At 44.1% G+C, this 128,544-nt stretch overlaps 2 protein-coding genes across 7 annotated transcripts; one reads left to right on the forward strand and one right to left on the reverse strand.

The window, feature by feature from the left end:
* The first annotated feature begins 4,723 nt into the window (after positions 1-4,723).
* LOC109909951 (MAP7 domain-containing protein 1-like) lies at positions 4,724-68,018 on the forward strand. 6 transcript variants are annotated; one of them, XM_031791336.1, is made up of 19 exons: positions 4,724-5,124; positions 35,921-36,139; positions 41,962-42,030; positions 42,699-42,719; positions 46,454-46,617; positions 47,041-47,152; positions 49,381-49,485; positions 51,708-51,818; positions 52,245-52,384; positions 52,710-52,840; positions 54,019-54,284; positions 55,531-55,819; positions 58,803-58,983; positions 60,544-60,648; positions 62,231-62,281; positions 62,366-62,426; positions 64,225-64,297; positions 64,846-65,081; positions 66,826-68,018. In XM_031791336.1, the coding sequence occupies exons 1-19, from the start codon at positions 5,058-5,060 to the stop codon at positions 66,834-66,836; spliced, it is 2,412 nt and encodes an 803-aa protein (XP_031647196.1). In that variant the 5' UTR covers positions 4,724-5,057; the 3' UTR covers positions 66,837-68,018. The 6 variants fall into 6 exon arrangements, with proteins under 6 accessions (XP_031647196.1, XP_031647189.1, XP_031647207.1 ...); XM_031791329.1 differs by having other exon boundaries at positions 4,726-5,124; positions 51,708-51,827; XM_031791347.1 differs by lacking the exon at positions 49,381-49,485 and having other exon boundaries at positions 4,726-5,124; positions 51,708-51,827.
* Positions 68,019-79,277: 11,259 nt separating this feature from the next.
* LOC109909959 (complement C3-like) lies at positions 79,278-84,677 on the reverse strand. The gene has a single exon (XM_020509067.2). The coding sequence runs from the start codon at positions 84,643-84,645 to the stop codon at positions 79,651-79,653; it is 4,995 nt and encodes a 1,664-aa protein (XP_020364656.2). The 5' UTR covers positions 84,646-84,677; the 3' UTR covers positions 79,278-79,650.
* Positions 84,678-128,544: the final 43,867 nt, after the last annotated feature.

The following is a 128,544-nucleotide window of genomic DNA, read 5'->3' on the forward strand; positions in this document are numbered from 1 at the left end:
GCACAGATTGGCATGTTGTTTCTGTAAGAGCAAACATTGCAGTAAAAACTCTTATCTTGGGTGGAACTTGTTTAACAAGTCCTGATATAAATCAGATCCATCACAGCAAAACAAAAGGTCAGATTCACACACAAGAACACTGACTGGAGTTGTCTCTCTACAAAGAACGTTATATATCATATCAATGTGTGAAAGATAACTTTATCATATAATTTGCCGAAATGTTCCATTATTTTACTATAAGCATTTCGCTACACTCGCATTAACATCTGCTAACCATGTGTATGTGACAAATAAAATATGATTTGATTTATAAAGGAGAAACATGTTTCATGCCAATTATTGTGTGTTGGTATGCTAAACCATGTGCCAATAATTGTTCTGCTGTGCACCCTCTTCTCTTGTTTTCACTGCATGTGCCCTCACAGTCCAAATCCCCAGCAAATGTCTAATGCTTCAGACTGGAACGGTCGAAGGAATCAGCATCTTTTACACACTGTGATGAGAATCCTAATTAAAGTGAGTGTACATCCCACTCCTGAGTCAAAGGTCAAGATATTTCGGTTGTGCATGTTGGTAACATAATTCCTAGGGACTAGGGTCAGTCTAGGCCTACCTGAGATGCACACATGAGAGTTTTGAACAAAACATGTGTTCAGAGAATATCATTCTCACATGGTGCAATGTCGCATTTTATATGGTCAGTTTCCATTGATGATGGCCTTGAACTTTTGGTGTCTTTCACAAACTTCTACAAACGTGTAGTCCCAGAGAGAGTGGTCACTGTGGTGTCTTGACGTTGTTTTGAAATTGTGCAGACTAAGACTAAGGCATTAATCATAGGGCAAAATCTTAGCCTGACTTTTGGCCATGCCAACATAAAGTAACAACTGAATTTAGACAGCAGTCTCATTTTAATTTCTGCCAGAGACAGGGTAGCAACTTTCCCTGGGGACGAGGACGAGGAAGGGGACACATTCTGAAATGGCATCTTTGTCCCCCCCAGTTTTATAATTGGAATGTGATACCAAACGAGGCAATGGTGTGCTTTAGGCCCATGCGGACGCCTCTGAGCAGTCGGGTAGTCTGTTTGGAGTGTTTATTCGACTGGATAAAAAATAATAATAATAATTATGTCCTCCCCACTTCTAAATCCAAAGTTGCGCCCCTGGCGAGAGATGATAATATTTAAACACTTCTGGAGATTGAATTATACTTTAGGTTTCACTTTTTTCATGGTCAATAGCAGGACAATAAGTGAGCTGATATACTGAACAGAAATATAAACTCAACATGCAACAATTGCAAAGATTTTACTGAGTTACAGTTCATAGAAGGAAATCTGTCAATTGAAATACATTCATTAGGCCCTAATCTACGGATTGCACATGACTGGGCATGGGCCCACCCACCACTGGGGAGACAGACCCAGCCAATCGGAAATCGTTTTTCCCCCACAAAAGGACTTTATTACAGACAGAAATACTCCTCCTAGGCTATATTAGAGTGAACTATGTCAATAATCCATTACATTAATACATACAGTGCCTTGCGAAAGTATTCGGCCCCCTTGAACTTTGCGACCTTTTGACACATTTCAGGCTTCAAACATAAAGATATAAAACTGTATTTTTTTATGAAGAATCAACAACAAGTGGGACACAATCATGAAGTGGAACGACATTTATTGGATATTTCAAACTTTTTTAACAAATCAAAAACGGAAAAATTGGGCGTGCAAAATTATTCAGCCCCCTTAAGTTAATACTTTGTAGCGCCACCTTTGGTGCGATTACAGCTGTAAGCCGCTTGGGGTATGTCTCTATCAGTTTTGCACATCGAGAGACTGAAATGTTTTCCTATTCCTCCTTGCAAAACAGCTCGAGCTCAGTGAGGTTGGATGGAGAGCATTTGTGAACAGCAGTTTTCAGTTCTTTCCACAGATTCTCGATTGGATTCAGGTCTGGACTTTGACTTGGCCATTCTAACACCTGGATATGTTTATTTTTTAACCATTCCATTGTAGATTTTGCTTTCTGTTTTGGATCATTGTCTTGTTGGAAGACAAATCTCCGTCCCAGTCTCAGGTCTTTTGCAGACTCCATCAGGTTTTCTTCCAGAATGGTCCTGTATTTGGCTCCATCCATCTTCCCATCAATTTTAACCATCTTCCCTGTCCCTGCTGAAGAAAAGCAGGCCCAAACCATGATGCTGCCACCACCATGTTTGACAGTGGGGATGGTGTGTTCAGGGTGATGGGCTGTGTTGCTTTTACGCCAAACATAACGTTTTGCATTGTTGCCAAAAAGTTCAATTTTGGTTTCATCTGACCAGAGCACCTTCTTCCACATGTTTGGTGTGTCTCCCAGGTGGCTTGTGGCAAACTTTAAACGACACTTTTTATGGATATCTTTAAGAAATGGCTTTCTTCTTGCCACTCTTCCATAAAGGCCAGATTTGTGCAATATACGACTGATTGTTGTCCTATGGACAGAGTCTCCCACCTCAGCTGTAGATCTCTGCAGTTCATCCAGAGTGATCATGGGCCTCTTGGCTGCATCTCTGATCAGTCTTCTCCTTGTATGAGCTGAAAGTTTAGAGGGACGGCCAGGTCTTGGTAGATTTGCAGTGGTCTGATACTCCTTCCATTTCAATATTATCGCTTGCACAGTGCTCCTTGGGATGTTTAAAGCTTGGGAAATCTTTTTGTATCCAAATCCGGCTTTAAACCTCTTCACAACAGTATCTCAGACCTGCCTGGTGTGTTCCTTGTTCTTCATGATGCTCTCTGCGCTTTTAACGGGCCTCTGAGACTATCACAGTGCAGGTGCATTTATACGGAGACTTGATTACACACAGGTGGATTGTATTTATCATCATTAGTCATTTAGGTCAACATTGGATCATTCAGAGATCCTCACTGAACTTCTGGAGAGAGTTTGCTGCACAGAAAGTAAAGGGGCTGAATAATTTTGCACGCCCAATTTTTCAGTTTTTGATTTGTTAAAAAAGTTTGAAATATCCAATCAATGTCGTTCCACTTCATGATTGTGTCCCACTTTTTGTTGATTCTTCACAAAAAAATACAGTTTTATATCTTTATGTTTGAAGCCTGAAATGTGGCAAAAGGTCGCAAAGTTCAAGGGGGCCGAATACTTTCGCAAGGCACTGTATGTGGTCTGTATAAACAATGTAGCTGAATACAAAGTACAGTAGTATAAATATTAGAATGAGCGATGTCGCGAATACAGTTTATAAATACTCAGTGTTAAAACGAGAAGTGACCAGTGGTTCAATGTCTCTCTATATGACATGCACAGCCATCGCTGCTGTTCCGTGTGTGAGTATGAGGTGTGTGTGTGTGTGATAGTTTGTGTTTTTTTTTGTTAGTCCGTGTGCGTCACCTGATAGGCTAGTCTACCAGGTGATGCACTAATAAATAAAATAAAATGTAATCAAATGTATTTATATAGCCCTTCTTACATCAGCTGATATGTCAAAGTGCTGTACAGAAACCCAGCCTAAAACCCCAAACAGCAAGCGATGCAGGTGTAGAAGCACGGTGGCTAGGAAAAACTCCCCAGAAAGGCCAAAACCTAGGAAGAAACCTAGAGAGGAACCAGGCTATGAGGGGTGGCCAGTCCTCTTCTGGCTGTGCCGGGTGTAGATTATAACAGAACATGGACAAGATGTTCAAATGTCCATAAATGACCAGCAGGGTCAAATAAGAATAATCACAGTAGTTGTCGAGGGTGCAGCAAGTCAGCACCTCAGGAGTAAATGTCAGTTGCCTTTTCATAGCCGATCATTAAGAGTATCTCTACCGCTCCTGCTGTCTCTAGAGAGTTGAAAACAGCAGGTCTGGGACAGGTAGCACGTCCGGTGAACAGGTCAGGGTTCCATAACCGCAGGCAGAACAGTTGAAACTGGGGCAGCAGCACGGCCAGGTGGACTGGGGACAGCAAGGAGTCATCGGGCCAGGTAGTCCTGAGGCATGGTCCTAAGGCTCAGGTCCTCCGAGAGAGAGAAAGAAAGAGAGAAAGACAATTAGAGAGAGCATACTTAAATTCACACAGGACACCGGATAAGACAGGAGAAGTACTCCAGATATAACAAACTGACCCTAGCACCCCGACACATAAACTACTGCAGCATAAATACTGGAGGCTGAGAAAGTAGGGGTCAGGAGACACTGTGGCCCCATCCGATGATACCCCCGGACAGGGCCAAACAGGAAGGATATAACCCCATCCACTTTGTCAAAGCACAGCTTTGAAGAGGGATATCTTCAACCACCAACTTACCATCCTGAGACAAGGCCGAGTATAGCCCACAAAGATCTCTATATTTAAAAACATTTGTTTTCAATGTTGTTTGGGTTATAGCATCGTTGAAGCAGTGGTCAGGCATTCAACACATGAAAAGCATTTAAATACTTTACACTGGAATGGACCAGAGGTTGTATTCTTTTATAGACGGCTGGCTCCATTTGGAATGAAAGGGGTATACATTTGTATCATATGTGAAGTATTTGATTAAACACGTTTAAACATGTACATATTCAACTATAAGTAATTACAACATAATAATACAAAACATATGTTATTCGTTGTGAATTAGATAATGCGGTATAAAGATTGCAAATAAACGTGCTCCATAACATATTCGCACCCCTACTGGCTATGGAACAGTCCGATCCGGAGGCCAGCATCCGACTGTCCGTACAATGAGCATACCGTCAGCTGTTGTGTGGGTTTACTTATTTCCCCTCTCTCCTCCCCCTCTATATCTTTCTGATCCTAAGAAATTTAGGAACGTTGATTGTATTGCAGCCAAAATAGTTTCCAAACCAACCACATTGTTATTCTGTGTGTGGCACCGTTTTTTTCCGAAAGAGTGCTGCCTACCCGGTGCGTCTCCAGCGTTTTCCATTTGGAAATAGGGGTAGTCTGTGCGCGCTGGTGAGCAACTAGAGTGACTCAACCAAGTTTCCCTTCTGTCTGAGGAATGAGTATACATACGGTCGGGAGAGGACGAGCCGAAAAGCGCATGATTGAATGAATAAAATGCAAAGCAAAGACCTCGACACCGATTTGGTGGGAAATGCGTTGCCTGAAGCAATATGTAAGTTGCCTATTATTTTATTGAACCTCGTGGACATTTAACGCGCGTTGAAACGTTTGTTGTTCGACCTGTCAATGAATTTGAGGATTTTCTGGTGGCCTTTCTCACGTTTCTCACTTATCTCCCGACAAAACTTTTTTTAAATCGAATGATCATCATATCGGTTATTTGCACGGTCGCTGTGCGTGTGAATGCGACATTGTTTGAGATCAAACGAGTTTAATTTATTCTCATCTGTATCATTGTTAGGCTATGTGTGGAGTAGTCTAATAAGGGATATTTCCACGCTATAAACGTGTAACAACACATAAATGTTGATTATTAGCCTAGTCAAAAGGAAGGAACTAGAGGAAGCAGAGCTTCCGTCCAAAAAGGCTCCACAATACAGCCTAGTCTACTTCCACAATACAGCCTAGTCTACTGCCACGCTGTTAATTCTTCTCTAATCCGTATGACAACATCAACACATGAGAATATACTGGGTTTAAATCATTGGATTTTCCTCAACAGGTTTCTCAACAAATGTATGACTAGTTTCTCTAACAGCCTGACCCAAACACTGTCTATTCGATCAAAACTAAATTAATAATAATTAATACAGTGCGCTTGATGAGGTAATCCCCCCCCCCCCCCCCCCCCTATGTTTACATTATGAGGTCACCGGTCTGGCATCCGTTCCGTTTTCCCCTCAACCGGTTTATCACATGAGCACCCATCAACCAGATAATGAATGGCTTCTGTTCTGTGCCATTTGATCTTGACTAGCCCAGTTCTAATGCAGGCATTCATGGTTCATATATCTTTAACCCAGGTGCCTTCTGATCTGTAAATGAATACACATGAGTACTGTGATTTAGCCTACTGTGATCAGATACCCTTTAATCAAAGTGCAGAGCCAAAGTGCAGGCAGGAGCCAACTTCATCATCTGGCCAGATTGATTTATTTACTCTTGAAGTGCTATGATTTTAAATGTGCAAATTACAATCTGTGACTGTGTTGTCCCGGAGAGCTAGTGTTCAAGGACAAAGTTATCCACTGGATATTATAAACAGTATTCTGTCAGTGGGCTTTTGCATAAGAGTGTTTAACAGTGACCGGTCAAAACGGATGTGGCAGGAGTATGAGTGCAGTTGTGCATTCCGGGTACACACACACACACACACACACACACACACACACACACACACACACACACACACACACACACACCTTAACCCTGTATTTGTCAGATGAGAGATGATCAGAGTTGCATGGATTGTCGCATTGTTTGGGATATGCCTCCTCGCCTCGATGGCTTTTCATGTGTCATCATAATGCATAAGGACTATTATGAAGTATAATTATGGGCAAGTGAAGGACTTTTAGACTGAAGACCAGAGCACAGCCATTGGTGCCATCCAATTAAGAGAGTGTCAGTGGCTATTTTAATGTTCCACTTCACACAGCCAGATAAGCAGCTCTATTTGAATACATGAATATAGGTTTATTGTGAAATAGAGGACAATGCACTTTCTCTCTGAATCATACATACCTGACAATCACCAGGCCCTATTTCGTGTAATAGCCTGTTGGCCAATTACCTCTGTGTGAGTAATAACACTCCCAGTAAAGAATAAAGCGGCCGGGGGCGGATAGGTAAGATCCTCAAAACGAAAACTCCCCAGAAGGAAGATGGAATTACCCAGATTCTCAGGCAATTCATGAGAGGAGGTAGTTGTGTCACTATGCAGGTGAGGTGATGTTCACTGGTTAGAACTGTGGTTGTCTAAGAGCTAGAACCATTGCATTGATCCATTACCCTGCTCTGCTAGTAGGACAAACACACACACCATGGCCAACAGTGTCCAACCAAGAGCTTCCTTCCTACTTCCTGTGGGCTGCTGGATGGGTGGGTTGTTACTTGTTTTGGCTGAGATCCATAAGAATGGAGCTCCACCCTGTTGACCGTGGAAACCTTGACCAGACCCTGATGTATCTATCTAGCAGCTATGTCATTGATAGCCTGGTGCCAGATCTGTTTGTGTGGTCTTGCCAGCCTCATATGGTCCTTGGATGACAATGACAATAGGAGTTGGCTACAGCACACACCACCTGGCTATGTCATTGAAGGCCGTGTCCAGGAAACGCGCCATCTTCATTATGTGCACTGTAGCCTACAGAATTCTTCTTCTATGATCTCCGCCCCTTGACAACGAGCAGAAGCTGTTTCTGAAGCTGTCTGGGATGATTCACGAGGAACACGTTACACGAGCTAAAAATGTAACAAAGCGATGACTCAATGCTCGCTGCCCTCTCTGACTGACTGGTCCTGTAAAAGATCTTAGTCAATTTTCATCGTCGCATTCCTCAAGCATGAAGGGTGAGCTACTTGTCAAGCCCTAGCCGAACTCTGTTGTCGTGCGAGCACATTTATAGAAGGGATTTTCCCCAACTTCAGAACACTCAATCAATATTTTAATGTCATCGTCGTTTATATTGGTCTGGTTGGAGAATTTTGAATAGGTTATTGTGGCAGTCATTCATTCACACCTTGGAGGACAGACCACCTTTGTTGCTAACCAAAGCCAGATATGTTTTTCTGTGTCCTCCCTTCAGAAGAATCAGGGAGTTACCCATTCGTGTTGGCAGAGTGTGCCTCTGAAGTGCATTGTGTATGCTTGCTAACGCTACTACGTTCAACTACCAAGTCGAATAGAATACCGTTGATAGGATCCACTCACTGGTGTGAACTGTGAATCAGAGGCCCTTGCAGTGGGGCTGCTGTAGTAGTCTCTTTAGTCCGGCCCAGGCATTGTGGAATTCTGCCTCCGTCAGGACCGTCAGGACATCTTCTAATCCTTACTTTCTTTAGGGGCTGTGTCCCAAATGACACCTTATTTCCTATGTAGTGCACTGTAATGGCTCTGGTCAAAAGTAAGGTGCTATATAGGGAATATTTGGGACGCAGTCTAGATTTGCATTCAGGCACTCGCCCCTCTGAGCTCTCCTTTTCTCTGCACCGCCAGTCCGCCACTCGTTCCATGCCCTTGGAGTCGGCAACCATTTGGTCTTTCTCTCTAATCCGTTCTCTGTTGTTAACCTGCAAATCTGAGGCGGGCTGACTGGAATCAAGAGCTTTCTTTCTTTTTCGTGGATAGCTATACCATTGCTCGTGCACTCTAACCATGACACACACACACACACACACACACACACACACACACACACACGGATTATGCTCTACCCATCAGAGAGGGCTATAAGAAATAACACTTGTCTGAAATGGTTACTTTAGACGTCACAGACAGTACAGGATATTTCATCAGGCCTTCTGAATAACTTGTCAGGTACCTGTGAGGAGCAAAGTAAGGAGAAGCCATCTTGATGTGTGAACTCTGGAGGCAGATCATGTGAATATCGATGCGTTTCGTACTGGCATGTTCTGATATTTACTGTAAATGTCAAGTGTGTAACTGCACAGCTAATGGTAACTGCCTATAAACTAGTTGAGGGTCGGCCATAGTATCACAGTTTAGGCCTACTTTAAATCTTAACAACGTGTGTAATATTGGGTCACACACTTGCCGATGCACTGTAATGGTCAAGATCTAACCAACAGATCAGTGAACTTCAAGGTGAATACTGTTTGTTGGTGCGTTTATTCCAAATGGCACTATACATTAATCAATAGCAAATATTGCTGTGACTGTACTTGCATTGTTATGGAGATATTTGAGCCTAGCTGAGCGAGTGTGTCTTCTGCCTAAAGCTTTATAGCTTGTTCACTGAGTTCCATGTTGTAGCCTACTGTTACTAACCCTAGTTTGTACAAACACGCTCGTCATCCTGGAGGATGAAGAGTCTCAGCAGACTGGCAGGGAAACAAATCGTAGCGTCTGACAGGACTTTTTCTATTGTGTAACCCCGTCAGGGAGCCCAAGTACCACCACCCCTGTCAGGCTATCAGGCCTGCAGTGAATAAGGATCACTCAGCTAGCTACGCAGGCACAGCTTCAGCTGCAGGAGCTGCTCTTACGTAATTAGGAGAATATGTGAATTGTAAAGCCAGTGTCCCGTTTTCTGGAGAGAAAGCTGCATTAGTGAGTATATTTTTGAATGAGTTAGAGATTGGTGGGCTAAGAGTCTCAAGTTGACACACTTTCCAGTAGTGATGCACCGATACGACATTTTTGCCCGATACCGATATCCAATATTTTCCTTGCCAAAGAAAAACGATACAGATAACCAATATTTAACCTTTTTGACATGCCTGACATGCCTAGTCAAATAAAGGTTACACACACACACCACACGGACCAAAAGGTTATTTTGTTGGCATTTACGTATGTCCCCATTACCTGTAAAACATGATCAAACCTATTTCTTCCATTTACTTGCTGTGTTGTTTCATTGTTCAGTTATTTCATTCTCAACCAGGCTTTCTATGGAACGCCGTTTGCGTCTTTGCCTGTCAAGAAAGATACACGTCAAATAGTGTTATAGTGTCAAATAAGCTTGTTGACCAATCAGGACCTGAATATGACTGCACATCACATAATAATTTAACGCGTTCATGCATTTTTTACGTAGTTATTACACATTGATTACACTATCACTCGTATTTCATATGTCACAACGATTCATCGATATGTATGCTATGATGCTGGAAAAGTTGTCTTGCGCACCGACAGTGCTGGTCATTGCATTGGGGGCATTGCATTGGGGGCATACTTATTTCATCGTACAGCCTTACCTATGGATTGTGGATCAATGACATGGGGTATCAGTCTACTCAGTGACACCCAGAGAACATTAGCATCGTAGCTCTTATTGCGGGACTCTGAAACAACTGTGAATTTAGCCACATTTATTGTCAACCTATGTGCATTGAACAATATTCCAGAGGAAAAACAATACTGCGTGGATGTTTTGGAGTCTGATAACTCTGAGGAGGATGTTGGGAAAAAATATATTGGGTATTGAGGAGACTGTTACCCCGCTTCATTGATCCCCAATCCTTGTGTAAAGCTGTACAGTGCAATATGAATGTCAATACTCACAATAGGCCAACTGGGGAGGTGATTTCACACAGTCACAGTCCCGCGATAAGAGCTACAACGTAAACTCTTCACAGTTGTGTTCTGTGGGTAACACCGAGTAGACTGATACCCCATTTCATTGCTTTACATTCCAACCTTGTTTTACATTATCTTGTCTAAATATGGCATGATTCCACCAATTGTGACCTTCTGCATCACTTTGAAATAGGTACTTTTATTTTGAAGGCAAACCGCAAATTCCACTATTGTGCCTAATACTTACTGTGGCTAGCTTCACAACGCATAGCCCGGTCAGGTCGAGCCTCACTAGCCAGATGAAGCTAGCTGGCTGCTTATAACATTAGCTTTGGGCAACAGGGTTAAGTAGCTGGCTAGCTATTTATTTTCATGAACTGAAGTTCAATTTCAATAGGCAAACAACAAGTAGCTACCTAGCTAATACTTACTCACAAGGATTCCAAAATCATTGCTAAGAGTAGTGAAAATGACTGCAGTTTCTACTGGTCATTGTTTTCTGGCTGGTTGTATTGGTGCTAGCTAGGTACCAAGCTAAAGTTAGCTAGCTACCCCAGAAGTTGCGGTCGATCAAAAAATGCTTTATTACCAACGCGGTATTGTCAACACATCGTTCGTGGCCGGTGTTTGCTTGTTTGCAGTCTTTTTTGTACAGCTTTGACAGTGCTACGGATAGTAGTGGTGGCACTTGGCTTGCAGAACACACAACATTCTATAATAGAACTGTGTTATTTGGCGTTTCAAATTAAAAGCTTATTTAATGCTTCAAATAGGGTTATTGTCAAATAGTGTTATTTGACGTGCATCTTTTTTGACACGCAACGCCCCAAACAACGTTCCATAATATGTCGTGAAGCTAACAGCAGGGACGCTATTATGTGTTACTCCGGTAGGGCAACATCTGAGAAATATCGCACTTGGTAACGTTAGTGTGTACTGGTGCTCGACCAGTCGCGAAATCCAACATCACCCACAACCGTGAACTGTTGATTGTCAAGGGCAATGAATTCCATTATCCACACAGCAGACATTGTAGACTAGGTTAGGAATGCTGTGTTGCACGTGCAATCCAATTTTCAGTTTCACATGTAAGAAAACTCCAATGTTTGTAAACAAAGTAAATGTAAACAAACACTGTATAGTATAGCAAGGAAATACTTTTTAAATGCGAGAGCAATTTTTTTTATTTTTATGTATGAGCAACTAAATAAAACGCCTCCCTCTTTCCTGCAATTTGACTTATCTCTGGTTATGTTACCCTGGCCTTTGCTTTTCCTGCCTTTTTTCTAGTTGCAAGTTGTGGTACATTCCTTTCAGCAACATAGCACCCTGCATCCCACTGCTGGTTTCCTTCTGAAGCTAAACAGGGTTGGTTCTGGTCAGCCCTGGACGGGAGACCAGATGTAGCTGAAAGTGGTGAAAATGTGAAAAATATACATTTTGGGTAAATAAAATCCACAAAAATGTAAATTTGAAACTTCAAACATTTCTGAAAAACATTTTTTTTTTCACCTGATAAAAAAAATACAAATATGTGTAAGGGTGATCACAAATGTAAACACTGCTGTCGTATAGAGATGTAGCCTAAGATTGGTCTTCTAGCCACATTTTAAGTGTCAGATTTGATATATGGGGTAAAATTTGTGGGGATGTGATCATCTTACGGATCATCTTGAGCTTCTAACACTGTCATTGTTGGATCAACTTGTTTCGCATTACTTTCCTCGGAAAATACTTCATTTCAACTGGACATATGGATATTACCATACATTATTCCTGCATAGTTGGGAATGAGTCAGTGAGTGGATGAGACTATGTAGACCAGAGGTGGGCAAACTTTTTGGCTCGAGGGCCACATCAGGATTTTGAAATTCATCGGAGGGACGCATTTTTCAGGGGACCAATTGTTTGTTAAAATGAATTTGCTGGGGCCTCCCGAGTGGCGCAGCGGCCTAAGGCATAAAAAAAAAATGTTAGTATTATTTTTTTATTATGTCCTGCGGGCCGGATTGAAGTGCCGTACTTTGCCCCCCCCCCCCTCCTTGATGTGGTCTGTGCATCCTACTATAGCCTAGTTGTTGCAGTGTCACTTCGCTTCATCAACTTCAAAGCTGGTCGAGTAAAGACGTGTTTTTGCTGCTGTGTGTGTCGATGAGCTTCCGGCTAGCACAGAAATAATTCATCCTCTGAAGATTTCAATTTGCTCACAGGGTGAGATTTCAGAAAGGGGGCCCATTTTCAATCTCTTGATTTGAGGGAGGACGAGAGAGATGGTGAGCCAATAGAATGTCTTGTTCGTTATATAATCTCATTTATCATTTCACTCCTCTGTTTTATCATCTCATTTGTTTATTACCGGTTACAGTGCAGAAGGAAGACCGTCCGGAAGGATGAACGCTCTCTATCCAGTATAATCCAGTTAATTCCATATGAATGGTTCTTCTACCCAAGATTACGTTGCCAATCAAATGCCCTGTTTCCCAACATCTTAATCGGGTTTACTTTTTGGGAAGAATTCAAAAGTATTTGCATGGTTAAAAGGATTAGGCAAATCCTAAATCCCCTATAGAATTTGGAAATAAAATCAGCAGAATAAGGAGAAGGCTTTACTTTGCGATCCTATTTAAGAGGTATGGCTCGTTGCTCGAATGCTGATGGAAAGGGTTACCCTTCTAAGTTTGTAGTATAGGAACAGGAGTTTTCAAGACCACTCAACCTAACCAGGGAAAACTCTGGGCCCTGGTAATGCTGGTATGTTGTTGGTGCAGGAGGGAGGATGATTTAGAAGGATAGAGGGTTAGGAAGTAGTCCTCTCCCACATGTTCAAAAAGGCTCAGCAAAATTTACAGACAAGGTGGGTTTTGAATGAGGACAGGAGAGAGAAGAAGAAAAGAGAGGGAGAGGCCACAGAGTGACAGAAGTCATGCCATATTCGTAGTGTTTGGAGTCAGGTCTTTAAACAACAGGCACGTCTGTGTCGCCAGAGAGTCTAATGTTCTCCCAATGCTAACAATGTTTGGGTGGCATTTCTCTCTTTCTTCCAGTGCAGGGGCCTCCCTGTTTGTGTGTTCGCGTCGTTATATTTAGCTGATAATAGGTTTATTGATGCACTTTTGTGGAATTCTGCCTCAGACACGCTCAAAAGGTAAACAAAAACATAAATGTTTAGAGTGAAAACGGCGGAAATAGTTACCTTTCAACCTTTTATGCTCTGAATTTTGCTGCCAGAACTAGAACTGATCATTGTTTATATTAATTCGGGAGCAAGACCATTGCTTTTAAAAAAAAATTAAAATGGGTGGATCAGCTTAATATTGTGGAAAGGATATTGGTTCCATCAATGTAATTGTCTGCATCATTTCCAATCCCCCATATATTTTTTGGGTAAATATATATATATCCATACACACATGCATACATATACACATATATACATACACATACCTATATAGACATACAGTACATACTTTTTAAAATAATATACCTTTATTATTATTCCCCGCAAACCCTACCGCCGATCCCCCAATTGGAGTAAACTAATAAACACTTCGGCTTTTACCTTCAATTTATACATCTTATACACATTTCACATACACAGTAGTTATTTTTTAGTTATTTTTATACAATAGTTATTTTTTACCTTTCAACCTTTTATGCTCTGAATTTTGCTGCCAGAACTAGAACCAAACATTGTTTATGTTAATTCGGGAGCAAGTCCATTGCTTTTAAAATTAATGTGATCGTTTTTTTTGCCAACCCATGCTTATGAAGTTAATTTGTTCTCTTAAGCACTTAAGTTGTATGTGTATTCATGCGCATTCACAGCCCCATTAAATATGTTATTAGTCACGCTTTTAACTGGGCCTGGCAGTTGGGGTAGCCTCTTCAATCCCTTTGGTTTTCCCCACATAATACTAGCCTTCTGAAATAAGAGACCATTGATGTTTCAGATGGTTCCAGACCTATCATTGGACCTTTAACTCCAAAGCTTCAGATATAGTGATTAAAGGCTAATAGCAGATGACAACAAAGTGCTTTTGAAGTAAATTGAGTGGCTGAGTTAAATGTAACATACAATCTAATACAAACAGCTAATTTATGGTGGAGTGGTTCCCTATGAAGTAATGGTAATTGCTGTATACATCCAGGTTTGTAAATGTAGATTGTCTGAAGAGCTCATGCATTCATGAATGTGTCATCCAAAACATTGGACAAACACTGTTGTAAGGTCTCGACAGTGTGCTACATAGGAATTTCAAACCAGAAGGACACAGAGAGGAAGTGACCGAATACCAGAGCCACATGCTGTCTAATAGCTGACCGCCTGACCCCTCACTCTCAAAACACGAGGGGCCATGAAACGCACACATCGGCTATTTACAAACCTTCCTCTTTTTAATTCTCTCTTCCCACTCCCCCATTCTCTCTCTCTTTCTCTATCTCTGTCACTCCTAAGTAACTACAGAATAACTCTGAGCGCATGGCGTGGTGCCGTGGCCTAATTATATCACCAAACAGCTGTACCCCACTTCCCTGACTAGGTCGTTGCTGAATGCGAAGGGCTATGGTAAGAAACTAGCTCTGAACTCCATAGCTGCTTCCTATCCTGCCATTTCCTCTCCTCTCAAAATAGCCCAGACAGGCTGCTCTGTGCTCTGTTGGTCTTCTTAAAGTCCCAGTCACCAGACCCATCAGCTAATATTAGACCCAGGCCCTGTTCAGCTAAAGGAATTGGTACTGTTCTTATAGGCCACCTCAATGTGTTCTCCCCCCTGCACCGATCAGAAAGATCATTTGGTGGTGGTGGCCATCTTGTCAGAAATATCTTGAACCAAATGTTGTGGTAGTCGTTTATTGGTTTATAAAGCACTTTGAACTCAACCTCTGACTGTCCACCAAGTGTCCTGTTGTATTATTGATCCACAGGTTCATAGTCCCGAACCTTGGCTCCATGGAAGATAGTTGCCAACTGTCCTAAAATAGTCACAAGTTTCACTAGCCTCCCATGTTGTGGATGATGGAGGCTGTACACCAGGGCTATTCAAACATGTTCTTACAGGGGCCAAACTTGAAAAAGTTTCTTTTACAAGGGGGCCAGACATTTTCTACATGAGATTACTCTTCCTAAAACCGGTATAGAAAAACGATTCACTAGCACAATTATAATCTTATAAAGCACTTTTATTCAAGTTAAATGTTGCTAAAAGTTCATTTGAAGTGCTTTAAGATTAGCCTTATTCAGTGCATCAAATTGTTTAAATAATGGAACACATTTGTACTTATAACACAGTTGACTTGCATCACATTAAATCATTTCTACTTTCCTGTCCTTTTTACAGACATAACATCATCTTTTGTTTACACATAGGAAGCATTTTATGAATGGCATATCTCACTTGACCAGCATCATATTCTGTTCTATTTTCTATTTCTTTATTATTTTGTTCTTTTCTTTGTCTAGTTTTTTTTTTTTACATATAGAAACCTGTTATGCATGGCACGTCTCAGTTAACTAGCTTTTGCGGAGAAGTCTCTCTCACCCCGTACCAGTACAGAACGGGTCCCTATAACAAACAGCACAACCTCTGTGGGGACTTAAACTTGTCAAATCTCGTTGCAAAGTTAGCTTTCAGTTTATCTAAAAACTCAGACATCACAGGACTGATCTGTACTGATGATGACTGAATGTAGTTGCGCAGTGTAGGGAAATGGAGCATTTGTTTTTGGGGGGGCGCGGGGGGGGGGGGGGGGGGGGGGGGGGGGGGGGCTCAAATCAAGCGTTTTCGCCAGAGCAAGCAAAAGCAACTCTCTCCTCCCTCAGCTCACACGGGCTGCTCTCTTGACAGCGTTATTACCCTTGCTTAGCCACCGAACGTCATTACGTAAAAGTAGATCATGATGCTCAGCAGACTTACGCAACAAGCGATGTTGCGGGCTAGATGTTGATTGCGTAACGTTTATGATAGCCATAACTGAGTCCATGGTGTTTTTTAACTCACAGCTGAGTTGAGCGCAAAGAACGCTCTGGTGTGTCAGGCAGTGTAATGATCTCATCTGTTGTGAAAAGAGCCGATAGGCGGACAGACAGACCCTTTCCCCTGTTAGCAGCTCTGATGGGCTGTAACTGGTATGTTGGGTGATATGTATTGACAGCACTTAATGGGCGGGACTACAGGAAAAACATTTCTCCCATTGGAGAATATTGAACAAGGGCTCATTTTGGCACTAAACCTCATATTTTTTTGCAGGACATTTTGAAGAACCCTTTTTGGTTCCAAGTAGAATCAGTTTGGCTCCAGGTAGAACCCCTTTGAGTTCCATGTAAAACCCTTTCCACAGAGGGTTCTTCATGGAACATAAAATGGTTTCTACCTGGAACCAAAAAGGGTTCTCCTATGGGGACATCCAAATAACCCTTTTGGAACCATTTTTTTTCTAAGAGTCTAGACCTTGAGAGATTACACATTACTCTTATGGCCTGTTGTGTTCTTGTGGAAGCTCTAATTAGAGCTCTTGCCATTATGCAGAGAATCTCTGAACAGTTGGGCGGGACCTTAAAAACCCTAACACCATACAGTAACGAACAAGGACTTTTGGACTCTCCTTTATTGTATGTTTGGTGTTGAGACTGTTCAGATGATTACTGCTGGAACCTGATGTCGTTTGCCTGAAGTAATGGCCCTGAGAAGGACTTATGTTTGAACGAAACACCCTCACGCGGGAACACCCATAGTCCCAGACATCTCCAGCATCTGTCAACAAAGTCACAATAACACGAAATGACACCAATATGGTACCTGGTTTTCATCCGTGTACGATCTAGCCACAGCATGTGCAAGCGTGTGGAATTTAGCGTTGTCGTCCGCTTTTGCACAGAGAAACAGTTTGAACCAGCTCTTTTGTTTGTCTCGCCGTCTGCTGGCTCCAAACCACTGCTGACCCTCTGGGAGAGGATAGGAATTTTGGCTGTGTCACTCGTTGGGGATGTACAGAGAGAAGAGGAATAGCAGAAAGCAGAGATGTTCAATGCGGTTTTGTCGTGACAAACCAGCCATCCAGGCACAGCCGGGTTTTGTAATGGCCATCTGGCCAACAACAAGGTCATGCGATTGAAGTCTCTATTGTAAGCATGGCTGTTTAGACTGTATCTGATTATCTGATGTAAACCCCCTCTATCTACCAGTTTAAGTCTCTGATAGGGCTGTGTTGGGCTTGGAATGTGATGCTGCGTTAATTTCACTATTGCATTACTCTTTGTTACCGTTTTTTCATTTTCTTTCCCTTTTTCATGTATTTTTCGTATTGTTTTTGATACGTCCATTTTGTATGTTACCCACCCAGCCAGCCAGTCACTACTCACTTCCTAGAACAGTGTTGTCAACGATATCCCTGCTAGTCAGGTACATCTTGAGGTCCGTCTTCAAATGCTCTATTAAATATTGACTGTTCAATTAAGGGGACTTTGGCACAGTCAGTTGAGTTTGTAGAGGGCTTGTACATATCAAAACTTAAGTCCGCACCATTTACAGCTACTCAACAGTTACTCCTCCTAGCTAAATGCCCCGTCCCGCCTCTGTGTAAACGCGTTGTGACAGGGGTGTATTTGGTGCCATGAGGCCACCTCTCAAAGACCAGTGGAGGATTAATCTGGGCTGCTGGTCCCAACCCCCAAGGGGGAGGTGGAGCAGGTTGCCATGGCTGACTGCTAGATAGACTGCTCAGTTATGAATGGATGGCAGCCAAGCTGCATGGACCAGATATCCAGTTGAGGGTGGCTTGAGTGTGAAGGTCCTATCACTCCCTATTACTGCTGGGTATCTCAACCAATCAAATACTGGTGTGTGTGTGTGTGTTTGTTTGTGTGTGTGTGTGTGCGTCTGCTGGGCATTTCATCACCACGATGTCTTTGAAAAGGATGACAGAGCTTGGGAGGAAAGCAGTTAGCAAAATGCCAGGCACAAGCAAGCAATTCTATTTTGTGGAGTTATTAAAAAGTTACCTGCAATGTAGTGTTGATTTTGCTAATGCAGAATGAAACTGTGTACACGTGAGTTAGCGATTTATCTGTTATCTATTTCTCTCTCGCACCCATCGTCGCTTGAACTCTAGGAACTTGAAAACAAAGTACAAATACACTCATTTCGCAGGCTGGCAAGCTCGATAGTTGGAACTTTTATTACACACACACACAGTGAGAGCCTTCTGGCACAGAATTTGTTGTTGTTGTTTACACTGCTCTTCCAATTTGTCTGGGGCCCCTTCATAGCCCCTTACATCACCCCATCCGGGGTGAGAGTGTGGGGGCCGAGAGAGGAGTGAGGGGGGTGACGGTGAGGTAATTCATTAGTTCCCTGTCCCATTCAAATGAGATGCAGACCTATTCTCTTGCGGCCTCCCGAGTTCCTTTTTACTCTTTTTCGGTGCAGCCCTTTCCCTTTCCACGCTCTGATTTCACGGTTCGGGACACGATGCTGTTTCCTAGCCTGTTGTTTGCCTCATTTCCATTTTTGCAAGAGAACCAAGAGAGAGTTCCCACCCTGTTTACTCAGTGCTCTTTTTCTGGCAAGTTCAGTTTGAAGTCTATTTTTATGCTTGGGCTTCTATTTTGCGAGTCAGTTCCAAGTCCACATATCACTAGCCCTGATTTATTACCAGTGGTTGTCTTGCTGTGCTCAGTCCTATTTCGCCTGGTTTGGCAGGAGACAGGAAGAGAGATGTGCTTGAGAGAGCAATGCTTGGATCTATGAATATTTCATTCCCTCCCTGTCCTATATTTCCATCATGTCCTGGGCGATGCCGGTGCCCATAATAATACCCGGGATTTGATGTTTGGGTGCAGATGAGTGACCGGCTGTGTTTGTATCTGATCTAATTGGTTGATGTCCTGGGACCAGGATCTACATGGGTTTTACCCATGTTCTTTGCTGTGGATAGCGGGAATCCAAGCCTGGTCCGATATATGTTTTCTTGATAAATCCTATGGTCATTGTTTGGAGTGACAAGGCACTAAAGACAGCACAAACTGATTTGGGACCAGGCTAGGGCATTTCTTAGTTTCACATTCCCATTGCCTTATGTGATGGTTTGCTTCCAAAGACACAATCTCCTCTCAGCTGTAATTGAGTAATGTTTTTGGGACAAATTTTTGTCATACTTTGGAGTTTGAGTCATATGTTTGCGTTGTGGATGAGACAACATCATTGCTCTTTGTTCCTCAATGACTGCATGATGACGCCGCCTCACAATCTCACAATCACATGAGCCGGAGTTTGAAGAACAGGTAGCCAACAGACAGGGTGTGGAACACACACACACACACACACACACACACACACACACACACACACACACACACACACACACACACACACACACACACACACACACACACACACACACACACACACACACACACACACACACACACAGTCCGAATTCCCCACTTTTTACAACTGCCAGGGCCTCAGGCACCCAGATTGGCACAGCTGATTTAGGCAGTTACTTAAGGCCCGAGTGAACAGTGTTGAGATATGAAATACCTTACATTCTAAAGGGATCAACTTGTCAAGGACACAATCATGACCTGTTTATTGTTTGATGGCATTTACAGCTTTCATATGTATTTTGGGCTTTGAAAATAGAAGCACGCATGCGTAAATGGTTTTTGTATTTTTTGATTGTCAGACCTTGGGGCCTTTTCTGTCATTTTTTAAATAAAATATATCACATCAGTCATTTTTATGTAAAGTGCTTTGATTTGAGACATTTAATTTGGTTGGACTCACATTAATGGAATTGGCATCTCAGTGGCATCAGCAGCTACTATATGCAACCATTTTCCCAGCCAGACCATGATATGGAAAGCCACTTAGAAGAGGCAGAGCAGTGAATGTACAATTTACCTCTGGACCTGGAAAAGATGCAGTGCAGCAAAGCCCTGATGTCCTCAGCCTCTTTAAACAAACCAAACCTCTGTATTCTGATACCAGAGGGGACGCCCCTAGTGGCCAGTGATTTTAATGCAGGTTAACTGAAATCTGTTTTACCTTATTTTTACCAGCATGTCACCTGTGCAACTAGAGGTGAAAAAACTCTAGATCACCTTTACTCCACACATAGAAACGCATACAAATCTCTCCCTTGTCCTCCTCCATTTGGCAAATCTGATCATAACTCTATCTGATTCCTTCTTACAAGCAAAAACTCAAACAGGAAGTACTTGTGACTCGCTCAATACGGAAGTGGTCCGATGAACCAGATGCTAAGCTACAGGACTGTTTCACTAGCACAGACTAGAATAGGTTCCAGGAACATTGAGGAGTTTATCACGTCAGTCACCGGCTTCATTAATAAGTGCATCGACGACGTCATCCCAACAGTGACCGTACGTACAAATCCCAATCAGCCAATCAGAAGCCACGTATTACAGGTGACATCCGCACTGAGCTAAATGCTACAGCTGCCACTTTCAAGGAGCGGGACACTAATCCGGGCACTTATAAGAAATCCCGCTACGACCTCCGACGTGCCATCGAATAGTCAAAATGTCAATACAGGACTAAGATCTAATCCTACTACGCCAGCTGTAATGCTCGTCGGATGTGGCAGGCTTGCAAACTATCATGGATTACAAAGGGAAACCCAGCCGTGAGCTGCCCAGTGAAGCGGGCCTACCAGATGAGCTAAATTCCTTCTATGCTCGCTTCGAGGCAAGCAACACTGAACCATGCATGTTCCGGATGACTGTGTGATCTCACTCTCTGTAGCCGATGTGAGGTAGACCTTTAAACAGGTTAACATTCACAACGCAGCGGGGCCAGACGGATTACCAGGACACGTACTTAGAGCATGCGCTGACCAGCTGGCAATTGTTTTCACTGATATTTTCAACCTCTCGCTGACCCAGTCTGTAAAACCTACATGTTTCAAGCAGACCACCATAGTGCCTGTATCCATGAACACCATGGTAACCTATCTAAATGACCATCGCCCTGTAGCACTCACAGCCATGAAATGTTTTGAAAGGCTGGTCATGGCTCACATCAACACCATCATCCCAGACACCATGGACCTACTCCAATTCACAGGTTGCCCCAACAGATCCACAGATGACACAATCTCGAGTATTCTCACAGGCGTTCCATAAATGCCTTCCATACTCTAGACGTGAATTGGGGACCCCGATCAGAAACTATATCCTCAGGCACCCCGTAGTGCCGGGATACGTGGGTGAAAAGGGCATCCACAGTCTGTAGAGCCGTAGGGAGCATGGGCAAAGGAAGAAAGCGGCAGGACTTAGAAAACTGATCCACAACGACCAGAATCGTGGTGTTACCCCGTGATGGGGGAAGATCCGTCACGAAATCCACTGATAGGTGTGACCATGGTCATTGTGGAACGGGAAGGGGTTGTAATTTCCCTCTGGGCAGGTGTCTAGGTGCCTTGCACTGTGCGCATACCGAACAGGAGGAAACATACACCCTCACGTCCTTAGCTAAAGTGGGCCACCAATACTTCCCAGCAAGGCAGCGCACCGTCCGACCGATGCCAGGATGACCAGAGGAGGGTGACGTGTGAGCCCAACAGATCAAACGATCGCGGACATCAAACGGAACGTACAGACGCCCAGCTGGACACTCAGGGGGAGTGGGCTCTGCACGCGACGCCCGCTCGATGTCCGCGTCCACCTCCCATAACACCGGTGCCACCAGGCGAGAAGCTGGAATTATGGGAGTGGGATCCGTGGACCGCTCCTCTGTATCATACAGCCGGGACAGTGCGTCTGCCTTCACGTTCTTGGAACCTGGTTTGTAGGAAAGGGTGAAAACGAAACGGGTAAAAAACATGGTCCACCTTGCTTGACGAGGGTTCAGTCTCCTCGCTGCTCGAATGTACTCCAGATTGCGGTGGTCAGTCCAAATGAGAAAAGGGTGTCTAGCCCCCTCAAGCCAATGTCTCCACGCTTTCAGAGCCATGACAACAGCTAACAACACCCGGTCCCCCACATCATAGTTTCGCTCCGCAGGGCTGAGCTTCTTCGAAAAGAATACACAGGGGCGGAGCTTTAGTGGCGTACCCGAGCGCTGAGACAGAACGCTAGTGCCAAATCGACATATTCGGGGGGAATATGCATGGTGGAAACCTGCTTTGGACTCTCCATCGTAGTGGCACCTAAGGAAACACCAACACACCTCCCTGAACACTGACAGGACCATTCCTTGAGAGCCCTCTGTTGCCACGAAATAATAGGATCATGAGAGGCCAACCAAGGAAGACCCAATACAACAGGAAACGCAGGAGAATCGATCAGGAAGAGACTAATTCTCTCCTCGTGACCCCCCTGCGTTCTCATAGCAATGGGCGCTGCGACCTCCCCAATTAGCCCCAACCCCAAAGGACGACTATTTAAGGCATGTACAGGGAAGGGAACATCAACAGGAACAATAGGAATCCCTAATCTATGTGCCAAGGAGCGGTCAATAAAGTTCCCAGCTGCGCCTGAATCTACTAGCGCCTTATGCTGGGAATGTGGGGAGAACTCAGGAAATTCTGTAGGTAACCACATGTGTGCAACAGAGGGTTCTGGGTGAGTTGTGTGCTTACTCACCTGGGATGACCCACCAGTGCTCCGCCTGCTACCTCGACTTCCTGGAGAACCACCCCAGCACCGACCAGCAGTGTGCCCTCTGCGGCCACAGTTGGTGCAGGGAATGGTCCCCCCCTCCGGTCCCCCTCATAGCAGCCCCTCCTAACTCCATAGATGTGGGATCCAATGTGCTGGGTAATGGAACGGGCAGACCCCGATCCAGACGTCCACGGGAGGCCAACAGGTTATCCAGCCGGATAGACAAGTTCACCAGCTGGTCCAGGTTGAGAGTAGTGTCCCTGCAGGCTAGCTCCCTATGAACGTCCTCACGTAAACTACACCTGTAGTGGTCGATCAGGGCCCGCTCACTCCATCCCACACCAGCTGCCAGAGTTCGGAAGTCTAGTGCGAACTCTTGAGCGCTCCTCATTCCTTGTCTTAGATGAAACGATCTCTCTCCCACCGCTCTCCCTTCAGGTGGTTGATCAAAAACTAGCCGGAAGCGGCGGGAGAAGTCCTCGTAGTCATCCAGAGTCGAACCTTCCCTTCCCCAGATGGCGTTGGCCCACTCCAGGGCTTTTCCAGTCAGGCAGGAGATGAGAGCGCCCACTTTCTCACGTCCGGAAGGAGCCGGCTAAACAGCTGCCAGGTAGAGCTCCAGCTGGAGTAGGAACCCCTGGCACCCGGCAACTGATCCGTCATACGCTCTTGGGAGCGAGAGCTGAATCCCACTGGGACTTGACGACGGAGGGGTGGACATCGGTGTAGGTTGAGGTGCGGGTGGAGGTGTAGTAGCGTTGACAGGAAAGCTTCCTCTCTCCCATCTGTCCATAGTTTTCAACACTCGATCCATGGCTGTCCCTAGCCGGTTTAACATGGTTGCGTGCTGCTGAACGCGCTCCTCTACTGGGAGAGAAGGGCTGGCTGTACCTGCTGACTCCATTTGAATGGTCCGTGATTCTGTCAGGGATTGGGTGCAGAGTGAAAGCGGAGTCCGGCGCAGGACACAGGTATAGAGTAATCCAACTGAGTTTACTCAAAGAATAAAGCTAAATTCCAAATAGGAACATTCAACAAAACTCTAACACAAACACAACCACTAACAACATGAAAAATCACGGACAGAACAGAAATGTATGTCAGATGGTTAAATAGGGAATGTAATGAGGGAATGTAAAACAGGTGTGTGTGTAATCAGACAAAACAAAACGAAACAGAAAAATGGATCGGTAGTGACTAGAAAGCCGGTGACGTCGACCGCCGAACACCACCCGAACAAGGAGAAGGGCCGAGTTCGGCGGAAGTCGTGACATTCAGACAACTCATGCTACCATCTTCCTATTGGCTACTTAGCTTATTCAAGCCTGTCTCAAAATACTACACTGCCCCTTTAAGACAATAAAAAGCTCAATGTGCATACGTTGCTACATGCAGCTTTTGCTTTGATCTCAAAACAAGCCCATCTACTCACGACCGCTCATGCTGTAAACACAGTCCAGTTCTAAGTAAATGGCACAGATCCATATATGGCAATGGTCTATTTGCATATAGGCCTACTGCAGCTCTGATTGTTTATGCTGCACCGGTCTGTGTAGAGTACGGGCTGAGTAGTGTCAATGCAATAGAATCCTACTCCGATGCGTTCTGCCTACAACAAAATATATTGCATAGTTTGTTTTGTTTCAGTATGTTGCACTGAAAATGGCTAGTATTGCGTTGATTCAATCACAATTGCCAAGGTAAAGGGAAACTTTGATAGTGTTAACAGGAACAGTGGTCAACAACCTTTTCTGGGGCAAGATCACTTTGTGAGTCAAAATGCAAGCCGAGATCTATAGCTCAGATTTTTTTACAACATGACTTAAAAAACGTAAGCCAATGCAACATTAACCCATTAAAAACAGTACTGTAGCAATAAGGTTTGTGCAGTAAGCTATAGGCCCAATACATTATCACCGCATATTAGCTTGAATTGCCCTTCCAATTCATTGTTGTTCGGGACATTTTTTAAATTATATTTCAAAATTTGAGGTAGACTATATGATCACACCGGTAATAGATCCGTTGTTGTATTACTTGTGAGGCACAGCTGAGTGAGCATACATTTATATAATTAGCTTTTTATTTTTATTTTACTGGGCTGATGGTGCCTGCATCTGATGGTCAGTCTCAGCGGAGGGAGAGAGCAGCAGACTGAAGGTTTGCCTCTTAACGTCCCTACGCTTCTGGGCTGATGGTGCCTGCATCTGATGGTCAGTCTCAGCGGAGGGAGAGAGCAGCAGACTGAAGGTTTGCCTCTTAACGTCCCTACGCTTTCCCTTTCCTCAGTAGACCAAAAAGAGACACCGTCTTCCAGCTGGTGGCAAAACTCGAGTCGCACCGCATTATTTTGTTGTTGTTACTCCTATGAACAGAGAAAGTGAAATATTCCTCGATATTAAAAAAGACCCAAGCCACTAATAATAACAACAACGCAAGCCTATAGATACACGTTCATACTCATTCATTACTGCTGCAGTGCTTGTTGTAGCTCTGAGTGGAAATAGGAAGAATGAGCATTTTATGGCTGATAAAAGTGTTGAATACAAAGTGTTGACAGTGCTGAGTAAGAACTTAAACATGAACTCACTCTTTGCTGTATTCGTTGACAGTCTCTCTCTAGTCATGGTTTTAAACATTTTGAAATATCACAGTATCAAGTTTGCTGTAGCTTTCTGTTATGCCTGCTACGTTACTGCAAACACGGTAATCTGAGCCATCCGATTGGCCAGCGTTAGGCCCATAGTGCACTTGATTTGCTCCCCGGGCCCGCAAGGACGGCAGAGTTTGCACCTTCAGACACATGAAATGGTTAAAAATGGCAATTGTTCGCCTACCCAGCACGCAGGGCAGCTGAATCGGGTGCACCTACCGCTAACCGCCCAAGATGGATAAAACAAAATAGGAACACAAGGCTTTATTTTGTTTTTTTTTACAGAAATATTTGGCTATCGACTAGGAATGCCTTGTCGATCGACCGGTTGGCGACCACTGCTCTAGAAAGTTGAGTGAAGTTCAATCTCGTGCTTCGCTCTGTGGGCTGATACAGTCTCGAGGCTACTGCGCACGTGCGCAGCTTAGAGTGAACATTGGTAGAGTGCGTACGGCCCAGTATATATCACCTCTATACCAGGCGGTGTCAGAGAAAGGCCCAAACAATTGTCAAAGACTCCATCTACCCAAGTAATAGACTGTTCTCTCTGCTACTGCACAGCAAGTGGTACTGATGCACCTGTTCCAAGTCTGGAACCAACAGGACATTGAACAGCCTCTACCCCCAAGCCATAAGACTGCTAAAAAGTTAGTATGGGTAGATATTGGTTAACTATTTATATATTTGCACAGACCCTTTTTGCACTCTTTTGACTCATCGCATATGCTGCTGCTGCTGTTTACTATCTATCCTGTTGCCTAGTGACTTATCCCTAACTTAGCTTATCCCTAACTACAGTGCATTCAGACCCCTTGACTTTTCCCACATTTTGTTATGTTACAGCCTTATTCTAACATTTAAAAAAACAAATTCTTCCCATCATCAATCTACACACAATACCCCATAATGACAAAGCAAAAACAGGTTTGTAGAAATGTTTGCAAATGTAAAGAAAAAAGAAGAACATTCAGCGATATAGTATTAGCATTACCTTGCCCTGAGCATGCACATTTGGGCACTGGTCTCTCCCTCGAGAGCTTTTGTGGTCCCTTGCCGATATAGACTTGGCTTAGACAGCATCCCATAAATAATTGAGGTGATTGGAAAAGGCTATTTAACGTAGAGCTCTACATAGCTTATTTTAGAACCACAACACTCCTCAGTCCTCTCCCCTGCCTCCGACAGGAATACACGGTGAGACAAATTAGAGCTTCTCTGCTGCCCGTTGATTCTTAACATGCCATTTAAGATAAGACGAGACGTAAGATTTAATTCAATGAGCATGGTTGTTTGTGTGTAATGTACGAGCGTGCCTGTGTGATTTTTTTTGCGGTGTTTGTTTTTGTAAGGGTTGTAAGTGTAACAGTAGCTTTCCTGTCTTATGTGTCTTGCAGGGAAAAAACACACATAAGACACTGGTTTGACACACGGTGGACACGGGGGACACAGAGGGCCTAGAGAGATAGGTCAAGGAGTACAGGGCAGACACACAGACAGACGGCGTGAACTGGACGCCCCAGTGTACAGGACCAGCATGCCTCAGATTCCTGATGCTCGTCTGTCCAACCTTCTAGGCCCTGGCCTGGCCTGCCCACCCCTCTGCTTTTCACTGTTTGTCTATATATAGCCATTGCAGGCCTGTGCTCGAATACTATTCGAAAGCATTTCAAGTACTTTAGCTGTGTTTGATTGAGCATGACTGGCACAATGGGACCATTTTAGAATAGTCGAAACAAGTGCAAAAACTGCCCATCGTGTACTCCAGGCAGGCTGAAGCAAAATCTCAAAGTATTTGAAAGATTTAAAATAGTATTTGAACCCAGACAGTACTGTGAAGGTAATGGCAAAAAGGGAGTGCTTCCAGGTACTGTATTTGGTACTGTATTTGGTCTCATCAAAATGTAGAGAGACCAAACAAAGAACATGCCTATTGCTCACTCAACAAAGTTCCAGTTTATTCTGCGAGTAGTAACGTGGCGGAATGATTGTGAAACAGCTATTTCGAAGACAATTCGCACTTGAAAACACACCGGTTGGACAGCAGTGTCTACCTCATGACATGCTTATTCATTCCCTTTTTAGAAGTTGTTTTAGACATGTTTACGCTCAGATGACTTGGGTCGCTGTGCGACGCCAGAAGGAAGCATTTGAATGGTTACTCGACAGTAAATCAAGTAATGGTTATGTCGGAATTCATTGAGTACATCTGTGCAAATATCGGATTTGCATTTTGAAAAGCACAGCGAGTTAAATTGCAGGTAGCGTGTTACCGTTTGGTTGTGCCCCAATCCTGTTTGCGGTCAGGGTAACTGGCATGGGGTTACCAGGCTTGTTGCTCAGGGCCTGTATTCATAAAGCATCTTAGAGTAGGAGTGCTGATCTAGGATCAGGTCCTGTTTGTCCATGTCATTTTATTTATGATGATATCAAAGTCCAGACTGATCCTAGATCAGCACTCATACTCTGGGCACGGATGACTAAATGTCAAAACCACATAGAATATTATTCAGTGAGACCAACAGAGTGTCTATTCTCTTGGTCTTTGTATCAGCCATCCTTTCTCTGTTGTTGGGAAGCGCAGGGATGCAGGCAGCCAGAATATCACGTCCATAATGTCCCTCGTTTCTATCCACTGCACCAAAACACCATGGAATATTAATTAGCCAAACCTCCCCTGGCCTGCAGCACAACACAAAACAACACCTCTCATTTCCTCCAAATCTTACGCTTTCGCTAAGGTTTCATTTGTATTCAGCCTACACACTGTGCCTGCAGACCGGGCTTTCTTGCACATTTACATCATAGACTCTACACTGTATATACCAACTCCGATTATCAGAGCGGTCGCACTCAGCACTGCTACCCATTGTGTTGTTGATGACAATAGTCCTCAGGTGTTAATGAGTTTGCTATGATATCTTTCATATGATTTATTTCACCAGGCAAGTCAGTTAAGAACAAATTCTTATTTTCAATGACGGCCTAGGAACAGTGGGTTAACTGCCTGTTCAGGGGCAGAACGACAGATTTGTACCTTGTCAGCTCGGGGGTTTGAACTTGCAACCTTCCGGTTACTAGTCCAACGGTCTAACCACTAGGCTACGCTGCCGCCCCAGGGGTATATGAGAGCAACACAGTTCATGTCTGTCAAAGACTGTGACCTTTGGATTCTACCTTGCCATATCTAGCCCAGGGAATGTAACACGTACGTGTGTGACTATATGTGAAGTAGGGTAAAATAGTAAGAAGGGGGGGGGGGGGGGGGGGGGTTGAGTGTATTTGTTTCACCTACCAGTGTTGCGGTTGTGTGATGTGTTGGCTGGGGTTCACAACGTTAGTTGAATAACTTTGCTCAATACGACTGCAATTTTCTAACCTGGCTACTAGATCACTGAGAGAGGCAGGGATTGCTTTTTATATCAAAAGATCAAATGCAAAGCAATCATAGCTATTGTTAAAGTGGATTGAAAACACTTTCTCATCCACTCAAAAGGGCACATCAGGAGTTTGGTTTTGGGGCATTGTGATATTGTCTCTTCGGGACACTTTGTCTCCACTTCGTGAGTCAGTTTGATCCATTGAGATGTGGTCTGTCTTTGTCTGAAGCCTGTGACGGAGCCAGGGTGGAAAGAGGGGTTAGCTTGATCATTACATAGTTCCAGATTTCTCACTGTCCCATGTGGATGACATCACAAGCTCCCACATTGTCAGAGCATAAGAGGGAGGAGAGAGGGGGAAGGAAAAGGAAGCCCGGTGGTGGTAATTTGGCGTGGTTGAGACTTGAGAGTGACTTCACCCATTTGGCTTTAGCCAAAATAGTCTCAAACCCGCAATTATATATGGGCTCTGCCATCTACTTTTGCTCTCGAATGGGGAAGCTGTGTGATTCCTTCACTCAGTGTTATTCTGTCAGGACATGCAGTTCTGTTTTTATTCTGTGTAGGCTAGGCTTTCTGTTTTGGTTGAACTTATTTTCACTTATTTGTTTGGTTTCACATGGGTTTGTGGTGTGCATCTAATTTGGCCACCTACTAACTCCCCTTATGATGAGGGATTCTAGTTGTCATCCTCTGCACGCTCTCTCTCTCTGTCCCTCTTTCTGTTTCTCTCTCCCTTTCTCCATATACCCCCTTTTTATATCTCCTCTCTCTCTCGCTCTCGCTATCTCTGTCCCTCTTTGTTTCTCTCTCCGTTTCTCCATATACCCCCCTTTTTATATCTCCTCTCTCTCTCGCTCTCTCTGTCCCTCTTTCTGTTTCTCTCTCCCTTTCCATATATCCCCCCTTTTTATATCTCCTCTCTCTCTTGCTCTCTCCCCCTCTCCATCTCCCTCCCCCCCATCTCTGCCCTCGCTCTGTGCCCTCTTTCTGTTTCCCCCTCTCTATATATCTTACCCTCTGACTCTTCTCCCTGTCATTGCAGTGGGTTTGGCAGCAGGCCCAGTGCCACACAATGGCTCCTCTCTCTCTTAGTATATCACTAAGCTCATCCACCTCGCTGGCCCAGTACTTATTTAACAGTGGCAGGCTTTCAAAAGGAGACCGCTGTGTATCTGTCTCATCTCAGCTGGTTGGTCTTTTCCATGAGTTGAGCTCTGGCTGGTCTTTTCTATGAGTTGAGCTCTGGCTGGTCTTTTCTATGAGTTGAGCTCTGGCTGGTCTTTTCTATGAGTTGAGCTCTGGCTGGTCCTTTCTATGAGTTGAGCTCTGGCTGGTCTTTTCTATGAGTTGAGCTCTGGCTGGTCTTTTCTATGAGTTGAGCTCTGGCTGGTCTTTTCTATGAGTTGAGCTCTGGCTGGTCCTTTCTATGAGTTGAGCTCTGGCTGGTCTTTTCTATGAGTTGAGCTCTGGCTGGTCTTTTCTATGAGTTGAGCTCTGGCTGGTCTTTTCTATGAGTTGAGCTCTGGCTGGTCTTTTCTATGAGTTGAGCTCTGGATGGTCTTTTCTATGAGTTGAGCTCTGGCTGGTCTTTTCTATGAGTTGAGCTCTGGCTGGTCTTTTCCATGAGTTGAGCTCTGGCTGGTCTTTTCTATGAGTTGAGCTCTGGCTGGTCTTTTCTATGAGTTGAGCTCTGGCTGGTCTTTTCTATGAGTTGAGCTCTGGCTGGTCTTTTCTATGAGTTGAGCTCTGGCTGGTCTTTTCTATGAGTTGAGCTCTGGCTGGTCTTTTCTATGAGTTGAGCTCTGGCTGGTCTTTTCTATGAGTTGAGCTCTGGCTGGTCTTTTCTATGAGTTGAGCTCTGGCTGGTCTTTTCTATGAGCTGTGCTCTGGCTGTTCTTTTCTATGAGCTGAGCTCTGGCTGGTCTTTTCTATGAGTTGAGCTCTGGCTGGTCTTTTCTATGAGTTGATCTCTGGCTGGTCTTTTCTATGAGCTGACCTCTGGCTGGTCTTTTCCATGAGCTGAACTCTGGCTGGTCTTTTCCAGGAGGTCTGATGTCTATGTCAACAGAGGGATGCAGGAGAGCTCAGTTATGACTAGAGGAGTAGCTAGGAGGGACTGGAATGCTTCTCGTAAAACCTCAGTACGTTTTTGCTTGAAGTAACCAATATATGTAGCACTCTTGGATGATGTGAATCAATTTAAAGTTTAAATGTCAAATGGTGTTTATATTGATATACAGTGGGGAGAACAAGTATTTGATACACTGCCGATTTTGCAAGTTTTCCTACTTACAAAGCATGCAGAGGTCTGTAATTTTTATCATAGGTACACTTCAACTGTGAGAGACGGAATCTAAAACAAAAATCCAGAAAATCACATTGTATGATTTTTAAGTAATTAATTTGCATTTTATTGCATGGCATAAGTATTTGATACATCAGAAAAGCAGAACTTAATATTTGATCATACGTTTCCTGTAGTTCTTGACCAGGTTTGCACACACTGCAGCAGGGATTTTGGCCCACTCCTCCATACAGACCTTCTCCAGATCCTTCAGGATTCGGCGCTGTCGCTGGGCAATACGGACTTTCAGCTCCCTCCAAAGATTTTCTATTGGGTTCAGGTCTGGGGACTGGTTAGGCCACTCCAGGACCTTAAGATGCTTCTTACAAAGCCACTCCTTAGTTGCCCTGGCTGTGTGTTTTGGGTCATTGTCATGCTGGAAGACCCAGCCACGACCCATCTTCAATGCTCTTACTGAGGGAAGGAAGTTGTTGGCCAAGATCTCGCGATACATCCATCCTCCCCTCAATACGGTGCAGTCGTCCTGTCCCCTTTGCCGAAAAGCATCCCCAAAGAATGATGTTTCCACCTCCATGCTTCACGGTTGGGATGGTGTTCTTGGGGTTGTACTCATCCTTCTTCTTCCTTCTTCCTTTCTTTGAGACTGTGGTCCCAGCTCTCTTCAGGTCATTGACCAGGTCCTGCCATGTAGTTCTGGGCTGATCCCTCACCTTCCTCATGATCATTGATGCCCCACGAGGTGAGATCTTGCATGGAGCCCCAGACCGAGGGTGATTGACCGTCATCTTGAACTTCTTCCATTTTCTAATAATTGCGCCAACAGTTGTTGCCTTCTCACCAAGCTGCTTGCCTATTGTCCTGTAGCCCATCCCAGCCTTGTGCAGGTCTACAATTTTATCTCTGATGTCCTTACACAGCTCTCTGGTCTTGGCCAGAACAGGAGGGCTTCTTAAAGAAAAACTAACAGGTCTGTGAGAGCCGGAATTCTTACTGGTTGGTAGGTGATCAAATACTTATGTCATGCAATATAATGCAAATGAATTACTTAAAAATCATACAATGTGATTTTCTGGATTTTTGTTTTAGATGCGTCTCTCACAGTTGAAGTGTACCTATGATAAAAATACAGACCTCTACATGCTTTGTAAGTAGGAAAACCTGCAAAATCGGCAGTGTATCAAATACTTGTTCTCCCCACTGTACGCTATGCTTCATGGAGTGGGTCCTTATTTTTTTTCTGGTAACAATGCATTGGTCCTCCCTGTTGACTCTCTTATTTGCGGAGGTAAGCAGCAGATTGCCCGAATGCCAGTCTTATTTTCATCACTGCCTCCAGCAGACCATAACATTTGTAATTCACACAGGTTTCGCTCGGCCAGGAGCCTGCCAGCATCCCACAAAAATACATAGTGTATGTGACGGAGGAGGTCTGGTCAGCTGTGTCTGTCTCTCTGTGCCAGGTGTGTGTCTCCTAGGCCTTTCTAGGGAGTTTTTCCTAGCCACCGTGCAGGTCTACACCTGCATTGCTTGCTGTTTGGGGTTTTAGGCGGGGTTTCTGTACGGCACTTTGTGACATCAGCTGATGTAAGAATGGCTTTATAAATACATTTGATTGATTGATTGAGGTAGACTGTACGACAGATGGCAGGTGACTGAGAACGACAATGTCAATATGGAGGAGACTTGTTCCCATAGAAATAGAATGGCTAGATGGGCATGACCATTCTAGTCATTCCATTTCTATACCCGCCGACTGTTCAGTATCAGAGTACAATTCAAAACAATATAGCTATACTATATAGGCTACATGCAACTAGGTTCGATACTAAGTACATCATAATGACTTCCCAAAGTCATACACTATTTGCTTCTTCCAGCATTGCTGCGCTGTGTGGCATTATCATACTTGCCACTGTGTTGCACAGAAGAGAGTATATCTCCTGTCTGTGGTCCTTTGTGACATACCTCCTCCACTGTCATTGTTTTTTAGCCCTGAATGAATAATTTAAAGCATGTTGCCCCAGTGTTTACCCTGAGAGACTATGTGGAAGAAACTCGGCTCAATGCTGAGTGTTGCATAAGGAATGTAGGGCGACAGTGCTGAGTGGACAAAGGAGCCAAATATTTCCCCCTAGGACTTTGTGAGGCCTCCAGAGCCTGGGTGAAGTTATGTTTGAGCAGGGAGCTTCAGGCTCAAGCTGCCAAGTGTGAGTCACACTGCCACTGAGGCACTGACCCAGTCGTAGAGCTCTCGCAACCAACACCCTGTCCAACTGTTTCTATGCCTAAAGGTTTTTGCAGGTGCAACCTGTGATTCCATTGTGGTCACAGGATGAAATACACACACAATCAAGGCCCAATTAAGCTGTACACACACAATAACAAACTTTGTGCCACCTAATCCGTGTTCAGTATACTCAAAAAGACAGACAATACTTTTTAATATGAAACTACACCTTTAAAATGTTCTGTTTGGCTAAATTAAGGATGACTTTTGTCATAAAGAGAGGAACCTGCATGTATTTTGCCCCCCCCCCCCCCCCCCCCCCCCCCCCTCTCTAAATCAATCCGCTCCTCCCCGGTAGAATCATTAAGAGGCAGACAGGCAATTGCCTTGTTTGTTCTGCCAGGGAGAGAATTCACTCAGCCCTGACTGTCGATGAATCAGCCGGACGTTCTGGGAGAGGAGCGTGGGGTAAAGTTAGAGAAGCAGACCAGCGAACCGAGATCTTGTAGCTATTAGAGTGCTTAGTGGACTAAGCTTTGGTTTGCCAGTGTGGGATATGTACAGTGGGGCAAAAAAGTATTTAGTCAGCCACCAATTGTGCAAGTTCTCCCACTTAAAAGATGAGAGAGGCCTGTAAATTTTCATCATAGGTACACTTCAACTATGACAGACAAAATGAGAAAATAAATCCTGTAAATCACATTGTAGGATTTTTAATGAATTTATTTGCAAATTATGGTGGAAAATAAGTATTTGGTCAATAACAAAAGTTTATCTCAATACTTTGTTATATACCCTTTGTTGGCAATGACAGAGTTCAAACGTTTTCTGTAAGTCTTCACAAGGTTTTCACACACTGTTGCTGGTATTTTGGCCCATTCCTCCATGCAGATCTCCTCTAGAGCAGTGACGTTTTGGGGCTGTTGCTGGGCAACACAGACTTTCAACTCCCTCCAAAGATTTTCTATGGGGTTGAGATCTGGAGACTGGCTAGGCCCCTCCAGAACCTTGAAATGCTTCTTACGAAGCCACTCCTTCGTTGCCCGGGCGGTGTGTTTGGGATCATTGTCATGCTGAAAGACCCAGCCACGTTTCATCTTCAATGCCCTTGTTGATGGAAGGAGGTTTTCACTCAAAATCTCAGGATACATGGCCCCATTCATTCTTTCCTTTACACGGATCAGTGGCCCTAGTCCCTTTGCAGAAAAACAGCCCCAAAGCATGATGTTTCCACACCCATGCTTCACAGTAGGTATGGTGTTCTTTGGATGCAACTCAGCATTCTTTGTCCTCCAAACACGACGAGTTGAGTTTTTACCAAAAAGTTATATTTTGGTTTCATCTGACCATATGACATTCTCCCAATCTTCTTCTGGATCATCCAAATGCTCTCTAGCAAACTTCAGACGGGCCTGGACATGTACTGGCTTAAGCAGGGGGACACGTCTGGCACTGCAGGATTTGAATCCCTGGCGGCGTAGTGTGTTTGCTCACTGTTCTTGTGATCATTTTGACCCCACGTGGTGAGATCTTGCGTTGAGCCCCAGATTGAGGGAGATTATCAGTGGTCTTGTATGTCTTCCATTTCCTAATAATTGCTCCCACAGTTGATTTCTTCAAACCGAGCGGCTTACCTATTGCAGATTCAGTCTTCCCAGCCTGGTGCAGGTCTACAATTTTGTTTCTGGTGTCCTTTGAGAGCTCTTTGATCTTGGCCATAGTGGAGTTTGGAGTGTGTCTGTTTGAGGTTGTGGACAGGTGTCTTATACTGATAACAAGTTCAAACAGGTGCCATTAATACAGGTAACGAGTGGAGGACAGAGGGGCCTCTTAAAGAAGAAGGTACAGGTCTGTGAGAGCCAGAAATCTTGCTTGTTTGTAGGTGACCAAATCCTTATTTTCCACCATAATTTGCAAATAAATTCATTAAAAATCCTACAATGTGATTTTCTAGATTTTTTTTCTCATTTTGTCTGTCATAGTTGAAGTGTATCTATGATCAAAATTACAGGCCTCTCTCATCTTTTTAAGTGGGAGAACTTGCACAATTGGTGGCTGACTAAATACTTTTTTGCCCCACTGTATATCATATTGTTATTGTCATGATGTGCCTTATCATTCTTGTGTGTTTATTGTTTTACATTATTGAGGCTGAGAGTCAGTTGAGTAGCTCAGCAGAGACCACAACGCATTTTGATCTCATACTATGACTTGCTGGTACAGTATGTATGTACAGTGAACTGCAGGTATTTGCGTTACGATCATTCGCATGTTATGGGATCCTAAGCATTTTATGATCATAAGCATTGTGCTATATAAAGTTCCTCCATGGACAAGGGGTTTCCTAATCAACCTTGATTCCACCTGTTGCCCCTGTTACCTTCTAGAGACTATAAAGTAGATCAATACAACATCACTCAGACCCACTTCCAGACAAGCTGCTGTTTTGGAATGAGGACAGGTTGAATTCCATCACTATATTGTGGTGTGTTAACGCTTCTCACTCTGCCATTTTCTCACCTGGCTTCTTCCTCTCTCTTTCTCCGACCAGCTCCCCACCCGGCTCAGGACCCAAACCCCACAAAGGAAGACGCTGAGGGGTTGACAAGCCCCTATAAAACAGGCCCAGCCCAGATAATGGAAACCTACACGAAAAAGGACAAAGAAAAGAAAGTGGGGACCCACACAAAACTGGACGTCATCCCGAAGTCACCTGCTACACCGACGTTGCCCATGCCTGGCTCAAGTCCTAGCCCCAAACCTAATAAAGGCAAGTCACCCTATAATGTGGTGTTACCAGTAACAAAGGAAATGGTGTGAAAATGGCTGCCCATTAGCAGTGGTGTAAAGTACTTAAGTAAAAATAATTGAAAGTACTACCTAAGACGTTTTTGGGGCTATCTGTACTTTACTTTAAAATTTATATTTTGAAAATGTTTATTTTTTACTTCACTACATTCCTAAAGAAAATAATGTGCTTTTTACTCCATACATTTTCCCTGACACCCTAAAGTAATCGTTACATTTTGAATGCTTAGCAGGACAGGACAATTGTCAAATTCAAGCATTTATCAAGTGAACATCCCAGGTCATCCCTACTGACTCTGATCTGGCGGACTCACTAAACACAAATACTTCATTTGCAAAGATGCCTGAGTGTAGAACCGTGCCCCTGGAACCTAACCCCTGGCTATCTGTCAATAAAACAAAACAAGAAAACAGTGCCGTCTGGTTTGCTGAATATAAGCAATTTGAAATGATTTACTACTTAAGTATATTTTGCAGTTACATTTACTTTCGATACCTTAGTATATTTAAAACCAAATACTTTTAGACTTCTGGGTGACTTTCACTTTTACTTGAGTCATTTTCTATTAAGTTTCTTTACATTTATGCAAGTATGACAATTGGGTACTTTTTCCACCTATGCCCATTAGTATGTGTTTCTATCTACCATAGAGCATTTGAAGTAGTTTATGACCATTTTCAGGGGTATGAACATAAACACAGCATTAGATGTCCATGATTGTGTAATAAAGGCTATCTTCCTGTGATTATTGAGCAATTACCTCAGCACTCAAGTGATGTCATCCGACCCCTCGGGGGGAAAAAATGGTTCAGTCCAGAATTATCCTGACCACAGGCTTTCAGTGCTGGGGATAAACCCAATAGACCTGGTGCAGGGGGTTAGTTACAGCGCTTACAGCTCACATGACAAAATCCATTAAGCTAGAATTGTTTTGCAGTAGGTTTATAGAATTTGGCCAAAATTATTTTTGTTTGTTGTTGTTGTAATTTCTGTTGCAATGTTGAGTGGATGACTAATGCTATTTGTGTGTAGCTCAGTTGGTAGAGCATGGCACGCCAGGGTTGTGAGTTCAATTCCCACGGGGAAACAGTATGAAAATGTATGCACTCACTAATGTAAATCGCTCTGGACAAGAATGTATTTGCTAACAGGCTAATCGCTAACAGGCTATAGCTAGCCTGCTTGCTAATCCCCTCCGGTCTCTAATAAAAGTTGGAGGAATTAATCTGACTGGGCATCACATTTCACTGAGTGATGCCAGGGGGGGCATTTAGCCTAGCTTGACCCGCTGTTGCACCACCACCACATTTGTTTCCACAATGCCACTACTTGTCCTGGCCCCAGCACTGTAGCACATGCAAACACTAAGAAATATGTTTGGGGGGATTTGTGAACATAGTCTTACTTCCTTTCTGCCCATTTTATTCTTTGCCCATTCATCTATTGATTGTGGTCATGGTCTATTTAACTGTAGCGTGAGGTGGCAGAGCTAATCCAAATTAGTTCTACTGACTAACTTCCACGGATGATCACAGTAACACCAAATTAGAATACAGGTTTTGGTGTGCCAGATCCGATACAGTCTGATCAAGGAGCTTATTTTAGCGACATTCTAATTGAACTGCAGTATCCCTCAGTAGATAACAGATCTCAGATCAGCTTTTGTAAAGTAAAAGATATTGGTAGCAATTTACTTAAAGCCGACAGGTATAATGCTTTATAGCCTATCATAAGCCTCTGTAGTGTCTTATGACAAGGTTTATAATGTTATGTCTCTGGAAGGTCTGTTGGAAGCATTTGAGCACCAATAAGTCAACACACTTCTGAGACAGCACATTCTGAAAGGGCTTTTGTCACTTCCTCTCCATCAGGTTGCCTTTCTGCTCAGTCATGCAAGCTAACTTCTGTGTTATATCTTACCCCGAGGGTAGGAGGAAAAGGACAAGAAACAGTCTGCAGCTCTTAATTAGCTCAATTAAATGGCAAGGCATGCATTTGGGAGCACTACCTCCATAATGTCCGCTTTAATTATACTTTGGCACATCTCAGCCTTGGGTCTGACAGCTCATGGCACTTGGCCACCGGCGGTCCGTTGCCTCCCGGGAGGTTTTCAAGAGATCATTAAAGGGCCAGGGATTTTACTCTTCACTGTCAGGGGGCCCTGCTGCATCAGTTCAGCCAACCACACACACACACACACACACACACACACACACACACACACACACACACACACACACACACACACACACACACACACACACACACACACACACACACACACACACACACACACACACACACACACAGCTCCCCCAAACAGCTCCCCCAAACCCCTCTCCATGGCACTTGTTAATTGTTGCTATGGAGAATTGGTTTTTACTGTAACACTTTCTTGTGGATTTCCCATGGACATAAATACAGTGCCTACAGAAAGTATTCACACCCCTTGTCTTTTTCCACAATTTGTTGTGTTACAGCTTTCAATTTAAAATGGATGTTTTGTCACAGGCCTCCACACAATACCGCATAATGTCAAAGTAGAATCATGTTTTTGGAAATGTTTGAGTCAATAAGTATTCAACCCCTTTGTTATGGCAAGCCTAAATAAGTTCAGGAGTAAATGTATGTGTCATGTTCGTCATACGAATGAGACCAAGGCGCAGCGTGGTATGCGTACATTCTACTTTATCTAAAGAATGAAACACTGAACAAACTAACAAAACAAACCGTGAAGCGAAATGAATAGTGCAGACAGGCAACTAAACATAGAACAAGATCCCACAAACACCAACGGGAAATGGCTACCTAAATATGATCCTCAATTAGATAAACAGCTGCCTCTGATTGGGAACCATATCAGGCCACCATAAACATACAAATACCTAGACCTACCAAACCCTAGACATACAAAAACCCTAGACAATACAAAACCCCTAGACAATACAAAACCCATAGACAATACAAAACTAGCGTATCCACCCTAGTCACACCCTGACCTAACCAAAATATAAAGAAAACAGAGATATCTCAGGTCAGGGCGTGACAACATCATCTCTGAACCCCACACATACAATTATCTGCAAGGTCCCTCATTCAAGCAGGGAATTTCAAACACAGATTCAATCACAAAGACCAGGGATGTTTTCCAATGCCCCGCAAAGAAGGGCACCTAAAAAAAGCAGATATTGAATATTCATTTGAGCAAGTTATTAATTACAATTTGGATGGTGCATCAATACACCCAGTCACTACACTACCTTCCTAACTCAGTTGCCGGAGAGGAAGGAAACCTCTCAGGGATTTCACCATGAGGCAAAGGGTGACAGTTTCAGAGTTTAATAGTTGTGATAGGAGCAAACTGAGGATGGATCAAAAACACCATAGTTACTCCACAATACTAACTAACCTAATTGACAGAGTGAAAAGAAGGAAGCCTGTACACAAAACAATAGCCTAAAACACAAGGCCAAATCTACACTGGATTTGCGTACCAAGAAGACAATGAATGTTCCTAAGTGACCAAGTTACAGTTTTGACTTTAATCTGCTTGAAAATCTATGGTGAGACTTAAATGGTTTTCTAGCAATGATCAACAGCCAATTTGATAGAGCTTGAAGATTTTTGTAATAATTCTGGACAAATATTGCACAATCCAGGTGTGCAAAGAAAGCTCTTAGAGACTTACAAAGAAATACTCACAGATGCCATCGCAGCCAAAGGTGATTCTAACCTGTATTGATTCAGGCGTGTGAATACTTACGTAAATGAGATATTTCTGTATTTCATTTTCAAAAAATGTGCACAAATTTCTAAAAACATGTTTTCACCATTATCATTATGGGCTATTGTGTGTAGATGGGTGAGGAATTAAAATTTTGAATTCAGGCGGTAACAGAACAAAATATTAAATAATATGAATGCTTACTGAAGGCACTGTATAGCCAGAAAGCTATGCCCATCTTTGTCCAATGAGAGAAGTGGTCCATTTTAAAGGATACCCATTGGATATGCCCGGACAAAAGTTCCCTATACATTCAACTCGAAACCCAGAACCAAATCCTGTGTGCGCTAGCTAGCTACTTTGTCTTTACAGTCTGCCATGACATCTATGGATCAAACTGCTCCTCTATTCCTTTCAAAAAGGCAAGTAAAACAGATGACAGAGAACCATATTGTTGAGATTTGAGGAGTACGCTGCTAACAGTCTGGAACCCAAACACGCTGCAGTGTTTCTGGGTCAGCTTGATTCTGTTTCTGTCTCGGAGGCTCCTGTAGGTGACTCATCGTGATGGTCAGGGCCTACATACACACACACACACACACACACACACACACACACACACACACACACACACACACACACACACACACACACACACACACACACACACACACACACACACACACACACACACACACACACACACACACACACACACACACACACACACACACTAGCACTATACATAATCAGACGTAGTTTCAAATTGGGTCAGAGGATATTATAGGGAGGCCGCTGCTGTTCTGTCCTGTCTGGCGGTTTGTTTCAGCACTGTGATGATTGTGTTTTAATGTGTTAGAATCCACTGAAGTATGAATCGTGACATGGATGTACAACATATGGTCTGTGTATGGAAGGAATGGATGGAAGATGACGCTGGAAGCCTTCACACACACACAGTAGAATTCAACTTGGCCAGTTAAATGCCGATCAATTGTCGCGAAACGTTAGTAATTGGTGCTTGGCATTTGAGAATGACATCATAGTAATTACGATATGGTGTTTTCATCCAGGGAGTTGTTGCTTAGGTCGTAATTATGCAATGAATCATATGCGCTCTTATATCCTCGCTCTTTCTCTCGTTGTCTCATTCTCACCCTAGACGCAGTGAAGTCAGAGGACAGACAGAAGCTGGCCAAGGAGCGGAGAGGGGAGACGGAGTCTAATTATATAAATTGTTTTTTTGATTATCATTCAAAAGCAATTGGGGTGAAATTGATAATTGGTTATGACTCGGTGGCAGTGTTCCACATGGAATCCATAGCAGACAACCCAGAAGGGTGCAGTAGAATTCCTGTAACAGTAGGACTATGCTCTCCAGGCATGAGTTAAGGTGCTCAGAGGATTGCAGACACCAGAGATGCTACAGTGGGAAAAGATGAATCAACACTTTTTCCAGTCAGCAACCAATCAGAGACTTTTGAACATACACAGTGACTTGCAAGACAGCTCTGCTTGAAGATCGAAGAGGACCTCTATAGAAATGGATTGTTCTGATGTACAATGTTTTTTTTTGTCTCGAAGATGGACAAAGAACATCTCTCCCTTCCCCAACGTGGTTGTTTATGTGGTTCGCATTTCCTATAAGCCACTAACGGCTACATTGAATGCTGAAAGAACATGTTTGACTTGGCACAAGTGAAAAATAAACCCTGTTTATAGCCATATCCTGCCTAGGTTTAGGTGTGTTACTTAACTGAATGCAATTACATGTTCGATCATGAATCCTCACCAGGACACTGTAGACAAGGTGTGCCATGGTGTAACCACCAGTCCTAATCAGAGTGTTTTCCCACATTGCTCATTCACTTCTATTAGACACTAGGGTGGAGTCTCTATCTGGCTCTGGCTCTAGGAAAGTTGCCAGATTTGACTGCCAGCTTCCAGTGTTTTATCGCTCTGCAGATGTGGGGCTGGATTGGGGCTCTTTTCTCTGTGTACAATGACCTCTCACATTCACTTCCTCGCTCTTTCTCTCGTTGTCTCATTCTCACCCTAGACGCAGTGAAGTCAGAGGACAGACAGAAGCTGGCCAAGGAGCGGAGAGAGGAGAAGGCCAAATATCTGGGTAAGCTGAGATGGAGGTTGAGAGGAGGAAACTCTGTACACAGGGAGAGGATGCCCCCTAGTGTTGGGGGGTAAGGGGTGGTGGCAGATTTAGTTGTAGGTTGTGTCTGCGTTGGCTTTGTTTTCAGGCCAACACATGGTGTGCACATGTATCGCATAAACATTTGGGGAAACGTTGAAGGAACGTCAAACCAACCTAGGCTGTGGCTGAAGCTCAAGCTGAGCACTTCAATGAGAACGAAAACCAAGCCAATGATTTAGTATTTGGCTTTCAAGAAACATTACAGTTTTCAACGTGCGAGCACCGAATACATGTTCATCTGCATTTTATTAAAACAATAGCCTAGCTAACCCCTTTTTGTTTGAACTCACAAACGCTTTAACGATCCCCAGCTCTGAACATATATGTTTAACCTAACGTCAATTGATACAGACTTGTTTTCAATTGATAGTAGCATAAGTCAATGCCCTGCTTCAAGTTGCCTTAACAATTCTCTGGCTCTGTTTCTTTTGTCAGTCAAGATGGCTGCCTGTCACCCGCTTGAGTGTTGTTGTCTGTTTGTTTCACAAGCCACGCTGTCCTTGGCTCTAGTGACACCCTGGTGATGTGCACTGCTTGGCATGATTGACAGTTGCTCTTGTCTTCTCTTTCGCCCATCTCCCCTCCAGACAAGCTCGGCCAGATACAAGGTAAACCACACCCTGTGTGTCCATGGTGGTAGGTGGTGGTGGTGGTGGTGATTCTCGTTGTCGTGGCCTGCAGTTTTGACCTGTTACCTTGATTGATTTGAACAATTGTGTATGTTTGTTGTTCAATCACCCTCTCTACAATTTTTTTTTAATGAACTTTCTACATTACCATGGAAATGATTGCTTCACGGTACCAGACAGCCATTGTGAGTGTACCAATGAGTTTATCAGTCAAGTTGCCAGGGTTAGAGGATCCAAGCCCATTCTATTTCTTTGTGAGCTGCTGCTGCAGGGAGGGGGCGTTGCCTAGGCAACCGAAGACTCGTTTGCTACAACACCTTGCTTGTTTCAACAAAGCGCAACGCTGTAAATTGTCCATGTTACCGCATAAACGGACTCAACCTCATGAATGCTCGGCCGTCCGGTCTTCAGTCTGCTGTTCATTCCACAAATGTGTATATATATATATATATATATATATATTATATAGTTATGGGGGTTATTTTATTTTCATGACGGTCTTCATCCGTAACTGTCGGTTACACGGTTATATGATAATTGTACCAGCACCACATTGTGTTGGTGCACATTTATGTTCGTAGGACGTTAGCCTAGTGTCTACTTCCATCACGTGTTTTCCTTCCATGTTGAGTAAATGATACAAACTAGGTGTTTCCACACAGGTGTTGTCCCTGAGTTAATTCAGCATTATATCATCCCATCATGTACAAACTTATTGGGCAGGCCGTTTTTTGGGGGTATTATTTTGGCTATCATGGCTATGACAAGGTCCCCCTCCATAGGCACGAGTGGTCACTGAATGCTTTGATGAGCATGAAAACGATGTAAAACATTTGCCATGGCCGTCTCAGTCATCACATCTCAACCCAATTGGACACTTATGGGAGGTTCTGTAACGGCGCCTGAGACAGCGTTTTCCACCACCATCAACAAAACAACAAATTATGGAATGACCACTATATGACCACTATGACCACTATATGTGGTCCACTATATGACCACTATATGCAGTTATTTTGCCATTTTATACAGGAATTATAAAGAGAGGATAGGAATCAAAAGTCACATCACCCTTGCTAAACGGCAAATGTGTTTATACTTAATCTCGGGAACCCAGATCCAAATCGCAAATTTCCTGGCCACATTTATGTCAACAGTCTGTCATGAGAGACACGTTTTTACTATAAAGGTCATGTTCGTTGTCCCGTTGTCACAATTGGGAGTACAAAGCTGGGAGCTGCTTAAGTAAAGAACCTCATAGAAGTAACCTTCTGGTAAATCCAGCCTTCATCATCGTAGTAAAGTGTAGTAGATCTTGGCTAAAATGGGTTATACCATTATGGATCAGTGTAATTGTCAGTCCACTGGGGCAGGAGGCCAGACAGAGGGTTTCTCCCTGATCTAATTCCTTCATTCACCGAGATTCAATCTATAAACTTGTGTTTGCAATCCCAGCTAGGAGGCAAAACCGGCTAACAAGGCCAGTCTTTTAAAGTATCAACATCTGGAGTGTATTGTGTCTTCTTCAAATGTAGGCTATAAAGTGCAATTTTTTTGTGTGTGTTCCCCCCCCCAAACGAGATCGGATTTTCTCCCTGTATGTTTTAGTGTTTTGATAGGCCTCTGCTGAGTAATCCATGAAATGTTCACGAAGCCGCAAGAAGACGTGTTTGGCCCTGTGACCATATGAGTTGTCCGTTCTTGGCTCTCTGTAGAGTGTAATGCATACTTAATGTCGACAGGGAGGGAACAGGACTCAATAACTGATTATTTCCCGGTTCTAGCCGCTGCCTAGCAGACATAGATGTTGAGTGTCAATGTAGGGAAGATCGTATTTAAGTCACATCCACAGGGGTAATGCAGTGCTGTTGATCTCTTCAATATACACACACACACACACACACACTTTTTAATTGGCTCAACTGCCACTACGCCATCCTATTCAAACCACGTCAAAACTGATATCAGATCACATGGGGATGTTGGTAAAGGACCTAAGATCAGTTATTAACTGAAAGTATCCATTTATCGTACAAAATAATTGTCTATTTGACATCAGCATTCCCCCCAAAAATCCCTATGGCGTTATCTTTCTCCTACTCCTCAATGTTCTAGGCTAGCCCGGCCACTGTGCTGCTCCCTGGCAATGTGCCGAGATCTCACGTGGGCCTTGTCAGTGTCACACTCACACTGTCACATATTTGACGTGTGAGGGCGGTGTGCAGTCTGTCCTGCTCTCACTGTGACAAGTCGCTGTGCCTTTTGAGTCAGTGGAGGCGAGAGCTGTGTAAATCTCCATCCATAGCCAGCCCTGACATGTAGCCTCTGTGGACACTGGAAGCCTCGCTTCTCCTTCCTCTTCCCTTCTCCCACACTCCCTCCTTCTCACTCCCCATACTTCAGATTTCCACAAGGCTGAATCTCCGAGACAGTCTACACGCAATTACCTCTGCTGCTAGCCCTCTGCTGCTAGCCCCAGAAGTTAATAATATGCCCTTGCCTTACTGGAGTTAAACTACTGTTATTACATTTGAATTACATTGTAGCGAAATGCACACTCACTGTAGCAGATAGGACATGGGAACTCATTTTGTTAGCGCTGGGGCCCTCTGGCCTGCTGTGGCATGGAGGGCCTACTCCTCTCAAATAAAAGCACAGCTGTGCGCTTTGCGATAAATCTAAGCGTTTGCCTCCAATGTTGCCCCAGTATACATACCCCTAATGTAATCGGATAACTACTCGTTTTTGTTGCATCAAGCCCCCCCCCCCCCCCCAAAAGAAGCTGATCCTTCATTGGGTTTATTCAATAAAGCCAAAAGATATGGTCGCTTATGTGCAAAGAGAGAGAAGCACTGCGTGTCCCAAATGGTACTCTATTGCCTATTTAGTGCCCTATTTCCCTATAGGGCTCTGGTCATAAAGTAGTGCACTATGCAGGGAATAAGATGCTATTTGAGACGCAGAGGCAGTCATAGAGATGGTGGTGTAATACCACCTTATAAGCCCTCTTTGAATGGCTCAGGGGGTGGGGACACTTACCATATCAAAGTTTATTGTGCATTTTATTGAAACCGGCGCTTGATGCGATTAACGTGGTGAAGTGTCAGTCCAAGGGTATCAGCCGAACCTTGCATAACGCTGCCTCTGTGTCGCTCTGTGCAAAGTGAAGTAATTCAATTTATATCTGAGGGATAGTGGAATTTCCCTGTTGAAAAGAAACACTGCTTCACACACCCACATTTTGCGGGATTTGAGATTTTAAAGCACCGTCAACATCAGAGTGAAGAGGCATTTGTGTTTTATTTAAAAGTACTTCAAATGCTATTTATCATAGATCTGGTTTTGGAAGAAGTACTGTTTTTTATTGAAACAGATTAAAACACAAGGGACTCCATTTTTTTTCTGTCCATAGGAAAACAACATTAAAATGTTGGTCAACATCTAACAGTGCAACAGGGCTCTGCCTATCAGCTGCAAGGGTATTTTATTCAAAGAGAGGATATAAGATTCTCAAATAAGTGGGACAGGAAGAGAGAGAATGCTCCCCCACGTGGCTTTCACTTGTCCAGTCATTTCCAATCAGTGATTGCCTCAAGGAAGGGAGAAATGAAGGATGCACTTTTGAAATATTTGAACAGGGCCTCAAAGAGAGAGATTTTGTCCCAATTTTGTTATCTTGCCTCTCTAACCCTCCTGATTTGGTTCTCCCGTAGCGGCGAAGAAGTCCCAATGGCTGGAGAAAGAGGAAAAGGCCCGGCAGCTGAGGGAGAGCCAGCTGGACGAGCGGCGCAGGAAGCTGGAGGAGCAGCGGATCAAGACAGAGAAACGTCGTGCCGCCCTGGAGGAGAGGCAGAAACAGAAACTAGAGAAGAACAAGGTCGGTTGTGAGGGAGAAGGGTGAAGTACCCTTAGACGCTAATCTTAAGTCAGTTTAGCATTTTCCTCACTAACGGCAAAGGTTAGTATTGGGGGAGGGGCAGCTGATCCTAGATCTGTTACCTAGGGGAAACTTCACCCCAGAACGGGTGGTCACACTCCTCACAGCAAGCCAATATTAGAGCCCCGATGATCATGGGCTCAATCCCCACGTTCGCCTTTCCTGCTTTCCCTTCTACTATCCCCAGCTCCCCCATCTATTTCCACACTGTCTCAATGAAGGTCGCAAAAATACTAAAGGAGTGGTGGAATTCTACCCGCCTTAACAAAACAAGAGAATACGGGGGGTGGGTAACAAGAAGAGAATGAGTCAGAGAATTATTAACTAGTGCTAACCTAGTATTTCTCTATGTTTGGTATGAAGGAGCGGTATAAGGCTGCCCTCCAGCGGTCCACGAAGAAGACCTGGGCTGAGATCCGCCAGCAGAGACTGTCCTGGGCCGGAGGCCTCGGCCAGAACTCTAGCCAGAGAGAAAGTGAGTACCTACCGCTGAAACAGGAACCCAGAACCAGAGCCCACCGACCCAGACACTGCCCAAAGCCTCTCCTTCCTTCAAAAGACAACTGCCCGCCTACACACACTGGGCACTATCTTGCCGAGCCAAACGACTGTTTTTTGGCTCTGATAATTTATTTTCACATGGTCCTTCCCAGCACAGTTTCAGCAACTATGGTGGATGCGTTACCAGGCCAGTGCAGTACAGCTCGTTTTGGCTCGCTTCAGTAGTGTGAAAAAGGTACTACTGTGCAGACATTCACATTCTACCGAGCCATATTTTCACAGTCTTACGGTTGTTTTGCATTTCAAGTAAACCATAAATTAGGTCACTCACTTTACACTATATAGTCAGTTAGTGACAGTCAAACTTGAATTCCAGTTAAATTACTCTGAGATATCACACACACACACACACACACACACACACACACACACACACACACACACACACACACACACACACACACACACACACACACACACACACACGACAGGTGGGTTGATGTCCCTATCAGCTCTTGCTGGGATGTGCTACACTACAGCAGTCTAATTTCCCTGTAGACGGAGGGAACATTGGCTTCATTCCGCAAGGAAATAGCTGGGTAATGACAAGGCTGAGGTGAAAATGAGATGTCCAGGCATGGTTGAGGTGTATATGTGTGTGTGTGGGGGGGAGGGGGGCTACTGCATGACTGGATGTTTCATTCAGGGTCGTTAGCCCCTAGATACAGATAAAGTATTGGTCAACGTGATTCCGTTTGCTGGTACTTTAGAGCCTGCAGTTAGTGGGGCGTTATCAACCATCAACACACCTCAGAATAGTGGGCAATTCATGTTCCGCTAGCATTGATTCACGTCGCCAAATCCCCCTTCAAGTCAAATGGAGTCGGTAACAGCAATGTACTTGGTAAGAGGTGTATGAAGCAGGGATGTCTCTCTCTTTCGCTCTCTCTCTTCCTGCTGTTCTCCACCCCATGCCAACTCTTATGGTCACAATGAACATAGACGTTGGCAAGACAGCCAAACAAATCTGGGACCCCCAGCCTCCTCTTTCAGACCCAGTGCTGTCAAAGACCGAAAGGTAGAAAAAAAGAGGAAAAGACTGAACTGTAACAAGCGTTAACAAACAGGATACTGTGGACTACTGAGGATCCAATAGAGTTATTTAGGAAGAGGCAGCAGAATGCTATATTGGCCTGCAGAGAAAAGACCTCTCCCTGCCCATCTCTAACTATAACCCATATCTGATGAGTGACATTTAGGTCAGAGACAGAGACAACCAATTCCCCCATTAACATTAGACTGTACTGTCGTATGTCTAGTGGTATTTAATGAAGGGCACAATGTTCACTCGATTAGTCTCCGTTAGAGGGTCTGGGGGGGGGGGGGGAATGGTGTCTAATCAGTGGGGGTTGTCTTAGTACTTCCCTCCACTAGGTGTCAGTTGTGTTACATGTGTGTCAGTTGTGTTACATGTGTGTCAGTTGTGTTGACTGACGTTGGTATTCGTTTGTGTAGTACAACATGTTGTGGTAACAAAAACACTGCTACTACTTTGTGTACAGCAGAGCTCTGGTTTGGGACAATGATGGGACGTGTACTCTTTTACATTCTAACCATGTCATTGCAGGTTCGACATATGTGTTCACAGGCCATTGATAGTCAGTCGTTTTCAGTGTTTTGGTGTCAGTTTCACAAACAGTCCAAGTGTATCCATTTTGAATATGAACACCGAACTGAATGACGCATGGCCCAGTAGACTCAACACAATATTTCTTTAAATATATTTATATTTTTTTAGTGGGTAGAAAAAGCTGTGCTATTTCCCTCTACCATCAATTGTCTGTTTTCAGATTGTATTACATTTTTGGGGGGAGGCTCCTCGAAGTATACTTTGACATGACACTTTGACAGTTAGAATTTCTATTCTGTTTCCCGTCATCTCCATGTGGAAAGGAATGTAAAATAACACTGTCAGATGGGAAATGTTCAACACAAGAAATTTTATTATTTTGTTTCTTTATTGAATCAGAAATATTTTGCCCTCTGGAAATATACCGTTTTGGTATTTGGATGTTTGCTGTATGTATGTACGAGTGTGTGTGGGGGAGATTGATTTCACCGTGACACGTCCTGGAGGTCTCCCTCCCCTGTGTGAAACAGTGTGACCCACCATCTCTGTGGACTACTCTCTTGGCTTCGCAGGCAGATGCTCGGTGTCGGCGGTCAACCTGCCCAAACACGTGGACTCGGTTATAAACAAGAGACTCTCCAAGTCCTCCGCCACCCTCTGGACCTCCCCCAACAGAAGTAAGACACGTCAGGCCCCCTTTTCCGGGAACGCCCACTTTTCATATCCGTTCCCTCACGTTTTTTTTTCTCCACCATTTTTTTTCCCCTCCCCACTGTCTCCAATCCAATCGCCTGTCTGTGTTCGATGGTTGACTACCGAATCATTTTCACCTTCCAAATTCAAATCCACCCTATTTTTTTGTTGTTCTGTGGTTCATGGGTTATGGTTTTTCTCCCTCCCTCTGCATTCAGTCCCTGCATTTATATACTTCATACTTTGGTGTGAATATATGGGTTCATTTACGCTGTCTTCATATTTTGTGTCCCACATTTTTTTGGTGTTATTGGGTTATTCATTTGCTGGTGATGGTCATTTCGTGCTCTTTGGTTTGTGTGTCAGCAGATGTTTTTTCACTCACTGGAAAGTCTTGGTCAATGTCTTGAATGGTGATGGTGATGATGATGAGGATGAATGGGTTTTCAGGCCTAGGCTAACCCGAAGTAAATACACCTTACTATGCGGAATCTAGTAACTCATATTCAGAGCTACTCACACAAGTCAGAGGTGTTTCAGTGCACCTAGAACACCACTGCGGGTACAGAGTTCTTTCATAAGTACATGTCTAAGTAGGTTGCAGTGAACACATAGGAACTTTAGTGTTTAGAATTTTAAAAAGTCGGCAACTAAAGGATGAGTCAGCGTTTTCAGAGAAAATGCATTCTGAAAACTCCACAGGAACACCTGTGATGCTTGAAAATAGATTAAGGTGAATCTGCTGAAAGCGTAACCCTCTCCCTCTTTTCCTCTCCTTCTCTGCCTCCTCTCCACCTACCCTGTCTTTCACGATCACTTCTCTCTTCTTCCCCTCTCTCGTCTCTCTCTCTCTGTCTCTACCCCTATTATTTCTCCTCTACCCCGTTCTTTTGTCTCACTCATTGTCTATCAAAAGCTCACTCTCCTCTCTTTTTTTTTTACTTCAGTCGCTCGTCCACTTTCTCTCTCTCTCTCTCTCTCTCTCTCTCTCTTTCCCTCTCTGCTGGATAACCATATTGTCCTTCGGGGCAGGTTTAATAGGGAAGTGGGACGTGATTTGGTGTACCGTAAAAGACCCAGAGCAAACCTCTGCAGTGGACTTCTCTCCTCTCTCTCTTCCCTCTCCTCTCTCTCTTCCCTCTCCTCTCTATCTTCCCTCTCCTCTCTCTTCCCTCTCCTCTCTCTTTCCTCTCCTCTCTCTTCCCTCTCCTCTCTCTTCCCTCTCCTCTCTCTCTTCCCTCTCCTCTCTCTCTTCCCTCTCCTCTCTCTCTCTTCCCTCTCCTCTCTTTCTCTTCCCTCTCCTCTCTCTCTTCCCTCTCCTCTCTCTCTTCCCTCTCCTCTCTCTCTTCCCTCTCCTCTCTCTCTTCCCTCTCCTCTTTCTCTTCCCTCTCCTCTCTCTCTTCCCTCTCCTCTCTTTCTCTTCCCTCTCCCCTCTCTCTCTCTTCCCTCTCCTCTCTTTCTCTTCCCTCTCCCCTCTCTCTTCCCTCTCCTCTCTTTCTCTTCCCTCTCCTCTCTCTCTTCCCTCTCCTCTCTCTCTCTTCCTTCTCCTCAGTGTCCATGTTCTGAACTGCTGCCTCGATAGCCAGAGGGGTTGTTGCTAGCTCTGGCAGTGCTTACTTTATACTGCTCTGGCATGCAGGTTGTGTTCTTCCTCCCTCTCATGTTATTATGCGTCTGGAAGTTTTCCAGTCTAACATGGAACCCACCATTTCCCCATAGAGCATAAGAATGGGGCATAGGCCTGGGTTTGGTTTGACGCTTTATCTGGTGTGCGTGTTTACTAGAGACACAAGGGCTTATGTGGGTGAGGTATTGTCTTATTTGATCTGTCATTATAATATACAACCTGGGAAAGCTAACCGAGAGCAAAGCTTAGCTCATTGTCGATATTTCGTGTTTAAAAAAAAAGAGAAGCAAAAGGCCTTTCTGTGACACTGTGATGAGAATGCCATATAGGATCATTACATTTGAGTCATTTAATAAAATGGAGTTTCAATAGTTATCAAACAGCTAGTGGGTAATAAGGTACATTTTAATACTGTTTGAACACTGAGGTCGTCTGACGTGGCGAGACAGAAGTGGAGATATTCACGGTGGCTCTAAGAGGCAAACCGGCTTTGAAAATGAAGCTGGTTTGCCCCTTAAGGCCAGCGTAGGACTTTGAATATATGTGATAAAATTGGTCGTGTTTTGTCCCCTCCCGCAGCCCGTAGCCTCCAGCTGAGCCCGTGGGAGAGCAGCATTGTGGACCGACTGATGACGCCCACCCTGTCCTTTCTGGCCCGTAGCCGCAGCGTCGCCAGCGTGCTCAGCAACGGTAAAGGCCGTAAGTAGTTATCACACTCTCACTGTAATAGATGAGACCTGCTATTGGCGGGGTTGTTTGTCATTTAGAACAGCATTCGTCCAACCTCTCCTCTTGGCCCCCAGCACTTCCATGTAGTTGATCATTTGTTCCAGTCAGAGCTAGCACATCTGATTCCACTTGTCAACTAATCATCAAACCCTTGAATGAGTTTATGAACTACGATAATTCTGGACACGACACAATTGTGAAACGTTTGAGGGGCACCGACAAGAGGTTTGAGAAACACTAATTTCGGGTATGTGAAGTGATGCATGAAAATGAATACCTTTGTTGCCTGTGCTCTGCTTGCGTTTTCAGAGATGGGTGTCGTATTTATTTCTCTTCCTTCCTTCTCTCGCCTGCTCTCTATGTGCCTCTCCTTCCCTTCCCCTCCAGAGTCGCCCCTATGCCCTCGTTCGGCCTCGGCCAGCCCGCTGACGCTGTGTGCCCACCGGCCCCACCACCGCTGCTCCGACCGCTGGAGGGTGACGTCCAGCACACCCGACATCACCCAGCGCCGACGCGACTCCACGCCGGTACATCAACCATCCTTTTTTCTTTCCTTTCGTATTTTTCAATTTCATTGACTGGATAGAGAGGAGAGTAGATAGAGAGATACACATCGAAAGAGGGTCATAGACAGTGAAGGGCACAGACAGACCGGACTTGACCCCTGTTGCCTGCAGGGTCTGAAATCTGGAGCGCCGACTACTACCATCCCTTGCCGTTTAAACACAATAGAACACCGTTTGGCACTTTGAATAAGCTTGAATGTACTGTGTATCTTTTGGTTTGGAGAGAGAGATGTTTTTATCCACATTTATTACCTTTCTGATGGTTTGTGTCTCTGTCTCTCTGCAGATAGAGAAGAAAAAGAAAGAGAAGAAGGACAAGGAGCGGGAGAACGAAAAGGAGAAGAGTGCTCTCAGCAAAGACAAGGTGCTGAAGAAGAGACAGTCCTTACCCAGCATGAGACACAGACCGGACCCCAGGTAACCTGCTCTCACACGGATCTACGGCATCTGCCTTTGGCACAGTACAGCACTAAACACCCTTTACATACTACTGAGCCGAACCAAGCCAAGCCCAGCTGTACCGTATTGGCCTGGTTACACATCCACCATAGTTGTTGAAAACTTGCAGGAAAGGACAACGTTTAAAGAACATATACAAGCCAGCACATCATATGTAGATTGGGTCGACATTATAGTGTGAATAGGGTATAAGACTAAGATTAGAGCTTAGAGTGTTTGCTAAGCTTAGGGATACAGTAAGAGACAAAGATAACCATGACTGTGAGTACAGATGGTAAAACCAGCGTGTCTGTGCGTTTAAGTGAACTCAGGCTAAGACTTAAAAGCATGAGGCCCCCGAGCCGAAGGATATTTATCCAGCGCGTTAATCATAGCCGGCCGCGGGACATGGAAATGGATGGGGCTCACTGACAGATGGAGGGAAGAGAGAGAAAGAACGAGTGCTCTGACTTAACAAAAGGGTCGAGAGAGAGAGAAGAGAGAGAGAGAGAAGAGAGAGAGAGGGGAGAGATTGAGAGAGAGAGAGGAAAGAGAGATAGAGAGAGAGATTACTGTTTATTGTATATTTCACTTTTGTATATTATCATCTACTTCACTTGCTTTGGCAATGTTAACGTGTTTCCCATGCCAATAAAGCTCTTGGGATTGACTTGAGAGAGAGATGAGAATGCCAGATGCCTTAAGGAAGAGAAGTACACACACACCACTCTGGTATAATGGGACTTTCCCCTCCGAGCGGCGACTATTACCCTGTCCACTGCTGGGAAACCATCCCATAATGCTCTGTCATAGACCACACAATGTTACACGTGTTAGGCTGTGTCGTGTCTGACCCTGCTACCTGGTGAGGTCATGTTTATTGACTGCTGTCTGAGACTTGAGGTTATGGAGGCACATATGTAACAGAAACCATTTTAATAGTATTACTGCAGTGTTGGTATTAGTGCTAGTCTCCTTGCTTGATTGTGTATAGAGATGGACTATTTTTTCATCCCTAGGGCTGGATATGACTAAATGTTAGACTAACCTTTACTTACCTGTTGTTTGCTTATTATTATTTGCATATTTCTAATGATTTTTAATGATTTGTCCGACATACTGTTTGTATTCATGTCTAACATAATAGCTCTCTCCAGTCCTAGTCCCTTATCCAGACAGCGGGCTGCCTCACCCGCCACTACTCCTAGCGCAAGACCTTCCTCCTCCTCTCCCAGCCCCGCTGCCTCCCCCAAACCCCCCTCTTCAGCCCGGGCTAGCCCCTCCACCCCCAAGGCCCGGCCCAAGAGGGCTAGGACCCCGGCCCGGGTGGACCATGGGCGCACCTCCTCCCCCGTTCCCCTGGAGAGGGCCAGGGAGACCCGCGGCCGTAGGTCAGCCACGCCCGAGGAGCCCAAAGGCAAGAGTGAGTATGCAGTAGGTAGATAGTACCCCCAGGTGGAGAGTGTAAGTCAAGTGTACTCCTCTTACAGGGATCACAACTGTGCAGGATCATTTTAAAAGGGCTTAATCAGCGTAACCACATTCACTTTAAGGGGGGGGGGGGGGGGGGGGGTTGTATTGTTTATGTTGTTGGAATGAGTTCAGTTGTAACACTAGACGTGTAAACTCTTGGCGAGCGCGAGACACTCTCTTTTCATTTCAATGAAAAACGGGTATAGGCAGTGCGGTTCGCGACAGGCTTGCGCTGCCTCAAATGACTCTGGTTCTATTTTCAAGATTTCTAAGTAGCTCACTTGATAAAGTGGTTCGCCCTCTGCTCGCGTTGGTCTTAAGTTAAGCTTCCAGTGTAGCAGGGAAACAACCCACTGCTTCTGCAATGCCCCAGTGTAGTTCCTGTGTTATATCACATTTTAAGCCAGTGACATTAAGCTCTGTGAATGGAAGTCCTGTCTTCAGTCTAGTTATGGTGTGGCTTGTAATGGTTTGAAAAATATGGACTCACTCACCCTAGATCATTTAGAATCTGATATATTTGTATGCACTTGGCACACAAGCCGTGAGAACACTATATACCTATAGAATTCAGTACCTTTTCATTTCCCCCTGACACAAGTTGGATTTTTAGTGTGTCTGTTTTCTATAGGCCCTGCCACGGCTGGTTCATACTATGCTTCTTCAGTTCTTTGTGGTTTGGCTCAGTTGTTCCCATGGTTGAGAAGAGTGAACTTGAAACTCAAACTGGAAAAAGTGAATGTGTGCTCGCGTACGCGCGCGTGTGTGTCAGTGCACTGTAGCGCCGGTACAACCACGGGATGATTACCGGCGTGGTTAATTAGGCACGCCTAGACAATGCCAGCTCGTTAAGTGAGTTACACAGCCTCTGTCTTTCTCTCCTTCACACACAGCGAGGATCAGCAGAGGGGGTGCTAATTACTGAAAAATGCTATAATTACAAGTTTACAGAATCCAAAAATGACCAACATTTCCATACTTTGCCACTGTTTGAATTAAGAACATCACAGCGTGTCTCACATCAACCAATAGGAATCTAGACCAAAGGTCTAGTGTAATTGTCTTAATGTAATTACACAGTTTTATCAGTGTTTCAGCTTAAAGAAGACGATAGTGTGAACAGTGATTTGTCTTTAGAAAACTCTTATTGTATTTTCTCATTCCTCTCCTCTTTTCCTGCTCGATTCTCTCGCCAGGCTCCCCCGTTCCTTCAATCGTGGTATCCTCCGCTCTGGCCACGCCCCCTTCGCTGAGTACACCAATCACGACGGCCAGCGCCGCTCCCGCTGAGGTCCCTCCTTCCGCCCAATCAACCCCCAGTGTCCCTGCATCGTCCCCAGCCCCAGCCTCCTCATCAGCCAAGCCCATGGCGGGCACGAACAACCCAGAGGAGGCCGCCCGGATCCTGGCCGAGAAGAGGAGGCAGGCCCGAGAGCAGAGGGAGCGGGAGGAGCAGGAGAAACGCGAGCTGGAGGAGAGAGAGAAGTGAGAATCATATCATCCTCATGTACAGTACATAAACCCACACTGGAGAGAGCAACAGCAGTGTCTAGTCGGGTTGCAAAATTCCTGAAATTTCGGTCGGAGGATTCGGCCGTTATCCTTTCTACTGTAAAGACAACCTATGTCTTACCAGCTTGAAGGGACGGGGTGTAAGTAACCATGGCAGCACATCACAATTTGAATAATTCCATGTGTAAAGCATCAACATATGGGGTACAATACAGTTCTCCACCGTGTCATATGCACGGCAGAATTAGACCACTCAGCGCTGTCTATGATACAGTATGTGTGGTGCTCGTATTACCCCCCCCCCCCCCCCCGGAGGTGTGGAGCTGTTGACATTTGTGTAACGGCTTAAGTTGCCCCCCTCCGCTCAGGTTTATGAGCTAAAAAGGATTTCCCGCGTCAGCCTATTGTAGCACGTTGACCATAGTTACTATGTGACCACTAGGTATTTATGTCGTGACAGCTGTCAGGCTGGGCAACGGGCTCCTTTTGCTCTCTGTTCCTCTCCATTTTATCAGCAGGCAACTATTTCCTTACAAAATAGTTTCATTTCCTGATTGTGTTGAACTTTTTATTTTCCTGACACAGCTATTGCCAATGTAATACAAAGACAAAGATTCACTCTTTAAGCTAGAGCACATGGTAACTGATTTATTCTAAATCTAAAGTATTCAGAACTGTTGACTTTTTCCACATTTTGTTAGGTTTCAGCCTTATTCTAAAATGTATTCAATTGTTTTTTTCCCCCTCATCAATCTACAGACAATACCCCATAATGACAAAGCCCAAAAAAATTTTTTTGTTGCTAATTTATAAAAAACGTTTTTTTTTAAATATCATATTTACATAAGTATTCAGACCCTTTACTCAATACTTTGTTGAAGCACCTTTGGCAGCGATTACAGCCTTGAGTCTTCTTGGGTATGATGCTACAATCTTCACATGTATGTACAGTGCCTTGCGAAAGTATTCGGCCCCCTTGAACTTTGCGACCTTTTGCCACATTTCAGGCTTCAACCATAAAGATATAAAACTGTATTTTTTTGTGAAGAATCAACAACAAGTGGGACACAATCATGAAGTGGAACGAAATTTATTGGATATTTCAAACTTTTTTAACAAATCAAAAACTGAAAAATTGGGCGTGCAAAATTATTCAGCCCCCTTAAGTTAATACTTTGTAGCGCCACCTTTTGCTGCGATTACAGCTGTAAGTCGCTTGGGGTATGTCTCTATCAGTTTTGCACATCGAGAGACTGAAATATTTTCCCATTCCTCCTTGCAAAACAGCTCGAGCTCAGTGAGGTTGGATGGAGAGCATTTGTGAACAGCAGTTTTCAGTTCTTTTATCTTAAAAAAAATATATTACCGAACGTGAAGGGAACAGTAACTACACTGACTAAATGTTGGTTATAATTGCCTTCGTAAGCTGTCAAAGGCATCGGAAACTATCAACAACTGTCATATCAGGCTAAAATGGATCCGAAACCTGGCTATTGAACGTGTTTAAAAGTATCGGAAACTATCGACAACTGTCATATCAGGCTAAAATGGATCCGAAACCTGGTTGATCCTGCCAGTAGCATATGCTTGTCTCAAAGATTAAGCTAAGATCTTTATCTTTTATGTTTGAAGCCTGAAATGTGGCAAAAGGTAGCAAAGTTCAAGGGGGCCGAATACTTTCGCAAGGCACTGTATTTGGGGAGTTTCTCCCATTCTTCTCTGCAGATCCTCTCAAGCCACTCCTGCATTGACTTGGCTGTGTGCTTAGGGTTGTTGTCCTGTTGGAAGGTGAACCTTCGTCCCAGTCTGAGGTCCTGAGTGCTCTGGAGCAGGTTTATATCAAGGATCTCTCTGTACTTTGCTCCGTTCATCTTTGCCTTGATCCTGACTAGTCTCCCATTCCTTGCCGCGGAAAAACATCCCCACAGCATCATGCTGCCACCACCATGCTTCACCGTAGGGATGGGGCCAGGTTTCATCCAGACGTGACGCTTACCATTCAGGCCAAAGAGTTCAATCTTGGTTTCATCAGACCAGAGAATCTTGTTTCTCATGGTCAGAGTCTTTAGGTGCCTTTTGGCAAACTCCAAGCGGGCTGTCATGTGCCTTTTACTGAGGAGTGGCTTCCGTTTGGCCACTCTACCATAAAGGCCTGATTGGAGTGTTGCAGAGATGGTTGTCCTTCTGGAAGGTTCTCCCATCTCCACAGAGGAACTCTATAGCTCTGTCAGAGTGACCATCGGGTTCTTGGTCACCTCCCTGACCAAGACCCACCTCCCGCGATTGCTCAGTTTGGCCGGGCGGCCAAAGAATAATGGAGGCCACTGTGTTCTTGGGGACCGTCAATGCTGCAGAAATGTTTTGGTACCCTTCCCCAGATCTGTGCCTCGACACAATCCTGTCTCTGAGCTCTACGGACAATTTATTTGACCTCATGGTTTGGTTTTAGCTCTGACATGCACTGTCAACTGTGGGACCTTATATAGACAGGTGTGTGCCTTTCCAAATCATGTCCAATCAGTTGAATTTACCACAGCAAGTTGTAGAAACATCTCAAGGATGATGAATGGAAACAGGATGCACCTGAGCTCAATTTCGAGTCTCATAGCAAATGGTCTGAATACTTTTTTTTTTGATACAGTTGCAAAAATGTCTAAAAACCTGTTTTCGCTTTGTCATTCTGGGGTATTGTGTGTAGATTGATGAGGATTTAGTTGATTTTTTTTTTTTTTGAATAAGGCTGTAACATAACAAAATGTGGGAAAAGTCATGCTTTCCGAAGGCACTGCACATTTGTAAATAAGCCTATGCTTTGATTGGTAGACTGGTTGGATAGAGTGCCCCTGGCGATACATTATAGGTTGTATTGCTCGCTAGACTCATGGCGACACAGTGAAGGCGGGGAGGAGACTGCGTTATAGGTAGGATTGCTAAATGCTTGTCGCCCTTGGCTCAGGGTCCTGCGAGAGGAGCGTAAGCTGCGGGAGGCGGAGGAGAGCCAGCGCAGAGAGGAGGAGGCGCGCCTCATGGCTGAGGAGCAGCGCCTGAGAGACGAGGCCCAGCGTGTGGATGAGGAGAAGGAGGCGCAGGAGAGAGCCAGGGCAGAGCAGGAGGAGAATGAGCGCCTACAAAAACAGGTGATCAAGCACCCCCAACTGCCAGCAGACAGAGGGGGCTAGGTCTACACACACAGAGGGGGCTAGGTCTACACACACAGAGGGGGCTAGGTCTACACACACGGAGGGGGCTAGGTCTACACACACAGAGGGGGCTAGGTCTACACACACAGAGGGGGCTAGGTCTACACACACGGAGGGGGCTAGGTCTACACACACGGAGGGGGCTAGGTCTACACACACGGAGGGGGCTAGTCTATACACACAGAGGGGGCTAGTCTAAACACACGGAGGGGGCTAGTCTAAACACACGGAGGGGGCTAGGTCTACACACACGGAGGGGGCTAGGTCTACACACACGGAGGGGGCTAGTCTATACACACAGAGGGGGCTAGGTCTACACACACGGAGGGGGCTAGGTCTACACACACGGAGGGGGCTAGTCTATACACACAGAGGGGGCTAGTCTAAACACACAGAGGGGGCTAGTCTAAACACACAGAGGGGGCTAGTCTAAACACACAGAGGGGGCTAGTCTATACACACAGAGGGGGCTAGTCTATACACACAGAGGGGGCTAGTCTATACACACAGAGGGGGCTAGTCTAAACACACAGAGGGGGCTAGTCTATACACACAGAGGGGGCTAGTCTAAACACACAGAGGGTCTGTGTCTGTCCATCTGTCTGTCCGTCTGCTTTGTGACAGAGAGCCTTCTGTAACCCTGTCTGTCCCATATCACTACTTTAGCCAAGTTTGTCATCTACCTGACCTCATTTGATAAGACATATCTCATAACCAACCTTGTTTCGTATATTTGTTCAAATCAATTTCAACCAATGTGATTTGTCGTTAGCGCCGGTCAATATTTTCCCAATGGCTACAGACATTGACATTAATGGCACATTGAATGGCCCCTTTCACTCTTTGGAGATCAGCAGAAAAGGCCTGAGTCTGTTTGACTCCCCGACAACTTCCCGTGTTTACCAATGGTTTCACCGCCGTTGCTCAGGAGCAGTCGAAGTCCAGGATCCCGACGAACAGATGTCAGTCAGTGAGCCGGAAAACACTGTGATTCACAGAAGTGTTTGTTTGAAGGTGTCAACATGGACTGAGTGATAAGAGATAGGAGCTGCCCCTGGGTTTGTGTGGTTTCTGTCCCTGTCTACATGGTGCTTTTCTCTGGCTGACGACCCTTTGATACCCTCTAGTGCGCTGTCAGTGAAGTGTCAACACTAGAATGGACATTGGTTTTCCCAGCAGTGTGACCGAAAGGGCCGTCATCTTAGTCAATAGTATAATGTATCTCTATGGTAACCCTTACAGATTTCACATGAATCTCACATGTGGTCCCATGTGAAGTGTCCCCCCCCCCCCCCCCCCCAAAAAAAAAACATTTTCATGTGATCCCGCGTGATTTTATGTGAAGTTTAATGCGATAACATGTGACAACACGTAAAGCAACACGTGATAACATGAAACCACGCACATGTGTCCCAAAAACACATGTGAAATCATTTTTTATTTAATTTTTTTCAATAAGGGAAGGGCATACCACATTGTAATCTGTATGCTTTCCAGAGAGAGGAGGCTGAGGCTAAGGCCAAGGAGGAGGCCGAGAAACAGCGCCTGGACAGAGAGAAACACTTCCTGAAGGAGGAGCAGGAGAGACTGGAGAGGAAGAAGGTAAGAAAAGGTCCATGCATTCATTCTACTACATGAGTATACCCCACCAGCGTCCTCTCTACCCTGGTACCCATATCTGTGTGTATAGCCAACTCCTATCGAATTCCAGCCATTGTCACGCCAAACAGACTGTTTCTGCACTATTGCCATCTTATAGAATTGTCCTGCCAAACAGACTGGCACCGTAACAGACTTGCAGACTACTGTATTTCTTCTGTCCTGTACATATTCCAAAAGGCACAGAGGGAAATGTTTACATTACAGTAAGCACACACAGGGCCTTATTCAATCAAAACTGTTATTATTGCGGGATCAGTCAAAAGTCACATTGTTCCAGTAGCAACAGGGAAGCATGCTTGATTTAGCTTCTGGTTACATTTCTTTTTGTTTCACTAGTTAGACAAGGATTTGTTGAACATAATATCAACTCTCATTATTCTGTCACCAAAAATAATGATGCTGGCTTATCCTGGCTACTTGTTTTGATTTAATATGGCTTACAGTCTCTGTTTTTTTGAGCGGAAGATTATATACTAGGTCCAAGACCCCAGGCTATATATAAACAGTTATGGTGGAGAGTGAGTCTTAACTGGCCCAGTTCAGTGTGCGGTCCAGGGTTATGTGTTCTGCCCGCACCTGGCATTCACTCGCAGTCGGACCATGCTGCAACTCTCTGAGTCTGCTCTCTCTCACTCACCCTCTCTTTCCGTCTGTCTCTTGTCCACCTTCGTCCCTCACTCTCCTATTCTCCCCCCTTCGGTCCTCTCTCTCTCTCTCTCCCCCGGCCCATGCAGCTCAGCTGGCCGAAGCAGCTCCACATTGTGTGTTGAGCCAGGCTCTAGTGGTGTTTACTGCATAAGAACAGTATGTCCTCTACCCAAACCCCTGCTGAGTCACACGCCTCTGCACACTGGTCCACAGCTGCTGTTACATACCTGACTGAGTATGGATTCTATGGATCACGCACACCGGTGGAGGCTGCTGAGGGGAGGACAGCTCATAATAATGGCTGGAACGGAACACATGGAATGGCATCAGTTGTACAACTGACTCGGTATCCCTTTTGATGTATTTGATACCCTTCCACTTATTCCGCTCCAGCCATTACCACGAACCCATCCTCCCCAATTAAGGTGCCACCAACCTCCTGTGACGCACACACGGATCACCTAACTTTCCACTTTACCAATAGCATGTATCACAACTCAACATCAGAGCTGCCTCAAATCTAGGATATCTGTATGTTTTACTTGATTTATGGCAGCTAGCTCTTCTCTTAGCATCATTGTCTATCTTGCATTCAGCTAGGCCATCATTGTAAATAAAAATGTGTTCTTAACGGACTTGCCTGGTTAATTAAATAAAGGTTAAATAAAAATGAATATCTTGTACCCGGTAGCATTTTGTTTAGCTGTTCGGTGCCAACAAGGAGTCCATTGAGATTAAGTTACTGCACAGTTACTGTATTACTGGATTCAACCCATGGGAACTGAGCACTTAATCTGCATCCGCCATCTTGTTAACATTCTTAGTCTTTTCCCTCTCTCTGACCGTTGTTGTTGTTGTGTGCCTTCTTCCTTAGCGTCTCGAGCAGATCATGAAGAGGACGCGCAAGACAGACGGCGGGGAAAAGGTATGTTTGTTGTGAAGGCACAATGGCAATGCACTTCACTCGATTTAAAATACATGTAACACGTGATACTCTATCTCTGTATAGAAAGACACCAAGTCCCCACCTCCCTCTCAAGTCAATGGCAAAGCGGCCGAGAGCAGCAAAGGTAAGCAGAAAATGAAAAGCAGTGTAAACGGCGGCCATCTTTGTTCATTATATTGCTCGTGTTCAGGAAATCGATGTTTGGACTCGGAATCAAACAATTCATCCCAATTAATCCTGAAAGGAAATGTATTGTAAGTGTATTGGGCTCCAGAGTGGCGCAGCGGTCTAAGGCACTGCGTCACTACAGACACTGGTTCGAATCCAGGCTGTATCACGCACGTTTGTCCGGTGTAGGCCGTCATTGTAAATAAGAGAATTTGTTCTTAACTGATTTGCCTAGTTAAATAAAAACATCATGATTTAGATTAATTCATCAATGATATCCGCGGGGAACGGATTCAAATATCAGTGGGCTGTGTCCTTTTCCAGCCTGTTTCACTGCCACATTAATGGAGAAGTTCAGCTCTAGATACTGACTTGTTTATTAAACTAATTAAATCTCACTGGGCACACACTGGTTGAATCAACGTGGAATAGACGTTGAATTGACGTCTGTGCCCAGTGAGATTAAATTAGTTTAATAAACAAGTCAGTATCTAGAGCTGAACTTCTCCATTAATGTGGCAGTGAAACAGGCTGGAAAAGGATAATATGGCTTCTTTGATTGGATGGCTGTATCAGTCTTAATGTTAACTTTGACATTTGTTCACTCAAAATGATCATGCAAATCCCCATGATTTAGGCCAAATTCCAAGTTACACACCCATAAATTAAAGAAGGATTTGTTTTGCTTACATTTAGGCCCGATATAGAAATAAAAGAAGTAGCTCACGGATCTATTCCCTTCCTCTTCCTATATAATAGGAATATTGTTGATTAGAATGCAGGGACTGAACTTCTACCTTTCCCCCCTCTCAGTTTAGCTTCAGTACTTTGTCAAGTCAAGTTTATCGAAGCCGTTTGTAAGTACCAAAATACACGTTTCGTAAGAGCTCTCAAACAATAAAACAATATAAACATACCTATGAACATGCACAGTCAAAAACAGCACAATTATCTAATTAGACTAGGCTAAAAGCATGAATCAAATAAATATAGGGTGCTGCTAGTAAAGTGCGATAGTTACGGACAAAATGGATCAAAAGGGTCCTCTCTCCTGTTACGTAGAATGTTGGTCTTTGTTTCATCGCCATCTGCATTGTGTTCCCTTCTCATATGAAGAGTATTTAATACCATTGTTAGAATCCCAGCCTCACTGCTTTCATTTAGGACAGTATAACCCATGTGTGTGCTTATTGTTTGCAGTCCAAACCCAGTCTGGGGGATTTTCAGTTTATGGGGATATCTTATGGCAATGCATTGCATTGCAGGGTTGGATTAGTGACTGTAAATGGACAACTCACCACATTCAATTCAGTTTTCTTCTAACATAAAAGACACAAATACAACCCCCATCCCTATTTGACCAGAGACACACGCACATACACACATAACATTTACAGATGAGAAGGATGAGTAGGGGGAGAATAGGGGACTTGGGTCCATGTGGCCAGGATTCCAGCACGGTGGAAACCATTTCTGGAGGCACTGATGTGGTTGGGAGTCCAGGCAAGTCGGGTGGCGTTGCTCCTCTCCAATCAGGCCTTTGGACATACTCACACAAACGCGCACACACACACACACGTGCACACACACACATACAGAAACACACACACACACACACACACACAGCCGCAGTATGTAATCATGAATCCAGCACTGGTTGGATCCCTCCTGCATATTGAGTTCTGTCTGCTTGCTTCAGGGTGGCCCGGAGAACTGAGTGTGTGTTTTACAGTGGATTTTATTTGTTTCCGCAGCCTCTGCTGATTACCAGCCAAGCCCAGAGATCAACAAGAATACAGAGAACGACCATAGTGGTGAGAGAGACAGGTAAAGGTTCAACAACCATGTCCTCTATTTCCTCTTGTGTTAGAAATGTAAAACAGCGAGCCGTGTACTATTGTTATAACAAGACCACCATGTGCTCTAGAAAAGAAGCAAACCAGAAACCAGCAGTATTGGATGCCTTCTAATCAAGACTTGTGCCGATTTTGTATAGTTTCAAACCACAAAAGAAAACAAGAGAGCCTCAATACATAGGCCTACAGTAGAAGAGTAGAGATATGGTTTATTTATCTATTGAAATATGTTGTTTGTTTGTGAGGGATAGTGTAATTCAAGGTTTGAGGACTTCAGTTCCATGATGTCAAACGTTATGCATGTTGCAGATAGAATGGCGACAGCTCTATATCTATCTATCTATCTGACAATCATTTCTGTTCTACACATTTGTAGACATTTCTATCTACGTTATATCTACAGTATAATGTTACATCTTCCTGAACAGGCCCGAGGGGAAAACCCCTTGGGGCCGTAGTCCTTTTGATCTGTAACTATGTTTCAATCTCCCTCCCACCGTAACCATCTCCCTCCCACAGCTCCATGGTCCATGTGGTCAACGGTGTCCAGCCAGCCAGTCACGAGAATGGCCTGCCTAGCAAGGGGGACAACGCACACTTTGAGGAGATCATCCAGCTAGCCAATCAAGGCAACAGCAGCAATGGGGGGCGGGAGAAATCAGAGAGCGACATGCCCACTGAGCCAATCCTGGCCTTTGAAAGTGAGGAGCCCTTCCTGAAAAAAGTGGGCCCCATGAAGCCTCAGCATGTCGCAGGTACATTGACAGAGGGAGAGAGAGGGCACTCCAAGGGCCAGTTTCCCGGACACAGATTATGTTTAGTCTTGGACTGAAATGCATTTGAATAGAGAATCTCCATTGAACATGCTTTTCAGTCTAAGACCAGGCTTAATCTGTGTCTTGGAAACTGCTCTCAAATGACAACTTAACCTAATAATATTATATCAGCTCTGCCAATATTTGCAGGGATCCAAGCAAGGAATCGTATCTCAGTGTCCTCAACCTCCGAAGACTTTGAAAGATTTGTTTTTTTACGGTGTTCTTAACTATAGATTAAGCTGGGGTTCAATTACAGCAGTAATCATGGTCTCGCATCTACTCTGGCGGTTGACTTCTCACATTAGGGCCAGGGTTCACAACGTGCCATAAAGCGGAACCATGGGTTCGTAGTGTTGTCCTTGGCAATGAAGAGCCATCCGACTGAGTAGGTCAGTTTAGTGCCGTCTCAGTTGCAATTCGTCACCCGTGCGTACGTGAGTGTCCCTAGGGAAAGAGAGGGGGAGAGAAAGGGAGGTAGAGGGTGACAGAGGGAATCCTCCAGCCCCCAGAGGGCCTAAGGGGACACAGAGGAAAGGAGGGGGAGTGAGGTATCTTAATATCGACGGCTTTCGCTCCCGGAGCTCCGGTTGCTGCACTCAACACCCAGTGTTGAATTCCATGAGTGTTGGGGAGCTAGCTAGCTGCCAGGGATGGAAACAGAACACCGGGCCAGTTATGTACCCCCACCCCCTCCTCCCCGCGGCGTGGTCAGCATTACTGCCCCTCCCCTTAGGACTAAGTCCCCACCTGCCAGCCTGCCAGCAGGTCATAAATTATATCCAAAGCTAACAGAAGAGGGTCACCCAGCTGCAGAGCTTCAGCCACACGAGCTCCAACAATATGAACCACTTTAATCAGAGTGAATTCACTCTGCCACTCACACTGCCTTCAAGTCACAGTCTCAGTCTTTCACAAGTTAACATCACATTTCTAATCTGCCCTGTCTGCATACCCCGCACTCTCTTACCATGATGACTTGGAGGGGTTATTTGGTTTATGGCCGTGGGGCTGGGGGTTTGTGACTGGGGAGATTAATGCATCGACGCTGATTGAATGTTACGATGTAATTCCATAGATTGGCAATCGGGGACATGTTTATTTCTAAACATACCTCCGGGGCTAATTCAAATGGCGATACTCGTGAGCTATTGTGGTGGACCGTTTAGCAGCCTGACAGGTGCCTCTGTCAATCTATTGCTACTGTTAGCGTCAATCATGCTGTGTTTATCACACTCGTAGCGCTAGCTAGCTATCACTCACTCACATGATGGGCGACTGAATGTTCGTTGATGGTCTGCCATTGAAAGGAGTCAGGATTCTGTCTGGAGCATCTGCTGCTTGGTTTGATTAGCCTCTTCATTTCCCTATAAAAACACGCCTATAAAGCCTTATGGTTTCATGCCCTGCGTGACCTGCACTCAGGACCTTTTCAAATGTAGTATTGTAGCCAGGTCAAGGTTTTATACGCCTTGTCATTAGCAGGGTCAGTGAGGGTGGGTCCTCCTCACACATTTACAAATGCTCAAATTGGCGACCATTTTGGCACACCATTCAGATGGCGCATTCAGAACGGCTCAAAATGGACACCGTTTGGGTCGCTGGTGTTTTTCCCTTGTTGTGTGGCGTATCACTGTGTTGAAACTGACCCTCATCTTGTCCTCTCCGTCTATTATCTCTCCAGAGGTCCTGTGAGGTGTGCCACTCACGAAGGCGATTCTTAGGCCCCCCCACCTTCCCGAACCCAGCCTCCGCTCGTATGGGTAGAGAGCCCCTTTCTTCCCAAATGGACACTTTCCCTATGACATGTGCCAAACCAATCACAGACTGCTTTCTAGGCCCCAAAAAACATAAACTTTCCCTGGGAAAAGGGGCGAAGAAGATGAAGAAGCAAAAAAAGACACAAGCAAAATACAAAACAGGACATCATCGCCACCCGATGTTAGTGTTACCATTTGTAGATGGTAGAAGAGATCACAGCACCAATTCTTCCATTCTTCCAACAGTATCGTCCATGGTAGATTTCACCAGTCCTGAGGGGGAAAAAAATACACATTCGACACTAATGAGTAATTGTTATTATTATGATGAGTTGAAAGAGAAATGAGTTGGCTTTTTTGTTTCTAATGTTTAGTTTATTTAAGTTGAAGAGAAATGTAAAGACTAGGTACAGTTTTATGTGAATAATGTAAATGAAAACGTGAGCGTTGGACTAAAGGAGGGAGGGGTCTGTGGAATAAATAGTGTATGAATTTATGAAAAGGAAACCCAATGTTTACTTAACTCCTGCCTTTCAAGGTTTGCCCAGTCACTAATATGTATTGGAAACATAATATCGCCTCTGTAAAAAAAATTTCTGTAAATGGAGCTTCCCTGCAAATAGGTCTCCAAAATACCGAAGAAGACGTTTGACAACGTTTTGACAATGTAAGAATTACGTTGTTGCAGCACAGCGTCAGCTGTCTCCAAGGAGTCCCGTGTCGACAGGTTTTCTGTTTTAGCCGTTCCACTCCTCAATTATGATTGATTGTACTCTGAAGTGAATATAGAAATGAACAAGGGATCAGTTGAACAAAAAACAGCACGCACATGGGTACTCCAGATTCAGTGATCCATTCAGTTCAATCAGTGTTGAAACAGAATGTACACAAGGGCATCCCATCCCACCATATAAAAAAAGTCACCGTGCAGTTGAGTTTTTTTCTAAACCTGAGCAAGAAGCATGATACGTTGCCTCCTCCATTGAGATTCCACAGATTCGAATGCGTTTGAAAATGAAATGCTGGTGTGTGTATATGCTATAAATATATTGTGTTGTGTGTTAAAGGGTCAGAGGGAGTATCGGAGTCTTATTAAAGAGGAAATTGTTGTCCAGTTGTCTGTGGTTTAGTTTTCCTTCGTTTGTTGGCTGAGATTTGAAATGACACTTGAAACCAGCAAAAAGACGACAAAGAAAACGCTATTGTTACAAAACTGGCGAGACCAGGCTGAAAAGACAGACACACTGTAGAGTATGTTGAGGTTGAATGTGCTCATTGATTCTCTCAATGGCCTCACTTATCAGAAACCGACAAATCGGACATAGTGCACGACGTTTCACTAAGTAGTACAGTTAGGAAATATTTCCCCCTTTTAAGCTGGCTTTCAAAGTCCAATGCCAACTCATTTAGACACACTGTTGACAGCCTGAGCAACAAAATACAATGCCACACAACCACCAGAAAACCCGATCTGGAGATGGTTGAGAGCGTGCGAGAGAGAGAGGCTGTCTTTTTTTGGGGGGGGGGGGGGGGGGGGTACAGTGACTTAGCTCAGCTGTTCCCTTCAATTTGGTCTTCTTTTCCCAAAAAGGGTGTCCATGCCCTTACCCCATCAGCCCTCCACTGTTCCCACATTCTGGTGGTGAGAGGGGGGCTGACAATGTTGATGAACGTTCGCCATTTGCTGTTTGTCATTCGTTTTCCCTGCAAAAAGCAGCTGGACTCTATTACCATCACGATTTATGTCCCTCCGCTCCCCAATGTAAACGCATGCAGTACCGCTCATCACACGTAACTCATTTGACTAATATGACTTAGAACCGCTAACGCACTGTAGCGAGACTAATGAATAATGTCTATGACTTATTGCTAGACAGTAATGGACTTGGCGAGGGAGAAGTGTGTTTGACTTGTTACTTCAAACAGAGTTGCCTTCGCCACACTACTGGTGTGTTGAGAAGTCACTGTAATGCCTCTAAAGTTTTGAGAATCTCTTCTCTTCCTTTGACTCGCAAACTTAGTTTGGTTTCTCGGGTAGTGCCTGATTCACGTCTTGAAACAATGACGTAATGGTTTTCTTATTGACTTAACCTCTCCTGTGTAGTTGGATCAGTGAATATTGTTAGAATGTTTACGTGTCCCTATAGAGTATCAACTAGATTTTTATGAGCACATTATCTAACCGTATAAATCTTCTCACTGGATAACATCTAGCCGACTGACGCAGTTGCTTAGATTAGAATAGTCACTAGAAAATCTATTTAACAGCTGTATTCATCCGGCCCAGCAGAGGGCAGCCATGCAACACAGAGGTGTCAAACCACAGATCACATTTCCCCACACATGTTCACTATCTCAGTCATTGGAGGCTGGTGGAAGGAGCTATAGGAGGACAGGCTCATTGTAATGGAATTAATGGAACAGTCAAACGTGGTTTCCATACGTTTGATCCCGTTCCATTTATTCCATTTTAGCCATTACAATGAGCCCGTCCTCCTATAGCTCCTCCAGCCAACCTCGGCTTCTCTCAGTCAATGGTGGAGCCTAAAGGCGAAACCAGAGAAAGACAGTGTGTGTCATATAGAGAGATAGCGATTCACACATTCAAATCCCAAACATATCTAAAAGACAGTCATAGTCAATAGAAATGGTATAGTTGTAGTCAAGCTTTAGTGTGTTCCCTCTCTTGATCCACTAAGTCAAGACCCAGTTGCCCATAGTGCTGCCTAGAGGGTGAGGGGCACTATTTTTAGGCGGATGTCAGCAGGCAAGTAATGAGTAATGGGAGGGACAGTGGGTAATGCCAAGGTGCTGAATTCATTCTCAGAGAATGGAGGGTGAAAAGAGGAGGAGGTGTGTGAGAGAGAGAGTGTGTGTGTGGTGTGGGTGTTTGTGTGTTCGTTATATTTACGAGGCTCTGATGGACATGGAGCAGGATAAAGGTTGCCTGTCGGTCAGAGTTAGGGCCTGCCACTCACCCTCCTGGGATAGCAGGGCTTGGTGGCATAGTGGCGGTGTAGATTTGGCAATGTCACTTTGATCTGTTGGTCTATTATCTCCTCGTCGGCGGACAGAGAGCTGCCCGGCCGGCCTGCTGATAGGTGTACTGGAGGTGTTGCCATATCAACCCTATTCTTAGATCGCATTCCTCTTCACAGGGTGGAGAAGTCCATAGGAGTTAGCCTTATAGAGCACGGTAATATTGGAATTAACAGAGCTATTTCAGTACTCTATGACTTTGTCATTTTATCTGGGTATGCTAAGATCAACCTTCGTTGTCTGTTATACTACCCATTACCTATCCAACTACTGTAAAAATCCTGATGCCTTTGGCAGTTATGTCTAAGTCTGCCTCACTTCCCGTTCACGACGTGTTACAACATGCGTCCGCTGTTGTTCTTGTCGTAAACCCCCTGCACCTTTTGACCCGTGGAATCTTGTAAACGGTGTGGAAGCGCAAACGTGTCATCTGCGCCTGCCGGATTTAACGAGGTAGACAGGTCAGTGAGGGGTCAAGCCATGCCTGCATCTGAACCATGAAAAACCAGAGAGAGACCAACTTCTGCTCAGCAACAACAACAGGACCCCTTTACACAGCTGCTATCTGATGGCAACGCATTAATGGCATGCCACAGAAAGGAAGGTACTCCAAATGAGACCATTTCTTTATCCCTGTAGGTGGTGTTCCACCTCCAAGCAGACCTGGCTTCAACTGCTCTGATGAGAGACAAGGGTTTCTATAACAGCTGCCCCAAATCCATCACACACACACACCAGAACCTATCACCTCCCTACAGTGCCTGTTGTTATGGAGTTGCTGTTTGAAGTTCCAGGGAAGTCTCAGAGCCCACGTCCCATGGGGAGTAGCTGACACTAGAAAGGTATCAGCTGGAGCAATGCTGGAGCATTGTCACAACTTCTTATGGCCTCTGACCAACCTTTGGAGTTAATTTTCACTCAGGCATTTCCTTGGGCCACTCCTTGATGAGGTCCCCCTGGGTTGATGTAGATTGGTGTGGGCCCTCCGGTCCTCTAGGTCTGTGACAACCGGCACACACATTGCAGTCCTCTGAAGAAATGAAATGTTAACTTTGGGTGCACGACATTGTGAATAAAAGCATGTTGGTGTTAAGTTAGAACAGACTGGTGTTGTTGAGAAGTGAAGCTTGAGCTTTATAGATACAGTACCAGTCAAATGTTTGGACACAGCTACTTATTCAAGGGTTTTTCTTTATTTGTACTATTGTCTACATTGTAGAATAATATTGAAGACATCAAAACTATGAAATAACACATATGGAATCATGTTGAAACCCAAAAAAGTGTTAAACAAATCAAAATGTATTTTATATTCTTCCAAGTAGCCAGCCTTTGCCTTGATGACAGCGTTGCACACTCTTGGCATTCTCTCAACCAGTTTCACGTGGAATGATTTTCCAACAGTCTTGAATGAGTTCCTACATATGCGGAGCACTTGTTGGCTGCTTTTCCTTCACTCTGAGGTCCAACTCATCCCAAGCCATCTCAATTGGATTGAGGATGGGCGACTGTGGAGGCCAGGTCATCTGATGCAGCTCTCGATCACTCTCCTTCTTGGCCAAATAGCCCTTACACTGCCTGGAGGTGTGTTGGGTCATTGTCCTGTTGAAAAACAAATGATAGTCCCACAAGCGCAAAACAGATGGGATGGCGTATCGCTGACTTCAGACAATGGGTGTGGCAGAACGGGCTCCAGCCCATGATGGCACCAGCAGTCCAGTCTGTGATGGGATTGTGTCGCTGGAGCCTCAAGAATCTCAATACCACGGGAACCCGAGGAAACTTAATCAGCATAAATTGGATTGCCTCGCTTTGGTTTCCTGATACTCGTAGGTTAATGGGAGTGGTGTTGTGAGTGACCCGGCCTATAGAGCATTCGTCCAGCGCTTTAACATCCATGGGAGTGGAGAGGGGCTGAGTGTGGATGCCCAGCTTGGACGCCAGGGTAGCATCCAAAGTACTCTCATCAGCTCCAGTCGATGAGAACCCAGAGAGATTTCGACTGGCTCCCCGACAACAACATGGCATGGAAAGGGACGCGAATAAGGGGAGAGGAAAAGTTCTCCCTATAGCCCACCAGAGTACTGCTGGAGTAGTTTACGAGCAGCCTCTCTCCCGCACAACGGAGAATCAAAAACCCTCCAAACTTCCGCCACAAACTCTTCCAGACTGAGGCAGACGCGGACTGTTACTCCCACACCGTTGTGCTCCAGGCGAATGCCCTCCCGGACATCAGCGTTATGATGTACGCTATCCTTGATCCGTCTGAGGGGAACGAAGAAGGCTGCAGCTCGAAAATGATGAAGCACTGGGAGAGAAAAGCCCGGCAGGTTCCTGAATCTCCAGCATAGCTGGAGGTAAGCAGGGTTCTCGGGACACTGGGTTAGGCTGGGAGACTACGGGTGTGACCCGCTGCCAAGTAGGGAATCTGCAGAATTGCTCCAGCAATGTATCGAATGCCTGGTCATGGCGTTCTGCCAGGGTATGGAGTCCCTCCATAGGACATTGCTGTAACTCCTCTTGTCTTCTAATGGTGGCTCCATGCAGGGAGACAGCATTGTGGAGCTGGTCTGAGTCTGCTGGATCAGTCTTGGCGAGTTTGTACTATCAGAACTCAGGATAAGACCCAGATGCAGACAGCTTAAAACATGGAAAATCATGCAGCTCATTAGCTCAGCAATACGTTGCAATAAGGCCCAAGACATTTTGGTGGACCAAATTCGACCCACCCTCGTAATCAATTAAGCAATGCAGGCCTATAAATACGTTTCCAATACATACAGTTCCATTTACAACCACAAAAAGCAATAGGCTACCAATAAAAGTAGAATGTAGGCTATTTCTATGACGAAACATACCCATATATAGCTATACCCATTTGGGTTCTTGCATTGACATTATACTGAATTCTTATATCACGCTATACCACAAACATTTAAGTTCAAATGCTGAGACCATTGAGTGCTTTTGACCAAGAAGTGAAGCATCTGCAGTAACCGAGTATTCCAGCCACTCTCTTCCTATGAACCAGTTGCTACTAAAACAACATTTTTTTAACAGAAAACCTGCAGCTAGGGTAGGATTCTATAGGCTAACCTGGGCTGGCTCCTCTGTTCCAAGATCGTCTGGAACAGTTGTAGGTGGAGCAGGCTGTGGAGCCATTATCTTGGCGGTACTAATGGAAGGCTAGCTGGAGCTCGGGAAGCATCATCACTGCTGGGCTTGGCGGCGGCCTCAGTGGTTTGATTTCTGATATCCATTGCGGCAGTGGCAGATTAGCTGGTTAGAGTGAAATAGGCTAATAACACTAACGGCTTTTACAGCTGGCTAAGAAGCTTACTAAACTCTGTAGTGGTGGGGCGTGAGGCAGAGTTGAGTGATGCAGCTTGAACTGTAAACTTGACCCAGTCTTTATAAATCTAAATCAAATGTTACAGGCGGAGGTGTATTCCACTATTCACATAGCCTACCCAGATGAGCAGCGTCATACCTAACCACCCCGTGTCTTTCCGTAGCCCCCCCCCCCTACACACAAACATACACACTCTCCATGACACTGATACAGCACAGATACAGATTTCGCACGCAATTGAGTGACAACTCAATCATTGGATTTTTTGTTGTTGCTATTTTTATATAGATACAGTAAATGTAAACTGAGGTGGCACAAGTTTCAACTGAGGGGGCTAAGCCCCCTTGTGGAGCCCGGCCCGATGTTGTCACTGACTCACTGCACCATATACCATGATATTCACGTCTCGGATTCGGCCGGTGACACAGCCTTGATTTGCTGGATCTGTTTGTCTCTTCATTTTGACGCTGACAGTGGACATGGTTTACGACATCCCCAGCCGTTAGGTCAGCACAGCCTCAGGCTTCAATTTTGCCAGCTTGCAGAGGTGTTGGTTATTTTCAGTTCGCAGGGATAGCTGGGTATCAACTATATTTCACTGCACATTAGTAGCAGGCTACTGTAACGACGACGCAGAAAGGAAGCAGCGTCTGGAAATGAAAACAGAACCAATACTACCTGATGACTCAAGTAGGTGAGGGCTAAATGAAGGGAGATTAATCAGGGTGTTGATGAAGTCCAGGTGTGCTTAGTGATGGGGAGCAGGTGTGCGCAATGTGGGTTGCCAGGACTGGTGGTTAGTCGACCCGGAGACGTCGAGCGCCGGAGGGAGGGAGCAGGACTAGGCTTGACATCTACGGTCATATAAATATAATTACCTCATATTGAGTGTACTCATGAGTGTGCTGTCAAAATGCTGTCTTACGGACTTTTCTCATTCTAGTAATCCCATTGCACCTTCAGTAGCAGAGTACAATCATTGCGATACTGTTAAGTGCACCCATAAGTGTAATGTTCTAGTCATTCTATTTCTATGGCTACAGTATTAATGTGCTGCTGTAGCACTACCTCTTGGATGCCTTCCAATAAAGGAAAGAATATGATGGCCAGATACATGTAAAGTAGAAAGGAGCTCCTCCATAGCACAAGCCTGTGTTATTATTGGCTAGCTAAATCAGGCCCTCGGTACAAGGGTTATAATTCAGTGGAGTAGTACAGGCGGACTCCCTGCACAGTTGTCTGGGTTGCACCTGTAGTGTCTTATTTTCCACTGGGTTATGCAAGGCAGCTCTGTAACACAATATTTTTATCTGGTACAAGTTGTTTTTCATATCACCACCACCACCCACCCAACTTTAGCGCTTAAATTGAAAAATAACCTGGTTTGAATGTTGACACCATATGATCCAGTAGTTTAAACATTTTTCGAATGGTTTGAAAAACCTTTCTGGGTGTGAACTTTCAATTACCCTCGGTTTTTAAACTAAATAAATTACATTTTCAAGACAATATGTTACTGTATAATTTCATCTTCCTACCTGTGGCCTGCTCAGTTCATGTTTCTAGACCAGCACTAAATCTTACCATTCTTAATTTATCCTCCATCGAAAAATGATTATATAAATGACTCCCACCTCTCGGATCATAGTAAGAGCAGCTGCTCTGGGACCCTGGAGAGTTTGAAGGAGTAGGGGAGTGGCCTCTGAGTTATCTCCTATTTGGTCTGATTAAAAAAATTATAATAATCTAATCACAGCGTGACACCCACTTCTGGTTTCCCACACTGCCCTGCTGCTCACCTTACTGGGTCAGGTTAAACTCCAGTCCTTGAGGGCCTGATTAGTGTCACACTTTTTCACCATCCCCAGCAAACACAGCTGATTAATCATATTGCATTCTAAACTGAAGATCATGATTAGGTGATTATTGGAGTCAGGTGTGTTAGCTGGGGCAGGGGCAAAACTGTGACACCAATCAGTCCCACGAGGACTGTAATTGCCCACCCCTGGGAGGCTAAACTTAGCAAAGGGACAGGAAGTGATCATAGTCGTGATAGAAGTGGTGTTCAAGGCTTGCAGTATATTTGACACAAGTTACTTTTCCAGTTGAGCAGCAAAGGAAATGTACTTCCTCAGAGTTGAGCACTTGAAAAGTGAGCAGGCATGCTGTTTCTCTCATATTCAACTCTGATGCCAGGTATTTCAACACAACTGGAAGTACCTTCTATCTCCTAAACCACATAAGATTGACCCCCTGGACCTTCCCACCTGAGCACACACAGGTTGAATCATCATTGTTTCAGTGTAATTTGTCTACGTATTGTGACATGGAATCAGTGTGGGAAATACATTGGATGAAAACAAAAGGTCTTCAAACGGTACTGTTTTCATCTCATTTCAACCAGTGTTGTAAACATTGAAATGAGGATAAGCTTAAACTTAAATACATTTACTTAACCTGACAAACAGGTTGTTCCATCAATCTAATTTCAACATAATCATCAGAACAATGTATACGTAGAAATTGCGTTGATTCCACATAGAAAAATAAACATTGTTTTCATTCTATATTCATTATACACTGCGTATACAAGACATTAAGAACACCTGCTCTTCCCATGACATAGACTGACCACGTGAAAGTTATGATCTCTTATCACTTGTTAAATCCACTTAAGTCAATGTAGATGAAGAGGAGGAGACAGGTTGAAGAAGGATTTTTAAGCCTTGAGACAGTGGAGACATGGATTGTTTAGGTGTGCCATTTAGAAGGTGAATGGGCAAGACCAAAGATTTAAGTGCCTTTTTAACAGGGTATGGTAGAAGGTGCCAGGTGCACCAGTTTGTGTCAAGAGTTGCAACGCTGCTGGGTTTTTCACGCTCAACAGTTTCCTGTGTGTATCAAGAATAGTCCACCACCCAAAGGATATCCAGACAACTTGACACAACTGTGGAAGGCATTGGAGTCAACTTGGGCCAGCATTCCTTTGGAACTCTTTCGACACCTTGTAGAGTCCATGCTCCAACAAACTGAGGCTGTTTTGAGGGCAAAATGGTAGGGTGCAACTCAACATTAGGAAGGTGTTCCTAATGTTTGGTATGCTCAGTGTATACTGGGTGGTTGAAATTATGCTGAATTTAATATTTAATTAGACATACAGTACAAGTCAAAAGTTTGGACCCACTTACTCATTTAAGGGTTTGTCGTTATTTTTACTTTTTTTTCTACATTGTAGATTAATAGTGAAGACAAACTATGAAATAATACACATGGAATCGTATAGTAACGTGTTTAAAAAGTAAAATGTTTAAAAAAAAATCGAAATATATTGATTTGTATACTCTTGGAATTCTCTCAACCAGCTTCACATGGAATGCTTTTCCAACAGTCTTGAAGGAGTTCCCACATATGCTGAGCACTTGTCTGCTTTTCCTTCACCCTGCGGTCCAACTCATCCCAAACCATCTCAATTGGGTTGAGGTATGTTACATCTGCCCCTGCCACGCCCTCTACTTCTCATCCTGTGTCTCCCTAACCTTCTGCCACTCCCCCATTGCTCTCTCCATTCCTCTCTATGTGTGGGTGTATCTGATTGTGTGAGTGGAGACAGGTGTGCTGGAGTCAGAGCAGATCCCCACCAGCTGCAACCTGTTCCATAATCAAGACCTCTACAAATACTCAGCCCTGCCACTTCCACACTGCCAGATTGTAGTCTCTGCTCATTCCGTCTGCTCTGACTCTGGTCCCTGTTGTCAGTCCCTCGTCTCGTCAGTCCTGCTTCCCTGGACCCCCCAACTCTGGGTCTTCCTTTCCTGTGGCGGTCTTCATGAGAGCCAGTTTCATCATAGGGCTTGATGGTTTTTGCGACAACGTGAAGTTCTTGACATTTTCCGGATTGACTGACCTTCATGTCTTAAAGTAATGATAGACTGTCGTTTCTCTTTGCTTATTTGAACTGTTCTTCCATAATATTGACTTGTTCTTTTTCCAAATAGGGCTATCTTCTGTATACCAACCCTACCTTGTCACAACACAACTTATTGGCTCAAATGCATAATGAAGGAAATAAATTCCACAAATTAACTTTTAACAAGGCACACCTGTTATTTGAAATGCATTCCAGGTGAAGCTGGTTGAGAGAATGCCAAGAGCGTGCAAAGCTGTCATCAAGGCAAATGGTGGCTACTTTGAAGAATCTCAAATATAAAATATATTTGGATTTGTTTAAAACTTTTTGCTTACTACATGATGTGTTATTTCATAGTTTTGATGTCTTCACTATTATTCTACAATGTAGAAAATAGTACAAATAAAGAAAAACCCTTGAATGAGTAGGTGTGTCCAAACTTTTGACTGGGACTGTATGTTATTTGACTTAGTCTATGACGTCGAAACAATAACATTGATTCAAACATACCATTTTCCTATTTAAAACCATTTGTTTCCTTTTGTTTAGAATTTGACTATAATTATTTGTTCTCTTTTTAGGCCTTATCAATAATGAATTTAATCTTGCCTATTGACAATGTTTGGCATGTCTATGCTCCGCCATAACGCAATTTACACTAGGCCTAGCCCCTATATCAGTGTGAATGAGATTGAGGCCATGCAATTATTTAGAACAATGTGGACTGCAAATGGGTTCAAGTTAGCCTATTTAGCAAAGATGGGATAGGTCTATAGTTTGTTATTTCGTTTCTGTAAGCCATTTAACAAACTACAATGGACTAACATTGGAATTGATTCCAAGGCAATACATAAAAAACTGTAAATACACAACCTGAAGCAACTACATATTTCGCCTTGGAGCACGTTCTGATTGGCCAGTGAGGGACCTTGAACTTATAGCACTATTGCCTGCGCTTAGATTGACCATTGCGTTAGGTTTGTTAAAATATGAAATGGTATTAAAATGTGTTATCTGTCCATTCTCTCAGCATTGTGTCGATATTTCCTAGTCCTTCCATGTATTAAAGAGAGATATTGTTTCAAAATAATGTCATCCTTAGTCAATCATTTTACTTTGGCTATAATGATGAGTTAAATTGTTTCACCAACCAGATCTGTACACTTGTAAGATACAATGCAGTGTAGGCTGTCATTGTAAATAAGAATTGGTTCTTAACTGACTTGCCTAGTTATGTAAATGTTAAATAAAATAAATAAAAATTAAATGCCTGCTTGCCTGACTACCTCCGGATGTGGTCAGAAAGATCTGATTACAATTAGTTCACAATGTGTATTTTGATTGTCTACACCTGTCAAAAAATGTGGACACAATCAGAATGTTGACAAGATCAGGACAAAGGACGCATGTTAGCACCAGGCTTTGTCATCTGGGTTCAGGAAGTGAGGATGTTGGGCTATGGTTAATGTGGGGTGATTATTGATATTTTTGTCTTTAATCTTCACTGATTGAGACTGCAATGTCCTTCAAACACTCCGGCTGTGTCATCCCCAAGGCTTACATGAAAGGTTCCGCATCAGTGTGTGTGTGCGTGTCCACGTGAGTGTGTGTTTTCTACTGTTTTCTACTAAAATACATACTGCATATCTCCCGTCAATCACAGAGACACACTTCCTCCTGGTAAGGGTCAGTGTCCTTTGTCTGTACCCCTAATGTAAAAACCTTGCTCATAATAAATTAACCTCTGATTATAAATCATCTTGTTTCTATAAACAAGTTTCCACATCGGTAAAAGCAGTGATCAAAGTGTCTATTACCCTGACTGACTTGTATACAGTGCATCTTATTTGCTGAGTAACCTATGGGGCAGGAGAAAATGTTTGCTAATCCTGATCGCATTTGGTAAAAACAATGATGAAGTGTTGAAAGATGCATAGTACTGATTTACCATATGGACCAGAATGAGAACAAAAACAGTTATCATCCCACTCAACTTTAAACTGAAGTAGTCTTTGATTGGTGTTTAAAACCAATAAACAATTAAATCCACAAAATGACTGGTGGTACGCACACAAAGGAATGAGACAACGTTTTTTTTAATGCATTTCTTTCATGCTTATTATAGCAGGCAGGGGTAATTTTAGTGCTAAAATAAAGGCATAGAAAATGTAGCTATGGCATAGTAATCTATGACGATGATGACTGCAAATGGCACATGTAAATGTAAGTGTAAGTGTGCCATTTGCAGTCGTCATCATCATAGGTGAACTTTTTTCATTTTATTTCCCAAACAGCTTTATTGTGCACAGTGTACATCATTTACGGGTCAGCTTCATAATATATTCAAAGTGGTCAAACTCATCGTCATACACTCTCAATGAGTTATGACAGGGCATGCAACCTGGATTGAAATGTTACAAAAATGTAAATTTAACAAAACAAGAAGAGAAACTAAACAGGGCAGCCGAACGTTGTGATCTGGTTAATGAACTCATCGATGCCCAGACAGACTATTCTGTAGTCTCTGGACGTGCACTCTTGTTGTGAGGGCCAGTACTCTATCCATGTCTGTTCTCCTAGGACATACTTGTACTGCAACAGTCCATTTTCCTCCACTCTGTGCAGGTCTTCAGACTTCCCCATAATCATGTATGTTTTCCCCTGCTTTAGACCCAGAGCCTCTCTACAGTAAGATAGTCCCATGAAGTCACGATTCCTTCCCGCTATTACCTCATCAGTACCTGGCTTGACGACGTCATCGATCTTCATGGTGTATGTATCTGCGTGTGTCGTCAGCTTAGAGTCCACCACCGTAGCTTTGTAAACATAATCCAGTCCTGCACCGCAGGCTTTGTCTATGCGGTTGACATCAGGCTCATCTTTCTTCTGCATACTGCAGCTCTCTTCAGCACACGTGCACACGTCTCCAAGACACAGTCTGCTCAGAGTTCCACCCTCCCTCTGTGGGTGGTAGAACTTGACACAGTGCTTTTGGTTGTAGTATTCGTATACAGAGATGGCAGCAGGCTGTAGAACTCCTACTTCCTGTACTCTGTGAATCTTAAAGGATATTCTGTCTGCTAACTTATGGGACACCTTGTCCAGATAGAGGATGAGAGATCCTCTTTCAGACAGAACTTTGTCCATCTCAAACTTCTCTATGTAGCGCTCCCTCCCCTTGGACAACATTTTCAGATCACCTATGTCTACGATGAAGCCGGTCAGCAAGCCGATGTCCAGGATAGACATGGTCGCATCTCTCTCTGAGTTACGATACAACACCTCAACAGTGAGCATAAACGACTCCATGGCATCCTCGTGGCTTGTTTTGTCCATCTTAGTGAGGGTGACAGAGAGGTCAAAGCTTTCACAGTCACTGGCCTTCTCTTCTGGCAGGGCATAGTACAGTGTCACCACCGACAAGGTCGCCTCACCATTTCCTGAGGCTTTTACTGTCAAGTCCTTGTCTATGGAGTTGACCTTGTCTGTACGAGTGTGGAACTGGTTCTTGTTGTTGATGGACCACTTGGTGACGGATGCCCTGCCGGCCACCTCTAGGTTGATGTTCAAGTCAATGTCTTTCAGGTCCTTCACGTTGCTCCAATACTCAGCCACAGCCTGGAACACCATGATGGTGGACTGTGTGGATCCGTATCCCCCTCCCACTTTCTTCTGATTGTTAAGCCACCTGACTATTGGGCCGGCCTCTTCGAAGGCCTTCACCTTGACCAGGGCAAGCAGGGCATACGAAGTGGCCTCCAGCGTGTACTGGTGACCACCTGGGACTGGCCAGTGGTCCAGCTGTGGAGAGGCGAACTTCAGTAGGGTCTCCTTTTTGAGTTTCCCTGCATTGGCCAGAGCATAGGAAGTCATAGCTACAGCATAGGGGTTCGTGAGGTGGGGAAGACGCTTCTCGAGGTACACTACTGCCTTATCCATACTGCCTGGTAGGCTGTTGACAGACTTCTCACACAGTGAGCTTGCTTCCTGCATGGCGATGAGAACAAAGGCTGTCATGGATGCATCACTGTCCGAACCCCTCACGTTACCCGTCATCTCTGAGTGGTAGACAGGAGCAAACTCATTGAAGATGCCGTCTGGCTGTTGTGTGTTCAAGATCAGCCACTTGACAGCACTACATAGCACATTTTCCTGAACACTGATCAATGTACTGGACATGGCAAACACCTTGACTACATACGCTGTCAGCCAGGTGCTGCTCTTTGTGTGGATCCAGGCAGCGTAGGAGCCATCTTCTTTACGGTAGGCCAGCTCACGTTGGTAACCAATGGTGATGTACTTGATGGCTGTGTTCCTTCTGTCCAGGCCAATATCCTCCCACTTTTTGGTGTTGTCCAAGTAGTGTGTAGCAATGACAGGCAGGGTCATGTAGATCATGTTCTGTTCCCCACATCCGACTGGCTGAACTATCAGATTGCCCAGAGAGTCTCCACTGATGGCCTGCTCCACCAGCACACTGGTCTGCTCTCCACCTGTCACACTGATCAGTGTGTCAGCATCAGAGTTTGGCACCTGGTTCCGGGGCACTCCACTGGGTATGTGTGCCGTCTGCTCACCACCATGTTTAACCGGGTTCAGGAGTACGTTGTTTTCCTTCTTGACCAGCACTCCCTCAGCCACAACGCGCAGGTCCCTCTTCACACCGTCATTGCTGCCAGAGTTTTTCACTGATGCCTTGACCTCAATGGAGTGCAGGCCCAGCTTCATAGGGATGATTACATAGGGGACAACCCGGGTGGACATGGCGTCCATGTTCACTTCCTGCCTGTACTTACCCTTCTTGCTTGCCGAGCTGCACACCTCGCCATTCTCCATCAGCTCAACACGCACAGTGATGGGGTCTTCGCTGTAGTTGTGGAGGATTGCTTTGACCTCCAGCTGTTCGTTGCGGACAGCTGAGTAGGGCAGCTTTAGGTCAATAAAGAAATCCTTTAGAACTATCATCTCAAACGGATCTGCCACACAGATGCTATGAGTTTTAGACAGGCTGATGGCTGTTATCTGCCAGGTTGTGATGGAATCTTTCAGGAAGTTGTTCTTTATTATAGACGTGGTCTCGCAGTGCTTATCTTGGGCGTTGCATTCAGGAAGATTGGCGTCTTCCCACATCCAGCTCTCAGGGAACTGACTACGAGACACAATGTCTTCAGACCGCATGAAAGCATCATCATCCTCCTCTTCACTGCGTGAGAGCAGCAGTGCATCCTGTTTGAATTCATCCTTTTTTGTGGCCATCTCATTGCAGCAGACGAGGAAGGCTTTGATGCAGACTTCCCCATCTATGATGTACTGGGCCCGTCTGTCACAGGTGTACCCCATGGTGTTGTCCCTCATCCCGTCCACACAACACTCCTTGGCCAGACCATTGTACTTACTGGCCATAGTAGTGATGACGTCACTGATGGTCACTGCTCGTCTCCGCCTGGAACTAACAGGACAGCTGGGGTCTGTTCTGATCCCAGTCCCTTTAGCGGTGTTGGTCTCGAATACCAGACCAGCATCATAGAACACCCCCATATTGTCTGCTCCCCCTCCAGCTGTACATCCTGTATCATGCTTCTCTATGGTGTCCCAGATCTTGGTCTGTGTGAGACGGTGTTTGTTGTTGAGAACGTAGACTCCCTTGTCTACAGCCACCAGTCCTACTTTAGCTCCCGGGTCTCCAGTGATGGTCAGACTGAAAGCCTTACGAGGCTCATAGGATGTCTTGGGCCTGGTCGACGTCACTTTCAGCGAGCCCATGCAAGAGACCTTGACGTCAACCCAGACAGAGTCTGCCACCAGGTCATCTGTTCCCACATGGTAGTACGCTATGATGCGGAACGACGGAAGCATTTCCTTGGAGACGGGCACTGACAGTGTCACCAGCGCATTGCCCTGTCTTCTGAATCTGCCCACTTTCACCAGCTGACCTCTACTCAGGAACATGTATGTAAGGTCATGGTTTTGGATGGTGAGGGGTCCCAGGTTCAGATTGATCTTAATGGGGTCTCCTATTTTCAGCTCATTAGAGTCAACCCCAACATGGAGGAAGTTCCCGGTGGAAGTCCTGTAAGGGAGAGCCTTCATGGTGGCCTCCGCCTGTCTGGTTTGGAGGATACCCGGGACCTTGGTCTTCACAGTGATTGGCAGCTCTTTGGCCGATGCCATGGTGTTAAGTGTAACTTTGGCAAAGCCATTAGCCCTGGTCACCCCTTTAGCATTATCTGGAGCCACCTCAATCTCCACTCCATTGGCTGGAGAGTTGTCGGGATTCGTAATGTAAACCGAAACATCAAAGGGCATGCCAGGTTTGAAGTATTTGGGAGTTCTCTTGAAGAGGATGGTGAATGGCGATGTGACGATCTGGATCCCTCTCTTCTCTGCCTCTACCATCTCACCCCCACCCTCTGTTAACACGCTGACTGATACAAAGATGGATTGTCTGACCAGATTATGGATGTTTTCGAAAGTCTGTGTGATGTGTTCCTTTTTCAGACAAGCCACTCCTTTACCTTCTCTGATCTCTACTCTCTGCAGAGAGGCGGGGAAGCTCTTTTTTTCATTCTCTGTTGTGATGACACCAAACACCACATAGCCTGTCCCTGTCACTTCCTTATTATATAGATACCTGGCAGTGATGTCAACGGTCAAGTCTTTGTCGTCGATGTAGAAGAAGGCTTTACCTGGGGTCAGACTAACTTCGAAGCTGGGCAGAACATACTCCTTGACTTCAAAGTCAGAGGAGAAGGTCATCTGAGGAGTGCTCTGGAACCTCGTGACCACATGCCATGTCCCGAAACTGACGATCGCAGGGAGAATGAACTGTCCAGATTTTACTCCCTTATCTGGGTTGACGATCTCCCTGAAGATGGTGATGTTTTCAGGAGTCATGATCTCCACAGAGACTGCAATCTCTTTTTTCTCTGCAACTTCTTTGTCCTCAAATATCTCCCTGGTCAGAGGCTCCAGGCCAGGAGTCATAGAGAACACTCTGTAGTAGACAGGGCTGCCCGGTGTGTAAATGGTCTTGTCAGTCTGGATGAAGATGTATCCAGACTGGAAGGAGACCAGGACAACCTTCTCCAGGAGGCGGTCAGGGAACTGGGCCTGCAGGACCACATACTGCTTCTGCTTGGGGTCATCCACAAAGTGGTCCCCCTCTGGGATGACCAGTTGTGTCATAGCCTGGAAGTTGTTTGCTTGATCCAGAACCACTGATTTAGAGACCAGCTCTTTGCTCTGCATAGGGTGGTTTTTCACCATGATCTTAACATTCAGGGGACCTCCTGTATGGTCTTGAGACTCCACAAAGATGTTCTCATTACTGCCCACACGAAGCAGGTTAGGAGCTGACAACACTTGTAGAGCAGCTCCATCAGATAAGGTAGGTAAGGAGAGGGCTACAACCAGAGCGGCCTGACACAGCAAGTTGCCGACCCACATCTCCACCACTGATTTTGGGTCTGTGATAGTGCCTTCACTCTCCAACCCTGACTTTTATCCTGTCTAGGGTTAGCACATTCTGTGGGAGGAGTTCCAGTGGTGACTCCCCCAGGGGGTGTGTTACTTCCCAGCTGTAGAGTTGGGAAACCAGCGGTCCTGATAATGCTAGTTGGAAAGTTCACTGTTAAGCAAAACAAACAGCACAAAATCTATCAGAGCGATACACAGGCTGGAAATGTACTGGACCTGTGGAACCTCTGTGATTTATGTTAAACCACTGAAACAAACAACTTAATAAAACAAAATTACAAAAAAAAAAGTTATATTATTAATCAGCAAATGGACTTAGAAGTGCTATTATCAAATCCGAAGCTAACTAACTCCATTAGCTCAGATCTGGTCTCAAGACAAGTCAGCAGGTCATGTATGATACAGTCACTGTCGAAACAACAGAAACGTCATGAATGCCAAGGAGAGCTAAGTGCATCTCATAATGAGTGTCAACACAACATCAACACCCACATTACAATAGACAGCTCAGTGCATCTCATAATGAGTCAGTGTGAGTCAACACCCCCATTACAATAGACAGCTCAGTGCATCTCATAATGAGTCAGTGTGTGTCAACACAACATCAACACCCCCATTACAATAGACAGCTCAGTGCATCTCATAATGTGTCGGTGTGAGTCAACACAACATCAACACCCCCATTACAATAGACAGCTCAGTGCATCTCATAATGAGTCGGTGTGAGTCAACACAACATCAACACCCCCATTACAATAGACAGCTCAGTGCATCTCATAATGAGTCAGTGTGAGTCAACACCCCCATTACAATAGACAGCTCAGTGCATCTCATAATGAGTCGTGTGAGTCAGCACAACATCAACACCCCCATTACAATAGACAGCTCAGTGCATCTCATAATGAGTCGGTGTGTGTCAACACAACATCAACACCCCCATTACAATAGACAGCTCAGTGCATCTCATAATGAGTCGTGTGAGTCAGCACAACATCAACACCCCCATTACAATAGACAGCTCAGTGCATCTCACTGTGCGCACACCCATGCGCACACACGCACACACACACACCCTCAGTCAGTCAGTAGTATATTGTAATCAACTAACGCTGAACAAATAGCTGAAAACAAGCTGAAATAATGTACCTATTTACTGATCACCAACTGTCCCTTATTACCAAACTGCCATGTTTACTCCATTATCTGCACAGTCAAGTGCTTGCATAATTTTGTAAGGCCTACATAGCACAAGACCTATTGATAAACATCCACCTGGAAAACTTGGGAATTTTGGAGAAATTACCCCAAAAAATGGCAACCTTAGGTAGATCCTATATTTAGGTCAGCCTGTGTTTGTTAATAGGCCAAACTGAGATACCTATTCCTGTCAATGACGAAATGAACCGTAACCACACACACTGTGTCAACGTCACCTTTTCACCGCTGGGACTAGCAGGGTTTTGTCTAATGTAATAATTAAGCAGTCCTGTACAGGGACCATTCGATTGTGATAAGGACAGGGATGGGGTGGGCGGGTGGATTATATGTCTGATGTGTGGGGGTTACTCACCAAGGCTACTATAATTAACTACCGTGCCTTCAGAAAGTATACATACCCCTTGACTTATTCCATATTTTGTTGCGTTACAGCCTAAATGAAAAAAATACAATTCTCACCCATCTAAACACAATACCCCATAATGACATGGTGAAAACATGTTTTTAGACATTTTTGCAAATAGAAGGGTTGTTAGTAGCCTGAAACTCATTGTTTCACGAAGCATACCCATTTAAATGGCAGTCTATTTTAGTTGGACTCCATGTTTGCCAAAGTTACAGCCTTCAGAAGGCCTGTTTCTAATCAAGAACCAAAAACATGAAGGGCTTATGTTAGCCACAGTTCTATCTTGAGGTGATCTCTCGTTAACCTCAAAGTCTAAGCCGTTGGGGGGGCCTTTACTACTATAGCTCATAGAAACTAATTGAATAACACATTTATAAATGGCAAAAAAGACAGTAAAACATTGTATCATAAGGAATAAGGTTTTGAAGTGTCTGTCTCTATGGAAAGATGAGACTCTCACAAACAAGACGGTGGTCTCTGTTTTGCTCTGCGACAAGTATCACGGGACTCGTCTGAAGGTGACCGGTACCAGTTTAAAAAATGTATGGAAGTATAGAGTTGGTTCTGTGCCGACCCCAAAAATGGGGTTAAATATGTATTAAAAAAAGCTTTCTTAGATAGCTTTAAATTTTAGGACCCCTTTAGATATAATTTATTTTTTAAATGAATTATTTGATAAAATATTGAATTGGACCTTTACTACTATAGCCCATTTCTTAAAACTCTAGGAGAGATGTATTCAACCCCTTTTATTGGGTAGGCACAAATCTACCTCCATACTTCCATTCATTTTTTAAACTGGTACCGCAAAATTCATTGTGTTCATGAGAGTCTCATCTTTCCTGAGAGTGATCATATTAGTTTGTAGGCCAAATGTATACAGACATTTTGTGAGAAAAAAAACCGATCGCCATCTTCCACCGTAGATGGGTAAGGCCGCCATAGGATTGAGATGCATTTGATGCAGATATCTCTAGTATAAACTGACAGATTTTGATTTTGATTTCTTTATTATGTTGGGTTCATTAATTGATGCTTGGTTTCATTAGTATGTGACCAAATCCACATAGAAGTGTGAGTTATAGATCTGTCATTCTCATTGAAAGCAATTCTAAGAAGCAGTAGATCTGTTCAATGTGCGCTATTTTTATGCTTCCTGTGCTTAAGTTTTGTTTCTTACTTTTGGTTTTGAACACCAGCTTAAAACAGCTGAAAATACAACATGTTTGGTTATGGAAAATATATTTAGATGGTGCATTGATTCTCTACGCTGTACTTGCTTGTTTTGTTACAAACTCAAATTAGGCAAATTAGGCATTTTAGCAACCAGCAAATGGAGGAACGATTTCTGCATAGTGCATCTTTAAACCATCAATATGTGTTAAGATCAACAACACAGATGTTCTCTATTGCTTCCAAAATGTCCTGCTCCCTTAACCCTCTTGAGTCAATTTCTGTGGCCCTGTGGAAAACTAAATGGCATGATAAAACAATCCCAATCAAAATCTTTCTGTTAAAGCTAGAGATAACTGTGGTGGAAGGTGGCCGAGCTACAGTACAGCGGTATTTGTCAGTCCATGAGACAATACAAATTATATTCCTCCTCTTTTACCCGGGTAAATACTGATAGTCTTTTCTTATTATCTGCTAAGTCATTACAGTTATAACTGGCTATACTACTTCACCATTTACCATAATGAGATACAAGTTTCAACTCTATTTATCAAATTGTAAGTTTAGAAACGTACCATTAAAAAGTACCACAATGATTGTCCATATAGCTGTGTCATGTTATTTGCACTGCTGCTGAATAAACCTCCAATTGTTCTCCACTATTCCGCCCGCTAAAACCTCCCCCCATCCCAAGTTGGATTGTCGTTCCAGTGACCGGCAGATCACCCCTGTCCACCAGTATCCTAGGGCTTTTAAAAAGAGAAGTGCCACCCACAGAACAGAAGCTGTCCGGGTGGCTGTTCTCAGACGATCCCACAGGTGAAGAAGCTGGATGTGGGGATCCTAGGCTGGCATGGTTACACATGGTCTGCGTTTTGTGAGGACGGTTGGGCATACTGCTATATTCTCTAAAACAACATTGGATAAAGGCGGCTTATGGTAGAGAAATTAATATTAAATGATCTGGCAACAGCTCTGGTGGACATTCCTACAGTCAGTATACCAATTGCACACTCCCTCAAAACTTGAGACATCTGTGGTATTGTGTTGTGTGACAAAACTGCACATTTTAGAGATGCCTTTTATTTACCCAGCACAAGGTGCACCTGTATAATGATCATGCTGTTTAATCAGCATGCTTTTTTAATCAGCTTCTTGATATGCAGCACCTGTCAGGTGGATGGATCATCTAGCCAAAGGAAAAATGTTCACTCACAGGGATGTAAACAAATTTATGCACAACAATTGAGAGAAATAAACTTTTGTACGTATGAAACATTACTGGGATCTTTTATTTCAGCTCATGAAACATGGGACCAACACTTTACGTGTTGCGTATATATTTTTGTTCAGTATATAATGAAAAATAATGCATATCTTAATTTATTTCCACATTTAATGAGTAATATGTGTAAATATATAGGCAGTTCATGCAAAGGATTGTTACCTATAACCAGGATTGGCATTACAAAATATACATTATTTATTATTATTTTGGAAAAAACTATTATTGTGATTCATCCTCTATTGTCCCTAACATAATTACCCCATAGCAACAGATGTGGAATACACACATTTGTATTTTAATTTCATGTAATGGACATACACAAAATAGTCCAAATTGGTGAAGTGAAAAAAAAAAAAATCCCTGTGTCAAATTAATAAAAATTTAAAAAATAAACGAAGTCACATCATTCATTAAATAAAGTCCATCTGTGTGCAATCTAAGTGTCACATGATCTGTCACATAATCTCAGTATATATTCACCTGTTCTGAAAGGCCCTAGAGTCTGCAACACCACAAAGCAAGGGGCACCACCAAGCAAGCGGCACCCTGAAGACCAAGGAGCTCTCCAAACAGGTCAGGGACAAAGTTGTGGAGAAGTACAGATCAGGCTTGGGTTCTAAAAAAATATCAGAAACTTTGAACATCCCACGGAGCACCATTAAATCCATTATTAAAAAATGGAAAGAATATGGCACCACAACAAACCTGCCAAGAGGGGGCCGCCCACCAAATCTCACAGACCAGGCAAGGAGAGTATTAATCAGAGAGGCAACAAAGAGACAAAAGATAACCCCGAAGGAGCTGCAAAGCTCCACAGTGGAGATTGGAGTATCTGTCCATAGGACCACTTTAAGCTGTACACTCCACAGAGCTGGGCTTTACGGAAGAGTGACTAGAAAAAAAGCCATTGCTTAAAGAAAATAAAAGCAAATATGTTTGGTGTTGAACAAAAGGCATGTGGGAGACTCCCCAAACATATGGAAGAAGATTCTCTGGTCAGATGAGACTAAAATTGAGCTTTTTGGCCATCAAGGAAAACGCTATGTCTGGCGCAAACCCAACACCTCTCATCACTCTGAGAACACCACAGTGAAGCATGGTGGTGGCAGCATCATGCTGTGGGGATGTTTTTCATCGGCAGGGACTGGGAAACTGGTCAGAATTTAAGGAAAAATGGATGGCGCTAAATACAGGGAAATTCTTGAGGGAAACCTGCTTCAGACTTCCAGAGATTTGAGACTTGGACAGAGGTTGACCTTCCAGCAGAACAATGACCCTAAGCATACTGCTAAAGCCACACTCGAGTGGTTTAAGGGGAAACATTTAAATGTCTTGGAATGACCTAGTCAAAGCCCAGACCTCAATCCAATTGAGAATCTGTGGAATGACGTAAAGATTGCTGTACACTAGCAGGAACTCATCCAACTTGAAGGAGCTGGAGCAGTTTTGCCTTGAAGAATGGGCAAAAATCCCAGTGGCTAGATGTGCCAAGCTTATGGAGACATACCCCAAGAGACTTGCAGCTGTAATTGCTGCAACAGGTGGCTCTACAAAGTATTGACTTTTGGGGGGTGAATGGTTATGCACACTCAAGTTTTATTTCTTGTTCGTTTCACAATAAAAAATATTTTGCATCTTCAAAGTGGTAGGCATGTTGTGTAAATCAAATGATATACCCCCCCCCCCCCCCCCCAAAAAAATATATATTTTAATTCCAGGTTGTAAGGCAACAAAATAGGAAAAATGTTAAGGGGGGTGAATACTTTCGCAAGGCACTGTATGGATGGGCCCAAAGTAGGGCCCAAAGCCTGCTATCGTTAGCCCTACTAGCCAGCTAACGTTAGACCTACCAGCCTGCTAACATTACGTTAGCACTAAGTTAGTCGGCCAGTTGCTATCAACAACAAGCTTAAAGTAAACCAAAGTTTTGGAAACACATAACGCCATCTAACCAGAGAACTAATCTAGCACAGGCAGGAACACACATAACACAACAAAAAAAAACAGCAGATATAAAGTAGAGAGAGCGGAGACTGAGAGATTGACGGCTGAGTTAGCTACCACTGTCAAAAAAGAGCCATGAAGAGGCCTTCAGACGGAGAAGCCGTTTCACCGGTCAGAGAGAGTCGGTGAAACAGTTCACTTGCGTCAACACTTGGTTTGTAATGTTATTAAATGCTTGCATGGCTAGTAGCTAACGCCAGCTGAAACAAATGCACCCTACCTTTTAAGAAATGCAGCGCTAACATACAGCTGAGTGTTAAATTCTGCCTTTTCATTGCAATGGGCCCAAAGTAGCCTTCTATCTAGGTCAATGACGAGAAGAACAACAAACACACACGCTATGCCACCATCACCTTTTCACCTCTGGCACTGGCAGGGCCTGGTCTACTGTAATCATTAAACCATCCTGGACAGGGACCATAGGACAGGGACAGGGACAGATTATGGAGTTTAAAAGATTATCGAAAAACCTCCTCTGCAACTACTGGTATCGCTACATCACATCTTTAACTGTTTATATCACCCACTGACTTTGGTAAATTGTTCATTGCAAAGAGTCATCCTAGGTTTAATGTAATTCCTGTTTCAAAATAAAAAAAAATCAAATGTTATTGGTCACATACACGTGCTTAGCAGATGTTGTTGCGGGTGTAGCTAAATGCTTGTGCTTCTAGCTCAGACAGTGCAACTGAAATGGTCCACCCACACAGACAGCATGGTGAAGAAGGCGTAACAGCGGGCTGTATCACCGCCTGGTACAGCAACTGAGCCGCCCACAACCTTAAGGCTCTCCAGAGGGTAGTGAGGTCTGCACAACGCATCACCGGGGGTAAACTACCTGCTCTCCAGGACACCTACACCACCCGATGTCACAGGAAGGCCAAAAAGATCATCAAGGACAACAACCACTCGAGCAGCTGCCTGTTCACCAATGTTTTGGAAACACATAACGCCATCTAAGCAGTTAAAAAATAATCTTACCGGAATATGCAGTTATTTTAGCCAGCCAGCTAAAGTTTGTTATTTTAGCATAGCTAAGTAGTAAGTCACATGAAGGCTAAAAGGACAACAACCACTCGAGCAACTGCCTGTTCACCCTGCTATCATCCAGAAGGCGAGGTCAGTACAGGTGCATCAAAGCTGGGACTGCGAGACTGAACAACAGCTTCTATCTCAAGGCCATAAGACTGTTAAACAGCCATCACTAACATTGAGTGGCTGCTGCCAACGTACTGACTCAAACTCTCTAGCCACTTAAATAATTCTAAATTGGATGTATTAAGTGTATCACGAGTCACTTTAAACAATGCCACTTTATATAATGTTTACATACCCTACATTAGTCATCTCATATGTATATACTGTACTCTATACCATCTACTGCATCTTGCCTATGCCGTTCGGCCATCGCTCATCCATATATTTATATGTACATATTCTTAGTCATTCCTTTACACTTGTGTGTATAAGGTAGTTGTTGTGAAATTGTTAGATTACTTGTTAGATATTACTGCACGGTCGGAACTAGAAGCACAAGCATTTCGCTACACTCGCATTAACATCTGCTAACCATGTGTTTGTGACCAATAAAATTGGATTGATTTGATTTGACAAGCCACATTTCTTCAGCCTCCTTTCTGTGTGAGTGGACCATTTCAGTTTGTCAGTGATGTGTACACCAAGGAACTTGAAGCTTTGCATCTTCTACACTGCGGTCCCTTCGATGTGTATAGGGGGGTGCGCCCTCTGCTGTTTCCTGAAGTCAACAATCATCTCCTTTGTTTTCTTGATGTTGAGTGAGAGGTTATTTTCCTGGTACCACTCTCCCAGAGCCCTCACCTCCTCCATGTAGGCTGTCTCATCATTGTTGGTAATCAAGCCTACTACTGTTTTGTCATCTGCAAACTTGATGATTGAGCTGGAGGTGTGCTTGGCCACGCAGCCACAATCTTGTGGGACGCCAGTGTTGAGGATCAGCGAAGTAGAAGTGTTGTTTCCTACCTTCACCACCTTGGGGCAGGCCGTCAGGAAGTCCAGGACGCAGTTGCACAGGGTGGGGTTCAGTCCTAGGGCTTACATTTTAATGATGAGCTTGGAGGTTACTATGGTGTTGAATGCTGAACTATAGTTAATGAACAGCATTCTTACATGTGTATTCCTCTTGTCTAGATGGGATAGGGCAGTGTGAAGTGTGATGGCGATTGCATCATATGTGGATCTATTGGGGCAGTAAGCAAATTGAAGTGGGTCTAGGGTGACAGGTAAGGTAGAAGTGATATAATCCTTGACTAGTCTCTCAAAGCATTTCATGAGTGCTACGGGGCAGTAGTCATTTAGTTCAGTTAACTTTGTTTTCTTGGGTACAGGAACAGTGGTGTCCATCTTGAAGCATGTGGGGACAGCAGACTGGGATAGGGAGAGATTGAATATGTCTGTAAACACGCCAGCCAGCTGTTCTGAGCATGCTCTGAGGAAGCAGCTAGGAATGCCATCTGGGTTGGCAGCCTTGCGAGGGTTAACACGCTTAAATGTATTACTCGCATCGGCCAAGGAGAAGGAGAGCCCACAGTCCTTGGTAGAGGGCCGCGTCGGTGGCACTGTGCTATCCTCAAAGCGTGCAAAGAAAGTGTTTAGCTTGTCTGGAAGCAAGACGTCGGTGTCTGCGATGTGGCTGGTTTTCTCTTTGTTGTCTGTGATTGTCGGTAGACCCTGCCACAAACGTTTAGTGTCTGAGCCGTTGAATTGTGACTCCACTTTGTCTCTATACAGACGTTTTGCCTGTTTGATTGCCTTGCTGAGGGAATAACTACACTGTTTGTATTCAGCCATATTCCCAGTCACCTTACATGGTTAAATGCTGTGGTTCGCACTTTCTGTTTTGCGCGAATGCTACTATCTATCCACGGTTTCCTGTTAGGGTAGGTTTTAATTGTCACAGCGGGTACAACATCTCCTATACACTTCCTGATAAACTCAGTCACCAAATCAGTGTATTTGTCTGTTCGTCCATTCAGTTTAATGTTTCATTGGTTGTTGTTGTCCAATGTGGATGCATTTCCATAGGAATACATTTCCATAAAAACAGAAACAAAAGAGGGACATTCAGGGTAAAAAATCAGAAAGACTCCTCCCCTGGCCTGTAATTTTCTCCACCGGTCCATGGAAAAGTCTTTCTCCTCTCTCTCTCCTTCGTAATTTACGGTCTGCACCGTCTCCCAAAGGGAAGTGAGACACAGATGGTTCTAGCTCTTAAAAATGGATAGTGCCCCTTGCATTCCTCTCTCTCTCTCTCTCTCTCTCTCTCTCTCTCCCTCTCTTTCTCTCTCTCTGACGTGTGATTGGAAAGGGAGTCATCTCACCAAAGAGACATGGGCTGGCTGTCTGCTGGTCTGGGTATTTGGTGTGACATGGCCGTCCTTACATATGGCCTTCGTAAAGAAAAATATTTATTGTCACTGACTGCCACATTGTCCTTCTTTGGCCAAATCTGATTCTGAGAGAAAATACATTATTACATAAGCAACATTTGCACATGATTGGACATGAAAGTGTCTCTAGATTGCAGACCGGTCGATTTCTTTCAATTAGATTCCTTTGCATTTGATCTTCTTAATGTACAGTATGTTAATACCATTTTAAGAGGTTATTAAGAGTGAATGGGATTAGTGTGGCAGAAATGTGCAGTGAGAACTCTCTAAAGCATATAGTATATCATGTTTCATATCAGTAACCAGAGTGTTATATTGCACAACCTCAATGAGCTGCACTACTGTATCTGATTCTGGGGCATCCGGCTTCACAGATTGGCCTCTCTAATTTGCCTCTCTGATTGGCCTTTCTGATTGGCCTCTGATGCAACATCAATTTTTTGTAACGCTACATGGCTACAACATAACTGGAAAAATATACAGTGCATGTTTCTATTGCAGATTATAATTTAGTTGTTGGATTTTAAATGATAAATGTATGGACACTTTATGGCTTTCATCTTCTCCTGTATCTTAATTTGCTTTGCCAACTGGAATAAATGACTGGCAGATACACTGTATGTCTGCAGCAGGTCAGGGTAATAATACTATAAGTAGTATGAATTTGAATTTAGAATTAACCTCACTCCTTAAAGTAAAAATTACAGCACCCTTGTTCCCTCACATTTATGTCACGGGTGTCGTATAAAGTGGACCAAAGTGCAGCGTGGTGGGTACATATTCCTTTTATTTATAGAAAATGTAGCCAGCAAACCAAGGACGGCTTAACTTGATGCTTAACTTTGGCTATAATGCCTCTACCCACACTGAAAGGAGGGGAAAAAGGGCTACCTAAGTATGATTCCCAATCAGAGACAACGATAGACAGCTGTCCCTGATTGAGAACCATACCCGGCCAAAACATAGAAATAAAGAAACATTGAAAACAAAACATAGAATGCCCACCCCACATCACACCCTGACCAAACCAAAATAGAGACATAAAATGTCTCTCTCAGGTCAGCGCGTGACAATTGAACCCAAATGGACTTAAAATGTAGCAAACTCTAACATTACCGTATATGAACACATCCCACATCACCTAGACACAGTGCAGAGTGGAATTTTCACATGCAAACACACATGGTGTCTTATGCTGGTTCCCCCCAGTTCTCCCATCTATCTCTCATTAGGGTCCAGCTGCTGAGTGTCCTTATCAGGTAAACCTTTGGCACTAAACGTCTAAACACTGGTTGCGGTTTGAATGGAGTGCATTCGTTCACTCCATCTCATAGATTTAAATGCATGCGATTGGTGTAGGAAATATGGTGGAAACTCATTCCAATGCTTTTAAATCTATGAGGTGGAGTCCAAATCCAATGGTAGAGAATTGAACCACCAAAGTGCCTCAGATAACCTCATGGCAACCTAGTAAAGCTTGTCAATGGATCCCATCCATATCTAGACAGTACCCCTTGGTCCATTTTACTCCCCCAAGTTGGAGGGCCCCACTTAATTAAAAATAAACCATTTCAGGGCAGGCTGTACACTCCCAGAGGTGGCGAGTCCTGGGGACAGAAGTCAAGTTTCCCCACAGGGCTAAGAACTGAAGGTGTTCTTCTTTCGGATACACTAGTAAGTATACATTGGGAAAAGTATACATTGGATGAAGCTTGTGTTTTCATAGAAATGCCATTAGTAGTCAGCAACCCCCCATATTTCAGCTATTTCCCCCCTACTTCTCTCAGCACCACCCTCCATTTTATTTTCTCAGTTTGTTGTGTCTGGCTCAGTAATATCACAGATGTACTTACAGGTTCAAAATATTCCAACTGACTTCTTTTGTACACCCACATTGGAAGCAATACAGGGACCCTAATACGGATGCTGTACACTGCCTAGAAGTTGTGAGCAGAACATTTGCATCACAAATAGGCTCCAGACTCCTATGGTTTAAAGTGGAGCTGTTCTACTGCAAAATTTTGCCAAGCTAATAAATAGCTGCCGATGGTTGGCGTGAATAAAGCAGTTTGGTTGGCATTGGATATTGTGGACCCTCTTGCTGCCTGGCTGTCTGGACTTGATTTAATTCAATTTAATCGTCTAGAAGCCTCTTGTGCTGCCAAGCTGGGTGATAAGCATGGAAGGATGGGATACAAATACACACATTCATACTCACATGCACACACACATACACGCTGCGTCATGCATTCACATATGAACAGACATACACACACATACACACCAGTGGAGGCTGGTGGGAGGCGCTATCGGAGGACATACTCATTGTATTAGCTGGAATGGAATAAAAGGAACGATATCAAACATATGGAAACCACGTTTGACTTCATTCCAGCTTGGATTCCATTTCAGCCATTACAATGAGCCCATCCTCCTATAGCTCCGCGCACCAGCCTCCACTGATACACACATAAAACACACACATTCACACATGTGGCCTTTGGCATGTCCTATTGGTCTTGATGTTAGGAAGATCATCTGTAAATATAGTAAAGGAGGGTTGTAAGCAGATAGGACACACTGTTCAGGAGAAGCGGGGCAGTTCATATCAGACATACAGAGGAGCAGTACAATGTGTTCCCAAGTGGATCTGGTTCCCCTTATGTAGCAAACACCAACTGAATAACAAAAGAGATCAATCTGGAGAAAACAGATGGGGTTTGATTATAGGTTATGAGAGTGTTGTTGTCTCGGCTGTGTCGCATTCTGCTTGAGTGTGTTGGAGACTTGAACAGTTTAGCCATACTGTCATTGTAAATAAGAATTTGTTCTTTCACACCACATGTCACTGTCCACCTAACCTACAATCATGGAAAGACATAGCACACAAACCGTCTACCCTTTTGGGTCACAGTATTCCACTCTCCCCATCCCTCTGCCTTCTTGGAAACGTCTCACTTCTTGATCTACCACCCAAACATCATCGATGCTTTTTGATCGACTTAAATGGATACTTCCGGATTTTGGCCTTTTATCTACTTCCCCAGAGTTTTACGTCTCTGTGTCCAGTATGAAGTTAGAGGTAGTTTTGCGATCCAATGCTAACTACCATTAGCATAAAACGGGAAGTCTATGGGTATCTACTAGTATGCTAGCATATACCCATAGACCTCCAGTCATTGTGCTAATGCTAGTTAGCAATTGCGCTAGCTGTAGTTAGCATCTTCCTTCAAACTGCACACAGAGACATAAAAATGGTATCCACGAGTTCATCTGACTCTAGGGAATTAGATAAAAGGCCTCATTGCCAAAATTCTGAAGTATCCCTTTAACTTAAAAAAAAGTATTTAACCAACTCCCCTGGCTAAATAAAGGTGGAATAAATTATAGAAGGAGAAAAAAGTGCTCTGTAATAGACAACTTGTAATGTATACTGGTGAGAATATCTTGTGGCAATAGACTTTACTGCACGTAAAAAGGTCAACAAGGACCACAGTACTGGAAGTCTTAAGGCCATTTGTCATTCTAAAGGACCAGGCTCAGCAGGGCAAAACTAAGAGCAGGCCATTTCAGGCCATTGCCACTCACATGACACCTTGTAGCAAAATCAATAAAACCTGCTTAAGTTTAAGTTCATGGACCTTGTTCTGTCCAGGAGCCTATTTAAATGACCATGGGAGAATGCTCCTTCCTCTGCACAAAATATATTTGTTCTGTTCTGTCATCTGTTTGTCTTTTCCATAAAAAGATAGGGAGAAAAGAACTGGGAAGAGAGAACGACCGGATTTCTAGACATGTGTTCCTCATCTGGTGTGAGAGGCACCAAATCAGTATTCTATAGGGAGAGGCAATCTCCACAGGCATTGGGACTCAGGAAGTCAGACTGGAGAGAATGGATGAGAACCGGCCCGTAATCTACAAGTCCACCTACTGTATCTCCAGGACAGTCACATAATACAGATGTAGGATCTTAATTTGAGCCAGTTAGCAACAGCAGGAAAATAATCCTGCAGCCGCTGGAAATGTGAATTATTATGTGGATTATAATTAATGGAAATTTTTATAGGGGTTCAAGTTTCAAGTCTGAAATTTCAAAGTGGAAATTACACACTTTGGAAGTCTTTTTAAACGTCAATTACAATTCAAGCTTTACATTTCCTGCATCGCATGAAAGTTCTCCTGCAAAGGGTGATCAAATGAATATCCTACATCTGTCATACAACATACCCATGCAAAGCCAAAGATCTTTGCACATGATGGTAGTAAAACTCTCCATATCACCAGTGTAAGGAATCAGCCTGCCTAAAGATGATTGTGAAACCAGAGAGATGTCCAACTTGCACAACATCTTGTCTTTTAGTAGGATCAAGGGACTGGGGTAACATTAGTCTAACATTATGCAAACTGGAGGAAGAGCAGATTCATGTAGTGTTGTGTTCTTCAACATCTTCGTTGCCAGATCTTTCAGTCCTACTCAGATGGTTAAGCTAGCAATATGACTCAGCTGTGGAGTGCAGATGTTGTTAGTGGGTAGTTGCATGTGTGGGATGTTGCTGACAAAGAGTACTGTGTGTGGTTCAGTGCATGATTGTGTGTGGTAGTCTATAAAGAACCAAGGCTTGGCTGTGTGGTTGAATTAATATAATATACAATGGCCATGATGACTCAAAGGTATGGGATGTAGATATGGGATTGAAAAGGAAAGCAGTGTGTGTGTGTGTGTGTGTGTGTGTGTGTGTGTGTGTGTGTGTGTGTGTGTGTGTGTGTGTTCGCCAGCATATGAGTATGTGATAGAGACAAATTAAAAGAGATAAAATACTGTATATCTGGCCTTAGATTGAAGCAGATGTAGAGTATACTATTACATCGTTCAGAACTTAAAAGCCACTTATGAGAGGGAAGATTTTAAGAGTGCCTGGCGAGTTTACAACGGTGTCACATCGGCACAGCTACTTTATGAAGGCCAAGAGTCTTTGAGCCCTCTGTCTCGTTGATAGAAAACTTGCCCTCTCAATCTGGCTCCTGGATGGTCGCCCATCTAAGGATTGGAGCTGTCAAAACGATGTTTTTAAGTGTGTGGAAGTGAGTTTACATGCAAATGTATACAGTGAGGGTAAACTTGAATATGTGTGTCTGTAATGTGTGTCTGTGTGTCTGTGTGTCTGCCTATCTGTCTCTGTCTGTGTGTGCATTCGCACTTACTTGCATGTGCACGCATTTGGGTGTGGGTATGCACGTACGTGTAGGGGTAGTGAGTGTGTGTGCATGTGAACATTTCTGTCTGCACTATACAGAATGTGTGTCACGGAGAGTGCATTTACAGTACATGTGTCTACACCATGGAGCAGAGGTGAGGAAAGGGGGTAATGCTGCTTAACTTAACTTTGGACTGCGCCCAAGAGCCACAAGAGTAGAGCTCATGGACCCAGCATCACAGACTCCTAGTGGCAGTGAAACTGTGCACAGAACAGAGCCAAGCAGAGCAGAACAGTGGGTCTATTCAAACCAAGCATTTCTCCTGGCAGTATTCGGAAATTGTATAAAATGAGACCACCATTTTTTTTCCACAGTCAAAAAACATCAAGCGAAAATGAGAAAAAAATGGAAAAAGAAAGTATTTTCCTTTCCAAAACAGCAGCACAGCAGTGGTTATTGTGTCTTACAGTTCAGTTTCGCCTCACGGCAATGGCGTAGCTATGGGGACAAGAGAGAGAGAAAAATATTGGTCTCTTTTTCGGTTGTACGCAAATAGCTCCGTGAGCCTTATTCGCTTCTCGTTGGGTTGTTTCATTTCAGAAGTGCAGGAAACATGAACTGTTTTAATCTGGGTAGCGGAGTGGAAGAATAAATCCCTTCCTATGAGTCTGATTCCCCTTTGACTCCCATCCCTCTGCTCCATCCCTCCCTCCCTATCGCTGGCCATGTGTAGAGAAACAGCGGTTGTTTGGTACAACCGCACTGGTACACACTGTAGCTAAGACTCTGAACTGAACATTTTGAATGCACTCATCAAACCCTGAACGCCAAGGCTCTATGTCCTCCACAGCACCAACTGCCAAACGAGGTGATAATTGGACCGGACCACTTTGACGGACAGATGGGGGGGCGGGGGATGTTAATAACACAAAATCTGATGGGAATGGCTACCTTATTAGGTTTTTAGTACAGGCTCTATTCTGAGCTGCAGGCCTGTGGGAAATAATTATATGATTATCTTTAGTTAAGTAACCAAATGTGGTGCGGAATCAAAGCCAGATGGGTTGCTTTGGCTCTCGCGGCCCAGGGTCGGACGACCTCCAGGATTAAAAGAATAGATCACCAAAGTGAATACTTTTGGTTCCTTCTCCAAATTTCTTGCATAACTGAATGGGATTTAGTGGAAGCAGCGATGGTGATGCATCAATGTGAGATATGGTGTAGACTGGAGGGTATGTAAGCGGCATGGCCTCTTCTGAGTATGAATACTACTCTGAAAAGACTTTCAACAGATGGCCCACAGCTAGATTTCATTTCAGAACAGTTGTGTGTGCGGTGGTTCAGCTGTCTAAAGCAGTGGTTCGCAAACTTTAGGAACTCAGTCCGGCTTTCGACTTACTATTCAAAGTTGTAATAGTATAATTTTTTGAGATATTTTTTTGTCCATCAATTGTGTTGTAATGTTTGAGTCACATACATACGTGTAAGACATGGCATTGCAAGAATGAGCTTTAAAACAGCAACAATTTCTCTGCACCCATTGACAAAATGTGTAGATTTGCAAGAAATAAGCTTTAAACCTGCAAATCTTTCTGGAAGGGGTGCCTGAGTTTTTGGGAATCCCTGGTCTAGAGGATTAGGAATTTGTTCATGGAAGTTAAGATGGTTGGCTGATGAAAACTGACAGAAAGTCCCATAGAAGTAAGTAGCCACCAGTGAGGTCTAGGATCAGCTTACACTCCCACAATTCTAACCTTCACCATTAGGGCGAGAAAATGCAAAACTGACCTCACGTCAGGTGTTAGGAGTGTATCTGCTGATCCTATTCATAATGTTTGTCTTAAGTAACCAAATGTGGTGCGGAATCAAAGCCAGATGGGTTGCTTTGGCTCTCGCGGCACAGGGTCGGACGACCTCCAGGATTAGAGGTAGCTGCTCCATATCGACAGCTACCTAGACAGGAACTGGCTTTGCGTCCGGTGATTGTTCATGAGAATTCCTAACCAAAGCGAATTTCTCTTTCACTTTACGTTCCCCTACCCTGCTGTCCTTAAAGACCCTTGTGCACCTGAAAAGATATACAGTGTTTTTCTAATCAATTCCAGACTAGAATGCTATCTCTATCAGCTATACTGGTCAAGAGCTTGTAGTGCCATCAACAATCACAAAATCGATGTAATTGTTTTTTGCCAAAATTTAAAGCAATCTGCAGTTGCAACATTAACAAAGCAGTTACTCCACCACTGGGATGGGGCTGGAGAAATGTAACCACTCTGCCACTGATTCAGTAAATAGCTGAGGGACGGGGCTGGAGAAATGTAACCACTCTGCCACTGATTCAGTAAATAGCTGAGGGATGGGGCTGGAGAAATGTAACCACTCTGCCACTGATTCAGTAAATAGCTGAGGGACGGGGCTGGAGAAATGTAACCACTCTGCCACTGATTCAGTAAATAGCTGAGGGATGGGGCTGGAGAAATGTAACCACTCTGCCACTGATTCAGTAAATAGCTGAGGGATGGGGCTGGAGAAATGTAACCACTCTGCCACTGATTCAGTAAATAGCTGAGGGACGGGGCTGGAGAAATGTAACCACTCTGCCACTGATTCAGTAAATAGCTGAGGGATGGGGCTGGAGAAATGTAACCACTCTGCCACTGATTCAGTAAATAGCTGAGGGACGGGGCTGGAGAAATGTAACCACTCTGCCACTGATTCAGTAAATAGCTGAGGGATGGGGCTGGAGAAATGTAACCACTCTGCCACTGATTCAGTAAATAGCTGAGGGATGGGGCTGGAGAAATGTAACCACTCTGCCACTGATTCAGTAAATAGCTGAGGGATGGGGCTGGAGAAATGTAACCACTCTGCCACTGATTCAGTAAATAGCTGAGGGATGGGGCTGGAGAAATGTAACCACTCTGCCACTGATTCAGTAAATAGCTGAGGGATGGGGCTGGAGAAATGTAACCACTCTGCCACTGATTCAGTAAATAGCTGAGGGATGGGGCTGGAGAAATGTAACCACTCTGCCACTGATTCAGTAAATAGCTGAGGGATGGGGCTGGAGAAATGTAACCACTCTGCCACTGATTCAGTAAATAGCTGAGGGATGGGGCTGGAGAAATGTAACCACTCTGCCACTGATTCAGTAAATAGCTGAGGGATGGGGCTGGAGAAATGTAACCACTCTGCCACTGATTCAGTAAATAGCTGAGGGATGGGGCTGGAGAAATGTAACCACTCTGCCACTGATTCAGTAAATAGCTGAGGGATGGGGCTGGAGAAATGTAACCACTCTGCCACTGATTCAGTAAATAGCTGAGGGATGGGGCTGGAGAAATGTAACCACTCTGCCACTGATTCAGTAAATAGCTGAGGGACGGGGCTGGAGAAATGTAACCACTCTGCCACTGATTCAGTAAATAGCTGAGGGATGGGGCTGGAGAAATGTAACCACTCTGCCACTGATTCAGTAAATAGCTGAGGGACGGGGCTGGAGAAATGTAACCACTCTGCCACTGATTCAGTAAATAGCTGAGGGATGGGGCTGGAGAAATGTAACCACTCCACCACTCATCTGGTAAATAGCTGAGGGATGGGGCTGGAGAAATGTAACCACTCTGCCACTGATTCAGTAAATAGCTGAGGGATGGGGCTGGAGAAATGTAACCACTCCACCACTCATCTGGTAAATAGCTGAGGGATGGGGCTGGAGAAATGTAACCACTCCACCACTCATCTGGTAAATAGCTGAGGGATGGGGCTGGAGAAATGTAACCACTCCACCACTCATCTGGTAAATAGCTGAGGGATGGGGCTGGAGAAATGTAACCACTCCACCACTCATCTGGTAAATAGCTGAGGGATGGGGCTGGAGAAATGTAACCACTCTGCCACTGATTCAGTAAACAGCTGAGGGATGGGGCTGGAGAAATGTAACCACTCTGCCACTGATTCAGTAAATAGCGGAGGGATGGGGCTGGAGAAATGTAACCACTCTCAAATTCATAGACAGAGCTATGGATGCAAGGACTGACCATCCATAAGATCAAAATTATAGTTTAAACTATATTTTTAGGCTATGCAGGGTTTGTTAATGATTCGTTTGTTTACAAGCTTATATTTTGCATTCTGGTGGGGTAAGACAGTTGAACTAAGCTCCTGAGGCATTTATAAGTTATATTCTTCCATAATCAATTTGTATGCTATATCTTGAATATTGTAACGATTTTTGTCTTCATCGGATGAGGAGTAGGAAGGATCGGACCAAAACGCAGCGTGGTAAGTGTCCATGATTATTTAATAGAACAGAACACTGAATGACAAAAACAACAAAGAGACCGAAATGAAACCAAAACAGTTCTGTCTGGCGCAGACACAAAAACAGAAAACAATTACCCACAAACACCAGGTGGGAAAAGGCTACCTAAGTATGGTTCTTAATCAGAGACAACGATAGACAGCTGCCTCTGATTGGGAACCCTACCAGGCCAAACGCATAGAAAAGAAAACATAGAAAAACAACATTGAATGCCCACCCCAACTCACGCCTTGACCAAACCAAAATAGAGTCATAAAAAGGATCTCTAAGGTCAGGGCGTGACAAATATCTTGAAATGAATGTAGAAATAGCAGATGTAAATGTGCGTTTTTGTACTTTCAGAGTGTATGAATCACTGCTGCTCCCTGCTGATTCTTTTCTGTCTTTCCTGTCCCACTCAGCAATATGAGGTTTATTAATGCTATAGTTTTGCTGCTTGACAATTACAAACCACAACCATCCTGTTTATTTTCTCTTCACCAGCCAACAGAAGTGGCTTGTGTGTGAGTGTGCTGAAGTATTTTTTGAGTGTGTTTAATGCGAGTGTATAGTACACATTATTCTGATAAACTACATGGTGTTGTGTTGAATTTTAATCCTCTGCGTGCAATACTAGAAGGATCACAAACACAATGTACTTTTGCAGCCAATTTCTATTAAAAGTTTTTTTGCAGGCTAACTGTAGGCAAAATGCCTGTATTTCAGATGTAAACAAATTCACACTTACACAATAGCTTTTTGACTTACAGATTTCAATTACCCCATTAAACAACGGAGCACATTTTGATTCAGTCATCAAGTCACAGCAAGTTGCATTCAAAATGAAATGGGAACACAATTGGTCTACCTAGTCCAACATCCTCATTCATAACAGATCTTCTATTTTTTTCATACCAACTGAAAGCACTTTGGAAAATGTTCTGCAGTGTCATGATCTTTTTGCCTTACACTCTTCCTCTCTCAAATAGGCATCTGTATTTTGTTAATACCCTGTAGTTCAGTTAGGAAAATGTGACCTATCAAATGCTGAAGAAGTCTTCAGGGGGTGCCCCTAGGTTGCCTCAGGCAAGAAAGAGATAGGGAGAGTAATGTCTCACTTCAAGGACGACAGTTTCCACTTAGTGCCATGGAGAGGCCTGGGGCAACTACTGTAAACAACTCCAGTCAGCTGAAACTAATGTCTCCTTGGTTACAGTTGCAGGTCGAGCGCCACTCCAGCAACGTAAACTACAGGACCACACAGTAGTGTCCATTGATCTATTCAAATATCTTTATAGAGTGTGAATTGAAGAGGTGTCACTTTTACAACATTTTATAAGACCTAACATTAGGATGGAAAATAGACTTTGGATTATTAGAGGAAAATCAACATTTTACTGCATATCACTGTGAACTGAGGTTTATAATAGTTGAAGGAAGATTCATCTTTCATCAAATTTTTTAGGATGATTTTTCTTCCTCCAATTTCTTATCATGTTGACTCGAGACCCAGAAATGTGACCTCCTCCCTCCTCATTGAGGTTGTGGTCTCTGGCTTTGGCCTCTTTCATCCACCATTTTTCTGCTCTCCAATTGGACTAATTTAGCACTGATCAGATTCAGAATGATTTGGTTTGGTTAGAATAGGCTCAGAGCCCTACACATCGGGGGTCTACACAACAACGAACCATCAATCAGGCAAAGTGTCAGTACAGGACTAAGATCGAATGGTACTACCATAGCTCCAACACTCGTCAGATGTGGCAGGGCTTGCAAACTATTACAGACTACAAAGGGAAGATTTGGCATAGGTCCTCAGATCCTCAAAAGGTTTTACAGCTGCACCATCAAGAGCATCCTGACGGGTTGCATCACTCGGCCTCCGACCTCAAGGCACTACAGATGGTAGTGCGTACGGCCCAGTGCATCACCGGTGCCAAGCTTCCTGCCATCCAGGACCTCTATACCAGGTGGTGTCAGAGGAAGGCCCTAAAAATTGTCAAAGACTCCAGCCACCCTTCCACCCTTCACCATTCATGGACTGTTCTCTCTGCTACCACACAGCAAGTGGTACTGGAGTGCCAAGTCTAGGTCCAAGAGGCTTCTAAACAGCTTCTACCCCCAAGCCATACTAGTCTTCAACAGATAATCAAATGGCTACCCAGACTATTTGCACCCCCCCCCCTTTCTATGCTGCTGCTATTCTCTGTTATTATCTGACTATTATCTGCATAGTCATTTTAATACCTCTACCTACATGTACATATTACCTCAATTACCTCGACACTGGTGCCCCCACACATTGTGTCACGATCGCTGTTGGAAGGATGGTCGGACCAAGATGCAGCGTAGGTTAATATATTTTTATTTATGATAACCGGCACAAAACAAGAAAGAGTAACAAACGAAACGTACAGCTTTGTAGGGCTAAAAAGCAACCATTCAAAATCAAGATCCCACAAACAACAGGTGGGAAAAGGCTGCCTAAATATGATCCCCAATCAGAGACAACGATAGACAGCTGCCTCTGATTGGGAACAATACCAGGCCAACATAGAAAAGAAAAAACTAGACTACCCCACCCTAGTCACACCCTGACCTAACCAAAACTAGAGAAATAAAAGGTTATTTAAGGTCAGGGCGTGACAGTACCCCCCCCCCCCCCCCCAAAATCTGACTCAATGGGGGAGGGTCCGGGTGGGCATCTAGCCTCGGTGGCGGCTCCGTTGCGGGACGTAGACCGCGCTCCGCTCACGGATCTGCCAGCTTCGGTAGTGCCTCTGGTGCGGGGATCGTCGCCGGAGGAACCGGACCGTGGATTGCCGCCGGGGATTCCGGATCGTGGATCGTCACCGGGGACTCCGGACCGTAGATCGTTGACGGGGACTCCGGACCATAGATCGTCACCGGGGACTCCGGAATGTAGATCGTCGCCGGGCCATGGATCATCACTGGAGGCTTCGGGCCATGTATCATCACTGGAGGCTTCGGGTCATAGATCATCACTGGAGGCTTCGGGACATCGATCATCACTGGAGGCTCGGGCCGCAGACTGTCGCTGGAGGCTCTGGACTGCAGACCGTTGCTGGAGGCCTGGTGCATGGAGCTGGCACAGGACGTACCGGGCTGGGGAGACGCACAGGAGGCCTGGAGCATGGAGCCGACACAGGGCGTACTGGGCTGGGGAGATGCACTGGAGGCCGGTTGCATGGAGTCGGCACAGGACGTACCGGGCTGGGGAGATGCACAGGAGGCCTGGAGCATGGAGCCGGCAAAGGACGTACCGGGCTGGGGAGACGCACAGGAGGCCTGGTGCATGGAGCTGGCACAGGACGTACATGGCTGGGGAGACGCACAGGAGGCCTGGAGCATGGAGCCGACACAGGGCGTACTGGGCTGGGGAGATGCACTGGAGGCCGGTTGCATGGAGCCGGCACAGGACGTACCGGGCTGGGGAGACGCACAGGAGGCCTGGAGCGTGGAGCCGGCAAAGGACGTACCGGGCTGGGGAGACGCACAGGAGGCCTGGTGCATGGAGCTGGCACAGGACGTACATGGCTGGGGAGACGCACAGGAGGACTGGAGCATGGAGCCGACACAGGGCGTACTGGGCTGGGGAGATGCACTGGAGGCCGGTTGCATGGAGCCGGCACAGGACGTACCGGGCTGGGGAGACGCACAGGAGGACTGGAGCATGTAGCTGGCACAACGTGTCCTGGACAGATGACAACCTTCGTATGGCAAGTGCGGGGAGCTGGCACAGGACGTACCGGGTTGTGGAGGCGCACTGGAGACACGGTGCTTAGAACCGGCACACATTGTACCGGAATGATAACACGCTCCTCAAAGCGAGTGTGGAGAGATGGCACAGGACGTGCAGGGCTGGGGAGGCGTACTGGAGACCTGGTGCATGGAGCCGGTACAGTCTTCACCAGATGGCTAGCACGCTCCTCAGGCCGAGTATGGAGAGCTGACTCAGGTGGCATTAAACTGAGGACACGCTCCTTAGGGCGAATGTCGTGCCTCACTGGTTGGAGCACTGGTTGGTCGGGCCAATTGAGGTAGTATGTACATATGTACATGAATGTATAGTTAAAGTGACAATGCATATATGATAAACAGAGAGTAGCAGCATTGTAAAAGAGGGGTTTGGGGGGGCACACAATGCAAATAGTCCAGGAAGCCAATTGATTACCTGTTCAGGAGTCTTATGGCTTGTGGGTAAAAACTGTTGAGAAGCCTTTTTGTCCTAGACTTGGCACTCCGGTACCACTTGTCATGCGGTATTAGAGAGAAAAGTCAATGACTGGGGTGGCTGGGGTCTTTGACTATTCTTATGGCCTTCCTCTGACACCGCCTGGTATAGAGGTCCTGGGTGGCAGTCAGCTTAGCCCCAGTCATGTAATGGGCCGTACGCACTACCCTCTGTAGTGCCTTGCTGTCGGAGGTCGAGCAATTGCCGTTCCAGGCAGGGATGCAACCATGCTCTCGATGTTGGAACTGTAGAACCTTTTGAGGATCTCAGGACCCATGCCAAATCTTTTTAGTTTCCTGAGGAGGAATAGGCTTTGTCGTGCCATCTTCACGCCTGTCTTAGTGTGTTTGGACCGTTCTAGTATGTTGGTGATGTCGACACCAAGGAAATTGAAGCTCTCAATCTGCTCCACTACAGCCCCGTCGATGAGAATGGGGGTGTGCACAGTCCTCCTTTTCCTGTAGTCCACATTCATCTCCTTAGTCTTGGTTACATTGAGGGACAGGTTGTTATTCTGGCGCCACCTGGCCAGTTCTCTGACCTCCTTCCTATAGGCTGTCTCGTCGCTGTCTGTGATCAGGCCTACCACTGTTGTGTCGTCTGCAAACTTAATGATGGTGTTGGAGTCGTGCCTGGCCATGCAGTCATGGGTGAACAGGGAGTACAGGAGGGGACTGAGCACGTACCCCTGGGGGGCTCCAGTGTTGAGGATCAGCGTGGCAGATGTGTTGCTACCTACCCTCACCACCTGGGGGCGGCCCGTCAGGAAGTCCAGGATCCAGTTGCAGAGGGAGGTGTTTTATCCCAGGATCCAAGGCTTAGTGATGAGCTTTGTGGGTACTATGGTGTTGAACGCTGAGCTGTAGTCAATGAATAGCATTCTCACATAAGTGTTAATTTTGTCCAGGTGGGAAAGGGCAGTGTGGAGTGCAATAAAGATTGCATCATCTGTGGATCTGTTTGGGCGGTATGCAAATTGGAGTGGGTCTTCGGTTTCTGGGATAATGGTGTTGATGTGAGCCATTACCAGCCTTTTAAAGCACTCCATGGATACAGATGTGAGTGCTACAGGTCGGTAGTCATTTAGGCAGGTTGCCTTTGTGTTATTGGGTACAGGGACTATGGTGGTCTGCTTGAAACATGTTGGTATTACAGACTCAATCAGCATTTTACGTAAGGTCTCCTACACCTGTTGTATTTGGCGCATGTGACAAATAACATTTGATTTGATTTATCAGCCACTGTGAGGCCCAAGAGAGCCATTGGGTGCCTTAACAGAGAAAACCATAGATATACAAATATTGTTTATCCATCATTGGAGGAAATATGGCATGACTTCAATGTTGAACTTGACATATTCCAAAAGCCATTGTGTTCTTCCCACATGTTTGACCACCGGCTAAAGCCTAAATGGATCCACACCAGCAGATACTGGAATGGTCTGGCCATCCTCCAGATGCTATTTCCAGTGCCGTGACTGACGCCAATGTTTAATTTCTGTGCATGCCCACCTCTAAATCCCATCCCGTGACCTGCAAGAATGGGACCGGGAGCGCGGCATAATCGGAACCAAACATCTTTTACATTTTGTTGTTTCTCTGTCTCTCTTTCTCTCTTTGAAAATGAGATTCAGCCCTGGAGCATTCTAGAAGGGACTCACATTGTGGTATCCGAAGAGCATTCCTCTCTGACCCTATGTCTCCTGGAGGGAGTGGCCATTTTGTTTTCCTCCAAAAGCCACACACTTTCGAGAGAGGAAAACCACTGAAGCAAGGTTTTGGATATCATAAAAGCTATTTCTCAATGCGGTAGGCATATATCAACCAGCTGAATCGGATTTTTTGTTTTTGGAATATTTATTTCTCGGTGCTTTGGTTGTTTGCTTGTGAGCTTTGCTATTTTATTTGATCCTTTATTCTGTTTGTCTCCTGTTGTTAAGTGGTTAAGCGGTGTGATAGAACCCAGTGGGCAGCTGTATCGTTTTCATGAGACAAAGTTTCTTTACGGCTTTCTCCCCAGTTAACAACAAACGTTCCCACAACTTTAGAGAACGTTCCCTTAAGATTCTCATTAGGTCATTAACTAACGTTTTCATAGGAATGTTCCTGTGATGTGTAGGGCATGTCTCCAAGAGACCGTTCACTAATTTCAAATATAATTTACCCAGAGCGTGGTTACCATGTTCTCTGAATATAAGATATTAATGTTCTAGACATGTTTCATGGGAACATGGCAAAAACATTAATCTGTCCAGTTTTCCGTGGGTTAGGAGAATATTCCATCAACGTCCCACCAAACATACAAGGAACAGAAAATGTTCAAGACATGTTTCATTGGAACGTTGCAAGAACATTTATGTGTAAAAAAAACTTTACACATCAAGTCTTGTTACTGTTGCCAAGCCAATAAAGGCCCTGATTGGTGAACCATTGATAGCTCTTTGTCTGTTGGCAAGATTAGAAATACTCACACACACAGTGATTTCAACTTACTTTACATATTTGACACACCTTGATTACATTGTGCATGTTAATTTATTCAGTAATTATTATTCAACATGTCTCCCCCTGGGATTTGAACTCACAACTTCTTAGTTCACAGTACTCCAATCTTCCTGCTACGTGACTGTGACCATGTCCATGTCCATGTTCGGCATTAGTTAATCTGACTATTCTCTCATCATTGATTTTATTGACTCATTGTAATGTAAGGGCTATGTTAAGGGCTATCTGTATAGTTGTCTAATGTTGGAAGTGACTCTTATCAACACTCTATGCAAGAGGTTTAATTGTCTTCTCAGGAATTCTCTCTGTGCTATCTCTGGTTGTGATAACATCCCGTAGGTCTGATGTCTGATTGGAAGTTAACAGTAATGCAACAGCTCAGATCTAGAATCTAAACCTGGTCAAATGGATATAAAAGGGTTGATTGTCTCTCACTCTCTTATTGTTCCTGACCTGCTGTGGTCACTCTCTCTCTTTCGCGTTCTTTCTCTCTCTCCCCCAAACGCTTTGGGTGCCATGGATTCTTTTTCTCTCTTTCCATCTCTGATCATGCATAAAATAATGCCCTGTTATGCGCGTTAATGCTTTGTAACCTAAGCTTTATGTATTGTATGTGAATACATACCTTTTATAATATTAATTAAATACACCTGCATTTAGAATTCCATTCTCAGACATTTCTTGACCTTCCAATTCCTGTAATTCAACCATAGTCTCTTGCATATTGCTAAATCATCTTGATGGAGTCAGCTAAAGATGCTGGTGGCCTTGATGTGGTGGCCTGGGTTCAGTACCTGCTAGGGGAGTCACCCTACTCACATTCATAGCAATATACACTGAGTGTTCAAAACATTAGGAACACTTTCATAATATTGAGTTTGCCCTCAGAACAGCCTCAACTTGTCGGGGAATGAACTGTGCAAGGAAGCCTTCCACAGGGATGCTGGCCCATGTTGACTTCAATACTTCCCACAGTTGTATCAACTTGGCTGGATGTCCTTTGTGGTGGTGGACCATTCTTCATATGGGAAACTGTTCAGCGTGAAAACCCAGCAACGTTGCTGTTTTTGACACATTCAAACTGGTGCGCCTGGCACCTACTACCATACCCCGTTCAAAGGCACTTAAATCTTTTGTCTTGCCCATTCACCCTCTGAATGGCACACACACACTGACTATACCAACTATTAGGAACACCTTCCTAATACCAAGTTGCACAGCCCCCTTTAGCCCTCAGAACAACCTTAATTCATCGGGGCATGGACTCGACATGGTGTTGAAAGTTGGGTGGTGGACCGTTCTTGATACACAGGGGGCACCGATGAGCATGAAAAACCCAGTCTCAATTGTCTCAAGGCTTAAAATTCTTTAACCTGTCTCCTCCACTTCAACTACACTGATTGAAGTGGATGTAACAAGTGACATCAATAAGGGATTGTACCTTTCACAGGTGTTCCCAGTGCTTTGAACACTGAGAGTATGTGAATTATTGCCATTTTTAATTACACTTGGAAATATTATTGATGCTTCTGTTAATTGTCACAAATGTGTATAGATTTCTACTCTTTCTTGGATTTGGGAATTAGCTTTTGGCAACTAGCTTTGTGCCTTTGTGCACAACCTCCAGATGCCTTTTAATGTTTGATGTGGTGTTTCTGGACAAACAGATCAATGCTGCCTTTCCAGAGTTGGCATTTGACTAAAACGTTCTCTTTCTACTCGATTAACTCGAAATAATGGGACTATATCCACAAGGAAAAAGTTAATCAGCCATATTTCTTACATTTTCGGATTTATGATTGGAAATTAGGAAGCCTACAGCATGAAATCTGTTAGCACAAGACAAGGGTGGCAGGTAGTCTAGCGGTTAACAGTGTTGTGCTAGTAACTGAAAGGTTGCTGGTTCAAGTCCACTAGGTGACAACATCTGCCAATGTTCCCTTGAGCAAGGCACTTAACCCTAGTCACTCTGGTAAGACTGTCTGCTAAATAAATAAAAAATGTGAACATGGAATAAAAAATATTATGTAACACACAGGTAGATGATTTTGTTACAACAATGTATTACTGTAAGTAATTCGTCCGCACAGAATCTGGTTTGAGGAAAATGACACAGAGCCACTGATGTGGGCCCCCTCCGCTTATGAGGACAGCGTGCTCCCGATCTCCATGGCCGGCGTGAATAAGACATTTAAACTTGATAAACCTCGCAAAGCTGCCGGCCCCGAATTAAAGGAAGGTAACTGAACTAAATTACTAATCATAAAGTGCTTTGAGAGGCTATACCAATTCCCAGCTATACCATACAAACTCCATACCCTAGACCAGCTATCCCCAAACAGGGGTACGCGCAATACCGTCGGAGGTACGCCAAATAAAAATGTGATTCAGAGAACAGTAATAGACAAGAACAACATACGATATTACAAATAGTTATTTATATACAGTATATGTATATATATATATTTAGGAAAGATACAACAAAGCTATTTACAGACAATTCATTTATACTTAGAAATATTCTTAAATACAGTACATGGTAGCAACACAACATGGTAACAGCACAAAGGTCAAGAAGGTGGAGGCAACAATACATCACACAAAACAGCCACAACTTTCAGTAAGAGTGCCCATGATTGAGTCTTTGAATGAAGAGATTGAGATAAAACTGTCCAGTTTGAATGTTTGTTGCAGCTCGTTCCAGTCGCTAGCTGCAGCGGACTGAAAAGGGGAGCGACCCAGGAATGTGTGTGCTTTGGGGACCTTTAACAGAATGTGACTGGCAGAACAGGTGTTGTATGTGGAGGACGAGTGCTGCAGTAGATATCTCAGATAGGAGGGAGTGAGGCCTAAGAGAGTTTTATAAATAAGCATCAACCAGTGGGTCTTGCGACGGGTATACAGAGATGACCAGTTTACAGAGGTGTATAGAGTGCAGTGACGTGTCCTTAGGGACTGATGCCCTACGTAATGTACATACTTATTGGCCGCTGGTTACTTTAATAATGTTTAAATACTATTTATACCCCGAGTGTACAAAAGATTATGACTGCCTGCTTTTTCCATGACATAGACTGACCAGGTGAATGCAGGTGAATGCTATGTCACGTGTTAAGTCTGCTTCAGTCAGTGTAGATGAAGGGGAGGAGACAGGTTAAATAAATATTTTTAAGCCTTGAAACAATTGAGACATGGATTGTGTATGTGTAACATTCAGAAGGTGAATGGGCAAGACAAGATATTTAACTGTCTTTAAACCGGGTATGGTAGTACATGCCAGGTGCACCAGGTTGTGTCAAGAACTGCAATGCTGCTGGGTTGTTCACGTCAACAATTTCATGTGTGTCATGAATAGTCTACCACCCAAAGGACATCCAGCCAACTTCACACAGCTTTGTATTCCTGTTACCTGATGAAATTGATGTACAATATGATCTTATTGCCATCTAATGCACATTCAAATGTAAAAAATCCAGAGCACTGAGCTCTCCCTGTCCTCTGCCATGCCTTCATTGTATTAATGCTGATGATATCTGGAAATGTGCATGTACACCCTGGCCCATCTACTGTTGCTAGCCCCAACTCTGACTTGTGCTCTGATATCTGCTTCACTGATTTCTGCTCTCTTAAAAACCCTGGCTTTTCTGCACATTAACACTAGAAGCGTATTACCTTAAATGGATCAATTGAAAGTGTGGGTTCACAGCTCCAAATCAGATGTGTTGGTCATTACAGATTATGTGGATAAGGAAGAGTATTTTGAATACTGATTTGAACCTTTCTGGTTATAACCTTTTTCGGCAAGACATATCTTCCAAAGGTGGGTAAGTGGCAATCTTTACCAAGGATCACCTTCAGTGCTTGGTTGTCTCCACCAAGTACGTCCCCAAACAATTTGATTTGCTGGTTATAAGCATTAAACTTTCAAATGGCTCTTTTTTGACTGTTGCTGGGTGTTATCGTCCTCCATCAGCACCGGCCTGTACCCTACCTGCCCTAAGCGCTCTCCTGGCCCATTACACTAAATATGAATTTGTCCTGCTAGGTGACCTTAACTGGCACATGCGTAAACCACATGACAAAGTCCTAAAGCAATGGGACTCCATAAATCTTTCTCAGATTATTACCAATCCCACAAGGTATGACTCCAAACACCCAGAAAAGGCTACTCTTCTGGATGTTATCCTCAGAAATAATCCTGGTAGGTATCAGTCTGGTGTTTTCTGTAATGACCTTAGTGATCACTGTTTTACAGCCTGTTTTCGTAATGGCTGCTCAGTGAAATGACATGTCCAGATTTGTCACAGGTGATTGCTAAAAAACTTTAATGAGCAAGCCTTCCTTCATTACATGGCCTCTGTAAATTGGTATAGATTAAGCTTGATCCCCTCTGTTGAAGACGCTTGGGATTTCTTTTGTTATATCGTTAACAAACACACCCCCATAAAGAAAATGTAAATTAAAAACCGGTTCACCCCCTGGTTCGACCATGATCTTGCAGAGTTACTTCACCTCAAGAATTGCATTTGGCAAAAGGCTCAGCAGCCTCTCGTTCAGGCAAATGAGAAATAAGTGCACTCGGGCTATTCGGGAAGGCTAGCAGTTCTCTCTCTGTGGGTCTAACCCCAAGAAGTTCTGGAAATGGTTAAAGACCTGGAGAATAAACCCCCCTCTTCACAGCTGCCCATGTCCCTTAATTAATGTTGATGATGTGGTTGTTACTGTCAAGAAGCACATGGCTGAGCTCTCACCACTTCATTAAGTCAGGATTCCTATTTCACTCAGCCATGCCTCCTTGCCTGTCCAACATTACCTCATCTCCCACCACATCTAATGCGACTAGCCCCAATGTTGCTCCCTCTTTTCCCCCTGCCCCGCTACAAAGTTTCTCCCTGCAGGCGTTCACTGAGTCCGAGGTAATAATGGAGCTCCTTAAACTTGACCCTTTCTTCTTTATGTTTACTGCCCCCTGTCATCGCCAAGCATATCTCTGACCTTTTTAACCTGTCTCTCCTCTCTGGGGAGGTTCCCATTGCTTGGCAGGCAGCCACAGCTCACCCGTTATTTAAATAGGGAGATCAAGCTGATGTAGGCAAATTTCTATTTTGCCCTGTTAATCAAAAGTGTTGGTAAAATTTGTCAATAATCAACTGACTGGCTTTCTTGATGTCTATAGTATTCTCTCTGGTATGCAATCTGGTTTCGGCTCAGGTTATGGATGTGTCACTGCAACCTTAAAGGTCCTCAGTGATGTCACCATTGCCCTTGATTCTAAGCAATGTTGTGCCTACATTTTTATTGACTTGGCCAAAGCTTTTGATACGGTAGACCATTCCATTCTTGTGGGCCGGCTAAGGATTGTTGGTATCCCTGCGGGGTCTTTGGCCTGGTTTCGCTAACTACCTCTCGCAAAGAGTGCAGTGTACCCCAAGGCTCAATCCTAGGCCCCACGCTCTTCTCAATTTACATCAGCAACATAGCGCAGTATAGCTCAGTATGCTCAACATACCTCAGGCAGTAGGAAGATCTCTGATCCATTTATATGCAGATGATACAGTCTTATACTCAACTGGCGCCTCCCTGGATTTGGTGTTAAACGCTCCACAACAATATTTTTTTAGTGTCCAACAAGATTTCTCTGCCCTTAACCTTGTTCTCAACACCTCCAAAACAAAGGTCATGTGGTTTGGTAAGAAGAATTCCCCTCTCCCCACTGGTGTGATTACTACCTCTAAGGGTTTAGAGCTTGAGGTAGTCACCTCATACAAGTCCTTGGGAGAATGGCTAGATGGTACACTGTCCTTCTCTCAGCACATATCAAAGCTGCAAGCTAAGGTTAAATCTAAACTTGTTTTCCTCTGTCATTATCGCTCCTCCTTCCCCCCAGCTGCCAAACTAACCCTGATTCAGATGACCATCCTACCCATGCTAGATTATGTAGACGTAATTCATAGATTGGCAGGTAAGGGTGCTTTCAAGCGGGTAGATGTTCTTTACCATTCGGCCATCAGATTTGCCACCAATGCTCCTTATAGGACACATCACAACACAGCACTCTATACTCCACTCTAGACGCATCATCTCTGTATACCCGTCGCAAGACCCACTGGTTGATGCTTATTTATAAAACCCTCTTAGGCCTCACTCCCCCCTATCTGAGATATTTACTGCAGCCCTCATCCTCCACATACAACACCTGTTCTGCCAGTCACATTCTGTTAAAGGTCCCCAAAGCACACACATCCCTGGGTCGCTCCTCTTTTCAATTCACTGCAGCTAGCAACTGGAACAAGCTGCAACAAACACTCAAACTGGACTGTTTTATCTCAATCTCTTCCTTCAAAGACTCAATTATGAACACTTACTGACAGTTGTGGCTGCTTTGCGTGATGTATTGTTGTCTCCACCTTCTTGCCCTTTGTGCTGCCCAATAATGTTTTGTGTGTGGTGTTTTGTGCTGCTACCATGGTGTGCTGCTACCATGTTGTGTTTCTACCATGTTGTTGTCATGTTGTGTTGCTGCCATGCTGTCTTGTTTAGGTCTCTTCTTATGTAATGTTCTGTTGTTTCTCTTGTCATGATGAATGTTTTGTCCTACATTTTATTTTTGTTGTTTAAAACAAAATATACAAGCTCCTGTCCCTGCAGGAGGCCTTTTGCCTTTTGGTAGGCTGTCATTGTAAATAAGAATTTGTTCTTAAGTGACTCGCCTAGTTAAATAAAGGTAAATAAATAAATTGGAGTCAACATGGGCCAGCATCCCTGTGGAACGCTTTCAACACCTTGTAGAGTCCATGCCCCGACGAATTGAGGCTTTTAATGTGTTGTGCACTCAGTATATCTATTCTGTACTAAAATATTGGATTATTATATGCTTGTTGACATTTAGTGCATTGATTGATAGGAACTAGGAACATAAGCAATTCTCTTCACCTGCCGTAACACCTGCTAAACTGTGTACGCGACCAATACAATTTGATTTAAACACACCTGAACAATCTTGTCCAGGTTAAAATTGGCGTCGTTCCTTGGAGGATTGTGTACTTGTTCCTCACAAGTCCTATCACTCTCTCCGCATGTATTCTAACAGCAGCAAGACACCCTGGTGAATTCCACTTCTGCAGGAAACAGTTGTGACTTTAGATGGGCAGGTATCTTTAGATGGGCATTTACCAAGCCCACTGACTCCCTCACAGTGAAGCCTTTTGTCTGCCAGCACAACATCTTCTGGGGACAGTTTGTCAATAAACCCAGAGTTCTCAGTTATTTGTTAGCCACTGGTCCTTCCACTCCACCTCTGGAAACAATAGAGATTACTCCCAGTGGGGTGATAGAGATGAGGTACTTCCCTGTGTAGTGATGTTTGTAATTGGAGTAGTTTTGCTCGAGGTTTGGGGTTTAACAACCTATTCCTCCAAGCTCCCTGTGTACCCAAATCCACGGGCATTGTTGTGACACCCGCCTCCATGTCGATCTCCTATGACGTCTGCCTCCTCCTCTGCCTCTAGTGGAGCCTTTACCCTTTTCGTTTTCCTCTTCATCTCCTGTCTGGTTTCAAATTTGCTTAGGATGTAGTCACAGGTGTCTTTCTAATGGGATGTAAGGTGGGCGAAGACAGATGGCACGTAGTCTGGGCTCAGTGGACTATCACTTTTCCTTGTGAAAAGATTCAGAAGTTGGCATCAGCTAAATGTAGTTTGCTTCCTGTTATTCTTATAGCAATTAGTTCAGAGTAAGTTTAATAGTTGCAAGACTGCTGTAGCTAGCAGGCTAGCAGTGAAATCAAAAGATCAACTCCAATCTCCACTCTCAAAATAGAGATAGATTAGCAGGTTATTTAATTAAAATGCAAATATATAGTAGATAAAAACATATGGATGGCCCTCATTTTGGCTGTAGCCAGTGTGAAGCTTTTGTCGTCATTCCCTCATGCTTTCCTCAGGTGTCCGTCGTCATATAAAGATGGCTAGCTGGCTAATGTTAGGTAGGTGATCAGAAAGCAATTGTGGCTAACTGATGACAGTAACAATGTCGAACAAGTTGAATTTAATGAAGTTGATGATTTACAACAGAAAACATAGCTAGGTCGCAAACTGTGACAAGACTTACCAGACATGAAAAGTGCACTGCACAGCTGAGAGTGCTTTGTGGGGGTCCATTCATCCATCCGTAAGGCAGCAAGTCACCATTGCTGATGGTCTAAATCGGTTGGGATACGATGGAAGATAACCCTTTCCATTACGGTGCAATTGTTACACTCGACAGCACAACATATTACAGGCATGTTGGCTAATTCAGCGAACTATTGAGGAAAATAGTGTTAATGCTTCGCAACTGATTTTAATGGAAGGATGCTAACGAGTTGGGCAGCAGTATTGAGGGCACCACGGCAGGCACCACTGTTTATGACGTCAGGTGCAAACCATTAATAGGGTTCCAGGTAGAGCCATTTACAGAGGGTTCAAAAAAGGTTCCCCTATGGGAACAAACCAAAGAACCCTATATGGTTCTATTTAGCACCTTTTTTTCTAAGACTGCATATGTCAAAATGTGGCTGTCATGTATTTGCTTGCATCTTCAGACTGATCACATCTCCAAGGCGGGTCTGCTAGAGTAGCAAAGCAGCTAATGTCTTCACACACAGCAGAACATATTTCTTATAGGGACTGAGTTTTTAGGTCCCTTTCAATGCCTTTGTAACTTTCAGCAATAGTGGAGCTTAATACGTGTTGTGTTTGATGCGTTTCGCGGCAGTTGAGCTGTTAGGTTATTACTGTAGCGTTCCCTGAGATTGTGAGGCTCTGTCTATGTGCTGGTGTGGAGCTTGTCAGGCCATGACTAAGGACCTTGGGGCCTGGGCCCTCAGCTCCTAGAGACTGGCATAAATAAAGCACTGTATGTCAGCCATTGATTGCTGCGATTAAGTTACGGCAAAGGAGATGGCCTTTTGAAAATATCCCGTCTAGTAAATGAGAGAGGGAAAAGACCAACAAATAAACATGATTAATTGCATGCCCACCCCGCCGAATCAGTTTCACCGTTACAAGAAAAGAGCAGAATGTTTTCTGTTGAAAGAGAGAGAGAGAGAGAGAGAGAGAGAGAGAGAGAGAGAGAGAGAGAGAGAGAGAGAGAGAGAGAGAGAGAGAGAGAGAGAGAGAGAGAGAGAGAGAGATTGATTGGTTTCTGGGCACTTCTAAAGGGCAGAGGGGACCCAAAGAGAAAACAAAATGACTTGGGGTGTGGGAGTAGATTCACAGGCCAAATGATTATCAAACTAAGTTTAAATGAACTCCCCTTGAACCTCTTTCTGTGTGTGTTAGAGGTGCATTAGCAATGTGCTATATGATTCTCAAGCCTCCCAGAAAAAAAAGCAAACTGGACTCTCGGGTGTCAGCAAAGGCCATATGAACGTTTTATGATGGAAACCGTAGGAGTGTTCACTGTCGCCCCATCCCTCACCCACGATCTCCGGTTACCAGTGATACTCTGTAACGCTAACGGTAAGCGAGATCGTTAATAGCCTGCAATGTTGACAGACAGGCCTGGGAGATAGGGTGTCCGAGGTATGGTAGGATTTGCGCGGGCACTCATTTTACCCAATCGTGCATGGGTGGTGGCGGGATGGGGAATTGGGGTGCACCTGTGGTAAGGGTCTGTGTGGAGTGTTTGCGTGCATGTGCATGTGTGCGTGTGTGTGCGTGTGCATGTGGAATGTGTAGGCAGATGGGGTTCCATCAGGGACGTGTTTGTGATGTTTCACCTCAAGCGAAGAGAAACCTGTTTACAGTATCAGACCATAGAGCCTGCTTGTATTCTTCTTTATTGAAATAACAGATCACAACCTTCCCACCATGGGATTGAGCCTATCGCTATGGAGCAAACGGTTCAGTTTGTTAACCCTCGTAGAATCAAGGTCTCAGCTAATCCCCCCCCCCCCCCCCTTGCCCAATAAAATCTGCTCCTCTGGGCATCCCTCTGGCCTAGGGTCTCTAGCTCTTCCAAAGAGTTTGGGAAGGCAGCTGGTTTGTACTGTACCATGCTTTCTTACAAACACACACACTCGCGTGCATGCACGCACACACATACACACAACCTGCCTAACAGGAGCACTGTGTATTTTGTGTGGCACCACCTGTATTGTTTACAACACTATCACAGTCCTCAGAGAAATGAGCTTCACAAACGCACAACCATTTGCATAATGTCGGCTCCATGCCGGATGTGTGCTTTGTTCTCTTTCTCTCTACACACAAACTCTCCAGGACTAGCTCTGAAATGTTCAACAGAAACTTAGATATTGGCTATGAAGAAGCTGAAGCCTTATTAGTTGTTGAAGGAGGCTGTTGCAGAAGCATTCCGTCAATTACAGAAGTATGTCTAATCCCATTCCATTTAGTCTGATCTGAGTTTAATATGGATCAGCTGGGTTTTATATAAACCCCAGTGAACGCAATGAAGAACATGTCTTTTATCAGCACATAGTAGATGGAAATGTCATGTGTCAGCTGCTACTTGTGTGATATCATGCTTCACATCTGTGCCACATTACCTGGTCCTTACATGGAAGAAGGCCCGGAACATGCCAAAGTGCTCCCATGAATTTTGGGTCTGAAGATGAACATTCCAGTTGATCATGGGTTGACGCTACTCTGTCTGGTATTCCATGGTCGAGGATCTATCAAATTGGAGGAACTCCATTGCAAAGGCAATGAAAGGCAAGTTGGGCAACCTGACAGCAGGTTTTCATTTCACATCTCATTAATTACTTTGGGGAGAATCCACCACAAGAGGTGTCATGTGGCCTTGGACCCCTCTGAGTTCACTTTCTGAGCATGTATTGGTCGTCGGTGGAGAGGTTTGAATGGCTTTGCCAGATGCCGGTTCCTTTCCGTTGAGATGAGTTACGACTACAGCTATGGACAAAGCCATAAACAACATAAATCTAATCATATTAGGGCAAAATCCACCTCCCGCTTGTTCCCCCCTACCCGCCCACAGGCCTTTCCACCCAGGGGGGGGGTTCATATAGGTCAAATATTTTGCCATTCAATTTTAGCTCAAGGCTTTCCCTCTTAAGTCCCCCAGGTGGAAAATGGTTGTACCCCCAAATACCACCACTCCCCTCCTCCCCTGCTTGACGTAAAGACTGCTCTTTAGCAGTAACTCCAACTGACCCAGCTGCTGTGTGTGTGAGCCACACGCGGGGAGAGTTCCTATTTTATGAGTGCACCGCAGTGCATTATAACAGGGGAAGTCTATTTAGGTCTGGGCTCTTGGCAGTGACCTCTAAGTAGGGGCTTAAGAACCAAACTTAGATGAGGAAAGAGGCCTGGGCTAGGAGAGAGAGAGAATCTCCTCTGTTGCTAAGCCTTCTCAAGCCATTGACTCTATGCACAAAAAGGCCCGATAACACTTTACCGAAACCTTCAAGTATAAGGCAATTATGAAGCCATTATGAAGCGGTTATGAAAGCTCATACAAGTAATGAAGCTTTATACCAGCAGACTTGAAGTAGTGTTCTCAAAGGCCTATTTCAGCTGTGTCAAAGCCACCTCCTGGAATGTGGATAAGCATAACATGGCTGAGCCATGTTACAGAGCTCTCTGATGCTGCCATGTCAAGTATTGTTCTACATTCTGCAATAAAGAGCCACGATAGAGCCCATGTGAGGCCCCAGAGCAATTGGAGCAATGGGAGAAGTTAACCAGTAAAATTGGTCTCTAGAGTGTTAACATTTTGTTTGGCGTGACAATGTGAAAACTTTTGTAAATTAGTTATTACATTTTCAATAGATTTGCAAAAATGTCTAAAAGCATGTTTTCACTTTGTCGTTATGGGGTATTGTGTGTAGATGGGTGAAAAAACATGAACAAATTTAATACACTTTGAATTCAGGCTGTAACAAAACAAAATGTGGAAGAAGTCAAGGGGTATGAATACTTTCTGAAGGCACTGTAGCTCAGGTTCAACATGACAAAGTCTCTTTTCTAAGTCTGAAATCCAAACTGTGTGGGTCTAGTCTACAGAGGAAATGAAATACTGTCTTATGCGGTTCTCAAATGCGTTGGCCGGTTCTCTTCAAAAACATTATTAGTTTTTCATTTTCTCCCACGTGTTTCCAACACAAAGGGTATATTTTGGAAAACACATTAGCTTCCTTGTATGAACTTCTTCTTATTTTTCTAATGACGTTGTTTACTTACACTGTATTAGCCCTATTCATCCCTGTCATAATACGAGACAGAAACATCATTCATTTATGTTTGTTCCACCAGAGTTCTAAAGACCAGAAATGCTTGGTATGTTGGTTAATTATTCTCATGAGGGAATAAATAGTGAAACCAGTGCTAATCCACAAACCTACTGATACTGTGTTCACCTGTATCCACTGTCCTTGGCCCAGTTAAATACAGTTGCGTCCTTTGTTTTCGTTTCTGCTGACAGCTTCTACCACATTTGTCAGGGATGTGAATACTTTTGTAAATTAGATATTACATATTCAATACATTTGCAAAATGTCTAAAAACATGTTTTCACTTTGTCATTATGGGGTATTGTGTGTATATGGGTGAGAAAAAACAAACACATTTAATACACTTTGAATTCAGGCTGTAACACAACAAAATGTGGAAGTAGTCAAGGGGTATGAATACTTTCTGAAGGCACTGTAGCTCAGGTTCAACATGACAAAGTCTCTTTTCTAAGTCTGAAATCCAAACTGTGTGGGTCTAGTCTACAGAGGAAATGACATAATGTCTTATTATGCTTTGGCCAGTTCTGTTCAAAAACATTATTATTCTTTTTTTGTATTTTTTTGTTGTTGTATTATTTATTACAAAAAAACACAAGGAAGGGGTATCATTAAAGTATTAGAACATGAAGGACAAACAATACAGCATCAAGACACTATCAAACATGTATCAGTCTTTCCGCAACAGAGCCATCCTTATGTGTGACGGTGCACGTGCATGATAGTAATATAAAATATATGTCACAGTTTCCTTTTTCATGGTCACAATCTTGTGAAACTCGAAAAAATACAATTAATTATATTCCCCACCCCCAAGAACCCCCCAATGCACCAAGAGAATGAACTAAAGAGAAAAAAGGAATAGACAGAAGAAAAGAGCAGACAACAATGCAATTATTTTCAGCAAAATACTATATTTAAAACAAAGGACGTCAAGGACTAAAATCATAACAGAAATGTCAACTATATATGTTTATGTGCATGTCTTGCACTATTACATGCACAGTATGTGTGTGTTCTTGTATGTGTTTATTTGAATGAGAGTGTGTGTATGTGCATGTGTACAAACACCTGCACGGTATCAGCCTCAGGCAAACCGGCATTAGTTGTAAAAACACTGCCACTTAGTGTCATTCAAATGTACTTTCATTATGTTTTATTTGGACTTTTTTCCCTTTATCTTTTGACCATCATTCTCTCACACAGCAACTCCACTCCCACTTGTCTCCAATTCCACATACCAACCCTCAGCTTCCCACAGCCCATCCCATCTTTCTCTGCTGACCACCTAATTCGTGTTTCTACGCAACACATATCTTTCAAATATGCTATGATGTTTAACGTACAATTTCAATCTATCTAATCGAATAGAATCTACAGATTGCGTGTTGAAGATAAACACTTTTACTAAGAGTATTAGTATATTAGTAATTGACTGACCCGGTCTCTCCAGATCTCCTAACAGTACTATTTCCAGGGTCAATTTTAGATCAATGCAATGCATTTTTAGCCATTCCTGAACCTGAGACCAGAAACAGGCTACCTGAGGGCAATACCAAAATAAATGGTCTATGGATTCTGTATGCTCACAACAAAATCTGCAGAGCTTCGATGATTTTATGCCCCAAATATTCAACATTTTGTTGGTGGCAAAAATTCTATATAATAATTTTAGCTGAAAAGCACAAAGTCTTGAATCTTGCGTTGTTTTATATATCAACTCATACACCCTTTACCATGGAATTGGTACATCAAAAATCTCTTCCCAACTATTTTGCAATCTGTATGGCACAGTTGTCAACATCCTGGTCCTCAAATGAAACTGGTATACTTTCCTATTTATTCTATTTTTATTCCTCCACCAGTTTTGATCCTTTATATTGGGCAGACAGACCAGTTCCCTACCTCCTCCCATTGCCACCCGCCTCCTCCATTTTTTGGGGCAATGCTGTAATAAATTGGTTGTACTCTTGGATTGAGCAGAACTTCCTGTACAATTCTGATAACTCCATGAAGGACATAACACTACCATTACCATTTACAATATATTTTAAGAACAAAATACCTCTTTCCCATAAATACGTGTTTCCAACACAAAGGGTATATTTTGGAAAACACATTAGCTTCCTTGTATGAACTTCTTCTTATTTTTCTAATGACGTTGTTTACTTACACTGTATTAGCCCTATTCATCCCTGTCATAATACGAGACAGAAACATCATTCATTTATGTTAGTTCCACCAGAGTTCTAAAGACCAGAAATGCTTGGTATGTTGGTTAATTATTCTCATGAGGGAATAAATAGTGAAACCAGTGCTAATCCACAAACCTACTGATACTGTGTTCACCTGTATCCACTGTCCTTGGCCCAGTTAAATACAGTCGCATCCTTTGTTTTCGTTTCTGCTGACAGCTTCTATCACATTTGTCAAACCACTTGAGTTTTTTTTATTGTGTTACAGCCTGAATTTAAAATTGATTAAATTTAGAGTTTTTTGTCATTGGCCTACAAATGTATTATGTTTTTCCATTTATTTATTTTTTACAAATGAATTACAAATGAAAAGCTGAAATGTCTTGAGTAAATAAGTATTCAACTCCTTTGTTATGGCAAATCTAAATAAGTTTGTTAACAAGTCACATAATAAGTTGCATAGACAATAGTGTTTCACATGACTTTTGATTGACTACCTCATCTCTGCACCACATACATACAATGATGGCGTTAAAACAGTTGCAGAGTTTAATGGCTGTGATAGGACAAAACTGAGGATGGACCAACAACATTGTAGTTACTCCACAATATTAACCTAATTAACATAAGGAAAATAATGAAGCTACATAATCAAAAATATATACAATTTTAAAAAATGCATCCTGTTTGTGACAAGGCACTAAAGTACACCTCGTCTCTGGATGAAATTATTCTCAGGCAGTCCATCCATCTAATGACTGGCCAAAACTGCCTCACAACTGTGCATACAGACAGAACTATACATTTATTTTTTGTTTCTACTGCATATAACCATTTACACAATTAGCAGACTTGTTATCATTCATATGCCATTATAGCTGAGTTTTACTCATCTTACTGTAAACCTTGAATGTATGAAATTGGAACAATTCTATTGTAACAGCGATTATGTCTGTCAGGACACAGATTCCGCAAAAAAAATTCAGAGTAGTTTGACAAGTGTAGCTAGCACAGTAAAAATGTAAGCCATTTGGCAGCCGAGTGGCGCAGCGGTTTAAGGCAGTGCATCTGCCTGATCCAGGGACTGTAGGCATCACTACAGTCCCTGGATCAAATCCAGGCTGTATCACATCCAGCTCTGATTGGGAGTCCCCTAGGGCAGTGCACAATTGGCCCAGCATTGTCCGGATTTGGTCGGGGTAGGCTGTCATTGTAAATAAGAATTTGTTTTAACTGACTTGTCTAGTTAAATAAAATAAAAACATTACATTCACCTGTGGATGTAGAGACTCATATTTAATCTTGTGCTCTGCAAATTGAATCCAGATGTATGAAATTTGGGCAGTTTTGGGAATCTGAACCATAGCAATGCCAGCGACGGAACAATAACCAACACACTACTACTACCTGAGAAAGAATTCCCTGGCGAAAAAAACTACATAGACCATCCTAAATGTCAAGCTGGTCTATGCTGGTTCATAATGGTCTATGCTGGTTAAGCTGGCCGACCAGATGGTCAAGCTGGTGACCAGCTCATGCTGATATGCTGGTGACCAGTTATTTTTTTTATTTTACCTTTATTTAACTAGGCAAGTCAGTTAAGAACAGATTCTTATTTTCAATGACGGCCTAGGAACAGTGGGCTAACTGCCTGTTCAGGGGCAGAACGACAGATTTGTACCTTGTCAGCTCGGGGATATGAACTTGCAACCTTTCGGTTACTAGTCCAATGCTCTAACCACTAGGCTACCCTGCCGCCCCTTATGCTGGCATGCTGGTGACAAAGCTGGTTCATGCTGGTCTATGCTGGTCGAGCTGGTCTTGCAAAACCTTGCCCTCCATGACCAAGGCCCTTCTCACCCGATTGCTCAGTTTTGGCCGGGCAGACAGCTCTAGGAAGAGTCTTGGTGGTTCCAAACTTCTTCCATTTAAGAATGATGGAGGCCACTGTGTTCTTGATGGAGGCCAATGCTGCAGGCATTTTTTGGGACCCTCCCCCAGATCTGTGTCTCAGATCTGTGTCTTGGTTAGAGCATTGGACCAGTAACGAAAGGTTCCTGGATTGAATCCCCGAGCTGTTCTGCTGTTCTGCCCCTGAACAATGCACTTAACCCACTGTTCCCCTGTAGGCTGTCATTGTAAATGAGATTTTGGTCTTAATTGACTTGCCTAGTTACATAAAGAATAAATAAATAATGAATTACAAAAGAAAAATATCCTGTCTTGGAGCTGTAAATTGTAGAAACATCTGAAAGATGATCAATGGAAACAGGAAGCACCTGAGCTCAATTTTGAGTCTCATAGCAAAGGGTTTGAATACGTATGTAAATAAGGTATTTCTGTTATTTGTTTTTAATAAATTTGCAAACATTTCTAAAAACCTGTTTTTGCTTTGTCATTATGGGTGTAGATTGTGTGTAGATTGATGAGGAAAAAAATACATGTGGAAAAATGAAGGGGTCTGAATACTTTCCGAATGCTCTGTATGTAATGTACTGTTTTAAATAATTAAGCACTTTGATGATGGTTTATGCTAGTGCAGACCCAGTTGCGGTCCCAAAAAAAATCTGATTAAACTAACAGTTTGGGAGCATTACCAGGGTGTAGGTTTAATTTCTGTGCTACATTTCTTGATATGTAATGGCAAAGAACTGCATCAATTAAGATGATCGTAAATCTGTGTGTCAACTTTACGTGTCATATGTCTGCTCAGTAAATTTGGACTGTTGATTTTAATGACACGGTCGATAAAATCTTAGATCAGATGGCACCTTCTTGGGTTCCGACCCTTGTCTCCTTTGAGCACTGACACGGAGCGGTGTGGTCTGAGGAGGCCCGAGCCCTCAGGTCCCTGGAAACATCTAGAAGGTGATAAGAGGTTCCGAACAGCTGGGTGACAGCCCCTCTGGAGTCAGTCTGGAGTCATGGGCAGCTGCCCCCCACAAACGGTTTCATCCTCTCAACCCAACCTCAGGTTGAAGAGGGGATGAAGAGACTGAGAGAGACATGGAGCCCGACTTGGTAAAGTGTGAGATGTCCAGACTGATTGTGGACTACGATAGGACTGGACAGATGGTAGAGACATCGCATATCAATTTACTGGACTCATTATGAATAAATGTGACATCTAACTAACACTACCATCCTGAAATATAAAGATTGTTAACACATCTGATGGCGGTCTGTGGCTTTAGAGATTTTCAACTGAAATGGTGAAATGTACTTTCCTACACACTGGCATTTTATATTCTTGAAGTCGCTAATTCTAGCCTTGTGGCACAAAAAGAACCCATCCTTCAATGCATCGCAAACAACAACAGATCGGACAAGCATAATCAAATGCAGTTTGGGGGCTGAATAGTATTGACAGTCAACAGAGGGTAATGGACATTGAACTGTTGTTTCATTTATTTGTTTTCTCTTAATAATTTGTATGGGACATTGCGAAATCTATGGATTTCCCCACCTAAATCAGGACAATCAATAAACTCCTTCAATTCGTTCTAACCTTGGTTAGAAAGGTTAAAGGCCTCTGTACTTAGGTGAAAAATTAGACCTTTATGCGTCCTCAACTCGAATCCTTTAAATCTAATCTAAATTCACAGGCCTCTTCTTTGAAGCTGACCTTTCTGGGATCCTTTGTAGCTGG

This window comes from Oncorhynchus kisutch, linkage group LG2 (assembly GCF_002021735.2).
Source record: "Oncorhynchus kisutch isolate 150728-3 linkage group LG2, Okis_V2, whole genome shotgun sequence".
Classification (NCBI taxonomy): Eukaryota; Metazoa; Chordata; class Actinopteri; order Salmoniformes; family Salmonidae; genus Oncorhynchus; species Oncorhynchus kisutch.

Excerpts from the sequence above, each read along its gene's own strand:
- LOC109909959 (XM_020509067.2), bottom strand. The coding sequence starts at position 84,645 with ATGTGGGTCGGCAACTTGCTGTGTCAGGCCGCTCTGGTTGTAGCCCTC.
- LOC109909951 (XM_031791329.1), top strand. The coding sequence starts at position 5,058 with ATGAATAAAATGCAAAGCAAAGACCTCGACACCGATTTGGTGGGAAAT. Across the intron at positions 51,828-52,244 it reads GCTCAGCAACGGTAAAGGCC|AGTCGCCCCTATGCCCTCGT; the intron begins GTAAGTAGTTAT and ends CTTCCCCTCCAG. Across the intron at positions 62,282-62,365 it reads AGACAGACGGCGGGGAAAAG|AAAGACACCAAGTCCCCACC; the intron begins GTATGTTTGTTG and ends ATCTCTGTATAG.